The 122,183-nt window shown below is 44.4% G+C and overlaps 1 protein-coding gene across 1 annotated transcript; it reads right to left on the bottom strand.

Annotated features, from left to right (window-relative positions):
- Window positions 1–12,576: 12,576 nt before the first annotated feature.
- ACER1 (alkaline ceramidase 1) lies at window positions 12,577–94,672 on the bottom strand. Its single transcript, XM_063932148.1, has 6 exons — window positions 94,577–94,672; window positions 21,770–21,884; window positions 21,344–21,482; window positions 19,460–19,597; window positions 17,306–17,443; window positions 12,577–13,243 (listed from the first exon to the last, which is right to left on the bottom strand). The coding sequence occupies exons 1-6, from the start codon at window positions 94,670–94,672 to the stop codon at window positions 13,066–13,068; spliced, it is 804 nt and encodes a 267-aa protein (XP_063788218.1). The 3' UTR covers window positions 12,577–13,065.
- Between the last annotated feature and the right edge of the window lie 27,511 nt (window positions 94,673–122,183).

Here is a 122,183-nt window from a genome sequence, read left to right as displayed (position 1 = left end):
TGAATTATTAGAGTGTACCTTAAATACACACAATTCTTCCACGTCCCCCGTCAAATTCACTTTCCTCATACACGAACAAAGTATCAACTTTCTTGACGTACAGATTTCTGTTAATGAAGGTAAAATTGTTACATCTTTGTTCACAAAAAGCACGGACAGAAACAACCTCTTACAGGCTTCTAGCCATCACCCTGTATCTCTACGGAGAGGTCTCTCATATTCCCAGATGCTGCGCCTTAAGCGCATCATTAGTGATGAATCAAAGCTAGAAGATGCATGTGACAATTTGATTACCAAGTTCACACAACGGGGCTACAACCAATTTGAGCTCACAGCTATCAAAAATAAAGTACTTAAAATTCCCAGAAGTAAAACGTTAGTGTCCAATAAAAAACCAGACACCCATGATAAATTAATATGGGTTAATCAATTTTGCACCCAAAGCCCCATCATTAACAAAATTACTAAAAAATTCTGGCCTATCATCCAAACAGATAAAAAAATAGGAATATCATCCTCAACCCGTATTATGCCGGCATATCGGAGGGGCAAAAATATACGGGATTTTTTGGTAAAAACAAACGTTGAAAGTAAACCTAAAAAGAGCACCACTACATTTCTTAAATCCTCTTGTCCAGGGTGCTACAAATGCCTTGGCTGCACTACTTGCAGCCATATGTTAACGGGTGACAATTTTTGTCATCCTTACACAGGCAAAAAATACAAACTCCGTCACCGAGTAACCTGCACCACACGCTTTGTAGTTTACCTGTTAAGCTGTCCCTGCGGTCTCCACTATGTGGGGAAAACTGATTGCATGTTTAAGGAGCGTATGGCTGGCCACAGAGCATCGATCAGAGCAGCCATTAATACTGGCAAAAGTGATCAGCCAGTTGCCAGACACTTCTTGCATGCCAAACACTCAGTAGCTGCTTTGAGACATCGCATAATTGATCACATTCCCCCACTTATACGGGGGGGTGATCGATCTCAGCTACTATTAAAGGCAGAAGCCAAGTGGATTTTTGTACTAGACACATTATCTCCACGTGGATTAAATGAACAGCTTGGCTTGTCAGCCTTTATTTGAATTACTTTGTTATTTTGACTTGTTACATCTTCCTATGCATAACACAGTTGTTCATTTACATAGTGTAGTAATACACTGACTCTTCTAGCACATTAATGGGTTAATCTATATTCAATATTTTGTGCATTAATGGCACAATAATAAACTTCTGTTTAGCGGTTACAAGTTACAATATGACTGCATGAGTGATACATTATTATAGATTAGACCCTAATGTTGCATTGTTAATAGTCACTATATTGTTTTGTTATTTATTTTCACTTGCTTCGTTTTGCACTTATTTCAGGTGTTTTTATATGTGCTCCGGTCCAGGTGTTCCCTGACGCCGATGCCGGCATCTCGTGATGACGTCATTGTTGCACGGAACGGGACGCGACGGCTGATGGCGCCTCGGACCACCAGACGGAGATAAAACGGTGAGTAATGCTTGTTTGTAACTTTATCCTGACGAAAATGTCACTCTGGACATTGAAACGTTGATGACTTAAAGACTTACGTGTCTGTCTTCATTTGCGCCGAGAGTGCCGCCCGCAACCATACTCTATACTATTGGATACAGGTACACTGTATATCCCGGGGAGGGCACCGGCATTACAACTATTGATACCATCTTTTAGGGGACTTGGGAGTGCCGTCGACCCTGCTTACCTATATATATATATATATATATATATATCTGCTGAAGTTTGGCTCGGTAAGGAGTCAAACTCCACTTGGTCAAATAAAACCCTAGATGCATCATCATCTGTAAGGCTTAATTGGGCATTCTCTGCCTCACTTAGTAATTCATCATTCAAAAAACCTTGGTTCACAGACATGTTAAGTAGAGATGAGCGGATTCGGTTTTACTCGGTTTTACTCGGTTCTCAAAACCGAATCTTATTGGCTCACGGATGTCACGTGTTTTGGATAGCCAATAAGATTCGGTTTTGAGAACCGAGTAAAACCGAGTAAAACCGAATCCGCTCATCTCTAATGTTAAGATGTAATAACAACCTCAGGCTCAAAGAGATCAAAAATAGAAAAAAAAAACAATTAACATACAAAATTCCTCTGATACCCCAATCTAATAAAATCACAATAGCAACACATAAAACATTGCTACAGGTAAATAGACCCACACATTTCTCCTATGAAACTTTAAGCAATCACATAACAATATAATTTAAATCTTTAAACGAAGACTATATCCTTTCTTAGGGTGCGTGTCCAAAGAAGAAACATTCTGTTAATCTCCTCCTGTATATGTATTTGGTAAGTTGGCACTCTCTTAATTATCAGTCCATCTGCCTGGGGTGCAGCTTCAATGTATTCCAGCAGAATCCATAACTTTAGCTTTCCAAGAAAAGACACTCACCAGGTACTTTGCAGCATAAACACCAACAGTTTATTACAATATGGAAGCCATAGTAGCTGTCAATGTTTTGGTCACCAAACGTGACCTTCCTCAAGACACGATTTCAGCTCCTCTTTAAATACCCCTGGCAATCAATGATCGCATAACCCCACCCATTTCTGCCCATCATGGCCGGAAGTGTGTTAAAGTATACCGAAAACGGCTTTAAACAGTCATTCTGGGCATAGATATGGTCACCAGGATGCATACCTTATCATCACTGCTACTAGCGCCAGTAGTGAGGCATCCAGCCTCTTCTAAACAGCTGTAATTGGGTATTCACGCCAGCCGGACTTCCGGTCTGTGCTCCACCATGACCAGAAGTCCATTCACGTGCATTCCACCTTAATCGCGGCTCCTGAATTTCCGGTCAGCATTCCACCACAACCGGAAGTCCTGCCGTTTGCATCCCAAAAGACACTGGTCGCTGTTGCATACAGACCCACAGATGAGTATGGTGAACTCTAAACCTCTGTTCGGTATCCGTAGGGGTCCTAATTTGAAAGATCTGTTATATCGTACAAATCCAAGTACGCAAAGATCAGAAGCCAGTGGCTGGCTTTCAACCCAGAAGGGATGCTATCATTGCTTGGGCTGTATGACTTGTACATCAATGATTACGGGACAAACATTTCCACACCCACATAGTGGGGAGAGACTTACCCTAAGCTGCAGCTTAACCTGTATGATGGACCATGTAATTTATTTCCTGCAATGCCCCTGCTGCCTGACCTATGTGGGCAAAACCACAATGACTTTCCGTGAGCGAATGATGCAACATCGGTCGGATATTTGTTTAGCTTGCTCTAAACAGAACACAGATAAACCAATGGTGGCCCAGAGCACTGATAAACCAGTGGAAAATTGTGAGGCTGAGAGACACAGGGTCTGGGGAATGGTGAGGCTGAGAGACACAGGGGCTGGGGAATAGAGATGGCTGAGAGACACAAGGGCTGGGGAAATGCTGAAGCTGAGAGACAGATGGGCTGGGTAATGTAGAGGCTGATAGACACAGGGACTGGGAATGAGGCTAAGAGACACAGGGCTGGGGAATGAAGTTTTAAAACAGGGTCTGTAAAAAGAGTCTGAGAGACGTGCTGTGGAATGAGGCGGTGAGACACGGGCTGGAGAATGGTGATGCTAGAGGCACTGGCTGGGGAATGGTGAGGCTGAGACACAGGGCTGGAAAATGTGGCTTCAAGGCACAGGGGCTGTGGAGTGGTGAGGCTGGGAGACAGGGCTGAGGAATGAGGCTGAGATACACAGGGTCTGGGGAATGGTGAGGCTGAGAGACAGACTGTAGAATGAGGCTGAGAGATATGGGCTGGGAAATGGTGAGGATGAGAGACACTGGCTGGGGAATGATGAGGCTGAAAGACACAGGGGCTGAAGAATGATGTTAGGCTGAGAGACATGGCTGGGTAATGATGCTAAGACACAGGAGCTTGGGAATGACCTGACAGACACAGTGGCTGGAGAATGATGAGGCTTGGAGACACAGGACTGAGGAATGAGGCTGAGAGACACAGGGGATGGGAAATGGTGAGGCTGGGAGACAGGGCCGAGGAATGAGGCTGAGATACACAGGGGCTTGGGAATGGTGAGGCTGAGAGACATAGACTGCGGAATGAGGCTGAGAGACATGGGCTGGGAAATGGTGAGGATGAGAGATACAGGCTGGGGAATGAGGCTGCAAGTGGCAGGGGCTGGCGAATGATGCTGAGAGACACTGACTGGAGGAAAGAGGGTGAGAGACACTGGCTGGGGAATGATGAGGCTGAAAGACACAGGCTGGGGAATGGTGAAGCTGAGAGACACAGGGGCTGTGTAATGGTGAGGATGAGAGACAATGGGGCTGGGGAATGAGGCTGAGAGACAAAGGGGCTGGGGAATAGTGAGGCTGGGAGACAGGGCTGAGGAATAAGGCTGAGAGACACAGGGGCTGGGGAATGGTGATGCTGAGAGACACGAACTGGGGAATGAGGCTGAGAGGCCACGGGAATGGTGAGGATGAGAGACAGGCTGGGGAATGAGGCTGCGAGTGGCAGGGGCTGGGGAATGATGCTGAGAGACATGGACTGGGGAATAAGGTTGAAAGACACAGGCTGGGGAATGATGAGGCCGGGGGAAACGTGGGCTGGGAAATGGTGAAGCTGAGAGATACAGACTGGGGAATGAGGGCCACCAACAGAGCTGGGGAATGAGGCTTTGAGACACAGGGGCTGTGGAATGAGGCTGAGATTCACAGCGACTGGGGAATGATGAGGCTAAGAGACATGGGCTAGGGAATGAGGCTGAGAGATGCAGGGACTGGGTAATGGTGAGGCTGAGAGACACAGGGGCCAAGGATGGTGATGAGGGGCTGAAGATGATGATGAGAGGCTGAGAATGATGGTGAGGGACTGGGGATGGTGGTGAGGGCCAGAGGATAGCACTGAGGGGATGGGGATAGTGCTGAGCGACAGAGAATGGTGGTCAGGGGCTGGTGGCTGAGGATGGTCATGAGAGGCCGAGGATGGTGCTCCAGGGCAGTGGAAGGTGATGAGGGGCTGAGGTGACTAGGGCTGAGGATGGTGATGAGGTGCTGAGTGTGAATGAAGGAGCGGGACCATGTGTCAAACCACTGTTCTGGTCTGCACTCTCTGGAGTGAGACATTCACTGGTCTGGACTTTCTGGAGCAACTGGCAGCTATCTGTGATAGCCCAGCAGGTGAGATCACTCAGTCTTCTCTAGAGGACTAAGGGAATCAGTGTGTTTTATTTATTTTTTGTTCATGTCGACCTAATGACCATGTCGACCTAATGCATGTCGAACAATAGTGGTCGACCTAATGACTGTTGACCTAAGTGTGGTCGACCTAATGACCCATACCCTAATTGCTCACATTGGAGAATATAAGGAATATCTGCACCTAGCACAGATCTGGTGAAAGTTTCGGTGGTGCGACTGATGGTGGCATTTAAAGATGCACAAAGCATGATTGCAGTCTGTAGGCACTAACAGTGGGCGCCTTAGTCCTTGCATATTCAGACGCACGGATGTACACCAGGGAAGGGCAATGTGTCGAAATTAACATGAAGTCGCAGACACAACTGCAGCCCTATGAGGAGAGATCCTGCCCCCTTGACAGATCCCACCCCATTAGGGCTGCTTCTATAAACTTCCCGGGCTCGTATTCCATCCCAATCCACACCTGCCTAAATGTGTTGGTATTCTGACCAATGGGATGGAGCTGTCTGTATTCTGACCATCGGCATCCTGGCTGTTGGGATGCCGTACCCAACCCCTAATAAAAACCCAGTGTAAACCATATGACTATCCCCTACATAGATCACAGGTATTTGTCTAATAGTGTGGATTTTAAATTATCAGTGTTTAGAGTATATCTTTAACACAATTGCCATGTTTGTATTAAACAATACAAAATGAGTCACCATTATCTGTATTATATTGCATCTTATAGGGGTGTGCACCCTATAATGTGATATAATGTGATACTACTGGTCACAGGCCCAGAAGTATGGATACTAAGCTATGCATCCCATTATAGAGCGCGATGTACAGATCTGTTGGATGGTTCCTGCACATAACCTTTTTCACTTCAGAAATTTGCTGACCAGAAGACCTGCAAATACAAATTCAGACGTGTTCCAGTGAAAATAATTGTGGACTGCATCTGACTTCTGTACTACAGTACAATGTGGTAATGGGGAGCAGTGTAGGAAGGCTGATCATGTAATAGGAGAAGGACACACAGATGAGGATGATCATGTTTGGACCAAGAGACCTTAAACAGTGGTAGTAGTGTTATTCACTAATTTGGGATCTTGACAAAGGTCCTAATAGGAACAGAAATGTTGATATATCATATACTGCTGAATAAAGATTGATAATTATTTTGAAGCCTGTCTGAGCGTAACGCGTAAAGAGACCCAACCATCACCACAAGGTCCCCCTGCAGCCATGCTGTGATCATCCCCGATGGCGCCATACCTCTTATATACTGGACCAGGCTTGCACTGGGAAATAGATGCTATAGAGATGGAGAGTCAGTGGTGAATTTCCCATTAGGCAGGTGAGGCACGTGCCTAATGGGAAATTTTATGCTGGAGAGATGGAGAGTCAGTGGGAAATTTCCCATTAGGCAGGTGAGGCACGTGGGGTGGCACATGTTGGGAGGTGGCACTTGGATGCATGTGTTGGTACTGTCAGCCAAAATGTACCAGTAACCAGTAAATATATCCACTGTGCTGTACCATATGCCATCCTGAACAGAGTGTAAATGGGTAAGACGTGCACATACTGTACTGTCCCTGTCAGATGTCCTACTTAGCAAATATGTACAGTATACATAATTAAAAATAAATAAATCATAATGGCTTTTTTAGAATGATTCTTTTACATTGGCTATAATTAAATGAGGGCTTATAACCGATCAATGAAAATAATTAAATGCAGTAGGGGGTAACCATTACTGTTGTGCCTAGAGATGCCCTCAACCTTAAATCCGCACCTTGGTAGAGCTGGCATGGAAGTAAAGTGAAACACCAGGATATCATGGTGCAGAGGAGGACAATTCACCTTACTAGTAAGGTACATGGGGTCTATTCATGAAGCAGTGAAAAGAGTGAAGAAGTAAGCCAGTGGAGAATTTGCCTATAGTAAACAATCAACTTTGTAGTAACATTTATCAAGTACATTCTATAAAATGATACGTAGCAGCTGATTGGTTGCCATGGGCAACTTCTCCACTGACTGACTTCTCTTTGCTTCATGAATAGACCCCATGGAGAGCAGGATGCCGCTCACTATCTACTGCACTGTCTGTCACCAATCTTTTGCTTTGAATCAGGGGCGTAACTCCCAGAGGAAATGGAGACGTCTGCCTCCAGGTTCCAAGCTCTGAAGGGGCATCTGCATGTACAGCAGCACCTGCATGGTTCACAGCAGGATCCAAGTGTAACTGCTGCCCTTCCAATGGAGATCTAGGGAGCAGCCACTGTTGCTGTAGAGTTAATCGACTCTGTCCCAGGAGCCATGCTAATACTTGCAAAAGGGGACAGGATAACCCCTGCCTGGTATCGCTCAGCCTGCGCTGCAGCACGTGATAGTGCACCTGCCTCTGCTGCTAGACTGTGAGATGGGACCTGTCAGAGAATGCTGATTCTACTTGCTGCAGATGGCTGAATCTCAGCGTGGCAGGAGCCCTACCAATTCACTGCAGGCTCTGAGCTGAGAGCGCTATGTATGTAATCATGTAAGTCGTACATATTTATACACAAACACACTATAATTGTTTTCCCTTTTTTTTTAAAGGGCGCGCGGCGCACCAAACTTCAACTTGCCTCCGGCCAACTGGGATCGGTATGAAATACCTCCAATCAAAATACCGACGTTCAAAATCCCGACACCAATTGACCGATGGTCAAAATCCCGACAAGGTCAAAATCCCGACATGGACAAAATACCGACATTTAAAATACCGACAAGGTCAAAATACCGACATGTAAAATGCCGACAGGTCAAAATACCGACATGCATTTTTTGATGTTTTTTGTGTGTGTATGTCGACATAAGTCAACATGGACACCATATAAAGTGTATCGCGTCCCCTCGCATGGCTCGCTGTGCTCGCCATGCTTCGGGCACGGTGCCTGGCTGCGCTCGGCACACTATTATATTCCCCCTCCAGGTCCACTGGGATAGTAAAGTATGAACAAGTCGGTTTCAATGAAAAAAATCATGAAAAACTCATGTTGGTATTTTGACCTGTCGGCATTTTACATGTCGGTATTTTGACCTTGTCGGTATTTTAAATGTCGGTAATTTGTCCATGTCGGTATTTTGACCTTGTCGGGATTTTGACCATCGGTCAATTGGTGTCGGGATTTTGAACGTCGGGATTTTGATTGGAGGTAAACTGACTGCATCCCGGCCAACTGGTATGCACTTGCGCCCTTGCCCTGAATGCAGCAGGTACTGTGAGTGCTAAGTAACACTAACTGGTCACAAATTCTTTGATCTGAACGATCAGCTACTACGACTGTTGAGTAACATTTGCCATTTAAAAGAATCTGCACACACACTGCCATCAGACTATCTGAGAGATTGCTAACACATTGCCACTTGAAACATAATTGCATCACTATACCTGCAGCTCTATAGGATTTGTTCTCTATGTACATTTATTTATTTTTTGCATAATGTTATATTGAGCTACTTGTTTGATATATTTTTATTTTGGATATAATTGTTTATTCGATATGAGTAGTTTTTTGTATCATTTTGTCTGTAATACTTTTGCTTGATGTTTTTAAATGAACTGGTATTAGGCAATGTCGAAGTCAAAAATATTACATACTGCACACACACATACAAACCCTACACAGAGTGGTCTCTGTGCGTGCACGTGTTCTGCCGTGCATGCGCATACCCGCACGCTGCGTACATTGGCTCGTAAAGCCCTTCGTATTAGCGCGTGGTATGAGTAAATACAGTAGCATACGCATTCGCATAAAAGAGCCACAAAGACATATTCTATATTTTATCCACATAGTGCACAATTTACACATAGTCTATACACACCACACCAACAAGTTACATTTACTTAGGAAATAGAACAACAGAAATATCCAGCTTTACAGGATGTGAGGGGACAGAACTAGATTAGGACATAGTGTTTGGTATCCAGATGTACAGTATTTCAAGGGCTACATTCCGATCGCAGTTTGCAGATTATAGCACGCTCCTGCGCATAGATATGCTCAGGAATACAATATTCATAACTTACTGTATTACTGTACTCGTGATAATCGGCGGGAACCCAGTGGCGGACCTTTGCAAGTACACCTGGACCAAGCTTCGCCCACCTATTCAAACCAACCTATGACCCCTCATATACTGTAAATGACCTGCCCCTTGACCTATGGAAGAAGAGCTTACAGTTCCCTTTGTATTGTGTTTTGGACCATTGTATAAAAGCAAGGCCTCCTGGCTGGCCTCAGTCTAATTCTCTGAAGGTCATCTTGCTAAGACTGACTGAGGACCGGATCCGGGAGGCGCTGGCGAACAAACGTATGTACTATTGGTTGTAGCTCTTCTCTGTGATATTGTTGTATTTTCTGTGTATATCTTTTTGAGTAAATATATTGTTGCTGCGTTGGACCACAACATAACATATAACTACTGGTGTCGCATTCCATTCTTGTTTGGGTATAGAGGTGAATTCAGCCACACGTGTCGCTGTTGCGTGCGCATAGCGTGTCGGCATGTATACGCAACGTGCATACACATCGCAGAGGTTATCGTTTGCATTCAGCCGCCGCAGCAGCCCGAACCATAGTAGTATAAGGTTATTGCAGTTAAACGAACTTAACAGCAAGTACCCTTAAGGCCCATATAGTTGGGCCGATGCAGGGAGAGATGTGTGCTGAGCGAACCGCTCAGCACACGTCTCTCCCGCCGCTCAGCACAGCGCGATCTGTGCTGAGCGTGCGTTGGGAGACGGGGGGGCCGCTCACTTCACCCGCTGGGTGAAGTGAGCGACCCGCTAGATTGGCCTGCGCGGCAGGCCAATCTAGCAGCAGCTATAGCGATGCGCGGGGCTGCGCATCGATATCGCTGTAAGGGGTACACACGGAGCGATCAGTCTTATATTCTAAGCAATCTAGTCAGATTGCTTAGAATATCGCTCCGTGAGTACCCCCCTTTATTCAGCGTCAATACTCTTGTCCAGTACTGTATTATATTCTGCTGGGGGGTACTCTCCACTGATAATAGTGCGTAGGCAGCAGAATAGATTGTAATTAGACAACACTGTCAGTTTCAAACACAACCTGTAACATCGCATTTCATTTACTGTAGGAGCTCATTGGTTAGTACTTGAATTAAAGTATGAAGCCCCTTGAGGGCTCGCTATGCTTGCCACGCTGTGGGCACGGTGGCTTGCCACAAATTCTATTCCTAATCTGTTGGTGTCTCATGGACACGGCCGGTATCCTGGCATACCGACGGGATCATGACTACATCCAATAGCACTGTATGTTAGCATTTCTACTGCATTTGACTTTACTATAAAACAAGCAGCACCCATAGGTTTTAATGTTGGAAATGTACTTTCAAATGTTAAAGAATGCAGAAAATATTCTGGAATTTGGTCCTAAGGTACCTGACTCTATCAAGTCCCTCCTGTAACATGTCGCTCCTGTTTCATGCAACATGGCATTGCTTCTCGCCTGCAATAGAGTTTTGCATATTGTACACCACAGGAATAAAACTGGTCTATGTTTGGAAATACCCCACCAAATAAACTATCTATGAAAGAGTAGACGATCTTGTCTGAATCCAGACAATTATTTTCAGAAGTTCATATACAGTAGGTAGTGAAAAAGAAGAAGCGAAAAGTGACAATAACATAGCTCACACAATTAGACTCATGATACAATGGGTTATGCTGTGACAATAGTTTTGGAAATTGAATAAATTCCCACATTTTTACTGTATAAAAAACTCTTTTATTATAGTGTTGATAAGTTTCTTGAGCAACTCGTAGCTCCATTTGTAACAAAGATTAAAACAGTTGGAAATAAAAAATAATTCAGTAGCAAATTACTCTCAATAAATTACAATTTTTAATTTAGTATATACAGTATATAACATTTGATCTTACGAACAAACCAAATTATGCATAATATATTTCATGTTTTTAGAATAGAGAAAAAAATAAGTATCTTGAATATTACAATTTTTCTCCACATTTTATTTTGTTCTCCTGTAAAAAAGATTTTTCATGCTTACATAATCTTCAATCTGCTAAATATGGAAATAAGATATTATAAGAAAATAAATACAAATAAAAAAAATTATCTTCTGAGCACTTCAGCCTCCAGGGCATCATTAGAAATCTGCTGCTCCAAGCAACCCTGTACAATTGATTTAGATATAAAAAAAAAAGGAGTATTGTTTTAACATTGTTTCCTCTAAACTGCCCAGATTGGGCAGTTTAGAGGAAACAGTGGTTGCAGCTTTTCATATGTACATATTGTTATTTTAAATTAAAATCTGAATAAATGTATACAGTATTAACAAAAAAAACACACCATATGAATGCATGAAACGTTTCTCTGTATCAACAGTTAGGTAAAAATTCTATTAGGTGTAAACCTTATTTCTTATTATGTCGGGGGAGTTCGACATCCTAATTAACAATACACTTTTTTCTTTTGCTTCAGACTACTCTCTGTAGCCATTTTTGATAGTTTCTCCAGATTATCTTGTTTTATTATCTAATTTCTGATTCACTTATTGCTCCTATCACTCTCTTTATCTATCACCCAGTCAACTGTACTGCATATCATATATCGTCATTACTTAGAGGAAGTATTTAGTTTTTAATGTTGACACCAAAATTATCTGTACTTTACAATAGTGAATATAGTATGAAATACTATGGGGGTTATTCAGAGTTGTTAGCAAACCAAAAAAGTTAGCAATTGGGCAAAACCACGTGCACTGCAGGTGGGGCAGATGTAAAATATGGCTGCTTTATTTTTACACTGCAATTTAGATTTTAAGGGCCCTACACACTGGCAGATAACACTGCACAATATGAACGTTCTCGTTCATTAATGAACGAGAACTCGTTCATATCATGCAGTGTGTAGGAACCAACGATGAACGATGCACGGCCCCACGCTCGTTCATCGTTGGTGCCCACGACGCTTATGCATGCAGGCCAATATGGACAATCTCGTCCATATTAGCAGGCATTGCTATGGCGCCGGTTGACGGAGTGAAGAAACTTCACTCCACATTCACCTCCCCCCGCCGCCAGGTCGCCCGTCGGCCGTATCCGCCGTTGGGCAGCTCGCCAAGTCCGTAGGGGGCTTAAGTTTGAACACACCATACCCAAATCTTACTCTCTCTGCACATGTTACATCTGCCTCCCCCTGTAGTGCACATGGTTTTGCTCAGTTGCTAACTTTTTTGGTTTGCTAATAACTCTGAATAACCCCCATAGTATTTCATGTACAAACACAGGTTAATGTGAATACTGAAGAAAACCCTTAAACTTAAGTGCTTTTAGATTGCAAAAAACACTCTTTTTAAAAGCATAATTGTGAAAAAGAACAAAATGTTCTTTCATGTTTGCGTTTAAGCAGCATTTTTGTAGAAATAATGTAACTGTTTTTGCTGTCTGTGTGTAGACATTTTCTGAAATAATGGCTACATTAAATAATCCTTGCTGCCAGTCACATAGATTTGGTTCCAATATTGATCATTGATAAATTGCCTGTGTCTCAGATATCGTAGCTCAATTCCATGGTCCAAGTATATTGCATTAGTGTGTCAGACCAGGGATAAAATCAAAGTATTCCGGAGAACCAAAACAATAAAGCACCTCTGTCCACAGAGGGCAGAATATGAGCCAATCCAGGGAACTAAAAGGTTTACCACAGCAGCAAGAACACAAGGTGGGGTATTCTGAACAAGACTACTTTAGTGTTGTTGTAAACATGAACCTGTCCTCCAAAGTAGCAGTTGGAATACATTCTGGAGAACTATGTTAAATGCTATGAACTAGCAGTGTTTTTTAGGCACAGTGGCATTGGTGACAGCTAAGTATGGAAGACCAACTCGGGTTGACTTGCATGGCCAATACTGAACATGTAGTGTGCACTCTGGCATCTCATACTGTGCGTCAAAAAAGGCAAAAACGATGTTAATGTGTGCGACAGTAAGACAAATGAAGATGTGCCTAAGAAAAAGAGAAAAGAACATGGCCAATCAGTTACAAATATAAAGAAAGTTTTCACAACATGTGTGATTCAAACTTACAACTAGCAAATGGTCATTAGATAGCTACTACTGTTTGATAACCTTCTTGAACCAGATTCAAGCAGCTCCATCATGACTGACAATGCCCAAGCAGTTTAAAAAAGCTCACCAGAGATGATCTACTGCTTGGGCAATTAAAGGTACATTTCCAGTTATAGCCTACTGAGTGAATGGAATAAAATACTGTATTATAAAGGGAGATCTGCCTTCTGTGCAAGATTCAGTGAACCTGTTTTATTTACACAGTATTTTCTAAATGAATAAAGGTGAAAGAGTAGCTGGTAATCCTGCAATTTTAGTTAGTTATGTAAAATAGAACACATGTGAAAAAGCTTTACATTTTACAAAACTTATTCGTGTCAGTTGGCAAAATAATAAATATACAAAACTTAGGGTTTCCCATAAAGGCCACATGCTGCTAGGCTCCACTGGTTTTACTTGGTAAAATGTGTTCACGCTATAATCTATCTATCTATCTATCTATCTATCTATCTATCTATCTATCTATCTATCTATCTATCTATCTATCTCTATCTATCTATCTATATATATATATATATATATATATATATATATATATGTATATACACTGCTCAAAAAAATAAAGGGAACACTTAAACAACACAATGTAACTCCAAGTCAATCACACTTCTGTGAAATCAAACTGTCCACTTAGGAAGCAACACTGATTGACAATCAATTTCACATGCTGTTGTGCAAATGGAATAGACAACAGGTGGGAATTATAGGCAATTAGCAAGACACCCCCAATAAAGGAGTTGTTCTGCAGGTGGTGACCACAGACCACTTCTCAGCTCCTATGCTTTCTGGCTGATGTTTTGGTCACTTTTGAATACTGGCGGTACTTTCACTCTAGTGGTAGCATGAGACGGAGTCTACAACCCACACAAGTGGCTCATGCAGTGCAGCTCATCCAGGATGGCACATCAATGCGAGCTGTGGCAAGAAGGTTTGCTGTGTCTGTCTGCGTAGTGTCCAGAGCATGGAGGCACTACCAGGAGACAGGCCAGTAAATCAGGAGACGTGGAGGAGGCCGTAGGAGGACAACAACCCAGCAGCAGGACCGCTACCTCCGCCTTTGTGCAAGGAGGAACAGGAGGAGCACTGCCAGAGCCCTGCAAAATGACCTCCAGCAAGCCACAAATGTGCATGTGTCTACTCAAACGATCAGAAACAGACTCCATGAGGGTGGTATGAGGGCCCGACGTCCACAGGTGTGCGTTGTGCTTACAGCCCAACACCGTGCAGGACGTTTGGCATTTGCCAGAGAACACCAAGATTGGCAAATTTGCCACTGGCGCACTGTGCTCTTCACAGATGAAAGCAGGTTCTCACTGAGCACAGGTGACAGACATGACAGAGTCTGGAGACGCCAAGAAGAACGTTCTGCTGCCTGCAATATCCTCCAGCATGACCGGTTTGGCAGCTGGTCAGTAATGGTGTGGGGTGGCATTTCTTTGGGGGGCCGCACAGTCCTCCATGTGCTCACCAGAGGTAGCCTGACTGCCATTAGGTACCAAGATGAGATCCTTAGACCCCTTGTGAGACCATATGCTGGTGCGGTTGGCCCTGGGTTCTTCCTAATGCAAGACAATGCTGGACCTCATGTGGCTGGAGTGTGTCAGCATTTCCTGCAAGACGAAGGCATTGATGCTATGGACTGGCCCGCCCGTTCCCAAGACCTGAATCCAGTTGAGCATATCTGGGACATCATGTCTCGCTCAATCCACCAACGTGGCGTTGCACCACAGACTGTCCAAGAGTTGGCGGATGCTTTAGTCCAGGTCTGGGAGGAGATCCCTCAGGAGACCATCCGCCACCTCATCAGGAGCATGCCCAGGCATTGTAGGGAGGTCATACAGGCACGTGGAGGCCACACACACTACTGAGCCTCATTTTGACTTGTTTTAAGGACGTTACATCAAAGTTGGATCAGCCTGTAGTGTGTTTTTCCACTTTAATTTTGAGTGTGACTCCAAATCCAGACCTCCATGGGTTAATAAATTTGATTTCCATTGATAATTTTGTGTGATTTTGTTGTCAGCACATTCAACTATGTAAAGAACAAAGTATTTCATAAGAATATTTCATTCATTCAGATCTAGGATGTGTTATTTTAGTGTTTCCTTTATTTTTTTGAGCAGTGTATATATATATATATATATATATGAAAAACAATTCTGAGGGCACAAGCGGTGTTTGTTAACAACCAAATGATAATAATGTGTAAGACAGCTGTATAGTACCAGTAATCTAAAAGTCTTTGTAAGACACAAACTCCTTTAAATAAATAAAATTTATTTTACAGAACCACACATAAGAGCTGTTAAGCTCAGATTAACAGCAGATTTTACATTGATGTATTGATTGATCCAACATGAACAAGACAAATAGCTTTTGCCAGATATTCATTCAGATGGTGGTAAATGAAAAACAAAATGGTACAGAATCCAACGCGTTTCATCCCAAAGGACTTCTTCAGGGGCAAGTATCAATATTTATAGGCAAATATGATATACAGGAGTATGTCGCTAGAAGTGCCAGGTTTGAAATAGTCTGAAAACAGATCGGTTTTCCATGTGGGAAATTACTACAGAATTAATTAAAATCGGATAAAAATCTTCAAACAATGAAGGTCCCTAACAGGAACTTTATATATGGTTACCCACGATTATATATAGCTATACAGCTGTCTTACACATTATTATCATTTGGTTGTTAACAAACACCACTAGCGCCCTCAGAATTGTTTTTCATATCCCTTCTTCGAGTCCCTTGCTAGCGGGGGGCTCTTCTAGAGGTGCTGCTGTCCATTCACTCTAGCGCAGTTGGGTATATTGTGTTCTATATATATATATATATATATATATATAAAAGAAAGAAAGGGGCTTTATATTGTACATTTTATGTGATTTACCTATGTACAAATAAATTAAATGGTGTATAACAAATAACTGTTTTTACGCCAACACTACTATCTTGCGACTATCAAAACCTAGACCTCAATGCTGTTCAACATTTCTGATTTTAGCAGGACGTTCACTATTCTTGGAGCCCGAATAGGACTTGGCCTATCAGAAAGTACTGTATGCATGGACTTGGGTGGCATGGCTTTATTGGATTGCTGGTTTGTTTTGTACTGATGTTGCTTTTTAAATCTGGACTACCACCTAGGAAAGATATTTCCATCTAGCCAGAACCATATAGGCTGATACATACAATGATATTTTGTGAGGCTCTACCAGATCTGTAGTACAGAACCAGCTAATTAATTTAACTAACCGTCTATAAATGGCTCTGGAGGGACGTGTGCAGGAGGACCAATCACAAGCTGTAATCTCTTGATTTCAGTTTATAATTTTCAGCTCCAATTTCCTCCATTGTTTTTGTATAAGATATTGAGAGAATTGGAGGTTCTTGGGGAGAAGTACCTTCACGGGTAATGTCTTCTGCCACTCTTCTAGATCTATAGCTATGAAGGCGAGCCACTTTAGGAAAATATTTTGCGGTGGTAAAGCTAATATAAAATGACAATCCTTAAAAATATCTAACACTCACCATAAAGATATACCTTCCAACTTTTGATTTGACAGCACATTATGAATGTAATAAAATACCTAGTATGAAATAAACACAGTACCACCCTGGATGCCATAAATCCCCCAGAAAGCCTGGTTCCCAACAAAGCTCTTCTTGGTTACTGGTTTATTAAGTCTATAGCTTTGCTTCTCCATGTTGCCGTCTGAGCACACACCTTATTAACTTCTAATAGTGTGATACATCGTATAAGCCAATGCTGTGCAATCACATAGTACATTTCACTACATTGTATTAACCAAAGTAATTGCTGCAACTATTGCAGTTGTGCAGGGGCGTGCATGCACTATGCTTAGGTAGTATATTGTTTTTACTCCGTTTTCTACAGTTTCTGACAAATAGGAATGTGCTTAGATGACCTTACCAGAAGCTGTGTAGATAGCAGAAGTTTAGACTTTTCCAAAAGTTACAAAAGAGTCGATCGCTGAGCCAGCAGGAAATGGCCACAAGCCACAAGCAAAAGGAAACACGGGTCAAACTGATAATATCCCGATCTGTGCACCTGAGGAAGGAATGCAGAAGAAGAAGAAGTGTATGTATAGTAATAGCAATATATCTGTGATGATAACATGGATAATATTAGTATTCTGATAATCTTAGTTTATCCAAGCGTACTACAGTACTGCCAAAATGCAGCAGTTACAAGTGTTTGGAATCTGGCCGATGTGAGTTTACAAGATTTAGTTTTATGATTATACAGCAGAAGCTCAATCAGATGAAAATGACTTAGAAACCAGCCAGTCCACATTGCTTAGGATGAATTTAAAAGTAAATAAGAGCAGTGACATGTTTTCGTACACATCTCATTCCTGCATATTAGGCAAAAATGACAAACACGTCCCAGTGACACGCCTACCCAGGCATTTAAAATAACATTTTTAAAACTCTGCAATTTGAACTTAGTTAATGAACATACTATAGGGGCTTTTCCATACTGAGCATTACGTTAGTTTGCATAGTGTAAGTTGCATAAAATCACGCTAGGCAACCACAATAAGCTGGCCTCAAACACATGCGCCTATGTAGACATGCATGATGCTGGCACACCCGCTTGCATCTGGAGAGTGAGGAGAGACTGGGAGGCAGATGTACTACAATTCATGGTGATAAAGTACCAGCCAATCAGCTCCTAACTGCTATGTTACAGGCTGGGTTTGAGAAATGACAGGAGCTGGTTGTTTGGTACTTTATCACTGTGAACTTTATCACTTTTCAGGGCTTAGTACATATGGCCCTAGGAATGGAACTGGCCTCTAGCATAGGGTGAGAACAGTCAGTGTGTGTTCCTGCAATTGCAAACACAAGTTGTCAGACAGACACATAAATGTCCATTATGATGGGCTGATTGTGAATGCACTGCTAACTCTTAAAGGTGTTTTAGTAATTGCTTATGCATATTATTAATATGTTTATGCATACTTTACATGTGTTAGCAAAAAGTATATTTTTAGAGGTGTCGGGGTTCCATCAGCCATTCTGGTGAAAAAGAATGTAGGCACAGGTAGGTCAGAGAAACATATGCTGAGCTCTGATTGGAGGAGCTCAGCACATGCTCCTCGGTCACCTGGTATACTCAGCAGCCTCATGGGAATGATATCATCAGAGGCTGCTGCTTTCTACTGATCATGAGAGAGTAATAAAGCTTGTAGAATGTGACCTTGGGACACAGTGTGACATACAATGTGGCACACTGTAGCATGCACTGTGAACTGGGGATACATGAGTATAATGGGCCCCAACATTTCTGTTGCTGTGACCAAATAAAAGTGAGCTCTATTTATATCTAAATGACTGAAGGTAAGATGTGTACATCTAAAGTGGCTACTATTTATTTAATAAGTTATTTATATAGCACGCATCTATTATGCAGACCTCCCCAAATGTCATCAGACCTCCCAACATGTCCCTTAAATGCCCCTCGGGACTTTTCACATGACATCAGACCCCTCCACATGTCCCATATATAATAGTAGAATCATACACCCCTACATGCCATCAGAGACTCAACATGTCCCTTATATGCTATTGGACCACTCCACATGCCCGTTATAAGCCATAAGACCCCTCTACATTCCCCTTATACACCAGGAGATTCCTCCACATGACCCTAACATTTCAACGGACTCTTCGGTCCCAGGCCCATGTGACCCTTAATCTGGGAGAGGGGTGAATGGCATGTTTTCTGATGTGTTTGTGTATGTGAGCACATCAGGGCCCATATCCACTGGTGTTACGTTAAAAGCCAGTGATACTACATTTGAATGCACAATCAGAGCGGGAGTAATAAATGAAGGATAACAGTGGATAGAGCTTAAGAAAAAAAACACTATAAAAGAAATAGTAATAAGAGCATGTACTGTGATGCTAATGGGTGTAAAATATAAAGAAGAGGTGAGAGTTATGTATTATGATGTATGTCTGTGCTATTTGTTGCATGTCCTTTTGTTAAGGTATGAAGAGTAGTCAAAAATTTGTGTTATAGTGGGTCTATTGGGATACTTTAGAAAAAAAAACTTACTTTCTTATTTCCTTCACCAGTAGGTACAGTATATGGAAAGTTATACTGTTTAAGACATAGGCGTTAACTGTAGGCTTCACAAATGACATCAGTGTGCTGAGGAAGGCCACAATAAAGATGAGAGCTCCAAATTGACTCCTGTGTATATAACAAGTTATTATTAGCCTAAAAAGTACTACTGAGAATGATTTAGTTATTGGTGAATGTTAAAGCATTGTGAGAAAACACTACATAAAGAGAAATGGGTTCATACTGATAACTCTCAATTTCCAAACATAATATAATATAACTTGATGAAATTTAAGACATTGTAGCCTAGACTCCATTGACTTCATTGATAAATGAGTCCACTGCCTTTGGTGCTGTGTTTCTTATAATGCTACAGTGCACTTTATGGTTTTCATTTCTGTGTCCCTATTAATCTTATGTACATCTTTAGGCCTTTGAAAGATTAAGTTGCATGTGTAGCACATCTACTCTCTTCCATACTGTACATTTAGAGCTAAGAACACAATGAAGAATTAAAATACTTTTTGATTGATGCTACGCTTGGAACCAGTGGTGGCTCTAGAGGTGGGGATGCAGCAGAGTCCGAAATTTAAATAGGGGAGCCACACCAACTCCCAGTGAGTCCCACCTAGAGCCACCAGTGCTTGGAAGTGATCATAGGTCATTTTGGTTCTCCAGTTTAAAAATAGACTACTCACTTCTTTGTCCTTTCTCAACCTTATGAATCAAATAACTACAGTATATTACATATAAACAGCACAGAAAATATAAATAAGACACTATTTACAATGGCAGTTTGTGCAGTGAATATAAATTAGTTGCTATTTAAATATGCATGAGCTGATTAAAAGGGAATCTGAATTTCATCTCAGATGCAATGCTTCAAAGTGTAATATATAAAGGGACAAACTGGGTGGAGTAGTTTAAGGAAGACTGCCAGACTATAGCTAGGTACACACTATACAATTATTGGCCCCTTTTGCCAATAATTGGAAGAACGACCAAAGTTATTGTATAGTATGTACAAACGATTGTGCCGGCGTTTCGCTGATAATTCGGAAAATCTTGCCCACACACATGAACGATACATTTTCTGGTCCATCGGCCCAGATCAAAAATATCTGCCACAATCTCCAGATATCTAGCAGTGTGTGTGCATTCTCAATTTTCTGCCCATATTTCCTATGTTTTCCTCTCACTACATCATCCTACTGGGCGGACATATGCAAATGTAGCGTAATGTGGCAGAAAATTGGTAACTGGAAAAAAAAAATCTTTAAGTGTGTAGCTCAGATATTGACGCCTACAATTTCCAGAAAAATCGTCCAATTGTCGGGTAGACCAAAAAAAATAATCTGCCAGTGTGTACCTAGTTTAAGAGTAGCTCGGGAGAGAACCAACTATCTCAGAATCAGCATCTATACTTATAGGTATGTTATTCTGCTAGATGTAATCTTTTCTATTTCTCCTATGAATAGACAATGCAATAACTGCTAATCAAGAGCACTTTGTTATCAAATATGAACACAATCCAATATGGTATAATAATTACTACATGCTTTAATCCCTACATGCTTCCACAAAAAGATATGCTGGAATTTGATTATAGAGCAGTTGATCAAGAAGTAATAATTTGCAAAGGCATGCATATAAAATTAAATAAAATAACAAAAATAAAAAAATCCAAACTCAATAAATCAGATCCAAAGCCAATCATCATCTAACACCAATAATCACCCTTATGAACCAATGATTACAAACAACAAATGCCCAAAACCAGAATCAATAATTAGCTATATAAAGAACGAAGGATCAGTAAAAAAAAAAAAAAAAAAGGCAGACATAATCTACTGCTGCACACAGGATAAATACTACCTGCCCCTGATGAATCTTGGGAAGTAGGGCTGGGGAAGCCAGAGAGAATAGCCAAGGCAAATAACCCACAAAATGGAGACCTCATCCAGTAACTGGCCAAAGAAACTCAGGGTCATGTGGTAATACATGGAGAAGAGGCCTAAAGGGGAAGTAATGTTATTACTCATCCATTCTCACTAGTCAAAATGTTAGCTACTGTACATAAATATTAAGAAACAACCGCAGCAACAAAGGGTACTTTTACAGATACCTGAACAGCAAGGGTAAAAGGTACATTAGAAGTAATGTAATTATTGGTTTATATAGATAGGTCTCAAAGTTATCACTGTTATTAATTTACTCTCTTACCCAAGTATATCTAAGACCACAGGAGTCATCTATTGAAGAGACCTTGAAGATACTTCATACAGTACATATTATTCATACCTATCACGATGAACATGATCCAGACCAGATGAACCATCAGGCTTCTTTTGCAGGCATATGGGTGTAAAAGGTACATCATGAGGGGACCAACCAGGAGGAAGGCAATATTAGTGACCTATGATAAATACAGAGGCAGTGTTAAGTGCAAGTCATATTCAAATGTATAATTAACTATTCACATGCTTGATTACTTTTTAACAATTAGAGATTTTCTTTGTTTTATTTTTATAAGACAATTACTTCATATACATAAAATTGATGTTCTTAAAATGGGCATGCACTATACAATTATCTGGCAGATCATCTGTCATATCTGACTGGTTGTAAGGAAAATCTGGTAATGGATAAGGGCAACTTACAGTCGTCAATTTGCTCTCAAACACTGGAAAATGTACAAAACTTTGTCGTTCAGACACATTGGTTAAATCATGGATTTAACCAATTTGTATGAACAACAGATTTTGTCCATTTTCCAGTGTTTGGGAGCAAATGGTCGATTGTCATTTGCTCTCATCCATTACTAAATTTTCATTCCAACCAGCCAGATATTGCAGATTATCTACCAGATAATTGTATAGTATATGCCAATTGTGCAGCAATATACATTTCTTTAATGTTATAAAAATTAATAACAAGTGTTGCTGAATAAATTTTATGCCCCCCAATGAAATGTTACACATGAGAATATAATTGTGAAATAGAAAATGCTGTCCCAGTTATGCTCATGTAATTAACACTGGGAATGTATTCTGACAGTGACTTAACTGCGTTGTTAACTGTGCACTATTGCAAAATATGGGTTGGAGCTGAAATCGCAGCATTTGGGATGCCGGTGGTCAGAATACTGACCGTGGCATCCCGAAGATTAGAATCCTGACAGGGGTCGGGTAAGTAAACTAACCATCCCCCCTAACCCGCCCTTTCCTGCAGCCTAAACAGCAGCCTAACCCTAACCCTCCCTGTTGGTGTCTAAACCTAATCCCCCTCCCCGCAACCTTAAGCTGGCCCCCCTCCCGCTAGCTAAATATTATGTATGATTATAATGCTGAGATAGTAAAGGATGAAAAGCATCATGCAGTTTATGTATTTAGTATGTCATGATTTCTAAATGTCTATCCCAATGCTTGTTGAAACTGAAGAGGATCGTGCAGGTAACAAGAACGATTTTCCAGTGTGAGAGGCTGGGAGTACAAGGGTGTGCAGTGGTGCACCCAGGGGGGGGTTCCGAGTACCCAGAAACCCCCCTCCACTAAAAAAAAAAATTTTTTTTTTTTTTAAAGCTGCATGAGTATTATTAATGACTGTCTAGCGTCCTCTGCAGCCTGCTGTCTTCCTGGTGGCACTTGCAAGTGCAATAAAAGTTTACTTTATTTTAATTATAGTACATATATATCCATGTGCATACATATATACACATGTATATACATACATACATACATATAAACACACACACACATATGATATATATATATATATACATGTGTATATATCTGTGTACTGTATGTGTGTGTACATATATATATATATATATATATATATATATGTATATGTATGCATGTTTAATATTCTATGTATATGTGTATATGGGTTCACTACGATCTCCCGGCGGCCGGCCTCCCGGCGACCAGCATACCGGCGCTGGGAGGCCGGCCGCCGGCTTACCGACAGTGTGGCGAGCGCAAATGAGCCCCTTGCGGGATCGCTGCGCTCGCCACGCTACGGGCACTGTGGTGCGCTACGCGCGCCACACTATTCTATTCTCTCTCCAGGGGCGTCGTGGACCCCCACGAGGGAGAATAAGTGTCGGTATGCCGGCGGTCAGGCTCCCGGCGCCGGTATGCTGGTCGCTGGGAGCCCGACCGCCGGCATACTGAAGACCACCCGTGTATATGTATGTGTGTGTATATTTATATATATATATATGTGTGTGTGTGTGTGTGTGTATATGTATATATATATATATATATATATATATAAATTCCAAAAAGAGCTGGCACTCACCCCAAAGTTGTTGCTCCGGTGCCCTCTGGTATGATAAGTATAAACAGACAGTGAAAACATGCAGCGGCACTCAGAGTCTGATTCCAAAGGTTTAAGGTGCAAAAGTAGATGGTTTAATCCATGAAAATAACAACACAAAGGTGACCAACGTTTCGGGGCGCTGACGCCCCTTTGTCAAGGTGATACAAGTGCTTACAACAATTACATACCTTTAAATAAAGCCAGAAGACCCGCGAACGGGACACACGCAACGGAAGGAGGGTGTAAACGGAGACCGCTCAGTGCACTTCCGGGTGTGATGACATCGGCACGCTCCTACGCCGAAGTCCGTCACTTCCTGGATACCCGTAGTTTACCTGGTCACTAAGGAAACGGGCGCTGTGGTAACCATGGGAGGGATAGACGTAGGTGCGGGCTGTCAAAACACAAAAAGTGAATTTAAAATATAGTAAAAGTGTGAATACATTGGCAAAAACATATATAAATATATAAAACTGACTGTGAATTATATTTAAAAAGTTTTTATACAGGAATTATATTCAGCGGTACTGTACTAATTTAAAGTACTAAAAGAAGCAAAATATACAGAATTTAGAAACATAAGCTGGATGTAACCTGTGGAGAAAAGAGATATTAATGCTGAATATTAATGTTAATATGTTTTTTTTGCAGCTATAATTAAGCAAACTTTCTGTAAAATTGATAATTTGCTGCAAAACCATGAATATCGGTTGCATGTAATAAAACCTCATTAGCATAAGTCCAACCCTTCAATTTTGAAATACACTCCAGGCTATTTTGTCATTAAGACCTCTGGGTCTGATAGTGTCAAGAGTGTAAATCCATCTGGCCTCGAGGCGCAAAAGCTGTCCCCCACGGTCGCCTCCACGTAAAGATTTGGGGATATGATCAATGATCTGAAAATTCAGGTCATGAAGTGAATGTTTACGTTCAGCATAATGTTTGGCAACCGGTTGGTCAGAAGACTTCCCTGAGATGGCATATTTGATGGCGGATCTGTGCATGGCAAAACGTTCTCGTGCAGTACGCACGGTCTTACCTACATACTGCAGCTTACACGGACATGTGATTAAATATACGACATGGGTGGTGGTGCACGTAATAACATGCCTGATTTTAAAGGATTTTCCCGTAGAGGTAGATAAAAATGATGACCCAGGCTGAATATTGGCACATGTCTTGCACCCAAGACACCTGTAACATCCTGGGGGTTTGGTCATAAAATTAGTAAGGGGCTGATCCCCAAAACCCGTTATATCAGAGTGCACCACGTAGTCCTTGATACTTTTGTTTTTCCTGAAGCATGTGAGAGGTCTCTTTTTCTTAAATACAGGTAACTTCTTATCAGTAGATATGATGGGCCACATTGCTTTCAGGGCTCGTGGTATCACGGGGCTGGCAGTGGTGTATTTGGTAACTAGCGGTACCAGATCTTCATGCTTTTTTGATCTTTGCTGTAGCAGTTCCTGACGTGGAATGGCTGCAACTTCCACCTTGTGTCTGGAAAGTTCGTTAACATCGTAACCTCTGGCAGTAAAACGGTTGACCACTGAAGACAAAGCCTGATCCAGTTTAGAGGGATCGCTGGTTATTCGTGCGGCTCTTATTAATTGGGACCTTGGTAAACCTTTTTTCAAGGCTCTTGGGTGGTGACTGTTGGCTCGCAATAAGGTGTTTTTATCAGTAGGCTTGTAAAAGATATCAGTAGTAATATCACCGTTGACGATGGAAATCTGCACGTCTAGATAATTAAGAGTATTAGCATTGCTTTCCGCCGTTATCTTAATTGGGGATTGGCGATTGTTAATTGTGCTGACCAGTTGTTCGAAAAGCAATTGACCACCCGTCCAGAGGATGAACACGTCATCAATATAGCGTGAGTAGTGTAAGATGTGATCTCAAACGGAAGCTTCGGTAAAAAACATATCTTGTTCCTCTTGCATCATGTACACATTGGCAAAGGAAGGGGAGACGTTGCTCCCCATGGCACACCCACTGGTTTGGCAAAAATATTTCCCATCGAACAGAAAGTAGTTCCTAGTCAAGGTGAGTTCCAGCAGCTTAAGAAATAAATCTATGTTGATGGTAGTCAGATTTTCTTTAATAAGGAACTGCCTCATAGCGGCCAAGCCCTGGGTATGGGGGATGCATGTGAATAAGCTACAGATGTCGATGGTGCAGATTAACGTACCTTCGGGTATGTTGGAAAGACCCGCTAAACGATTCAAAAAGGAAGTAGTGTCCTTTACAAAATTAGGCTGTTTCAAAATGAGTGGTTGGAGTATGCTGTCCAGAAAGACAGACACAGGTTGATACAATGATTGGTGAGCAGAGATTATGGGTCTGCCGGGGGGATGAGTGGAATTTTTATGTACTTTGGGGACAGTAAACAAAATTGGAACCTTGGGATGTTCTTGTTTTAACGCCCGACATAATTTTTCAGAGATACAGGAAGATTTGCAGGCTTGGTCTAAAATCATGTCCACCTCCCGTTTGTATTCAAATGTAGGATCAGAAGGTAGACTCTTGTAAACAGATATATCACTTAACTGCTTGTATATTTCTGCCTTGTAATCGACCAAATTCAATATCACAATCCCGCCCCCCTTATCGGCGGGGCGGATAACGATGTCTTGATATGATCCGAGTTGCTTCAAGGCTTTGAACTCAGATCTAGAAAGATTGTGATGTGTCTCTTGAGAAGCAGCCGTGTATTTGATAACGGAATCATCTAAAAGCCTGGTGAAGGTTTTTATAGACGCGTTATTAGATTGGTCCAGAAATTAAAGACACAGTGTGAAAATTACCGCAAGGAGCTGGTCAGATTCAAACGCAATAAATGCGCTACTGTCCGAGAGGACTATGAATTGAACAGAGTATACAGATGGGTGGCCGGAGGGGAACCTGGGAACCATCGACCCTACAATCAGAGATCCAAACATACTTGGCGCAAACGAGGAGAGTCACGTAATCGTGACTAAGCTACTTCCAACAGCGACAATGAATTCAATGTGGCTGATTCTGATGGACCTACAGACCCTGTGACTGTCCCTTTAGGGACCTCCCCTGTGGTGGCAGAAACCACCAAAACAAGAGGCCGTCCACCCGCAGGGGCAAACAAAACCGCAGGATCCAGAAACACCTACACAAGGAGGAAAGTCTAATTTTCAATCTTTCCGACCGCATCCTCACAGGAACGGAAACCAAAGTGCTTAATAACGGCTTATCCTTCATTCCCACTAGTAGATTCGATGGCCTTACGTGGCAAGCCGAACTACATCACTTTTCCCGTAAACTGAGGCTGCAGGAGTATTTTCAGGAACATCAGCTAGTTTCACCCACTGATCCACACCAGGAATTCATCAATAGCAGACATGGTTCTACTTTTGATCCTCAATCTAATAACGCGTCTATAAAAACCTTCACCAGGCTTTTAGATGATTCCGTTATCAAATACACGGCTGCTTCTCAAGAGACACATCACAATCTTTCTAGATCTGAGTTCAAAGCCTTGAAGCAACTCGGATCATATCAAGGCATCGTTATCAGCCCCGCCGATAAGGGGGGCGGGATTGTGATATTGAATTTGGTCGATTACAAGGCAGAAATATACAAGCAGTTAAGTGATATATCTGTTTACAAGAGTCTACCTTCTGATCCTACATTTGAATACAAATGGGAGGTGGACATGATTTTAGACCAAGACTGCAAATCTTCCTGTATCTCTGAAAAATTATGTCGGGCGTTAAAACAAGAACATCCCAAGGTTCCAATTTTGTTTACTGTCCCCAAAGTACATAAAAATTCCACTCATCCCCCCGGCAGACCCATAATCTCTGCTCACCAATCATTGTATCAACCTGTGTCTGTCTTTCTGGACAGCATACTCCAACCACTCATTTTGAAACAGCCTAATTTTGTAAAGGACACTACTTCCTTTTTGAATCGTTTAGCGGGTCTTTCCAACATACCCGAAGGTACGTTAATCTGCACCATCGACATCTGTAGCTTATTCACATGCATCCCCCATACCCAGGGCTTGGCCGCTATGAGGCAGTTCCTTATTAAAGAAAATCTGACTACCATCAACATAGATTTATTTCTTAAACTGCTGGAACTCACCTTGACTAGGAACTACTTTCTGTTCGATGGGAAATATTTTTGCCAAACCAGTGGGTGTGCCATGGGGAGCAACGTCTCCCCTTCCTTTGCCAATGTGTACATGATGCAAGAGGAACAAGATATGTTTTTTACCGAAGCTTCCGTTCGAGATCACATCTTACACTACTCACGCTATATTGATGACGTGTTCATCCTCTGGACGGGTGGTCAATTGCTTTTCGAACAACTGGTCAGCACAATTAACAATCGCCAATCCCCAATTAAGATAACGGCGGAAAGCAATGCTAATACTCTTAATTATCTAGACGTGCAGATTTCCATCGTCAACGGTGATATTACTACTGATATCTTTTACAAGCCTACTGATAAAAACACCTTATTGCGAGCAAACAGTCACCACCCAAGAGCCTTGAAAAAAGGTTTACCAAGGTCCCAATTAATAAGAGCCGCACGAATAACCAGCGATCCATCTAAACTGGATCAGGCTTTGTCTACAGTGGTCAACCGTTTTACTGCCAGAGGTTACGATGTTAACGAACTTTCCAGACACAAGGTGGAAGTTGCAGCCATTCCACGTCAGGAACTGCTACAGCAAAGATCAAAAAAGCATGAAGATCTGGTACCGCTAGTTACCAAATACACCACTGCCAGCCCCGTGATACCACGAGCCCTGAAAGCAATGTGGCCCATCATATCTACTGATAAGAAGTTACCTGTATTTAAGAAAAAGAGACCTCTCACATGCTTCAGGAAAAACAAAAGTATCAAGGACTACGTGGTGCACTCTGATATAACGGGTTTTGGGGATCAGCCCCTTACTAATTTTATGACCAAACCCCCAGGATGTTACAGGTGTCTTGGGTGCAAGACATGTGCCAATATTCAGCCTGGGTCATCATTTTTATCTACCTCTACGGGAAAATCCTTTAAAATCAGGCATGTTATTACGTGCACCACCACCCATGTCGTATATTTAATCACATGTCCGTGTAAGCTGCAGTATGTAGGTAAGACCGTGCGTACTGCACGAGAACGTTTTGCCATGCACAGATCCGCCATCAAATATGCCATCTCAGGGAAGTCTTCTGACCAACCGGTTGCCAAACATTATGCTGAACGTAAACATTCACTTCATGACCTGAATTTTCAGATCATTGATCATATCCCCAAATCTTTACGTGGAGGCGACCGTGGGGGACAGCTTTTGCGCCTCGAGGCCAGATGGATTTACACTCTTGACACTATCAGACCCAGAGGTCTTAATGACAAAATAGCCTGGAGTGTATTTCAAAATTGAAGGGTTGGACTTATGCTAATGAGGTTTTATTACATGCAACCGATATTCATGGTTTTGCAGCAAATTATCAATTTTACAGAAAGTTTGCTTAATTATAGCTGCAAAAAAAACATATTAACATTAATATTCAGCATTAATATCTCTTTTCTCCACAGGTTACATCCAGCTTATGTTTCTAAATTCTGTATATTTTGCTTCTTTTAGTACTTTAAATTAGTACAGTACCGCTGAATATAATTCCTGTATAAAAACTTTTTAAATATAATTCACAGTCAGTTTTATATATTTATATATGTTTTTGCCAATGTATTCACACTTTTACTATATTTTAAATTCACTTTTTGTGTTTTGACAGCCCGCACCTACGTCTATCCCTCCCATGGTTACCACAGCGCCTGTTTCCTTAGTGACCGGGTAAACTGCGGGTATCCAGGAAGTGACGGACTCCGGCGTAGGAGCGTGCCGATGTCATCACACCCGGAAGTGCACTGAGCGGTCTCCGTTTACACCCTCCTTCCGTTGCGTGTGTCCCGTTCGCGGGTCTTCTGGCTTTATTTAAAGGTATGTAATTGTTGTAAGCACTTGTATCACCTTGACAAAGGGGCGTCAGCGCCCCGAAACGTTGGTCACCTTTGTGTTGTTATTTTCATGGATTAAACCATCTACTTTTGCACCTTAAACCTTTGGAATCAGACTCTGAGTGCCGCTGCATGTTTTCACTGTCTGTTTATATATATATATATATATATACACAGTTGGGGGGAGGGGTTTAGCGACCAATGGTGTCTAAAGGAACTCACACTTTAGGTGAATAGTTAAGAATATAAAATACAGTTTATTAACGTGTATATTTAAAATGACAATACTTTTTCTAAGATGAAGATGAAGTCTTAAGGACGAAACGCGTTGGGCTATCTGGCAGTGACTACATACCAAGTTATGGAATCTTTTACTATTTATTCATTTTAACTGGTATTATATTTCTGTGTGTATAGTTTTTATCACATTTTTTAGAAAAAGTATTGTCATTTTAAATATACACGTTAATAAACTGTATTTCATATTCTTAACTATTCACCTAAAGTGTGAGTTCCTTTAGACACCATTGGTCGCTAAACCCCTCCCCCCAACTGTGTATTTAATTTTATGATACAGGGAACCGCCATCCCTGTTTGGGGGTAAGCAGACGCCCTTTTAAATTCTTAGGGAGTGTCATATAATCCGTATTCAGGTTAAGTTAACGTTGGTGAACACACGTGGCGCAATAACTTCTTTCTATTTCTATATATATATATATATATATATGTGTAGATATATGAGTATATATATATATATATATATATATATATATATACACACACCGACACACTAGTTTTACGGACCCAGCATATGCTGGGTCACCTCAGTCCCCACCCCCGTGATTGGCTCCACCCAGTTCTGGAAACCCCCCCCATGCAAATCCTGCGTTTGCCACTGGTGTGAGCAGATGGAAAGGAGGAGTTTCTTTGCACACACACAGAGCAGTGAGGAACAGAGCTCTGAGTGACAAGTGCAGTTGCACCAATAGAGGTTGTAGTTAGAACAGTAAAGAGTGGCACTGGAGAGGCAGTTGAGAGCACATGCAGCAAAGTGTCCAGAAATCCAAGCTGTAAATAGACCTGGTGAGCTGGGTGTCTAGAGAGCAGTCTAACAAGCAGAGCTGTAACTAGACATGTCGGTGCCCTGTGTCAGAAAGAAAATTGTTGCCCCCCCCCACCATATTTGAAATAAAGGGGCGTGATTTCATGGGAAGGGGTGTGGCAACAGAATGGTAGCAATTCACATTACTTCTCACAGTAGTGTACGTTATTTACATTACACCACACAGTAGTACCCCTTATACCTGTTACACCACACAGTGGTGCCCCTTATACACATTACATCACGGTAAAGCCTACCCTACTCCCTCATCATCGTCATTCCTCCTCGGTCTTCCTCCTACTCATCATCCTATCTCCTCAAGTTGCTGTGCATCATCATCATCATCATAATTTCTTATCATCATCATTCCTACTACTCATTCCTGGCAGTATAATTTACATTTGAATATTAAGTAAAACTGTACAGCACTCCTCCCCAATCTCTGTGACTGAGTGTGTGTGTGTGTGTGTGTGTGGGGGGGGGGGGGGGGGGGGGCTGTTACGCAGTCACTGCTGCTGCATGGCCTTGTACTGTAGGCATTTCATCTCTGGGCATCAGTCACAGCTGAGATCCCATCGTACTCTGTAAGGAGCTCTTCTACTGTATGCTGTCACTGTGGGGTGGTCTTCTGTTTGCCGGCGGTCGGGCTCCCGGCGCTCAGTATACCGGCGCCGGGAGCCCGACAGCCGGAATACCGACAATTATTTTCCCTCGTGGGGGTCCACGACCCCCATAGAGGGAGAATAAAATAGTGTGGCGCGCGTAGCGCGCCACCGTGCCCGTAGCGTGGCGAGCGCAGCGAGCCCGCAAGGGGCTCATTTGCGCTCGCCAAGCTGTCGGTAAGCCGGCGGTCGGGCTCCCGGCGCCGGGATGCTGGTCGCCGGGAGCCCGACCACCGGCCAGCCGTAGTGAACCCGTCACTGTGTGCTGCTGCCACCCCAATGCTGTGGCTGTCCTAATGGCTGCTCGGCACAGGGCATTATGGGAATAGACTGTGAGAAAAATCATGACGTCTCTCCCAGTCCCAAGAACACTGCAGGACATGAGGAGGGTGTGGACCAAAAGGGGCAGTCAACAGTGTTGCCCGCTGCCATGTGTAATGGTGGTGGTGTACCCAACAGAGGTGGAGCTGGGCGCACCGCTATTATGATACATTTGCAGAGGACAGTACACAGCAGCTAGAGGTGGCAGTGCTCACAGATAAAGGTAATCGCGGGTCGATGGGGCCTGTTTCACCCACAGGGCATTTACACTATGTGCTGTGCACCATCCACACCACCCTAGTTCCGGTCCTGCTAGCAAGACCAAGATTATTCATCCCACCACTGCCAGTTACTACTATCAGAGCTGCTGCTAGAAACTGTGGAATCATGTACAGTTTGATGTAGGTGTAATTTTTATTTTATTGTTTAGAGAGGTGGATAAGGGTGTGGGAAGAGTTGTCCTTGTGTTGCTTATGTAGATTAATGGGCTTTTCATCTTCACCTGTGAAGAGGTATATATGTGGCAGCTGCTCAATCACTAGCGCAAAACACACACTGATTGTAATCACTATAGGGAGTAGTTTTCTATTGGCGTCTTGATCCCTACCACTAATACTATTACTATTAATAGCGTGGCTGTTGCATTCTGTTTGTATTTTTTTATATTATTTGATATTTGCCAACAGCATGAAAGCAAATACTTTTTTAAATTACATTTTTCTTAAGGGGAGACAACAGGATTTTGTATTTAATGAAACTTAATTTGTCCTTTAATTTTGTAGATGCATCTGTATTTAATTTTAAATGGTAACTGTGACTTTTGAATTTATAAATAACACTATCCATTTCCAGACAGACTGTCTTGTCCTTGTGTGAATTGTGTACTGTAACTTTTGTATTTAATATTACCCCTGTCAAGCAATGTTTCCTGGCATAAAGCAGATGCATATACAGTACTACTGTTTTCTCCTGGTGTCAACCTCAGGCATATGCTATTCTCTATTTAGTGGGTACACACTAGACGATGTATACGATATCGCATACGATCAGGCCGATGGTACATGATATTGTCTAGTGTATACAAGTTTTTTTGCTGCAGAATGTGTCAGCTCTAAATCAACCCTTCTGTTTCCCTGATTAAAATGTCCTCTAACCCTATCAGTGCACATCAAATAGAGTTTACTGCCACTGTTAATTACTGCAAATGACTACCCTTCTGTCATTGGGGGTCATTCCGAGTCGTTCGCTCGGTAATTTTCTTCGCATCGCATCGTTTTTCCGCTTAGTGCGCATGCGCAATGTTCGCACTGCGACTGCGCCAAGTAATTTTGCTATGAAGATAGTTTTTTTACTCACGGCTTTTTCTTCGCTCCGGCGATCGTAGTGTGATTGACAGGAAATGGGTGTTACTGGGCGGAAACACGGCGTTTTATGGGCGTGTGGATAAAAACGCTACCGTTTCCGGAAAAAACGCGGGAGTGGCTGGAGAAACGGAGGAGTGTCTGGGCGAACGCTGGGTGTGTTTATGACGTCAAACCAGGAACGCCAAGCAGTGAACTGATCGCAGATGCCGAGTAAGTCTGAAGCTACTCTGAAACTGCTAAGTAGTTTGTAATCGCAATATTGCGAATACATCGTTCGCAATTTTAAGAAGCTAAGATTCACTCCCAGTAGGCGGCGGCTTAGCGTGTGTAACTCTGCTAAAATCGCCTTGCGAGCGAACAACTCGGAATGAGGGCCATTGTTACTGTGATTACTAGAATGTACTGCTTTACTGCCACTGTTAGTGTGATTAATACAATGTACTAATTTACCAGCAGGTTTACTGAGATTATGACAAAGGGCTACATTATTATGACAAAGTGCTACGTTATTACCAAGTTATGCCCTTCTGCTAGTTTCAGCAAGAGCTTCCTGTATAGGCAAAGAGATTACCAACGAGATTGCCTTTGTAAACACTGTTACCTTTTTCTAACAGGTAAAGTTTTCTCGACAACTTAGTATACTGAGGAAGACTATAACAATTTGTGAAAGGTATTGTACAAAGGGACCAAGGTGAGAATCTCTGATGAGACACCTTTATTACAGACCCGGAGGGTAACATCAAGATGAAATAATTCATAATAACAGAAAGAATTTGCAACTTCCACATATTGACATTGAAATAACTGGAGTAAAAAAGAAATTTATAAAAAATTATATATTTTGGGTTATGGAATTCTCATGGTATTACAATTAATCATAATCCCACAAAAAAACAACAACATTTATTGTCTATATGAGTGTAGTAGAATATGTTTCGGTTAAAATGCTGACATTGTAAATTGATTGCTAGATTGCTCAGCACACATCTCTAGGTGTGTACTCCCCTTTAGACCTTGTGGATTACCTTTGCGGAGGTGAGTATGTCTAACCCTAATCCTAAAATTATCTAAAATAAATTAATCTGTAGACATTGTATTGTCGACATTCTGTAATTGTTCCAGCACTGATTTAGGAGTCTTCCAGTCTTGCAAATTGCTGCACCCACAGCAACAGCAGAGGCAGCAGGTCCCGCACGTGTGAGGGGCCATGCATTTCAGCCTCTGGGATCTATGTACTAAATCATGGAGAGAGATAATGTGGAAGAAGGTAAAGTACCAGCCAATCAGCTCCTAGCTGCCATGTGGCCCAAATGTATTAAGCTTTAACAAGAGATAAAGTGGAGACGGCTAAAACGTGATAAATGACCAATCACTCAGCTTCCTAACTGCCATGTCACAGGTTGTGTTTGAAAAACGACAGGAGCTGGTTGGCTGGTACTTTATCACTCTTTGGGCCTTATTCAGGTTTGTTAGCAAACCAAAAAAGCAAACTAATGGGCAAAACCAGGTTACACTGCAGGTGGGGCAGATGCAACACATGCAGAGAGAGTTATAGGCCCTACACACTTACCGATTACACTGAGCGATATGAACGATCTTGTTTATTAATGAACGAGATATCGTTCATATCGCTCAGTGTGTAGGCACCAACAATGAACGATGTGCTTTCTCTCTTATTAAAGTTTAATACATTTGGGTATGTGATTGAAAAATGGCAGTTAGGAGCTGATAGAGTTCTGTCTCCAGGCTAGGACTGGACTCTGGGGTGTGTGCCCTGTGAGAGGGAGGACCGCAACACAAGCCCCCTGGGCTCCCTGCTTATTCCTGATCTAGAGTGTATAAAGCAGAACCTGTAACAATGGAGGAGGTCAGTGTGCCCCCTTCAGGGCTGGGGTCCGAAAGTTACCTCCTTCCATTGTCTACTGTATTTACACCCCCCGGATCACACAGACTTGCTGAAGAGTCTAGCAATCTCCCTGAGGGGTTCACTACGGCTGGCCGGCGGTCGGGCTCCCGGCGCCCAGCATACCGGCGCCGGGAGCCCGACCGCCGGCTGACCGACAGTGTGGCGAGCGCAAATGAGCCCCTTGCGGGCTCGCTGCGCTCGCCACGCTACGGGCACGGTGGCGCGCTACGCGCGCCACACTATTTTATTCTCCCTCTATGGGGGTCGTGGACCCCCACGAGGGAAAATAAGTGTCGGTATGCCGGCGGTCGGGCTCCCGGCGCCGGTATACTGAGCGCCGGGAGCCCGACCGCCGGTATACAGAAGACCACCCCTCCCTGAGGGTAGACTGGGTATGTACAAATCAGTGATGAATAAGGAGGATGAGGTATATTTACTAAGGCACAAAGCCTGATTCAGAGGTGGAAGCAAATGTCGTAGCTACTGCAAACCTGTACACAGCAGTTCAGTGAAAATCTGCTAATTCCACGACCACGATTATTTGGGGATCCGGTCTGAAGATCGACAGTGTCTAGGTCGACAATGTTTAGGTCGACCACTATAGGTCGACAGTCACTAGGTCGACATGGATGGAAGGTCAACAGGGTTTCTAGGTCGACATGTGCTAGGTCGACAGGTCTAAAGGTCGAGATGAGTTTTTTAAAAAAAAAAAATTTATTTTTTCATACTTAACGAAGCATGGCGAGCGAAGCGAGCCATGCGAGGGGACGCGGTGCACTAATTTGGGATCCCGGTCACTTTACGAAGAAAACGACACAAAAAAAAAAATTCCTCATGTCGACCTTTAGACCTGTCGACCTAGCACATGTCGACCTAGAAACCATGTCGACCTATAGTGGTCGACCTAAACATTGTCGACCTAGACACTGTCGATAAAACGAACCACACCCGGTTATTTGTACAGAAACACCCAACAGTGGCATCTTTGCACCTCAGTCACCCTATGGTTGCTCAGAATGTTTGTTGCAAGTAAGTCGCCAAAGCCTTTACAACTGCACTGGAATAAGCAATTGCAGACTCAGACATGTCCCTGAAATGGTCACAACACCCCTGTGTTTATATTTACCACCCGGTAACCTCCCACAAACGCTCCTTACCTGTCACTCACTGGGAATAAATCCTCACTGCATCCACCAATTCTAATCAATCACTGCACATGTACATTGCGACTCTGATGCATGCAGAATACAAAAAACAGAATAGCTCAACTGCGCAAACATTGGCATTGCATCCACCTCAGAATCTGGTCCACAATTTGTCAAAGCAACTTTGTCTGATAGTTTTAAAATAGCAATAGAAATACATGCTAATCCAGGCTAATCCATTTCCATGAATGCTAGCTTTGACAATCCGCACTTTACTAAATATACCTCGATGTGCGCTGCAACTAAATGGCCACCAGCTCTCCAGCACCTTGACGAGTGGCTGTGTGTGTAAGAATTACAGGTTATTGTTCTCATGGAGATGTGTACTGCATTACAGGGTGTATAAAATGCCTTACAGGGGATCTGTGTCCAAGGATGTGTGCATTACTGTGAATTTGTGTTAAATTATATGATCCTAGTGCCAGGTAAAACGTTAGATGGTGTCATTTAACATACAGTGCATCAGAAAGTATTCACAGCGCTTCACTTTTTCCACATTTTGCTGTTACAGCCTTATTCCAAACTGGAATAAAATAATTTTTCCCTCAAAATTCTACACACAATACCCTATAATGACAATGTGAAAAAGTTATTTTGAGATTTTTGCAAATTTATTAAAAATAAAAAACTAAGAAATCACATGTACATAAGTACAAGTGGGGGAAGAGGGGCGCCAATTCTCTCTCTGGCACAGGGCACCAAAAAGTCTAGTAACGGCTCTGGGCAAGTATGATAAAAACATATAGTGAAACAGGTGAGCACACTTAAAACAGGCTTATAAAGACATAGTCATGGCAATGTGTGTGTGTGTGTGTGTGTGTGTGTGTGTGTGTGTGTGTGTGTTTGGCGTGGGGGTAAGGGGTGGTTGGTAGTACTGTCAAGTGGGTGGTGCATGGGGCACATGATACCACACCTGCATATTTGTGGCCCTGCTATGCAATGCCTCAATTGTGTCATCAACCCACCAGGACAGCCCATTTCACTTGAGCAGTCGCTATATAGCCACAAATGCTGATGTGGGGTATTGTCCAGTGGAATGGCCATCCTGAGGAAGCCTGTGACAGGTGAAACGCGTTGATTGCGGAGTAATCGATCCTTCTCCTGTGACCGCACGGACGAGGACACGGAGAAACGGAAGTCTGCCGGCAGACTACAGCTCATTCCACCACACCACCAACGGGTCTCCCCGCAGAAGAAAAAGCAGCACTGGACACATTCCACTGCATCACCAACGAGCATTTCACTGCAGAAGCAGCGATTATGAGGTAGGCGGGGATAATACCCCACATCAGCATTTGTGGCTATATAGCAAAGTACTGCTGACAAAGGACAATTAATCAGCAGTCTCTGCAATAAGTATTGGGACTATTGACCGCACTAACCATACTAATCCTGACTATCAGTGGCACACAGAGACTCTTTACAAACAGCCAGTACTAGGAATGCTCATTTTGATGATTTATTAAGGATAACAGCAAATCCTTATCCTTTTTTCTGGATAGAGACTGTTAATACACCAGTGGGGTAAAACGCTAAATTAGTGTGCCCACTGGAAATTCATATACATGTTTGTCTGTATGTTGTATGTCAGTCATGTGTACCGGTACTAGGGGGTAAAAGAGTTTTTAGTAGTATAAGCTACATAGATTAACATTCATCTTTAAGATCTATAAAGCTTTTTAGAACCCTATTATATATCTCTATTTATCTTTAATTATTATTTTTCGTTTATTTTTATCCAATATAAATAAATTGACATTTTATGATTTTGTCTCATTGTGGATATTTTTTGCAAACACAAGGTTTAATTCACATATTTATGCTAGGTGTGCGCTAAGACACTCATCTATTTCATCTAGTATTCACTTTAACCTAGTATAACTTTGTTTTTTTGTGTTTGTTCCTTGAGTTCTTAAATAAATGTTGGATTTAATATTTATGAAGACTGATCATTTGTTGCTTCTTACAGTAGGCTCACAGAGGAGCATCCACCTTGCAGAGACACTTACCCATGACTGGACAGGTGAAACATTGCATATCGGCCTATGCAGACACAGGACTCACACCTCTCTACTACTAAATTTATATTTTACTTTAATAAAGTGCACCAACATAAAACATAGATTTACATCCAGCATGCAGAACCATTGTTGTAGCTGGTCTGTAATGATTATGAATAAATATTTTGAAACAACATTGTCAGACTTGGTTTTGTCTGTGTCCCCGGAGGGGGCGCTAGTGGGTCAGTGGAGGTAGGAGGGAGAAAGTGAGGAGGCTGGATTAAGTTTCTGCGCATGGGCGCAATGATGTTTATTAAACACAAAGTTCACAAAAGGCAGCAGAAATAAACAATAAGGAATGCAATGTCAATGGTACAGCGTGGAAGCTGAAAGTCTATGGCAATAGAGATATGACAATGGATGAAAGATAACTGATGAATGACAACTGATGAATGATAACTTGATAGATGATAATCTGGTATGGGAACCAGAGCAGTTTAAAACATGGAGCCAGCAAAGATGGTAACATACAGCAAACCTGGTAGCAGAGGCAGGAGACTGACAACGTTCACAGTGCAGGTGATGAGGCACAAGCAGCAAGCAAGCTGCATCACAGGTGAGGAGATGGAATGCACCTGGAGTGAGTCTCTACTGCTAGGCTGAAGCACACTGGGTTGGTGATTTGTGTGAAGCCTGTAAACAGAAGCAGGTGTTGCTGAGGCTTGTAGTTCCACGGAGCTGTAGAGGATAACCTGGAGCACAAAGTCACAGGTAAGTAACCAGGAACACGGAGGTATAGGCAGGTAACCAGGAACACGGAGGAACAGGTACCAGATCCAGACACATGGGTCGCAGGAGTGATACAAAGTTCAGGATAACCACAGGCTCACCCTGCAGCTCCTGATATACCCCCTGGTGTGCAGGCATTGGTTGGAGTGGGAAAAGGAGGTGCGGCCAAGCACCGGATTGGCCGCCGTACTCTGACCGATGGAGACTGTCATGGCGGCGCCCATGCCGCGGCCCGGCGGGAACGCGGCGTGCTCACACACCCGCTGTCACAGGAGCGCTCCTAGGCCCAGGATGACGTCTGGCGACAGAGGTGCGGATGACAGCAGAACGTAGGAACCCCGGACGGAGTCCGCACCGACGGACAGATGTCACTGTGGTGAGTCGATTCCTGACAGTACCCCCTCCTTTATGGGTGGGCACTGAACACCCACGTGGCTTGGAAGGATGAGTGCTGTGGAAGACACGGACCAACCTTGGAGCATGGACATCTGACGAATTCACCCAACTTCTCTCCTCCGGACCATAACCGGACCAGTCAATAAGATATTGTAGACAACCGTACCGGCAACGGGAAACCAGAATCTTCTCTATCTCGAACTCCACGCCCCGCTGAGTTCGAACTTTGGGGCCGACTGGAAGAGCTCTTTGGAAGCGATTCAGGACTAATGGTCTGAGGAGAGAGACATGAAAGGCATTAGGTATTCGTAATGAAGGTGGTAACTTAAGCTTGTAGGCCACAGGACTGATGACTCTGTCAATAGAAAAGGGACCGATGAAACGTGGTGCGAATTTCATCGACGGGACTCTAAGGCGGAGGTTCCGAGTAGAAAGCCAAACCTTGTCACCAGGTTTCAGGCTAGGAACTGCACGTCTTTTGCGGTCAGCAAAGAATTTATACCGGCTGGAGGCCTTCTTGAGGGAAGCATGAATCTTCCTCCAGGTTGAAGAAAACTGACTCAGGGCAGCAGTGGCAGCAGGAACATCAATGTGAGGGAGTTCTTGGAAATCTGGAACACGAGGATGTTGTCCATATACAGCAAAGAACGGAGTTGTCTCAGTAGCGGTGTGGTAGCGGAAGTTGTGGGCAAATTCGGCCCACGGGAGCAGATCCAACCAGTCATCTTGAGAAGATGAAACATAAAGTCTTAAAAAGTTTTCCAATTCCTGGTTTACCCTCTCTGTCTGCCCATTCGTCTGAGGATGGTAAGCTGACGAGAACTTCAGTTTAACTTGCATGGCTGAACAGAGGGCTTTCCAAAACCTCGCTACAAACTGAACACCTCGGTCGGATATTATTTCCGAGGGTAGTCCATGTATACGGAAAATCTCCCGTAGGAAGATTTGGGCGAGTTTTGGGGCAGAAGGGAGACCCTGGAGAGGAACGAAATGGGCCATTTTGGTAAATCTATCCACCACAACCCAGATGGTATTATATCCTTGAGAAGGGGGCAGGTCGGAGATAAAATCCATGGACAGATGTGACCAGGGGCGACTGGGAACAGATAATGGTTGTAACTGACCTGCTGGAGACTGACGAGGAGTCTTGTGCTGCGCACACTTAGGGCAGGATGCCACGAAATCTTTGATGTCAGCTTTCATCTTCGGCCACCAGTACGTCTCAGAGAGGAACTTGAAGGTTTTCAGGATACCAGGATGTCCAGTGAACTTGGACTGATGAGCCCAAGACAACAACTTGGGACGGAGTTCTGGGGAAACAAAAGTCTTACCAGGAGGAGGAGCAGGAGAAACTTGAGATGCGGCAAATACCACTGGACTCAGGATGGAATGCGGAACTGAGTCAGACGTTTCCTCTTCGGACTCCATAGATCGGGATAAGGCGTCAGCTTTAATATTCTGAGAACCTGGGCGGAAATGAAGCTTAAAGTTAAAACGAGAGAAAAACATAGCCCACGGGGACTGGCGAGGATTAAGGCACTGGGCTGCCTTTAAATAAAGCAGATTCTTATGATCCGTATAGATGTTGAACGGATATTTGGCCCCTTCCAGGAGATACCTCCATTCCTCAAGGGCCAGCTTGATCGCTAGTAGTTCTTGATCTCCAATGGAATAGTTAGCTTCTGCAGAGAGGAATTTACGAGAATAGAATCCACAAGGGTGAATCTTCCCATCAGTTTCCTTCTGGGAGAGAACAGCTCCAACTCCTACCGTAGAGGCATCCACCTCCAACTCGAACGGCTTGTTTACATCTGGTTGAGACAGAACTGGAGCAGACATAAAGGCCAGCTTGATCTTTTGGAATGCCGCTAAAGCTTCTTCTGACCAGTTGGAATGATCTGCCCCTTTCCGAGTTAAGTTGGTAATAGGAGCGATGAGAGTTGAGAATCCTCGAATAAACTTCCTATAGTAATTGGCGAATCCCAGGAATCGCTGAATAGACTTGAGAGAATTTGGAATGGACCAATTGGCAATGGCTTCCAACTTTGTCGGGTCCATCTGGAGATCCGATTCGGAAATTATATACCCCAGGAAGGGTATAGAGGAAACTTCAAAGGTGCACTTGGACAGTTTACCGTAGAGCCTGTTCTCACGAAGACGTCGGAGGACTTCACGGACTTGTAGACGATGAGAGGAGAGGTCTTGGGAGAAGATGAGGATATCATCCAGATAAACCACAAGATACTTGTACAGAACGTCACGGAAGATTTCGTTCACAAAGTGCTGGAACACTGCTGGGGCATTACTTAACCCGAATGGCATTACCAGGTACTCGTAATGACCATCTCGGGTGTTAAAAGCTGTCTTCCATTCGTCACCACTCCGGATTCTGATGAGGTTGTAGGCACCGCGGAGATCTAACTTAGTGAAGATGCGGGCTCCCTTAACTCTGTCAAACAATTCGGTGATGAGTGGTAATGGATAGCTATTTTTGATGGTAATGTCATTGAGACCCCGGTAGTCGATGCATGGACGTAATCCTCCATCCTTTTTCTTAACAAAGAAGAAGCCCGCACCAGCGGGTGAAGATGAGGAACGGATAAATCCTTTCTGTAAGTTCTCCTTGATGTAGTTGCTCATCGCTTCAGTTTCAGGAACGGACAACGGATAGGTACGCCCCCTAGGTGGTTTCTTGCCGGGAATGAGGTCAATGGGGCAATCCCACTCTCTATGGGGCGGCAGAACGTCAGCGACTTGACTGGGTTTTAACTTCAGTAGACTTGATAGGACAAACTTGAGCTAAACAGGCCTGGCGGCAATGTGAACCCCAGGAAGTAAGTTGTAAAGTAGACCAATCAATCTGTGGATTATGTAGTTGGAGCCAGGGCATACCCAAAACGACCTCTTGGGTTGCCTGAGGAATAACTAAGAACTTTATTAATTCTGAGTGCAGGAACCCAACTCCCAGAACTACTGGTACAGTTTGGTGAGAGATATTCCCCTTGGAGATTCGGCTACCATCTACAGCGGTAATGTAGACTGGGTATGAGAGTTCACAGACAGGCAAACAAAACTTATCTACCGCAGCTTGAGTGATGAAGTTTCCTGCGGCTCCACAGTCCACTAATGCAGATGCAGATTGAAGACCAACCGAAGTTTCTAAAGTCACGGGAAGGATAAGGTCTTGATTTGAAGGAGCTTGTCTAGAAGATCCCAACTTGACTCCTCCTTTACAAGTCAGGATCTGGCGTTTCCCGAACGCACTGTACAAGAATTAATCTGGTGACCTGCAGCCGCACAATAAAGACACAGTCTCTCACGAAGTCTTCTTGACCGCTCCTCAGGAGTTAAGCGGGACCTATTTATTTGCATAGGCTCATCAGAAGGTGGAGGCTGAAATTGTACAGAAGGTACCATTCTTGACCTGCGCGGCTCACTATGAGCACGTTCACTGTTGCGTTCGCGAATGCGAGAGTCCAACTTGATGCACAGGGAAATTAAATCGGACAATTGCTCAGGGAGATCACGGGTTGCCAGTTCATCCTTGATCCGATCTGAAAGTCCATGCCAGAAGGCTGCTACCAGGGCTTGATTGTTCCACTGAATCTCTGCGGCTAACGTCTGGAACTGGATGACATACTGTCCCATACTACGGGTACCTTGACGAAGTTGAATAAGATCTGCAGAGGCTGACGTTGCACGACCCGGCTCGTCAAAGATTCGTTTGAAGGTTGACACGAATTCAGCGTAGTTGTTCATCAGAGGATCAGCACGTTCCCACAGAGGAGACACCCAACTCAAGGCAGAACCAGAGAGTAGTGAGATGATGTAGGCAACCTTGGATCTTGGCGTGGGAAAATTGTGTGGTAATAATTCGAACTGGATTTCACATTGGTTAAGAAACCCGCGACATAACTATGGACTGCCATCATACTTGCTAGGCACGGGCAGGTGCAAGCGTGACACTGGAGCTGATGCAGCCGGCATAGAAGAACTCACAACACTTGCAGGCGCTGGAGCAACTGGAACTGAAGTAGCAGGTACACTAGGCAGGGTTTGCTGTAGTGTATCAATCCGGGAGGACATCCCTTGCAGGAACTGAAACATCTGCTGCTGCACAGCCTCTTGACCATCCAAGCGGAAGACCAGATTTTGTAAGGTCTCTGACCCCACACTCCGACCACCGTCCGAGTCCATCGATCCTGAACTTACTGTCAGACTTGGTTTTGTCTGTGTCCCCGGAGGGGGCGCTAGTGGGTCAGTGGAGGTAGGAGGGAGAAAGTGAGGAGGCTGGATTAAGTTTCTGCGCATGGGCGCAATGATGTTTATTAAACACAAAGTTCACAAAAGGCAGCAGAAATAAACAATAAGGAATGCAATGTCAATGGTACAGCGTGGAAGCTGAAAGTCTATGGCAATAGAGATATGACAATGGATGAAAGATAACTGATGAATGACAACTGATGAATGATAACTTGATAGATGATAATCTGGTATGGGAACCAGAGCAGTTTAAAACATGGAGCCAGCAAAGATGGTAACATACAGCAAACCTGGTAGCAGAGGCAGGAGACTGACAACGTTCACAGTGCAGGTGATGAGGCACAAGCAGCAAGCAAGCTGCATCACAGGTGAAGAGATGGAATGCACCTGGAGTGAGTCTCTACTGCTAGGCTGAAGCACACTGGGTTGGTGATTTGTGTGAAGCCTGTAAACAGAAGCAGGTGTTGCTGAGGCTTGTAGTTCCACGGAGCTGTAGAGGATAACCTGGAGCACAAAGTCACAGGTAAGTAACCAGGAACACGGAGGTATAGGCAGGTAACCAGGAACACGGAGGAACAGGTACCAGATCCAGACACATGGGTCGCAGGAGTGACACAAAGTTCAGGATAACCACAGGCTCACCCTGCAGCTCCTGATATACCCCCTGGTGTGCAGGCATTGGTTGGAGTGGGAAAAGGAGGTGCGGCCAAGCACCGGATTGGCCGCCGTACTCTGACCGATGGAGACTGTCATGGCGGGGCCCATGCCGCGGCCCGGCGGGAACGCGGCGTGCTCACACACCCGCTGTCACAGGAGCGCTCCTAGGCCCAGGATGACGTCTGGCGACAGAGGTGCGGATGACAGCAGAACGTAGGAACCCCGGACGGAGTCCGCACCGACGGACAGATGTCACTGTGGTGAGTCGATTCCTGACAAACATATTTTCATACTAAGTTTGGTAGCTATACCTTTGGAAACACTTGGCTGGTCATATCCAGGGCCACCATCAGTAATTAACCACAGCCCAGGCCTGGCCAACCTGTGGCTCTCCAGCTGTTGTGAATCTAAGCATCCTCTTCCACAGTTCTAGCATTCCATAATAGCAAAACTGTGGCAGGGCATGCTGGAGAGCCGCGATTTAGCCAGTGCAAACAAGAGTTGAGTTTAGAAGACAAAGATCAGTGCACTCGCTTATAATTACGTTTCAAATCCACTGCTGGCCTCATTCATATATTTATATGGTGAAATAAAACAATGTTTATTCAATCATACACAGTGCAAAAACAAGTAACAAATGACACAAAAGAGACAGTATAGCAATCCTTAATCTGCAGAATACTGGGGATATATTTACTAAAGTGCGGGCAGGGCTGGATTAACAATGGAGCAGATGGTTCTGCAGCTCCAGGCCCCCATTGAAAATAGGCCCACAGGATCCTCAGCAGTGCAGCCACTGTTGACAGGATTTTTTTCTACTCTGTAGCTAGGAGAGTCAGAATGCTGCAGTTAACACAAGGGGCGCAGCTCTTCCTGTGCACATGTTGCGTCCACTGACCCCATATCTGCTCCTCCCCGTGTCCTCTGCTGCTCTTCTCCACACCCAATACTCTCTTCCTGGGTGCCATTAGGGATGGCTATCAGTGTGTCTGATGATGTGCCATTGATAGTGAAATGGCTGGTGTCCACTGACGGTAGCATACTGGAATCGATGCCTAGTACTAGGTGCCACTCAGAGAAGCACTAGGCTGGGTGGCAGGACAGGAGAATGTACCATCAGGTTGAGCTTTACCTTGAATGGCCTGAGACATCACAACAGCACTGGATGTGGTTCAGATGTTGCTGCACCTGCCTATGTTTGACCGCATCATTCATGCCACTGCCCTCTTAGCATATAGAAACACAGAATTTGATGGCAGATAAGAACCACTTGGCCCATCTAGTCTGCCCCCCCCCCCCTTTTTTTTACCATACTTTTATTTCCAACCTTATTTGATCCTTATTTCTTGTATTAGGATATCCATATGTCTATCCCATGCATGTTTAAATTGCTCTACTGTCTTAGCCTCTACCACCTCTGATGGGAGGCTATTCCACTTCTCCACTACCCTTTCTGTGAAGTAATTTTTCCTCAAATTTCCCCTGAACCTACCTCCTTCCAGTCTCAGTGCATGTCCTCATGTCCTATTGCTTCTCTTCATTTGGAGAATGTTTCCCTCCTGGACTTTTTAAAATCCTTGATATATTTGAAAGTTTCCATCATGTCCCCCCTTTCCCTTCTCTGCTCCAAACTATACATATTAATTTTTTTTTGTCTTTCTGGTTATGTTTTGTGATGTAGGCCATGCACCATTTTAATTGCCCTTCTATGACCCACTTCACCATTTATCACCTGTGTCTTTGACTCCTCCCCACCTAATGTATGTCTCTGTCCCTTCATACCTGTGCCACTGTTTATTTTTCCATCTTCTACCTCCCTTCTCACTTCTGCCTCTGCTAACTCTCCACCTGTGTCATGGGCCCCTCTCCAACCTGTATCCCTGCCTTCCTCCCACTTGTGTCTCTGTCCCTTCTTCACCTGTGCTTTCGCATCCATCTCCACCTGTGTCTCTGCCACATTCACCACTTGTGTGTCCGCCCCTCTCACTACCTCTGCCTCTTACCCCACTTGTGTATCTGCCCCCTTCACACCTGTGTCTCTGCCTCCTTCACCATGTGTATCTGCCTCAAATACCGCCTGTTTATCTGCCCTCTCCCCACCTGTGTCCCATCCCTTCACCACCTGTGCTACCGCCCCCTTTCCACCTGTATCTCTTCCCCCCTGTCAAAGTCAGAAAAATGTCTCAATGCACGTTGCCATATTTGCACCGCACACTGGTCCGCGCTGCGCGTGCATGCGCTCTCCCGTGGATTCGCATACCCGCAATAACGTGCACTCGCAGGCGCGGTATGCGTATTTACGGTAGAGTTTATGTAGTCGTAGCGTGCGACTCATTCGTTACAAATGTTCACAATTAATGTAGTTTATAGATCATGGTCCCTTTGATAGATTCTGAAAGTTTGGTTAAAATACAATGTCCCAGAGCTGAGGAATCCCTCTTTATATCGTACAAAGGGTCTAACAGGAATCATACAGCAGTGTTTGGTACCCATCGGAAGAGTATTTAATTAGCAATATTCCGGTGTTGGTTTGGAGCGTATTAATCGCTCGTGCGAATAGTTATGGACATAAGAAGTTTATGTCCATTTCTATTAATTACACATACTCAGGTATGCGGCGGGAAACCCAGTTTCCCACCCACCTGAGCTGTTGGAAATCGTCACAGCCCACCTGTATGAATCACCCTATGACCTTTTGTTATGATACAGGGCCGAATTCCTTCGGCCAATGGACAATGGGATTGTAGGACCAGGAGATTGCATTGTGTGTGGGGCATAAATAGGCAGGCCGACCACATCCAGCTCTCACTCTCTCATCAACGGTTATCTGCTGATAGCCGGGAGCTGGATATCGAGGCGCAGGCGATCATACCCTTTGTGCGTAAGTTTCTCTCCGTTATCATTGTCTTTCTGTGAGCCAATTTCTCTCATCTCATCTCTCTCTCTCTCTCTCTCTCTCTCTCTGTTCTGTTCTCTCATATCTCCCCTAGACTAGGCTAGTATTGTATTGTATTAGATAGTATTGTATTGTATTGCATTTAGGTCAGTGTAGTATTGTCTTTTTGTATTTATTGTTTAGTTCTGTGGTTAGGAAGTCTCTGTTATATTGTAGTGTATCATATGTACTGTTATCCCCTTTTACAAGTATATTAGACATAATACAGTTAATAGGCCTTGGAACCTAAACCAGTATCTGTGTATTTTCTATAGTGTTAAGTGTTCACTTGAGCGTCGGTGACGCTCAAGCAGCTTTGTAGTTAGTCAGGTTACACATGGTTGCATTTACACCCTGTACTCACATTAAGGTATTCAGTGTATTTCATTGGTATAAGGTTTTAACATAAAGGTATAGTGTTGTGAGCGTCTGCATCGCTGGTGACCTCCTCGTGGTCTCGAGCGTAAGCTACGCCATAGCGAATCATTACCCTAGACATAACCAATAACGTGTCCTGTGATCGCTGGGCCGTGAGCGAACGTGACGCTTGAGCGTCTCGCCTACGGCTGAGCGATCGTTACGCAACTAGCGTACCATTACGGTACTTCTTAAGTAAACAGCGTACAGTGTTCTTAGCTTCATAAAGGGTTGTTTATACGACAAAGGAATTTAGCATTGTCAATTGCGGGCTCGTCCTATACTTCTCACATCTGCACTAGGTAGATCAGCAGACATTATCCCTCCAGCAAAGGGTGGGAGGTTGTCTCACAGTGCTGACGGGATAAGCGTCTGCTTCGCTTAGATAAAGAGTGCTGAAGGAATCCGGGAACCGGAAGTAAGAACAAAACGCTTGTGTCTTTTAAAACTGTTCTATTTCTCTTCTGTCTTGCGTATACACGCACGCATACATATATCTGCATTTCTGTTTCATTTTTCGTATATCACTATTCCTGTTTGCCAATTTTATAGTTGATAGAAAGTGCTAAAAAGAGATTTGCTGTTATTTAATAGTAGAGGTGATAGTTAAAGTATAGAACAAACACACGGTTTGTCTGAGATACAAGGCAGTCAGTGTGGATTGCGGTAGATGATCAGGGATCATTTACATTGATAAAAATATATTGTGTTACGGTGGATCCTTTGCATTGCGTACACGTGTCGCTAACAAAGACTAGCGTACGCAATCCAAAAGGCAGACGCACGCAGCGTACATTACGCAACGTAGCGTCCGGTTACGCTCACGTAGCTCAAGTCACGAAAAAGTTGAATTAGCGCAAAGCGATAATTAACGCAAAGGCGATAATTAACGCACAGCGGTAGATAACGCGAAGCGGTAAATAACGCAAATCTATTTTTGGAAAATCTGAAATTTAGTTTAACAGATCCTGCTCCTAATTGGTAACACTTTTGGCCTAAAGACAATTTCTGCGCAGAAATAGATATAGAAACAAAAGTGTACATGTGTTGAGTGAGTGTGTTTTTTATACAAAAGTTTATATAACTTTAAGGTGGAACCAAAAGGAAAGCCGGGTACTCGTCAAGGGACATACGTGTAAGTGACATATACGGTGGCCAGGGAGGCATCCCTGGTTAAAATAATATTTGAGCATTAGAGTATAGCGGACCATAAGGTAACAAGACCAGGAGGTCATAAGGTTAACAAGACCAGGAGGTCATAAGGAACAGACCAGGAGGTCATAAGGTAACAAAGAGGTCCGCTATAAAAGTCCAGTGGCACAACGCCTGGGGTGTTGGTGCAGAACCCATATAGGCCATACAAGCTCTGGCTGAAGGAATCGCAGCCGGAAACATAGATTCCATTGATCTTTCAGTACATGACAAGTAGTGCTCGTATACTGAACGATTGGACCGCACGTTATTGTGTGCAGTAGTTAGTAATCTGACCTAATACCATTAGAGTAAAGTGGTCACAAACGCTATCTGTACATTCTGACGTGATTTGTGTAATTTTTTATTTTTGGAAGGGAAGTTCGCTGGTCACTCAGGAACTATCTAACAACCCCAACTTTACTGGAAAGAGTAAGTGTCCTGCGGGTAACCCTCATATGTTCCAGTAAACTAAAGGTTCACAGGGGCCCTAGGTTGGGTCCAGCAGCTCTGGCTACAGTGATTGCAGCACAGGCCAACGTGGGCGAGAAGTAAGTGGGGTACTTGATAAACCACCACCGCCGGCCTGCCCAAGGACATCTTGGTTTGTTTGTAAGGGTTCGCTGAAAGCCTTGATATTCAAGGAGGAATAAGCAACGCCTGCAGATTATGGGGGCCATTTGTTCAGGTAGGGGGCGATCAACCCTGGTTCAGGTTGATTCTGTGAACCGACCAGTTGGGTCGGCACGATATGTAATGTGTGAAAAATATGGAATTCACACCGAATCTTTATGTGATGAATGGGAGAGAATGACTGTACAAGACAGGGACAAGTTCCCAAGAATAGGTAGCTTTAGTCCAGAAGTGTTACAAAATTTAAGGAGGAGGATATGTCTCGTAAAATCAACAAAGAGACGAATTCAGCATCATGATTATTTACAGTTATGGCACCAGGAAGGTGAGATACAGAGAGGTTTGGCTCTGGCGGCAGGATCTGGGGCAGTCAGGAAGTTGATTGCCACAGCTCCTCCTCCACCATACATTGCAGGAGAGAAGTTGATTGCGGAGAGAAACGCACTGGGTTGTAAAACACAAACTCTTAGTAACCCTGTAAATGTTAATGATGTTAACCAAATAACTCATGCAAGTATTAACCCGTGCAAGATGTACCCTGTTTTGAACCTTCCTCAGGAGTGTGATCAAGAAGACGATTCAGCAACAATTTCAGCTCTCTCTCTTGCAGCCACCATAGCAGAGACCACAGTAGGCACAGCGACACCCACGAGATTAGTGAAAGCCCCTAGCGGAGGGATAGGTGAGGTCGTGTCAACGGGTAAGTACGGCACCATGCACTACACTGAAACAATTGTACCACAACAAGCTGTAGAATCTACACAGGAAGAGGCTGTTAGAATTGCTCCTGTAAGGGTAATAGCAGTTCCCAATGGAAAAACAGATGTGTCTGGAGCCACTCCCATAAGGAACATTGCCATGTACACTCCATTTTCCAGAATGGAATTAAGAACAATAGTGTCCGAATTTCCTGACCCCAGGAAGGATTTAGTTGCTAGCCAAAAATACATCAGGGATCTAGGTAACACTGTAGAACCCAACAACAAGGATTGGCAGATACTGCTAAGAGCTTGTTTACCTTCCAATGTTGATGCAACTCAGTTTTTAGCTGATTGTGCATTGGATAAAGATGTACCGCTTACAGACGTGTACAACAAGGATAATGTAAAAAGGATAAATTTACAGCTAAAAGAGTATTTCCCAGCCGTTGTTAAATGGAATAAAATATTTTCCATTAAGCAAAAGGAGTCCGAAACGGCAACAGAATATTTTCACCGGGCACTATTAGAAATGGCAAAGTACACTGGTATAGAAGACATTAAGACCAACCCAAACCATCGGGAAGTAGCAGTATCCGTACTGATGGATGGTTTAAAGGAAACATTAAAGACTAGGGTTCAGACCACGCAACCGTGCTGGCGAGGTCTGTCAGTGTCCGGCTTGAGAGAGGCTGCTATTGATCACGACAGAAACATCACTAGGCACAGGGAATCGCAAAGTGATAAGTTGATGTCCGTAAGTATACAGGCGCTGACCACAAGGCAGCCTGCGTATGTACCACCGAATCCTGTGGGTAAGGCAAGTGTAATAACATGTTTTTCTTGTAACAGACCGGGACACTTTGCACGAGAATGTAGAACAAAGAATGTACAAAGATCTTTTCAACCCCCTAGACAACAACACAACACACGACATTGGGAGCAGGGTCCACAGAGGCGGAGTTTTGAGCCACATACAGGGGAAACAAAAAGATATCCCCCGAACAGAGATTGGCATGCCTCTGGTAGTTCCCAGCTAACTCCCTCACAAGTAGTTGCTGCCAGCGGGATTCAGGGAGGTCAGCATACCCAATAGGGGTGTGGCCATACCTGTAATCTGCAGCCAGTTAAGTTGATTGCTAGTCTTGGAAACGAACCAGAAATTGCAATCAATGTAGCTGGTAAAACTTTAAACTTTCTTGTAGACACAGGGGCGGCCAAGTCAGTGATAAATTCGACAGTGGGCATGAGAACCACTGGTAGGACAATTCCAGCCATGGGAGTAACAGGAGTAGTCCAGCACTACCCTGTTAGCAAACCAGCCGAGATTACAATAGGGCCTTTGCATACCAAGCATTCCTTTTTGCTGGCTGCATCGGCACCAACTAATCTCCTGGGGAGAGACTTACTATGTAAAATGGGTTGCGTCATTTATTGTACTCCTGAAGGTGTATTCTTGGACATTCCTGAGAATCGCGCTCAGGAAGTACGAGACATGCTAGACTCCCCATCAAAATTAATGTCACATTCCATTATGACAAATAGGAATCCATCCCAAGTAGAAGAGATGATATCTCAGATACCAGAGTCACTTTGGACAAAAGATGGACAGGACACTGGATTAATGGCAAACGTAGCTCCAGTAGTTGTGCAAGTAAAAGATGGTAGGATAGCTCCAAAAATCCCACAGTATCCTCTGAAGCCAGAGGTGGAGCTAGGAGTTTTTCCCGTAATAGAGCGCTTGCTACAACAGGGCATTCTAGTAAGAACGTCCAGCACCGCAAATAGTCCCATCTTCCCTGTTAAAAAGAGTGGGGGGAGGGGTTACAGGCTAGTGCAGGATCTAAGGGGGATTAACAAAACAGTTGAGAGTCAGTTCCCCGTAGTGCCAAATCCAGCTGTCATCCTAATGCAAATTCCTCCCACTGCCAAATTTTTCACTGTTATTGACCTCTGCTCCGCTTTCTTTTCGGTACCTCTGCACCCTGACAGCCAATATTTGTTTGCATTCACATACAGAGGAGTCCAATACACGTGGACTCGGTTACCCCAAGGTTTCATAGATAGTCCAAGTATATTTTCTCAGGCTTTGCATGATTGTTTACAGTCTTTCCAACCAGACAGTGGATCAGTATTGATACAGTATGTGGACGATTTATTACTGTGTTCAGATTCACTGGAAGCATCTCTGAAGGATACGAAACAGCTCCTGTTTCATCTTTCAGACACAGGTCACAAGGTTTCCAAAGACAAGTTGCAATTATGCCAAGCTAAGGTAAAATATTTGGGACACTGTCTAACACAAGGACTGAGACACCTGACCACTGATAGAATCCAAGCCATTAGAGACATGACACTGCCACAAACCCAGCAACAGATCAGGACGTTTTTAGGAATGTGTGGGTATTGCCGTAATTGGATCCCAGGGTTTTCCATATTGGCGCTACCTTTGCAGGAAATGGTCTCTTCAAACAAACCTGATCGGATTTCGCATACAGACGAATCTGAAACAGCATTTGAGAGACTCAAACAGTGCCTAACGCAGGCACCAGCACTAGGTGTGCCAGACTATGGGAAACCCTTTGAACTATACGGAACAGAAAGTGCTGGGTGCGCAGCAGGTGTACTAACACAAAAACACGGTGATGCCAGCAGGCCAATTGCATACTACAGCGCCCAGCTAGATACGGTAGCGCGATCCCTCCCCACATGCTTGCGTAGCGTTGCGGCAATAGCATTGCTAGTGACAAAAAGCGAAGATGTCGTGCTAGGCCACAACCTCACAATCCATACACCGCATGCGGTATCTGCCTTATTGAATTCTGCCCAAACCAGACACGTCTCATCTGCAAGGTTTACAAGATGGGAATTGGCATTAATGGCCCCCGTAAACATCACCATAAGGAGATGCAGCGCATTAAATCCTGCAACATTTCTCCCAGGTGTGCCTGGTCAGACACAAAGGGTGGAAGGTGAGAGTGATGGGGAAGGAGGATTTAATGCAAAGGAAGACACACATGATTGTATGGAATATTTGACCCAAAATTTTACCGCAAGGCCTGACATCAGTGACAATCCACTGGAAGATGCAGAACTCACGTTCTACACGGATGGTAGTTGTCACAGACAGTCAGACTCGGGAGACTTGTGTACTGGATACGCAGTCGTAGATGACCAAGACACCATAGAAGCGGAACCGCTAGGCCCACCTCACTCAGCCCAGGTTGCTGAACTGGTCGCCCTAACCAGAGCATGTGAATTGGCTAAGGGTAAGTCAGCCAATATCTACACCGATTCCAGATACGCGTTCGGGGTAGTCCATGATTTCGGAGCCCTATGGCGGCTCAGAAATTTCATGACGGCAGCTGGTACACCGATAGCGCATGCAGCTCACATAAAAAGGCTTCTAACAGCGATACAGGAACCCGACAGAGTGGCTGTTATCAAATGTAAAGCACATACATATAGCCAAGACCCAGTATCCCTTGGTAACAGCCGAGCAGACGAAGCCGCAAAGCTTGCAGCTGCTACCCCCACACGGACAGACACCACACAGTTGATGGTATTTAATACCATCAACACACAGAAGTTGTGTGAGATGCAGAATCTGTGCTCCACACAGGAAAGAGCAGTCTGGAAGGCAAAGGGATATGGCCAGGAGTCCTCAGGGCTCTGGACGGATGGACATGGTAAACCAGTGGCCCCCAGGGCATACCTTCCATGTCTGGCTGAAGCAGCTCACGGGCTGACTCATCTAGGCAAGGAGGGGATGTGCAAATTGGTAAGAGCATACTGGTGCGCCCCAGGATTCTCCTCTCATGCGAGTAAAAGAGCAATGTCATGCCTTACCTGTCTGAGAAAGAATATTGGAAAAGCAATACCTACAGAACCATCCCATATCCCACCTGCCGGCGGCCCTTTCCAGGTAATACAAATTGACTTCATTCAATTACCCCCATGTCGAAATTTGAAATATGTACTTGTCTGTATAGATGTTTTCTCGAATTGGGTCGAGGCTTTTCCAGCAGCTACAAATACCGCTATGTTTACAGCTAAGAAAATTGTGCAGGAATTTGTATGTAGATATGGTATCCCTAGGATCATTGAAAGTGATAGGGGTACCCATTTTACAGGTGATGTCTTTCAAGGAATGTGTAAGTTGATGGGAATTGATAGTAAGCTGCACACTCCGTACCGTCCACAGGCGAGTGCGAAGGTCGAAAGAGTGAACAGCACTATTAAAAATAAATTGAGTAAAGTAATGGCAGAGACAGGATTGACGTGGCCAGAAGCTTTACCCATTGTTTTGTATAGCATCCGAACCACTCCCAGGTCCCCTCTTAATCTGTCTCCTTTTGAAATCTTGTTTGGTCGACAACCGCATGTCATGATTAACCCTCAGGATGATTTGAAATGTAACAATGAAGTAACTGTAAAGTACTTGATTAACATGAGTAAGCAGTTGAGGAATCAAAATGATAATCTGAAGTTGATGATTCCTGATTTACCAGAGAGTAATTGCCATGACATTGAACCTGGGGATTATGTAATGATACGAAATTTTCTACGCTCAGGTTGTCTTATTGATAGATGGGAAGGACCATACCAGGTCTTATTGACCAGCACCACAGCATTGAAGGTTGCTGAGAGAGAGACTTGGGTCCATTCATCCCACTGCAAGAAGGTTGCTGATCCCGAGAAGTCCCGTGATAAGGAACAGACGGTAGAGGTTGTATCACTGGAGTGTCTGTTCCAGGAGGATTGAGGCGGCACCTGAGCCTTGAAGACCGAAAGCAGTTGTCGACTCCCTTCTCCCTTTTATTGTTTTTCTCCACTTCCCAGCCCCTCTCCCTTAAAATTTCTTTTTCCCCCTCCTCATTCTTCTCTATTTCCTCCTCAAAGATGGACTTGCCCCAAGAGACTGTGATCCGGATTTTGATGTTAACCATGATGTTGACCAGAGCAGTCTGTTCCGGCGAGAGTACCATAGAGGTCGAAAGAGGTTCTGGAATGGGTTCCGATTATGATGATGGAGGCGTAGTTTTCCAAGATCAACCAAACCAACAAGCAAAGGCGAGTATCAGAAAACGATCCGATAGAAGAAATTGTGATGGATTGTTAGCTGAAGAAAATTGTATCTGTAGGCTCTGTGATAATCTGGTTGAAGATGGATGCATAAAGAAATGCCAATCTAGTTTTAATATCCATATAGACCGGCATCCATTGAGTGACTATCACTCCTTAGTGGGTAACGTGTTAAACCAAACAGATTGTTGGGTATGCTCTCAAGTACCTCAGGGTCACAGCAAATCAGGGCTAGTACCATTTCCTTTAACGTTAGGGGAGGTACTTGAGCTAAGTGGTGGGAGACCGGTGGACCGGAGGTTTAATATCTCCAGCCCTCCTAGTTTGAAGCTCCACCAATACCATGTGGATAGGTCCCTCTTATGTTTTAACATCTCCAATCCCAGAAAACCGGGAAATTGGGAAGTGTCATGGAGTAACCACACCATGACCTTTTCACACAGAGCAGATAGAATGCCTACAGATACAGAGCTCGTACGCCATATAGCCAGTAGAGGAAAATCTTTCCGGTATCGATATACCTTAGGAAATAGGATTACTAGAGTTGGAGAGGTATCACCAGGATACTGTGCTCATATCGTACAAACCGATACGTGCATTAAGCAGTTGGAAGAATTAGGGTCAGGAGATTTCACCTGGAAGGTTTGTAACATGGTCATGTCCTTCTCCGTCCCTTATGTTCTCCCCGATGATGCATATTTCATATGCGGGAGAAAGGCGTACAAATGGCTTGCCCCAAACTCTGAAGGATTGTGTTATATTGGAAAAGTATTGCCTGAAGTGATGACTGTTACACATGACAAAATGAAGGACATACACCGTGGTGCCCAAGCTCCTTATACTCACACTCACTACGAGCACCGGGTTAAAAGACAACTGTCAGAAAGGTTAGAGCATCCGGCCTCTGATCTTATCCATGAATCCACCGGGATTCAGGTTCTGGTAGCGTTAGATTTCACTCGTACCGCTCGGGGAGTGATGAATTATAGATACATTTCCGCACTCGCCAATTTGTTAGATAATATCACTGAAATGTATGATGACACGTTTAGATACACTGGAAGAGAACTTCAAGCTTATAAAACAGAACTAGTTCAGCATAGGATGGTTCTTAATTATCTTACAGCAGTAACAGGCGGATATTGTGTTACATTGGCAACACAGTACGGCATAAAGTGTTGCACGTATATCACAAATAGCACCGAGGATCCGGTAGAGGTCATAGACCAAAAGATGGATGATATTCTCCAATTGAAGTGGGAATTTCGTCGAAAACACAATCTCACCCTTGCTGCTGTAGGTAATGAGCTGACTGGTTGGGTGTCATGGTTGAACCCGCGAAATTGGTTCTCCGGTTTGGGAGACTGGGCTCAAGGAGTCATAATGGATGTTGGAAAGTTTCTACTATGTATCTTGGGTGTCGTTATATCGATTGGATTGATATTTAGATGCGGGCAGGCTTTAATGAGGTGCAAACAAAGTACAAAAGTGATGAGCTTGAGGAGTGAGGAAACTGTAATTAACCTGGATTTGATTTATGACCCAATGATAGAAACCAGAATGTGATGAAAATGCGATTATACGGTCCGTTTCTTTCACCTGTCTTTCTGCTTTTCTCCAAGATACAAAGACCCCCTTGGACGAGGAAGCTGACGAGACGAGATGTATACAGACAACGGATTGACCAAAGAAGAAGATTTGACAACTTTAAATATGGACACTTGATGAACTTTGCCATAGATCCCCAGTTTCCCTAGTATCTTTAAACTCACGCTAGCCCAACATTTTTGTAAATCTGATGGCTCAGACAAAGCTATTTGCTCATGCCTAAGGAGCAATACAGCGCAAAGAAGACGACTCTCAACAGATACCGAAAACAACTTCGACGACAGATGTACATTTCCCTGACATAGAATATCATTGCATTTTTCGTAAGTGTTCTTTATCTTCATCTCTACAACCCTCAGGTAACGACACACATAGACGATAGGGAATACAGGCACAGATATCAGCAACCACATACCTCCCCCATTCATGTATCATCAACTAAAATGTGCATCCCCATTTTGTTACAACCACAGCCGAAATGAGCTCGGTAAAGTTTGACAGCCCATCCACAGACCTGTACCACAGGATAAGAAGGAATTCAAATGTATACTTCGCAATACCTCGAAGCTTGATTTACCACACGTACGGCACGATGATACATGACCCTCCAAACATGGACTCATACACACATGCTTCTGCTTTCTCACTAGGTCATACCCTCTTCACACCTTCTCCTCTCTCCTCCCCTACCCAACCATGGAAATCAATTAACCCCTGACTTACATTTTTCTCCTTAAATGTTTTGTGGCAGTTATTATTGACTGCCAAAGGGTGGACTGTCAAAGTCAGAAAAATGTCTCAATGCACGTTGCCATATTTGCACCGCACACTGGTCCGCGCTGCGCGTGCATGCGCTCTCCCGTGGATTCGCATACCCGCAATAACGTGCACTCGCAGGCGCGGTATGCGTATTTACGGTAGAGTTTATGTAGTCGTAGCGTGCGACTCATTCGTTACAAATGTTCACAATTAATGTAGTTTATAGATCATGGTCCCTTTGATAGATTCTGAAAGTTTGGTTAAAATACAATGTCCCAGAGCTGAGGAATCCCTCTTTATATCGTACAAAGGGTCTAACAGGAATCATACAGCAGTGTTTGGTACCCATCGGAAGAGTATTTAATTAGCAATATTCCGGTGTTGGTTTGGAGCGTATTAATCGCTCGTGCGAATAGTTATGGACATAAGAAGTTTATGTCCATTTCTATTAATTACACATACTCAGGTATGCGGCGGGAAACCCAGTTTCCCACCCACCTGAGCTGTTGGAAATCGTCACAGCCCACCTGTATGAATCACCCTATGACCTTTTGTTATGATACAGGGCCGAATTCCTTCGGCCAATGGACAATGGGATTGTAGGACCAGGAGATTGCATTGTGTGTGGGGCATAAATAGGCAGGCCGACCACATCCAGCTCTCACTCTCTCATCAACGGTTATCTGCTGATAGCCGGGAGCTGGATATCGAGGCGCAGGCGATCATACCCTTTGTGCGTAAGTTTCTCTCCGTTATCATTGTCTTTCTGTGAGCCAATTTCTCTCATCTCATCTCTCTCTCTCTCTCTCTCTCTCTCTGTTCTGTTCTCTCATATCTCCCCTAGACTAGGCTGGTATTGTATTGTATTAGATAGTATTGTATTGTATTGCATTTAGGTCAGTGTAGTATTGTCTTTTTGTATTTATTGTTTAGTTCTGTGGTTAGGAAGTCTCTGTTATATTGTAGTGTATCATATGTACTGTTATCCCCTTTTACAAGTATATTAGACATAATACAGTTAATAGGCCTTGGAACCTAAACCAGTATCTGTGTATTTTCTATAGTGTTAAGTGTTCACTTGAGCGTCGGTGACGCTCAAGCAGCTTTGTAGTTAGTCAGGTTACACATGGTTGCATTTACACCCTGTACTCACATTAAGGTATTCAGTGTATTTCATTGGTATAAGGTTTTAACATAAAGGTATAGTGTTGTGAGCGTCTGCATCGCTGGTGACCTCCTCGTGGTCTCGAGCGTAAGCTACGCCATAGCGAATCATTACCCTAGACATAACCAATAACGTGTCCTGTGATCGCTGGGCCGTGAGCGAACGTGACGCTTGAGCGTCTCGCCTACGGCTGAGCGATCGTTACGCAACTAGCGTACCATTACGGTACTTCTTAAGTAAACAGCGTACAGTGTTCTTAGCTTCATAAAGGGTTGTTTATACGACAAAGGAATTTAGCATTGTCACCCCTTTCCACCTGCATCTCTTTCTTCCTCCCCACCTGTGTCTCTGCCCCCACTCCACCTGCGCCCATGCCTCCACTCATCTGCAATTCTACCTCCTTCTCCAACTGTATCTCTCAGGAGTCATGCAGGGGAGCCCTGAAGCAGGATGAGGAGATCAGGTCAGTGATCTGAGTTGAGGAAGGGGGTATGACCCGCACACCCCTCAAATCGCCTTATAGCTCCACGTATTTTCCCTTTATATATTTGTAAATATTAATCATATCTCCTCTCAGATGCCTCTTTTCTAGTGTAAACATATCTAACCTAGTAAGACTTTCCTCATAATCCAGTGCCTCTAACCCCTAATCAATTTTGTAGCTCGCCTCACCCTTTCAAGTTCAAGTTCCAATATATCTTTTTATAGTGCGGCCAGAACTGTACACAATATTCAATGATTTGTACAGTGGGAGGATTAACTCTCATTCCTTGTATCAATTCCCCATTTTTTTGCACGCTAACACCTTATTTGCCTTCGTTGCTGCACTTTGACATTGGGTACTGCTGCTGAGTCTACTATTAATGAACACCCCCAAATCATTTTTTATTACCGTTTCCCCTACATTTTCCCCATTTAGTTTATAGGTTGCATATTTGTTTTTAGTCAAAAAGTGCATAACCTTACATTTTTCTATATTAAAGCTCATTCTCCATTCAGCTGCCCAAACTTCCAGTTTAAGTTGTTCTGAAGAGACTCAACATCCACGTCTGAATTAATTACCCAACACAGTTTAGTATCATTTGCAAAAATTGATACTGTGCTTTCCAGACCTCCTCCTAGGAAAATATGTTAAACAGGAGTGGCCCGAGTAAGGACCCTCGCGGCAGTTGGATAACATCCCATTAACCACCACTCGCTGTTCCCTGTTATCCAGCCAATTACTTACCAATGTACAAATAGTGTTTCCTAGACCGAGCTCTCTTAATTTGAAAATCAGCCTCATGTGAGGCTCCGTGTCGAAGGCTTTAGCAAATCTAAATAGACCACATCCACTGCATTTCCATGGTCAAGATTATCGCTTACTTTCTCATAAAAGCTAATTAAGTTAGTTTAATATTACCTATCCCTCACAAAATCATGCTGGTTCCTATTAATAATCTTTGAGGTCTATAAGTACTCCTGTATGCTATCCCTTAATAAACCTTCCAATAGAAGAGAAGAGAGAAAGAATGTCTCTTTGTTGGCGTACATAAGATAATTAAAAATTAACTTTTAATAAATCCATTAAAATTATCCAAACACGAAATAAGACAATACATTACAACAAATAATACACTTATCATACACAGTGAATAAAGTACTTAATAAAGTGAAATTTTAAAACCAAGGCTCACTACCTGTGTCGTATCTTCATTGATCCAATTTAAATATATCTTACTGCGGATCAGCTGCAGATACCATGCCTATGTAACTGAATCAGAGAAAATATAAGGGCCTTGCTAGTTCTGAGTTTAGCTCCATAAGAACCCTTGGGTGAAGTCTACCTGGACCAGGAGATTTCTTAATCTTAATTTTGCTTAGTCGCTCACGGACTACTTCCTCACTCAAACAAGTATTAAGCAACAGGACATTATCATTACTATTGTTGTGCACTAATCCCACCATGTGGTCCCCTCAAGTAAACACAGACGTAAAAAATTTGTTAAATATTTCTGCTTTATCTTTGTCATCATTAATCAAGATTCCCAACTCGCCTTTTAATGGTCTTATATGCTTTCTTTTTTTTAAACCTTTTGCCATTTATATACGTAAAAAAACTTTTTAGGGTTTGTTTTACTCTCCTTAGCGATTTGCTTTTCGTTATCTATTTTAGCTTCTCTGATTACTTTTTTGCATTGTTTGTTACATGCTTCGTAGCAGTGGAATGACCCCACCTTCCTAGCAGATTTAAACTCTTTGAATGCTCACCTCTTTTTCTTAATTTCTTCCTGTACCTTCTTTTTGAGCCACATCGGTTTGAATTTAATCATCATTTGTTTACTGCCCATGGGAATGAACTTATGGGTATATCTATCAAGCAACATTTTAAAAGCATCCCACATTTCAGCAGTGGTTTTGCCTTGAAACAGAATTTCCCAGTATAGGTCCTTTTGTGCGTGTTTCAGCACGTTAACATTTGCTCAAAGTGTGGGGATGTAGTGTAGTGATGTAGTGCAGTAATGTTCTGTGGAGAGGTAGTGCCGTTATATAGTTTGGGGAGGTAGTGTAGTGATATAGGGGTCTGTTCATGAAGCAGTTAAAATAGTTGAGAAGTGAGCCTGTGGAGAAGTTGCCCATGGCAACAAATCATCATTGAAGTAACATTTATCAAGTGCATTCTATAAAATTATAAGTAACAGCTGATTGGTTGCCATGGGCAACTTCTACACTGGCTCACTTCTTATGTCTCTTGGGTCTTCCAATGTTTTTTCTGAATTTGCCCACATCATTTGTCTACTTCGGTTCTCTAATGTCGTTTTTCTGCAAGCTGTATTTCCTATATATCTTTTCTCAGTACCTTACCCTAGTCTCCTATTTCTACCCATGTCTCTGATCTTTTCTCTATATACCTGATGCGCCAGAGAGATGCTAAGAAGCATTGATTAGATCTACAATGTGAACCACTGATTAAACCTGGACTTTGTCTTATTGACAGCATTTGTTCTGTATCCATTCATTATACCTGCACATGCTGCACTAACTGCATAAGAACTGTACCCTTGTGACCTGTATGTGCAGGGCCGAATATTTAACACCAAGGACCCACTGAATTTAAGAGTCTGTTTCAGAGTTTCTAAACTCACCCGTTACAGTCCACGTTTTAAGGATATCCATGTTTGAATCCAGATGGTTACATCAAATTGACTGAGGTATCAATTAAGTCACCTGTGCTTATTCATGGCTATCCTTAAAACCGAGACTGTAATGATGGGAACCTCTGGTCTATTTAGTAAAATCAGCTAATGACAGCAGAATTTTTTTAGCATTTTTTGCCTTATGTATGAAACTACCTGCCAAGACAGTCCATGTGAAAAGGACCTGTTCCAGAGAGAAGAAAACTGCTCTGGGGTTGCAGTCTTTTTCAAATGTGAAAGATAGCAACATATACCGTTTTCCCATTGCACATGCGTAGAATTGGTCTGAGAGACCCTCAAAAGAGCTGGAATCTTTTAGGTGAAAGTAGAACTGTCTCTTCCCTGGTTTTTCCAGTACAATCAAACATAACGCCATCAAAAGATGGCATTATATTTTTAAGTGAAGCATTGCTCACCTCATCTATATAAATATTAGACAACATTCATGCTGCAGAGTACTGATGTTCGGTACTTTGCGCATATGCAGGACACGTTATGTGCATGTGTGAATGGGTCCTGCAGCACAGGATGCAGTACGTCATTAAACTGTCAGTGAATAACAGTCTGATGCAGTTTGGGGGCGAGGAGGGGGCAGCAAAGGCCTCCATTTGTGAAAATGGAGGCGTGTCCCCTCCGTTTTGGACAGAGATTTCTTGGCTTTTTACAGGGATCTTCAACAGCCGGCTTGCGCAACCCCATGGGTGCTTCAAGCCGCCCGATGGGATTGCAGTGATTCAATGCTGCATCCTAGGACTTGTAATAGACGCCTCCTCCTGCATTTACATACAGAACTATCTCTGCTGCTTCCAAAGAAGCAGCAGCAATAGCAACTCCATCCACATCAGAATGAGGCCCATTGTCGGTGCGTAACCCCCTTCAAACTTTATGTGAGCTGCAGGATTGGGAACACACAAACGGAAAGGCAGGTGATTTCTCTGCGCTGTCCACTAAACTAAATATAAAGATTTTATTTTAGTCTTTCTCTAATTAAAATGCTTTATTGAGTTTACTTAATAGATATTTTAAGTAATAGCAATAACAAACAAGCAAGCAAACAAAATAAATAAATAAATAAATAAATAAATAAATAAATAAAATAAACTGTCTACCCAAGTGCTTGGTAGTTTAGATGTCCTGGTCCATCAGTTATTACAAAGGGAGGAGTAGAAATGGCTGCAGTGAAGACTTGCTCTAGCACATTTACCTACAGATGGGTCCTCCGTTATCTTGGCTGGCTGAGGCGTTAGTATCGATCGGGCATACGCTGCATGCCTGGGCGCAAGGTAGGGAGGCGCACAGAGCTCTTGGCTTTACTTTTTATTGTAATACCTGCGATCATCCACCAGATGTCGCTTTTTAAAATCACCAATGCGCATGCGTGTGGTCTCCATTAAAATACAATACTGAACTACAGCGTAAGAACTACTTTACTGGTGCGTAGTGATGAGCGGGTTCGGTTTCTCGGAAACCGAACCCCCCCGAACTTCACCCTTTTTACACGGGTCCGAGCCATACTCGGATTCTCCCGTATGGCTCGGGTAACCCGAGCGCGCCCGAACGTCATCATCCCGCTGTCGGATTCTCGCGAGATTCGGATTCTATATAAGCAGCCGCGCGTCGCCGCCATTTTCACTCGTGCATTGGAAATGTTAGGGAGAGGACGTGGCTGGCGTCCTCTCCGTTATTGTTGAACTTGATTGTGCACTATTGCTTAATTGTGGGGAGGGCTGGGGAGCAGCTGTATAATATAGGAGGAGTACAGTGCAGAGTTTTGCTGATCAGTGACCACCAGTTATCCGTTCTCTGCCTGAAAAAAACGCTCCATATCTGTGCTCAGTGTGCTGCATATATCTGTGCTCACACTGCTTAATTGTGGGGACTGGGGAGCAGCTGTATTATATAGCAGGAGTACAGTGCAGAGTTTTGCTGACAGTGACCACCAGTATACGTTGTCTGCCTGAAAAACACTCCATATCTGTGCTCAGTGTGCTGCTTTATTGTGGGGACTGGGGACCACCAGTATAATATTATATAGGAGGAGTACAGTGCAGAGTTTTGCTGACCAGTGACCACCAGTATATAATATATAGCATTACGGTACAGTAGGCCAAGGCCAATGCTGTACCTACCTCTGTGTCGTCATTAAGTATACTATCCATCTACATTCTATACCTGTGGTGCATTTTAGTTTTGCAGTTTGCTGACACAGTGACCACCAGTATACTATATATAGCAGTACGGTACGGAAGGCCACTGCTGTACCTACCTCTGTGTCGTCATTAAGTATACCATCCATCTACATTCTATTCCTGTGGTGCATTTTAGTTTTGCAGTTTGCTGACACAGTGACCACCAGTATACTATATATAGCAGTACGGAAGGCCACTGCTGTACCTACCTCTGTGTCGTCATTAAGTATACTATCCATCTACATTCTATACCTGTGGTGCATTTTAGTTTTGCAGTATGCTGACACAGTGACCACCAGTATACTATATATAGCAGTACGGAAGGCCACTGCTGTACCTACCTCTGTGTCGTCATTAAGTATACTATCCATCTACATTCTATACCTGTGGTGCATTTTAGTTTTGCAGTTTGCTGACACAGTGACCACCAGTATACTATATATAGCAGTACGGTACGGAAGGCCACTGCTGTACCTACCTCTGTGTCGTCATTAAGTATACTATCCATCTACATTCTATACCTGTGGTGCATTTTAGTTTTGCAGTTTGCTGACACAGTGACCACCAGTATACTATATATAGCAGTACGGAAGGCCACTGCTGTACCTACCTCTGTGTCGTCATTAAGTATGCTATCCATCTACATTCTATACCTGTGGTGCATTTTAGTTTTGCAGTTTGCTGACCAGTGACCACCAGTATACTATATATAGCAGTATGGAAGGCCACTGCTGTTCCTACCCCTGTGTCGTCATTAAGTATACTATCCATCTACATTCTATACCTGTGGTGCATTTTAGTTTTGCAGTTTGCTGACACAGTGACCACCAGTATACTATATATAGCAGTACGGTACGGAAGGCCACTGCTGTACCTACCTCTGTGTCGTCATTAAGTATACAATCCATCTACATTCTATACCTGTGGTGCATTTTAGTTTTGCAGTTTGCTGACACAGTGACCACCAGTATACTGTATATAGCAGTATGGAAGGCCACTGCTGTACCTACCTCTGTGTCATCATTAAGTATGCTATCCATCTACATTCTATACCTGTGGTGCATTTTAGTTTTGCAGTTTGCAGACACAGTGACCACCAGTATACTATATATAGCAGTATGGAAGGCCACTGCTGTACCTACCTCTGTGTCGTCATTAAGTATACTAGCCATCTACATTCTATACCTGTGGTGCGCCTCTTTTTTTCTTTGCATCATGTGCTGTTTGGGGACAATTTTTTTGAAGTGCCATCCTGTCTGACACTGCAGTGCCACTCCTAGATGGGCCAGGTGTTTGTGTCGGCCACTTGTGTTGCTTAGCTTAGTCACACAGCAACCTTGGTGCGCCTCTTTTTTTCTTTGCATCATGTGCTGTTTGGGGACTATTTTTTTGAAGTGCCATCCTGCCTGATACTGCAGTGCCACTCCTAGATGGGCCAGGTGTTTGTGTCGGCCACTTGTGTCGCTTAGCTTAGTCACACAGCGACCTTGGTGCGCCTCTTTTTTTCTTTGCATCATGTGCTGTTTGGGGACTATCTTTTTGAAGTGCCATCCTGCCTGACACTGCAGTGCCACTCCTAGATGGGCCAGGTGTTTGTGTCGGCCACTTGTGTCACTTAGCTTAGCCATCCAGCGACCTCGGTGCAAATTTTAGGACTAAAAATAATATTGTGAGGTGTGAGGTGTTCAGAATAGACTGGAAATGAGTGGAAATTATGGTTATTGAGGTTAATAAAACTATGGGATCAAAATGACCCCCAAATTCTATGATTTAAGCTGTTTTTTAGGGTTTTTTGTAAAAAACACCCGAATCCAAAACACACCCGAATCCGACAAAAAAATTTCGGTGAGGTTTTGCCAAAACGCGTCCGAATCCAAAACACGGCCGCGGAACCGAATCCAAAACCAAAACACAAAACCCGAAAAATGTCCGGTGCACATCACTACTGGTGCGTGTCATTACGCTACAATATGCTACAGTATGTCATACAGTATATAACAGTATATACAGTATATCTGGTTCTGAGGGTCCAATCTGCTCTGAATTGGATTGTATTGGAAGAGGAGATGATTAGCTACCGAAGGATACCTACCCCAAGTTTCTGTGACCCCCACAAGGCTCATGGCAAGCGTCGGAACCAATGGTGGGTCTGAATTAACGGGCCCATTATAGTCTATGGGAAAATGGGTCCACTTTGCGTCCTGATGTCTCTGGTTCTGGGTGTTCCAGAGACTCGGAACCTATACCATACAAAAGAGGAGACTCTTGGCTTTTGGGGCAGACCAACCACTAGTTTATATGACACCGCAAAGGGAAACGGCAAGCAACCGTGTGTCGGGTCCCCTCCAGTTGTCCGCCCAGCTTGCAATGGAAGTGGGGTTTCTGGCTAGATAGAAAATAGTACTGTACAGAGATGCTAAGCATGGTAATTTGGCATCCAGGAACTTAGGGAGGAGCTTTTATCAAACTTGAGATACACTGTTGACCACACAAATACTGTACGAATGGATAGACCATCGGTCAAACACGGCTGTTATTTTATACAACTCAGGAATTTACTAAGAATTTGTATTCTGAATCACTGCCAACAATAGCCAAACACTGCCGGGAAAGCATAGAATTCGTAAAAATATAGAGCTTTCAAATAGAACTGCTTTTTGCTCGCGTTTTTGGATAGTCATGCACGTATCAATGAGATCCGTGCATGCTTCTCTGTGTAAAAGGGTCAGAAATAGTTAAAAATGGGGGGGGGGGGGAATGCGTGGGGTCCCCCCTCCTAAGCATAACCAGCCTCGGGCTCTTTGAACCCATCCTAGTAGTTTAAATACCGGGGGGAAATTGACTGGGGTCCCCCAGTATTTAGACAACCAGCACCGAGCTCTTGGCCCAGCCCTGGTTCCAAAAATATGGGGGACAAAAGACGGAGGGGTCCCCGGTATTTTTAAAACCAGCACCGGGCTCTACTAGCCAAAGAGATAATGCCACAGCGGGGGGAAACTTTTATACTGGTCCCTGTGGTCCGTGGCATTACCCCCACCCCCCCCAACTAGTCACCACTGACCGGGGTAGCCTGGGGGAGTGGGGACCCCTTAAATCAATGGTTCCCCCCCTCCAGGCACCCAAGGGCAAGGGGTGAAGCCTGAGGCTGTCCCCCGCACCCCAGGGCGGTGGGTACAGGGCTGATAGCCTTTTCAAATGTAAAAAATAGAATATTGTCTTTTGTTTTAGAACTACAAGTCCCAGCATGTCTCCCCCGCTTGCTGGTACTTGGAAAACCACAAGTTCCAGCATGCAGGGAAATAATGGGCCTGCTGGTACCTGTAGTTCTACAACAAAAGAAATACCCAAATTAAAACAAGACACACACAAAGTACTAATTTAATAAAACACACTTACACACTCATACATACTTACCTACATCCCACGCCGTGCAATCACATCCCCTTGTCCAGTAGAATCTAATAGGGGTACTTGTGAATCAAAAACCCAAAATACTCACCTATTATCCGATGTTGATTGGTCTGCTTCGTTCCTGAAGTAATCCACAGCTTTAAAAAAAAATTAATTCCAAGCCACGCCACTAAAGGGGTTCCATGTTTATGTCACTGACCTGGGTTGGGAGTGTTGTGAACTCGGGGGTTCTTCCGATGGTCGGGAAGAGGAACCACAGCTGGGTCGGAGCAGAGATGGCCGGATATAGGTTTTCCTCATACAGGACTCTGACAGTTAGGCTTGGTGTAAAATGCTGAAGAACTTTATTATGGGAAGGGAGCAATACAGTGACACATAGAAGAAAGAGAACTTATGGGCGGTGTCCAAGGCTACTGAAGAACTTGTGAGCGATGTTTAAAGACACTGATGAATGAAGAACTTGTGAGCGATGGTGAAAGACACTGATGAATAAAGAACTTGTGAGCGATGTTTAAAGACACTGATGAATGAAGAACTTGTGAGCGATGGTGAAAGACACTGAAGAATTTGTGAGTGATGTTTAAAGACACTGATGATTGAAGAACTTGTGAGCGATGGTGAAAGACACTGAAGAATTTGTGAGCGATGTTTAAAGATACTGATGAATGAAGAACTTGTGAGCGATGATGAAAGACACTGAAGAATTTGTGAGCGATGTTTAAAGACACTGATGAATGAAGAACTTGTGAGCGATGGTGAAAGACACTGAAGAATTTGTGAGCGATGTTTAAAGACACTGATGATTGAAGAACTTGTGAGCGATGGTGAAAGACACTGAAGAATTTGTGAGCGATGTTTAAAGATACTGATGAATGAAGAACTTGTGAGCGATGATGAAAGACACTGAAGAATTTGTGAGCGATGTTTAAAGACACTGATGAATGAAGAACTTGTGAGCGATGGTGAAAGACACTGAAGATTGAAGAACTTGTGAGCGATGGTGAAAGACACTGAAGAATTTGTGAGCGATGTTTAAAGACACTGAGGATTGAAGAACTTGTGAGCGATGGTGAAAGACACTGAAGAATTTGTGAGCGATGTTTAAAGACACTAATGACTGGAAACACTAAAGTTTGTTCAGCCCGCAGGTCATGCTGAATCCAGAGAGCACTGGTGACGGCACTGCAGAGGAACACACCAGTTGCTGGGAACACTGGAAACTTTGCTGCAGAAAGGCACCCTGAAATGCTGGAAGCACTGGAGTACAGCTGCAGGGAGACACACTGCATACAGGAGCACTGGCATCCACTTCAGGAAAAAGAGATGATACTCAGGCACCGGGGCTCTGCCCGGCGTCTGGTTTTGAATCTCCCGCCTCTACTGGATTGGTGGAGCGGGTTAGTGATGTCACCCGCTCCCCACCCACGTGATGCTGGATGTAATGGCGGTGCCCACGCTCCGGGGAACCGCCGGTAGCCGCGCCAGCCAGACGCCGGGACCCGAGGACTGCCGGAGGTGGGGGCCGCCAAACGGACCAGCAGACACGCAGGGGTAAGCGCGGCGTGTGACAGTACCCCCTCCTCCAGGAGTGGCCCCTGGACACTTCCCGGGCTTTGTTGGATGTCTGGAATGGAAGATCCGTACCAGTCGGGGAGCCGTAACTTCAGTAGCTTTGACCCAGCTCCTCTCCTCAGGGCCAAAACCTTTCCATTCTACCAAATACTGTAGATTCTTGTGAAGATAACGAGAGTCAAGAATAGCTTTGATTTCAAATTCCGTTCCAGCTTCAGTCTCTGCAGAGGTTGGCCTAGGGGATTCTGAATGGAACCGATTTAAAATAAGGGGACGAAGGAGAGAGACATGGAAGGAATTTGGTACCCGAAAGTGGGGAGGCAATCCCAACTTGCAGACAACCGGGTTCAGGACTTGCAACACGGGGTAAGGACCTATGAACCTTGGAGCGAACTTCATAGCGGGCACTCTTAAATGAAGATTGCGGGTAGAGAGCCATACCCTGTCACCAACTTTGTATTGGGGAGCTGCCCGTCGCTTCCTATCCGCAAAGAATTTGTAGCTCCCGGAGATTTTCTTGAGGTTAGCGTGAACCCTACTCCAGATTTGACTGAAGTGCCGGAGAGTAGAGGCTGCAGCAGGAACATCTTCCGGAGGACAGACGGGTAATTCTGGAACTTGGGGATGGAATCCATAATTAATGAAGAATGGGGACTCACCAGTGGAAGAGTGGTACAGATGATTATGGGCAAACTCGGCCCAGGGCAACAGTTCCACCCAATCATCTTGCGAAGGAGAGAGATAAACGCGGAGAAAAGTCTCTAAATCTTGATTGACGTGTTCAGTTTGCCCATTGGTTTGAGGATGGTAGGTAGATGAAAACTTGAGTTTTATTTGTAAGACTGAACAGAGGGCCCTCCAGAATCTTGCAGTGAACTGCACCCCCCGATCAGAGAATATTTCCTGAGGTAACACGTGCAGGCGGAAGTGTTCACGGATAAATAATAAAGCCAACTTGGGAGCTGACGGTAACCCGGTCAAAGGAACAAAATGTGCCATCTTAGAAAAGCGGTCAATAATCACCCAGACGGTATTGTGACCCTTGGAGAGGGGCAATTCGGTGACAAAGTCCATAGAAATATGGGTCCAAGGCCTCTTAGGAATGGACAGTGGATGAAGCAACCCCGCAGGAGGCAGACGAAGAATTTTGTGCTGAGCACATTGAGGACATGAGTTGACATAATCTTGTATATCCTTCTTCATAGTGTCCCACCAGTATGATCTTCGTAGAAACTCCCACATTTTTTGAACTCCAGGATGACCGGAAAACTTGGAGATATGAGCCCACTGCAGCAACTTCGGTCGAAATTTAGCTGGTACGGACATTCTCCCAGGAGGAGGACCCAGAGCGGTGGGAGCTGCCGAAATAGAAACTGTACTGAGAATCAAAGCCTTTTCAACGGAATTCTCCTCATCCGAAGCCATTAAGGAACGAGATAGAGCATCAGCCTTAGTGTTAAAAGTCCCGGCCCGGTACTTAATGACGAACGAGAATCGAGTAAAGAAGAGCGCCCATCTAGCTTGACGGGGATTCAAGCACTGGGCCGTCTTGAGGTACAGCAAGTTCTTGTGATCGGTGTAAATCGTAATTAGGTGTTTAGCACCTTCCAATAGGTATCTCCATTCTTCCAGGGCAGATTTTATTGCTAAGAGTTCCTGGTCTCCGATGGTGTAGTTTTGTTCAGCAGGAGAGAACTTGCGAGAATGGAAACCACATGGATGTAACTTCCCGTCAGAGGAGTACTGTGAAAGCACGGCAGCGATGCCTACTGAGGAAGCATCGACCTCCAAGAAGAATGGTTTTGAAAAATTTGGTTGCTGGAGTACCGGAGCAGACATAAAGGCTGCTTTCAACCAGGCGAACGCTGCTACAGCTTCAGAAGACCAGTGACTTGGGTCAGACCCCTTTTTGGTTAGGGTAGTAATAGGTACCACAATGGTAGAGAATCCCTTTATGAATTTACGGTAGTAATTTGCAAAACCCAGAAATCTTTGTACCGCTTTCAAGGAAAGAGGCTGAGTCCAGTCCCGAATGGCAGTAAGTTTTTCCGGATCCATGCGAAGCTCCATACCTGAGATGACATAGCCAAGAAATGGAATTGAAGGAACCTCAAAGGTACATTTGGAAATCTTGCCGTAGAGATGATTCCTTCGTAGGCGAAGAAGTACCTCTTTGACCTGTACTCTGTGATCTGTGAGATTCTTAGAAAATATCAGAATGTCATCCAAGTATACCACTACACTTAGGTATAACATATCTCGGAAGATTTCATTAACAAATCCCTGGAAGACGGCAGGGGCATTGCTGAGGCCAAACGGCATTACCAGATATTCGTAATGCCCATCCCTGGTATTGAAGGCCGTCTTCCATTCGTCCCCCTGTCGGATACGTACCAAATTATAGGCTCCCCTTAAGTCGAGCTTGGTGAAGACATGGGCTCCGCGAACCCTATCAAATAGCTCCGTGATGAGCGGCAAAGGATATTTGTTCTTAATGGTGATATCATTTAGGCCACGATAGTCAATACATGGTCTCAACCCTCCGTCCTTCTTCTTCACAAAAAAGAAGCTTGCTCCCGCCGGGGAGGTAGAGGGGCGAATGAATCCTTTCAGCAGATTAGACTTGATATAGTCCGACATAGCTTGGGTCTCGGGTAATGATAAGGGATAAGTGCGTCCCCGAGGTGGCATTTTCCCTGGGATGAGCTCAATGGGACAGTCCCAGGGTCTATGAGGTGGTAACTGATCGGCCGCCTGTTCCGAAAACACGTCTGTGAACTCCCGATAGGCCTCCGGAATGAGCTCTTCATCCGACTTGGAAGATACACGGAGCGGGTAGACAGGAGTGAGACAATTAGAATGACAAAATGAACTCCAGGATATTATTTGTGACGACTTCCAGTCGACATGAGGGTTGTGAATATTAAGCCAAGGAAGACCAAGAACCAGATTGTGGGGCATCTCCCGAATCACTAGGAACTCCAGATGCTCTTGATGCAGAGCTCCAACCTGCAGCTTGATCGGCACTGTGCGACTTGAAATAAGACCATTAGAAATTTGGGTACCATTGATGGCAGTCAACGTAATAGGTCGTTTGACAGACCGTAACTGTAAACCCAGATTCTGGACACAAGAAAGGGAAACAAAATTGCCCGCAGCCCCAGAGTCCAGCAGAGCCTTAACAGGTTTGGCTATTGACTCAGAAAACAGAGACATGGAGAGTAGACAGTCCACTGTCGGAGAAGGTTTAGATGTAACCCCTAACTCGACTCCTCCGAAACAAGCTAGGACTGCCCGTTTCCTTGACGGGACTTGCAAAACTTGAGAAAATGATCCGCGGCTCCACAGTAGAGGCAGAGTGTACCCTCACGACGGTGCTGTCGTTCTTCCGGGGACAGCCGAGATCGATTCATTTGCATGGGTTCGTCTGGACTTGGGGTAACCATTTGCTTAGACGGAAGAGACCGGAATCTGGATCTATCTGACCGACTACGTTCGCCACCTCGTTCCTGCATGCGAAGATCCACCTTTACACAGAGTGAGATTAACTGTTCTAAGGAATCTGGCAGATCCCTAGTGATCAGTTCGTCCTTTAGACGATCGGAGAGCCCGTTCCAAAAAGCGGCCCGGAGAGCATCATTATTCCAGCGCAGTTCTGAGGCTATGGTCTGGAAATGAATCACATACTGTCCCACTGAACGGGAGCCTTGTCGGACTCGGAGCAAGTCTGAAGAAGCAGCGGTCGTTCTGCCGGGCTCATCAAAGATCCTTCGGAATGACGCGATGAAATTGGTGTAACTGGAAACCAAAGGGTCAGATCGCTCCCATAACGGAGACACCCAATCCAACGCTGAACCTTCAAGCAAGGAAATAATGTACGCCACCTTGGACCGATCCATAGGGAAGTTGTGTGAGAGAAGTTCAAAATGTACCTCGCACTGGTTGAGAAAACCACGGCAATTCTTTGGATTCCCGTTATAGCGAGAGGGAGTGGGGAGCTGAAGGCGTGACCTGGTTCCAGACAAGGATTAAACATTACTAGGGACAACCACTGGAGCGGGTACTGGAGCTGGAGCCGGAACTACTGAAGCCAGGGAAGCCTGAATTTGATCCAGCCGGCCGGATAATTCCTGGAGATAATGCATCACCTGGCTCTGTGCCGCCTCCTGAATCTGAACTCGGGAAACCAGGTCCTGGATGGCGCTTGCCTCTGGGTTCCGATCCCCCAGGTCCATCTGGCCTGAGTATAGTGTCACTGACCTGGGTTGGGAGTGTTGTGAACTCGGGGGTTCTTCCGATGGTCGGGAAGAGGAACCACAGCTGGGTCGGAACAGAGATGGCCGGATATAGGTTTTCCTTATACAGGACTCTGACAGTTAGGCTTGGTGTAAAATGCTGAAGAACTTTATTATGGGAAGGGAACAATACAGTGACACATAGAAGAAAGAGAACTTATGGGCGGTGTCCAAGGCTACTGAAGAACTTGTGAGCGATGTTTAAAGACACTGATGAATGAAGAACTTGTGAGCAATGGTGAAAGACACTGATGAATGAAGAACTTGTGAGCGATGTTTAAAGACACAGATGAATGAAGAACTTGTGAGCGATGGTAAAAGACACTGAAGAATTTGAGAGCAATGTTTAAAGACACTGATGATTGAAGAACTTGTGAGCGATGGTGAAAGACACTGAAGAATTTGTGAGCGATGTTTAAAGACACTGATGAATGAAGAACTTGTGAGCGATGGTGAAAGACACTGAAGAATTTGTGAGCGATGTTTAAAGACACTGATGAATGAAGAACTTGTGAGCGATGATGAAAGACACTGAAGAATTTGTGAGCAATGTTTAAAGACACTGATGAATGAAGAACTTGTGAGCGATGGTGAAAGACACTGAAGAATTTGTGAGCGATGTTTAAAGACACTGATGAATGAAGAACTTGTGAGCGATGGTGAAAGACACTGAAGATTGAAGAACTTGTGAGCGATGGTGAAAGACACTGAAGAATTTGTGAGCGATGTTTAAAGACACTGAGGATTGAAGAACTTGTGAGCGATGGTGAAAGACACTGAAGAATTTGTGAGCGATGTTTAAAGACACTGATGACTGGAAACACTAAAGTTTGTTCAGCCCGCAGGTCATGCTGAATCCAGAGAGCACTGGTGACGGCACTTCAGAGGAACACACCAGTTGCTGGGAACACTGGAAACTTTGCTGCAGAAAGGCACCCTGAAATGCTGGAAGCACTGGAGTACAGCTGCAGGGAGACACACTGCATACAGGAGCACTGGCATCCACTTCAGGAAAAAGAGATGATACTCAGGCGCCGGGGCTCTGCCCGGCGTCTGGTTTTGAATCTCCCGCCTCTACTGGATTGGTGGAGCGGGTTAGTGACGTCACCCGCTCCCCACCCACGTGATGCCGGATGTCATGGCGGCGCCCACGCTCCGGGGAACCGCCGGGAGCAGCACCAGCCAGATGCCGGGACCCGAGGACCGCCGGAGGTGGGGGCCGCCAAACGGACCAGCAGGCACGCAGGGGTAAGCGCGGCGACCGCTGCCCCTGGCGTGTGACAGTTTACACATGGAACCGCTTTCCCAAATGCTCGGACCTCCATTGACACCTGTCACTAGAAGTCCCAGCAGCCAATCAGGGAGCGCTATGTCATAGCGCTCTCCTGATTGGCTGTGCGCTCCTGGCCTGTCAATCAGGCGGAGTGCAGCAGCTAGAATGGAGCTTAGCGCAGCTCCATTCTGGCCTATGATGTGAATTTTGCGGTCTGCGGCTAACCGCAAGGTTAATTGGGGTCACTCTTGGTGTTCGTTTATGCCGTTAAGGGACTTGGATGCTCATATTGAAAAACACGGTATTTAGTGCACTGTACATACTTTAAAGTCTATGAACTGCATTATTCCTTTCACACATTAGTTGCATCTGCATACACTATTTTAATTTTTTCTCTATTGCTTTGTCTGCGGGACGCTCACATTTAGTAACATGGCAATTAACAAGTATTTTAACACATTCGCTTGCGTCTGTATAAACTATTTTTTTTTAGTCTCTCCGTCCGACCATTGGTCACCATCTGTGTGTACAGTATGCATTACAGGACTGTATATTAACATTACAGTTGTCACTGACCATTTGCCAGTGCGGGTACTATAGATCAATCTGCCGCTATTCGATCTAAAGTACTGGATTAGTGGAGCATTATCCACCCAGTGGTGGAGATGTGTATTGCATGCTGAGTATGTAATCGTGCCTCAACTCGCCTGTCCGTGATTAAACTCAGCAACCTAAGCTATCGCCTAGGCGTGACTAAACCTCCGTCTAGGCGCAGAAACAGCCAAGATAATGGAGGACCCATCTGTATATGCTGAGATGTGACTACAGTAGTTGACCAATCACCTCTTTCTATTCTAAGCTGCTCCTCACAATCATTATAGTGCCGCCAGAATCACTAAAGAGATTCAAATTATAAGGAGCCCTAAATCTGCCCAAAATGGTACTGCACAAGTTTAAAAAAAAGCTTTATTTAAATAAAGCATTCTGTAGCAAAAAGAGGAGAAGAACAAGCGCCTATGGTGCAGTAAGTTTTATATGTGTTGGATGACACTGTAGTGAAATATATAAATGCGTACCAGATGATTTCTTTAAACCACGTCAAATAAATAGATGTCAGTCAGGATATTTCTTGCTAGCAACACCATCTAAAAATCAGAGAAGACGGGATCGCCACATGGCGTAGTATTTCAGGGTAAATAATAATCTCCCCCAAAAAAACCTTATTAGGCGTACCAGATTTAGATGTATAATCAGCATAAACATCTAGTGATCGTTTCTCCAGAAATCTCCCATCCAATCCAGTACACAAAGTAGTTGTAAAATCAGTCGGAAGACTAGGAAATTTATTCAAATTAATGGCTATAAAACATCAATCAAGTAAAAATATAGATCAGTTAAAAGAGTAATAAATAAAGCTTAGCTTAGTAGCAGTGTAAGGTTCTGCTCAGGTCTCAACGCGTTTCGCCAATCAAGGCTTCCTCAGGAGATAAGAGTGCAGTCCAAAGCAATGTCTTTTTAAAGCTCACTGAGCCAGTTTGACCCTCTACTTCCGGTTCACGGAACTCCCGTGACCGGAAGTGACGTAAATTCCGTCAAAAACGAAAGTAAAACACATTACTAATGTAATATGACTATTGTCTCATAATAGTGAATTTAAAAGGTTGGTGGGAACATAAACAATGATTTACAAATGATGGTCAATAAAAATCCAAGGTGTAAAGTTCGTGCATATTTTTACTAGACCCGGAAGTGACGTCACTTCCTGTCTACGTAAATTTTCAATCCGATGTGAGAGAGTATTAGTAACACATTGGTGGCATCGTGGATGCCCTAGAACTGATAAATCCAAGCTACATAGACGGCTTGCATTAGGCGCCGTCCGCGCATGAGATTCCGTGCGGTTCACCATACCGGAACTGGAAGTGACGTCACTTCCCGTTCTCGGAATAGATGTTTTATAACACGAATCGGACTACATTGGTGGCATCGTGGGTGCACTAGGGGAATATGTGATATATGCCTCATAGACGGCCTGTATTAAGGCGTCGTCTATTTGTATAAGTTGATGCGAGGTAACGCTTATTGACCGGAAGTTACGATATCCATGTTGTGAGCGTCACTTCCGGTTTACAAATCGGCAGCCGGGAATACTAATGATGCTAATTAGTAAGAATTCTCATAAGCACTGATCATCACATACATGTGCTACAGAACAGAGTAATAATACAAAAACGATATAAAAACAATATATTTAAAAAATATATTTGTGACCGTATTTGAATTGTGATGCGTCCACCGGAAGTGACGCAATACACCGGGAATTAGCGTACATAAACACCCAATTTTCTTTGATAGCTGTCACACAGTTTATGAACGTATTTATATGTAAGCGAATTATATATATAAACAAATGAGAGGGCAAGGCAATTAATAGACATGATCATAGGTGCCTTGCTCAGTATCACTATTTGCCGTGCTTAATTTACAACAAAGAGCCAGTGTGGGAATATTAATATACTGAGGCACCAAGTTAGGCACTAATTTTAAGGTGCTTCACATTACCTGTTTAATACATAATGGAGGTATGTGATCATGAATTAAAAATACCAAAAATTACATGTTATACATTGAGGTCAATAAAAGATGGGTTTTTTTAAAAATTAAAAAGAGAAAAAAGCTAGGTAAAAAGGAATTTTATAAAAAAGGTGCGATTTCATATCCTTCATTATGTCCATGTGGTGACATGGTGTTCAAAGTAAAGATCCAGTACATCTCTCGTTGGGATAGTTTCCTTAGCAAGTCTCCGCCTCTAGTACCCAGCTTTACATGTTCTATCGCCTTGAAGGTCAATGAATCTGGTTTTGAGTTGTGGACCTCCGTGAAGTGTCTGGAAAGAGGGTGGCTTTCAACATTATTTTTTATGTTGCGAACATGTTCTTGAATACGTAATTTGAGGGCTCTCTTCGTTTTCCCTACGTATTTCCGCTGACAACCACATTCAATCATATATACTACTGATGTAGTGTTACAATTTATGAAGTCCTTTATCTTGAATTCCTTCTTATTGTTTGTGTCTGAAAATGTTCTTCTGCTGGGGTGTACATACTTGCACATGATGCAGTGTCCACATTTATACATCCCTTTGCATTTGAGGAATCCTGTAGTTTCACTTTGTGATTCTTTGAGCAAACTTGGTGCCAATATTTCCTTTAAATTGTTAGATTTCCTGAATATGACCTCTGGTTTTTCTGGTAGTATCTCCTTCAATATCGGATCCATCTTGAGGATGTGCCAATGTTTAGAAAAAAATCTTTTGATTTTGTGCTCTTCACAATTGATTTTGGTAATGAATGGTGCTATTAGCTTTTTGTTATGATCTTTAGTTTTCGGTTGTAAGAGGGATTCTCTGTCAAGTTTTTCGCCACGATCCATAGCTTCCTTTATAAATGTGTTCAGGATAGCCTCTTTCCCTAAATCTATCCGCGTAGATGTTGGATTGTTCATGGAAAGTTTCGACATTGGTGCAATTTCTTCTAATTCTGTACATTTGGGAATAAGGGATATTGTTTTTCCACTGGAGAGTATGGCCACTGTCGTAGTGCAGGTAGCTGTTGGTATCTACTGTTTTGATATAATTTTTTGTGATGATTGTTTCACTGCTATTTGTGAGTATTAGATCTAGGAATTCCACTTTTTCTTTGCTCACTGTGCTGGTGAAAGTGAGATTAAAATCATTCTTTTGGATCCCTGGGCGAATGGGACAAAATCCTCCATGATTGTTCCATTAATCTCATGAAATTAATTGTAAAAGAGAAGAAAAACGAACTCTCAATTATAGAAGACAATCTCAAAACTAAAGACGTGGCACTCACTAAATTTAAAGATAGTGAGGAGTTCAAAATAAACGAAAAAGTCCTGAACAAAAAACTGGAGAGAGTGGAAGAAGAGGTAATCAAAAATAAAGAACACAAATTCCTGAGAGACAAAAAAGACTATGAGACTAATAACATCAAAAACTGGTCCAGACTCCGACCTCAGGATAGAAGTAGAGGACGATTACCCTTCCAAACAAGAGACGTCTCACAAAGTCGGCTAAAATCTAGAACCGATTCACCATCCACCCACAAACAACTATCCAGGCAAAGGAATGATGTAATAAGGACGGAAAACCGTTACTCTACATTGGAACAACCATCTACAAGTACGCAAGCTGACGCAGGGGAACGTTTTTTAGAACAAAGACCACAGAGACCTTACAGAGACAAGGATCTCCATACAAGAATAAAAGAAGTTACCAAAACAGCCTTACCATTAAAAAGAAGACTACAAGAAGGGGAAAACGAGGAGGACGAAGAAGAAAACCCCAAAAAAAGATACTACCATTAGCTAATCCACAGGACAAAGGCATTTTCAATTTATCAAATCATGAATTGACACAACCTCAAATCTCACTACTCAGTAAGGGGATAACGTCTGCACCAACACAAAAACCGGACAAATTTTCCATGTTTATTGATCTTAATAAATATGTGAGGAATTTGACACTGAAAAGACATTTTGCAAGGAAAGATACAGCCATTTTGACCAACTATAATACTTCAAAATCAGGGCTAAGACCCCCTTCAAAATTCTATCCATTAGAATCAAAAGGATCTCATATTAACATCTTCTATGATCTGGTGAAAAAGGATTTAATCGAAACTGGGGATTTTAAAGTGAAAAAATGTAACTTGACAAACTCAGAAAAGCATGCACTAAAGGAATTGAAAAGTATTGATACAATTATCCTAAGACCGGCAGACAAAGGTGGAGGTCTAGTGATTCAAAACAAAGAGGACTACATCATGGAAGCATTAAGATTGCTTGGTGACACGGCATCATACAAACCACAACCTAAAGATCCAACGGAGGAATTTATTAATGAACTAAGACTGACCTTAGTACCAGCCCTACACAAGAATTTAATTACCAAGGATGAGTATCAATACCTCATGAATAGTAATCCAGTGATACCTATCATGTACCACTTACCGAAAATACATAAGAGACTAGACGCTCCACCAGGAAGACCTATCATTGCGGGCATAGACTCCATAACGGCACACCTTTCCGAATATGTAGATCTCTTTCTAAAACCGTATGTACAAAATCTACCCTCTTACCTCAAGGACACCACTAGTGTCCTGAGTCTGTTAAAAGACTTTAAGTGGAAAGAGACATACATGTGGACAACTATTGACGTAGAGTCCCTCTATACAAGTATTACCCATGAGAAGGGAATAGAGGCTTGTCGTGCGAAATTAGTATCGGACCCGAACAATTCGCAGCAACATTGTGACTTCTTATGTACACTGATCGATTTCATTCTAACACACAATTATTTTAAATTCAGAGATATATTCTACCTACAGGTGTGCGGTACCGCAATGGGTACAGTTTTCGCGCCTAGCTACGCGAATATCCTAATGGGAATGTGGGAACAGATCAACATCTACGATAGCCCTTGGTTCGCCACCAATATACGGTTTTATAAAAGATATATAGATGACATCATTCTAATTTGGGATGGAAATCAAGAAAGCTTCAATCAATTCATGGAAGGGATCCAAAAGAATGATTTTAATCTCACTTTCACCAGCACAGTGAGCAAAGAAAAAGTGGAATTCCTAGATCTAATACTCACAAATAGCAGTGAAACAATCATCACAAAAAATTATATCAAAACAGTAGATACCAACAGCTACCTGCACTACGACAGTGGCCATACTCTCCAGTGGAAAAACAATATCCCTTATTCCCAAATGTACAGAATTAGAAGAAATTGCACCAATGTCGAAACTTTCCATGAACAATCCAACATCTACGCGGATAGATTTAGGGAAAGAGGCTATCCTGAACACATTATAAAGGAAGCTATGGATCGTGGCGAAAAACTTGACAGAGAATCCCTCTTACAACCGAAAACTAAAGATCATAACAAAAAGCTAATAGCACCATTCATTACCAAAATCAATTGTGAAGAGCACAAAATCAAAAGAATTTTTTCTAAACATTGGCACATCCTCAAGATGGATCCGATATTGAAGGAGATACTACCAGAAAAACCAGAGGTCATATTCAGGAAATCTAACAATTTAAAGGAAATATTGGCACCAAGTTTGCTCAAAGAATCACAAAGTGAAACTACAGGATTCCTCAAATGCAAAGGGATGTATAAATGTGGACACTGCATCATGTGCAAGTATGTACACCCCAGCAGAAGAACATTTTCAGACACAAACAATAAGAAGGAATTCAAGATAAAGGACTTCATAAATTGTAACACTACATCAGTAGTATATATGATTGAATGTGGTTGTCAGCGGAAATACGTAGGGAAAACGAAGAGAGCCCTCAAATTACGTATTCAAGAACATGTTCGCAACATAAAAAATAATGTTGAAAGCCACCCTCTTTCCAGACACTTCACGGAGGTCCACAACTCAAAACCAGATTCATTGACCTTCAAGGCGATAGAACATGTAAAGCTGGGTACTAGAGGCGGAGACTTGCTAAGGAAACTATCCCAACGAGAGATGTACTTGATCTTTACTTTGAACACCATGTCCCCACATGGACATAATGAAGGATATGAAATCGCACCTTTTTTATAAAATTCCTTTTTACCTAGCTTTTTTCTCTTTTTAATTTTTAAAAAAAACCATCTTTTATTGACCTCAATGTATAACATGTAATTTTTGGTATTTTTAATTCATGATCACATACCTCCATTATGTATTAAACAGGTAATGTGAAGCACCTTAAAATTAGTGCCTAACTTGGTGCCTCAGTATATTAATATTCCCACACTGGCTCTTTGTTGTAAATTAAGCACGGCAAATAGTGATACTGAGCAAGGCACCTATGATCATGTCTATTAATTGCCTTGCCCTCTCATTTGTTTATATATATAATTCGCATACATATAAATACGTTCATAAACTGTGTGACAGCTATCAAAGAAAATTGGGTGTTTATGTACGCTAATTCCCGGTGTATTGCGTCACTTCCGGTGGACGCATCACAATTCAAATACGGTCACAAATATATTTTTTAAATATATTGTTTTTATATCGTTTTTGTATTATTACTCTGTTCTGTAGCACATGTATGTGATGATCAGTGCTTATGAGAATTCTTACTAATTAGCACCATTAGTATTCCCGGCTGCCGATTTGTAAACCGGAAGTGACGCTCACAACATGGATATCGTAACTTCCGGTCAATAAGCGTTACCTCGCATCAACTTATACAAATAGACGACGCCTTAATACAGGCCGTCTATGAGGCATATATCACATATTCCCCTAGTGCACCCACGATGCCACCAATGTAGTCCGATTCGTGTTATAAAACATCTATTCCGAGAACGGGAAGTGACGTCACTTCCAGTTCCGGTATGGTGAACCGCACGGAATCTCATGCGCGGACGGCGCCTAATGCATGCCGTCTATGTAGCTTGGATTTATCAGTTCTAGGGCATCCACGATGCCACCAATGTGTTACTAATACTCTCTCACATCGGATTGAAAATTTACGTAGACAGGAAGTGACGTCACTTCCGGGTCTAGTAAAAATATGCACGAACTTTACACCTTGGATTTTTATTGACCATCATTTGTAAATCATTGTTTATGTTCCCACCAACCTTTTAAATTCACTATTATGAGACAATAGTCATATTACATTAGTAATGTGTTTTACTTTCGTTTTTGACGGAATTTACGTCACTTCCGGTTACGGGAGTTCCGTGAACCGGAAGTAGAGGGTCAAACTGGCTCAGTGAGCTTTAAAAAGACATTGCTTTGGACTGCACTCTTATCTCCTGAGGAAGCCTTGATTGGCGAAACGCGTTGAGACCTGAGCAGAACCTTACACTGCTACTAAGCTAAGCTTTATTTATTACTCTTTTAACTGATCTATATTTTTACTTGATTGATGTTTTATAGCCATTAATTTGAATAAATTTCCTAGTCTTCCGACTGATTTTACAACTACTTTGTGTACTGGATTGGATGGGAGATTTCTGGAGAAACGATCACTAGATGTTTATGCTGATTATACATCTAAATCTGGTACGCCTAATAAGGTTTTTTTGGGGGAGATTATTATTTACCCTGAAATACTACGCCATGTGGCGATCCCGTCTTCTCTGATTTTTAGATGGTGTTGCTAGCAAGAAATATCCTGACTGACATCTATTTATTTGACGTGGTTTAAAGAAATCATCTGGTACGCATTTATATATTTCACTACAGTGTCATCCAACACATATAAAACTTACTGCACCATAGGCGCTTGTTCTTCTCCTCTTTTTGCTACAGAATCCATGCCATATACCTTTGGTATACTGAGGAACTGAGCTGCCGCCCTGAAGAGTGGAGGGTGCCTATTAAGACTTATTTAAGCCTATAAGACTGTGTTATTAGCCATTTGAGGCTATTGTATCAGCAATTTTACATATACGGAAAAGGATTCCACTTTACGGTCGATCCCTGAAGAAGCGCACTAGTCTATACATTTTTTTCTGTTAAATAAAGCATTGTTTTCTTATTAAGTCTGTTAAAATGACCATATGTTTTGTAAAATATTTTTAACATATTAGGCTTTTTTTAGTCGGTTACAAGAATCCTGCGACTTTTCACGGCATTAAAAATTGATGCAGTTCGTCATCCCCATACTGTATGTCTTGAAGTGGGGAGAACCTAACCAAACTGAAAAGGATAATTGTTAAAAAAAAAAAATTAAGTTGTTAAAAACTGTTTTTCCTTTAGGACACTATTATATCAATGAGTTGGATGTAACCATCAACATTTTAAAAGTAATCAGCAGCTTACCAGCTCTTCCAACACACCCATGAGGTGACTGCACCGTGTGTTTTTTGGAATGTGTCATTAGTAGCCCTAATCCCCAACTTTTCTTTCTGTTTAGTTTTATAATCAGTTTTACATTGTGAGATGGGTTTAAAGTTTGCTTTCTGTTATCAATGTTGCCATCCCAAGGTTATGGGATACACAATGTTTTTTGTCTTTATGGTGATTTCAGTCAGTTATTTCAGGTCATTACAGTTTCCATCCAAATCCACCCAGCTGAGGGCCCAGAACAGGCTCCCTGTGTCAAAGTTCTGCCCAGCGTACATACATCGGGAGGTCTAACCGGGACCTCAACCCCCTGGTATATCTTCTGGGATACAATGTTACCACTATATGAAGTTTTCATTCAGAGCCATACAGTGGAAGGCTCAAAACAGGCTACCCGGATGAAAGTTCCGCTCAGCGTACACCAACCTCCCGTCCGACCAGAACCCTAACCTCCTAAAACCTGGCCAGGATCCAACTGGAACACCCCGCATTGGATTCATCCTAATTGGTGCAGGGGTGTTCAAATGCATAACTGTACAGACAAACAAACAAACAAACAAACAAACAAACAGACCAATGAATTAATATATATGATAAACACTATAATTAAATAATCATACAGAAATATCCTGGACTAGTGAATAATTAAAAATTATAATTTCTTCTTGAAAATAAGTATAACTCCTGGTTTAGCTATGCTGCTGTAACAACTATATTAACAATTCAATTGGTACTAATTTAAATTAATAGAAATAAATATTCTGCAGCCACTGGTCCACTATTTCAGCTAAAGAGATTTTTTCAAAATGTTGTTTTTTGAACTATCTCCTGCTTTGGGCTGATAATGTATTCAGTGACATGAGCCATATACAGTGGCTTATAAACAATGGGTGCTTGATGTGCACTGCACGTGGACCCCAAAGCCGCCAACCCTGCTACCGCCATCTGCATGTGACGAAAGAATAAATTAGAATTGCCATCCTTTAGTGTGGATTTTGGTTATGGATCCACCTACCATGCTGCAGCTGTAACTCCAGTTATCTCCTCCTACACCGGGACTTTATCTACAGATAACAAGTAGGGGGCTTAAAAGCATTGCCAGGCTCCAGTGCTGACCGACTGCTCACTGATCCTTGCCCATTAGTTTCTTAAAATGCCCCTGGCCAGACAATTTGAAATAGCAGAACATTTGTATTGGTAAAGCTAAGAGATTAAATATCAGAACATCAAATTGCTAAACTGAAGTGGTGAATTTACCAGTATTCCGGACACAGTTGAAATCCAATCCCGGGTATCCCGGGAATCCCGGGATTGACCATTTTTCAATCCCGATACCCGGGATTGAAAAAATGCCCGGGATTGGCCTCCCTAATCCTGACTGCTGGTATCCCATACCCAACCCATTTTCAAGATGTTTTGACATAGTGTAACAGTAAGCTGATAACGATTTTGTGGCAGATTCGAAATAACAGAACATTGGTTTGTGATTCTGGTGAGTTACAGTGGCAACTGTATAATTAATAAGTACTGAAATAAAGTAGGAACTATTTACTTGCTAAGTAAGGATTGCATCCAGTAAATTATTAATTAACTTTAAGGCTAATAAGGCTGATGAAGTGTGATTATTATGCAATTTGGTGAAACATATCTTGAATTACCAGAACATATGTGTCTGTGCAGATTAATTTACTCCTGCATGCACGGATGTAAATTCTGCAAAGTTTCTAGAACATTGTTTTAGTAATTTTGATTCACTGTTGCTACTTCTAGTTCCCAGTCTGCCAAATAACACAAATAACAATGTACACAGATGCTTAATCGTTCACATTGGAGGCTATGGGGGTCATTCCGAGTTGATCGTAGCTGTGCTAAATTTAGCACAGCTACGATCGTAAAGTCAGACATGCGGGGGGACGCCCAGCACAGGGCTAGCCCGCACCGCATGTCTGTGCCGCCCCCTCCCCCCCCCCCCCACACAAATACAAAAGCATCGCACAGCGGCGATGCCTTTGTACTTGAGGCGTAACTCCCGGCCAGCCGCAGAAGCTGCACGTCACGCAGCTGCCGCGGCCCACCCCCCCAATGGTCCGGCCACGCCTGCATTGGCCGGATCGCTCCCCCTAAACGGCGGCTTAACGCCGCCGTTCAGCCCCCTCCTGCCCAGCGACCGCCTCTGTCTCAGAGGCGATCGCTGGGCACCGACGACTGCCATGCGCCGGTGCACTGCGGCGCCGGCACATGCGCAGTTCCAACTTGATCGCTGCGCTGCGACAAACTGCAGCGAGCGATCGGGTCGTATACTCAGATTGAAAATCTGCACCTGCTATGGGGCTGGTTCAAGTTTCAATGGTACGACCAATGGTGGAGTCTAAAGATGCACTAAGTGGTTTTACAACATCTGAATACACTGAAAGTGTGCATCTCAGTCCTTGCACATTCAGGCTCACATTTGTACACAAGGGAAAGGGATGATAATAGCATTAGCATATAGAGGCAACTACTACAAATTATGCAAAAGCAGCCGTAGCAGTGTTCAACTCTGAATCAGTCCCCTGCTGTGTCCCAAAAAATACTTTCCCCACAACACAACACTATCACTACTACCCTGATCAACTCACATATGGCAGGACTGATCCATGGATTCATGTTATTTACATAAAAATTCTTTCTTTACCATCTGCAAGCCAGGGCAGAAATTGAGATTCATAAGACAGGATAACATTTTCCAAAATGTTTAGCTGTCCAGTGTTGATGAACTAGAGCCCACTGTAGCCTGATTCCTGTTGTTAGCTGACAGGAGTGGGACCTGCTGTGGTCTGCTACTTCATGGTGCAACATGTGCATTAGAGATATTCTCCTGCATACCACTCTTGTAACGCAATGTTCCTGTTACTGCCACTTTCCTGTCAGCTTGAACCAGTATCGCCATTTTCCTCAGAGCCGGCTCTACCATTAGGCAGCTTTAGGCGGCTGCCTAGGTGCGCCAGCTCCTGGAGGGCGCTACTGAATTCATCTAGCAAAAAACTGAAGGATGTCTCTGTATGCGGCCTCCTTCTTTTACACTGCGCTGGCTGCTGCTGCGGGTCTAATCAAGTGCAGCTACCACTATCAGGCTGTACCACAGAGTGCCTCAGCGCTTCCTCTGTGCCGACATGAGTAACATCAAGTCATGTGAAGGCGCATAGAATGCAGATGTAACTATGGCTCCCGAGGGGTACCCCATGGCTGCTCCTCATAGCCCTGATGCACCTCCTGCAGTGGGGTTGCAGGTTAGGGGGCACCGGGTTGAAGCTGGGGGCACAGGGTTGAAGCTTTGCCTAGGGTGCATAGAGACCTTGCACCGGCCCTGATTTTCCTCCGACCTCTCTAATTACATGAAGAGTCTGACACTGGTTACTGGAAACTACACTAGCCTGTAGTATGACAGACTGGTCTCTTTTCTGTGTACAGTCACTCACAGGAGTGTGCTCCAACTGATAAGCTCATTTTATGGATTTAGACATTGTTGCTGCACATTGTCAAAACCTTTGATTCCTCTCAACTGTTTGCATATCTCACTGTTAATCATTACAGACATTTAACCAGACTTTTTCCCTTATCCTGGTCAACCAGTTTTGTTGGCATTATTACACATATGTTTATATTTATTATCCCACACATCTAACTTGTGTCTCCTAAAAGGTAAAAGTGAGTTCTCGTGTGTGCCTGTGTATTTGTATTAATGACTAGCAAATCCTATAGGATTAAATGTTGATATATGTGTACTATTGTGATAGGACCATATGTGGTTAATAGTAGACACCAGCGGAATCTGCACATGAAGCTGGGCCACATAGTGAGACTTTACTGGGCTTTTAGATTAATACCAGTATGCAGAAATACAGCAGTACTCACAGTAATGTACAGTGACAGTGGAGTAAGCAGGTACACACAGCGGACTGTGCAGTCATGTATAACAGCATTATGCAATCTCCCCAAAGCTAAGTACTACACAGCCGTGACGTACTGCAACACTCATAACACAGTGAACAAGTGCACATGCACAGTAGCATCCTTGGCGGCCATCTTGGTAAAGTATGCTATCGCTTCAGCAGAAATTATATATAGACAGTGCAGGAGCAGGGGCAGATTGGGACACCAGATCAGTTTCCGGTTATCCGTTCCTGATGTCTCCTCGGTAGCCTTCACTCATCCCTGTGTTGGGCCGGCTGCCACGATAGGCAGCGTTGGGAGACACAGGGATAGCGGTAGCAGTGGGGACCTCCTGGCCTGTGAGTGTGGAGTTATGACCCGGCGCTGGGGCAGCATGTCCGCTCCCAGCATCGGCAGTACAGCGGGCGGAGGGGGAACTGTGTCCCCAGCAAGACCCTGTGGCATACATCGCTGGGATCAAGTGTCCGATCTCAGAGCTGGCTGAGCAGCGGCGGCAGGTGAACGGATATTGGTTCCTGGTGCCGGTCATACAGTGGAGAGGGGCAGTGATGCGGAAGCGGCACTTCAAACTTGGCGCCATTTTGGCAGTCAGTTGGAAGCGCCGGCGGCGGGATTTTGAATCTGGCGCTGTCCATGAGCCAATCACAGTTTATGGAGAGTTTATGGAGTGCTGGCCAATAGGAAGTTGCCGTGGCAAGCCAATCGGCGCTCACCGCATCATAGGCCCCGCCCCGGCGAGTGACATCAGGTGCCGCCAGGACAGAGTGAGGAGAGGATGCCTTGCGGAAGAGCGGCGAAGAGCTCCAGAGGCCGCTCCAGAGGCCAGAAGACACCGAGAGGAAGAAAGAAGATAGGCGCCGGCGTTTTGATGAAGAAAAGAAGAAGCGGCGCCACTGGCCAGGACAGGCCTGTGGCAGAAGACAGAAGCTGAGGACCGGAGAGGCCACAAGGGGTGGAAAGGGAAAGAGCTAAAGAAGCTCCCCCCTGGTGCCTCTCCCACTGGGACATGTAGGCCCTCGGTGAGGGCACCTGTCTACCCCCCCCCCCCCCCTCCCTAGACCATCAGGGAATGAGCATTAGGCCCGGGGGCACAGTCGGTGGACACTAGGCCTATGGGCAAGATCAGGCATTAGGCCTATGGCTGCAGCCAATTAGGGGTATAAGGTGACTCTGGGCATTAGGCCCAGGTCACCCAACCTGCTCCACATCAGGCGGGTACTAGGCCCATGGGTAACTGGTAACTGGCAGGCCCCAGGCCTGGGATGACAGCTAGGGGGCACTAGGACCAGTATAAATAGTCTGTGCCCCCTGGTGAATAAGGGTGGTGCTGAGCACTAGGCCCAGGCCACTCCAACGTGTACATGTAGGCTGGCCTGCAGGGCCTGAGCCCCTGCTATATTAGTGTATGGGGAGGTGGGTAGGCTGTACGGCACCCACCCCCCAGTAATATAATGTAAGTTTTTTCCCGTGTGGAGAAGCAGTTCCACACACGTAGCCACAACAGGAAGCGGATAGGAATTTAAAGGAACAGCACCATTGTATATTCTTGTACTGTACTGTGTTATTGGATTGTTGTTTCCATGCAGGGCAAAGTTTGTTTACAGTTTGTGCATAATTTGTGTTGCACCACATACACCTGAGCTAGTTTGAGGACTTTGTTAATGAAGCTAATGGAGCGGACGCACACTAGGTTAGCTTTTGGCCCTGCACGGCTGTTTGTTTCTTTTTGCCTCCTTACAGGGACCTGTAAGTGGAGAAGATCCGAGTACAAGATTGGCAATGGTGAGCATCCTCTGTGTCTGTCTGTCCCTGTGTCCGTCTGTCCCCTGAGCGCCGGTTCAGTGGACCTTTGCTCGGCCGTGCAAGGTCCTACTACACCTCAGTGCGTGAGTGCTGCATAGGTGAGAGTTGGGTGGCTGAGGCTATGTGCCGATGATGATTTTCACCTAACCAGTGAAGGTCGCCGCCACCGCCTTTGGAAAAGAGTTGATACTACTTAATTGATTTCCTTTCCTTCCTAGCTTGTCCGTTGTCTGTTTCTGGAAGGGGATCGCCATGTTCAGGTTCCAGTGAAGATTCAAGGTCCATTGAGGATACCGTGACCTGAAGGTGAAAGTGCGGCGCGATGGAAGCAGTGTGACTACACCTGCATGGCAGCAGGCACTGCACCCGCACCCCTCTCACATGAGTGCAGAGGGACAAGAGGTAGCGCGGCACATCTGAGCGTGCTTAAGCTGGATGTGCATGCGGAGAAGCTTAAGCAGGCTCAGATGTGCTGCGCTACCTCCCATCCCTCTGCACTCCGGGCTGCGGCATCTCACTGCAGCGCAGGCTCAGTGTCGGCCTGCGCTGCATGTAGGAAAGTAGAGGAGGGCCCCAGGGAGAGAAGCGCAGCCTGTGCTAGCCTCAGCCCACCCACCACGCTGAATAAGTGCCACCGAATTGCCATCTCTGTCTCCTGCAGCCACTTTCAAATGGAACCGGCCACCATGGAGGAACCGCCCCCAGCCGCAGCCATTCAACTAAAGGTAAATACACAGCTCTCCCCCCCTCACTCAGATCCCCACACACAGCCCTACCCTCCTCTCACAGCCCCCCCACAGCTCTCCCCCAATCAGATCCCCACATACAGCCCTACCCTCCTTACACAGCCCCCCACAGCTCTCCCCCCACTCAGATCCCCACACACAGCTCTCCCCCCAACTCAGATCCCCACACACAGCTCTCCCCCCTCCCACAACTCCGCGTATTCCCACTCAGATCCCACCAACACGCCTCTCTCCCTCTTACACAGCTCTCCCCCTCCATTAGATCCCCCCTCATAGAGCTCTCCCCATCTCATACAGACTCCCCCCCACACACACTGCTCTGCCTCGCCCCCGCACTTAGATCGCCCGAAACAGCTCTCCTTCCCTCACGTAACTCATCGCTAAATATATTTACAGGAAGCGATGAGAGGGTCTTACACACATGGATGGGATGGTAATGATATCCCAGCGGATGGGATGCCGACTGTCAATATACCGACATCGGCATCCCGGCCACCAGAGTGCCAGCAGCGGGGTGAGCGTAAAGGGTCCCTGTGCTCGCAACGCTTCAGGCACGGTGGCTCGCTGCGCTTGCCACAGGTTTTATTCCCACTCTATGGGTGAAGTGAAAACCCATAAGTGGAAATAGCCGTGGTGAGCGCTGTCGGCATTCCCGGCTGTTGGGATTTTGACGTCGGAATCCCGACCGCCGTGATATTAACTACATCCCATGTGTATATATCAGCATACAGTATGTCCCATTGCACATACTGTAGTAGCCCGTGTTGGTTGCAGAGGGGGTCAAATGAATAGTAATTTTGTTTTAAAGGGGTGGCCATGCCTCTCCATATTTTGCCACAGCCCACCAGTACGTCGATCCATATCTGCTCTCCGCTGCCCTGATCCCACCCCCTTTTTAGGGCTGCGTCCAGAAATTTCCCGGGCTAGTTTTGTATCCCAATCCGCCCCGTGCAGGAGCACACTTCATTAACAACATTAAATATAAATTATAATAAATTATACAGTGAGCTATCACAAAAGTTTAGATATAGATTCCAACTAAATATACTGTACAGTTCTTCCAAATTGATGGAGCTTCTATGGTATATCAACTTTTTTTTCATAAAACTTAATAAAGCTAAAAAAGCAACCTAAGAATGTACACAATACATTTATAAGCAGTACTTACCTGCACTACATAAATTGTATAATATACACCCTTCACACCAGCCAGCTCACTTTAGGTAATTTTACTTAGATGGATAATAGATGAAATTTGTCACATCCCAACATGTTTTGTCAGGAGGATGAGGTAAAATATAACCTCTATTATCAAAGTCCTGTTATGATGACACAGACTGAGGTGCTAGCTTGATATGCATATCTGATAAAGGGTTTAATTCATGTTTGTACACAATTTTATTATTTATTACCAGTTATTTATATAGCGCACACATATTCCGCAGCGCTTTACAGAGAATATTTGCCCATTCACATCAGTCCCTGCCCCAGTGGAGCTTACAATCCATATTCCCTATCACATGTACACACAGACACATTCAATCTAGGGTTAATTTTGTTGGGAGCCAATTAACCTGCCAGTATATTTTTGGATTGTGGGAGGAAACCGGAGTACCCGGAGGAAAACCCACACAAGTACGGGGAGAATATACAAACTCCGCACAGTTAGGGCCATGGTGGGAATCGAACCCATGACCTCAGTGCTGTGAGGCAGTAATGCTAACCATTACACCATCTGTACTGCCCGATGCCGATTTTCTCGTAATGGAGCGTATAATAGCAGACTGCACCTGTGCTGTGATCGGACTGCTCACACACAAAGGTACCTCAGCGATCGCACAGTGATTGACAGGAAGGGAGAGTAACCGTAGAAGTGGCAGAAAAAACGCAGACGTGTCATGGTCGTTTTCAAGCTTTGTTTCTGCCTTAAGCTGCGATCATGTATGTAGAGAAACATAGCGTCAGCGTCGCTACTGCTGTGGCCAGTCTGTGTAGCCATAGGTCAATCCTAGGAGTCAAAGCTTCTCGTTATTGTGTTGGTGCTGCATATGAGCAGAGGTGTAGCTATGTGCCATGGTGCCCAGAGCAAGGGTATGTTTCAGTGCCTCCCCCCCCCTCCCCCCTCCCCTAAAATCCTAAATTGCTGACCGGGCCGGTTCTGGACCCCGTGGAGCTCAGGGCAAAAGTTTCCTTTGGGTGCCCCCATTTCTAAAAAAGGGACACTGTTCGTCACAGGCGCACAACAAAAATATAGGGGCGTGGCAACAGAATAGTACCAATTCACATTACACCGCACAGTAGTGTCCGTTATTCACATTACACCCCACAGTGGAGCCCCTTATACACGTTATGCCACATAGTAGAGCCCCTTGTTTATGTTACTCTGCATCTTCTAATGCAGAGAGAGGTGCTAAAGTAGCAGCAGCTGGTTCAGAGAGAGGTGCTGCAGCAGCAAGAGCAGAGAGAGGTGCTGCAGCAGCTGGGGCAGAAAGAGGTTCTGCAGCAACGGGGAGCAGAGAGAAGTGCTGAAGTAGCAGCAGCTGGTTCAGAGAGAGGTGCTGCTGCAGCAGCAAGGGCAGATAAAGGTGCTGCAGCAGCAAGGGTAGAGAGAGGTGCTGCTGCAGCAGCTTGGGCAGAAAGAGGTTCTGCAGCAACGGGGGCAGAGAGTGGTGCTGCAGGACAGAAGTAACCCTGCTGCACAGCTGTAAGCAGACAGTGAGACATATAAAGAAGAGTGCGGCAGAGCTCCTACATGTGCCGGCTGTCAGTGTCTCCTGCTGTCGCCTCTAGCCTGCCATGTTCCCTACCTAGTCTCCAAGTCTGAGTCAGTGTGCGCCTTCTGCTTCTCCTCCTTCTGCTCTGTGGCTGCCTGTACATTGACCATGGTATAGCAGATGGAGGGAAGGGGGATGGGTCAGGCGATGGCACGCCCTCTAACTTTCCCAGCACCCGGAGCTTGTGCTCCACCGGAGCCACCCTCGCTACACCCCTGCATATGAGTACGCAGCTGCAGTGAATTTTGCGATGGTTTGGGGGAGGGGGTGGCGGTGGCAGATTCACTTGCGATAATTAGCAGTTCTATAACCTAGAAAAATGGAGCTGCATAAGCATCTGCATACAAACTTGAATTAGACCCAAAGTGTACTAAAAAGATGGTTGGAGCTGGCCAGTGCAGTCTGACAGGATTATCCAGAATTACAGACCAAGTCAGGAAAGTGAGGGGGCGTCATCACAGAGTAGGTTTGATTGGTGACTTAGTTTGAGGTTTGGATGAATTGTAGTTTGTGCACATCATGGGTGGGTATATTTTGTACTAATGTTACCTAAATTATTGTTGAGATGTATGTAGAAATATTCAGGCACTTTATACTGCTCCTGTATGCAAAAATTAAGTTTTATATTATGGCACAACATTTTAAATGTGTTTCAAAAGGTGCAGAGTGTGCATATTCAGGAGTGTTCCTAGGTGGACAGATAGCTTTAGAGCTGTAGTGACCAACCTGTGACTATCAATCCACATTTTGCTCTTTAAACTTGTAAATGTGAATATGATGGGCACACATCCTATATCTTCATGTACATGTGAGAAAGTATATTTTTGTATACTGATGTTTTGATGTTTCTTTCTTCTCCTGCTAGTTGCAGCCGGCCCTCCGGTGCCCTCTAACCCTTGGTTCCTTAAAAGCGTTGGTTTTGAAATCCTGGCAGTCACTATACTAAGCGACATCCTGATGGTCAAAATTACAACGGATCTCGGTAAGTATTTAAACCCTACTCATAACCCACCCCTCCCACAGCCTAACTCTAGCCATCCCCTCCCACAGCCTAACCTTAGCCGTCGCCTCCTGCAACCTAACCCTAACCTCCCCCCACCCCACCACGCAGCCTAACCCTTCCCCTGGTGGCTAACCCCAACCCTATCCCCAGTACTACGGGATTCTGACCATTGGGGTCCCCCTGTCGGTATTCTGGCTGTCGGGATCCTGACAGCATCCCTCTTAGAAAACCATACCTGTTGTAGCTACTAAATATTTTGTATGAGCTAAGAGTATTTAATGTATCTTTTTAAATATATATTCATCAACAGTCCTTTTTTGGGGAAAGTCCCTGATTACCACTGCAAATTATTATTTTAATTATTTGAAGCTTGAGTTGCAATTTGGGGTGAAATCGGAAGGAGATTACTCTGGTTACTTTGGGTTATCTTAAGTAATATCACCACTCTCTAGTGAATTCATATGTTGTATTTTCATAAATATTTGTTTTTCCAAAAATTGTCATTCTCCACTTGAGTAGGAGACTTGTACAACATGCATGTATTACTGATAACTTACCGTATTGTAGTATTCTGCCACATATTCCGATTGCAAGTAGTTTGCTTCACACCAGTCAATCTCTGAGCTATGCCTTGCAAATATACTGGGAGGCATACTGGATGGAAGAGACAACATAAAAATCATGACTGATTACTGTTTATTATTTTCCTTAATGCACACACATGCTAGACAGAATTGTACAATCAAAATGGGTCATTTGGGAAAATGAAAAAATATTTTTCAAGATGGGAATTTTAGAATGTACTGTAGGGCATGAATAGGCACCCTTCTTTGTAACAGACTTGAATTTTCCAGCTAGTAAGAGGTGATGGAAATCCAGCCTCCTCCATGTACTTTTAATGGGATAAATTTGGCATTTTAAAGTTGCACTCTTCAATCAATTTAATACTAGCCTTTACTGGCACATGTAATATGACAGTCCATATCAGGGGCGGATCGGCCATAGGGCTCACCAGGAAGATTCCTGACATGTCAGTGGGGCATGTTTTGTGTGTTGTCATGTGGACACACCCTCCCCCTCATGACAGGCAGCCCACCGTACTCAGTATGCTGCATTGTCCCCATTCATACTGTTATTCCATCTCTGCAGTACAGCAACTCTGCCGTCCAGTGATGCTGCCATGGCTGCACAGTATGTTATACCTCTTGTGCTGCCCATGTCGGGACACTTCTACAAAATTTTACAGGGCCATTTTTAGTTCCCAATCCGCCCCTGGTCTCAGACACAACTGGAGCAAAGATGCAAGGAAGGCCACAATTGCATACAATCAGGCCTTATAAGGAGGGATCCCACCCCCCTCAACAGGCCTCACCCCCTCACCGGACCGTTCCCCCATTAGGGCTGTTTCCATACATTTTCCAGGCTGGTTTTGTATCCCAGCCTGCCCCTGGTCCATATGAATACATAAACGGGACAAAATGAATAAGCATGTGTGGAGAAAAATGGATAACCAGGAAATATTGGTTCATCTCCTTTTTTCGACAGTGTTAACAAAAATTGTAAATCCAATTGTAAAGCGCAACGGAATTTGCTGCGCTATATAAGAAACTGTTAATAAATAAATAAATAAATAATAAAAATGTGTATCTTAAGAAACACTAACAGAAACAGAAGAGCAAACCTGCTTTTTCTCTCTCTCTCTTTGTACGTGACCCTTATGTAGTAATGCCTGAACAGCTAATGCCAAAACAAGGATTTGTCACAGTGAACCTTACAAGCAATCTAAAGATATGGGACAATGAAAGAAAAGCCATGTTTGCTTATTTGTACAATAAACCAGTTAGTAGTATTCATACAAAGATCATCACCCAGCTAGGTTTTATGGTACAACACAGTGTGAAATAGCTGATGTGTTGTTGCCAGTAGAGGACATAAGTATTGGTAGGTCGGGTTCTCAACTAAGATAAGTCAGTGGACTTACAGAATCTCATGGTCCTGCATTAATTCCTGTGTTTTCACAAGACGGTTAAAAGTTTGAAGGGTGTGGCTTAGATAAATAGTGTAGAGCAGTGCATTCCAGTGTATACTGTAGGTGCAGCATGAGAGCAGTGCTAATTTTAACTAGGATTTTCAATTTAGTTTTAGTCTTTTTGTGCATTTTTTTGCAGAAAATGCGTCTTATTCACATCGATATGCAGATAAGACGCACAAGCAAACTGCTGAATAAAATGAAGTGCAGAAATCCTGTGTGTGACTGCGGTTGTAACTGCATATGAAATGCTACCTTACAGTGCTTTGGTTGCAATTATTTGAAATTTGTTTCTTTTTTTATGTATTTACTTTTATGTTCTACTTTTTACATTTGCAGCATCAAAATATATTTATTTGGGATTGTAATAACCAGTATTACTATTACCCAGTGATTTATAAAATAAAGTTGAATACTCTGGGTTTTGGGAGCATGCATACCCTCGATAATTCAAAATTGGGTACAAAGTCCTCAGGAATTTTTTGGACGAAATTACGCGCCCAATTAAGTATGCCTCAAAGAATCAAGGCATAGCTTCCTTGGATACGGATAATCAATGCATGCTTGGAAGGAGAAGGAATAGTGTCAGATGAGAGGGAAGCCCCGTACACATGGGGAGGGATCTGTCACAGACCGCTCAGCACACATCCCTCCCCCCGCCCAGCACAGCGCGATGTGTGCTGAGCGAGGGGAGGGGGGGCGCTGATTTCAGTGCATTTCACACTGCATTCAGGCCAATCTAGCACCAGCGATAGTGAAGTCAGATTGTTTAGAATTTAAGCACTGATCTCTCCGTGTGTATCCACCTGTAGAGTTGAAGATCTTCCCAGTGGGAAATTAACCACTTCACTGGCTCTACATGTGAGATGTGACTGCAGCCAGGAGTGCGTTACCTGACCAGGTCGCATCCTGTACGATTGTGCCTTCTTCTGCGTCCTCCTGTGTAATGGAGGAAATCCATTCTTCACATGTGCAGAATGGATTTCCTCCTCCTACTCAGGCGCCCTGGGAGTGGTGTTGCGGTCTGTGACTGCCAACATCACTCCCAAAATCGTGCCCCAGAATGCCGTGCGAACAGCAACCTGGGAGCATGCGCCTAAACCAAAAGTGTTAGGAGGGGAACATAGTTCCCCACTGAGGTGCAGAGATCAGCTGCAGCATGGTGGACTAATCATTAGTGCCGACTGCCTCACACTCTGCTGTGCTCTGCAACAAGATGAGAGGGCGGGGCTTTACCACAGGGTCTGGGGGCGAATGTCATCTATTGCCATTGGGCTGGTAGGGGTGGGTTATGCTGCATTGCTGCCCCATAACATTTTTTAAATTACAATGGGGTTTATAGACACGGGGGTGGGGGTGGGGTGCAAAATACCCCTAGGTCAATTTATTTGAAATTAAATATTTAAATATATTTATGAATGTTATTAAATTTAAAAAACAAAACAATTTCTGAGCGGTTTTGATGAAAACAAAGTGTGTCAGTTAAGTGGTTAAAGTTGTATATGTTTGTTAATCTTTACATTTGGTATTAGCACTTCCCTTGTTAAAATACTTTTAAAAATGTTTCTTAATAGCCTATATTACATTTTATAGATAGCAAAGTAGGAATAATCAAAGTTAGTCTTTATATTGTGTTTCTGAGGTTGATTGAATGTGGCTCTGCACACCTTTTTTTTTGGGGGGGGGGCTTTTTTTATGGACTTGGGGGATGAATCAGACCTGTTCGCTGCTGTGCGTGGCGATCAGCAATAGACTGCACATGTTTATGCACCACAATGCACACGCGTGTCGGCCAACACAACAGGCATCGCCGATCAGCGACAAGCTTATACGAATATTGCATTCGCACAGACATTCGTAAGCTGATTGACAGGAAGAGGCCGTTTGTGGGTGGTAACTGACCGTTTTCTGGGAGTGTCAGGGAAAACGCAGGCGTTCCCAAGTGTTTTCAGGGAAGGGTGCGAGACGTCTGCTCCGGACCTGATCAGCCTGTTCTCATCGCATTGTAGGAGTAAGTCCTTGGCTGCGCACAGACTGCGCACAGTGGGAAAATCATTCAGTGGTGAATGAGGTGCGAATGAATTTGCAGCTGTCGGCTGACTGAGGGATTTTTAGCAGCTCGGCGTACACTTGCACGGCGAAAATATATTCCCCTTTGGCGGGACTATCTGATCGCAGGACAACGATTTTAGCAGCCCAGCAATCAGGTCTGAATTAGAGATGAGCGCCGGAAATTTTTCGGGTTTTGTGTTTTGGTTTTGGGTTCGGTTCCGCGGCCGTGTTTTGGGTTCGACCGCGTTTTGGCAAAACCTAACCGAATTTTTTTTGTCGGATTCGGGTGTGTTTTGGATTCGGGTGTTTTTTTCCAAAAAACCTAAAAAACAGCTTAAATCATAGAATTTGGGGGTCATTTTGATCCCAAAGTATTATTAACCTCAAAAACCATAATTTCCACTCATTTTCAGTCTATTCTGAATACCTCACACCTCACAATATTATTTTTAGTCCTAAAATTTGCACCGAGGTCGCTGGATGATTAAGCTAAGCGACCCTAGTGGCCGACACAAACACCTGGCCCATCTAGGAGTGGCACTGCAGTGTCACGCAGGATGTCCCTTCCAAAAAACCCTCCCCAAACAGCACATGACGCAAAGAAAAAAAGAGGCGCAATGAGGTAGCTGTGTGAGTAAGATAAGCGACCCTAGTGGCCGACACAAACACCGGGCCCATCTAGGAGTGGCACTGCAGTGTCACGCAGGATGTCCCTTCCAAAAAACCCTCCCCAAACAGCACATGACGCAAAGAAAAAAAGAGGCGCAATGAGGTAGCTGTGTGAGTAAGATAAGCGACCCTAGTGGCCGACACAAACACCGGGCCCATCTAGGAGTGTCACTGCAGTGTCACGCAGGATGTCCCTTCCAAAAAACCCTCCCCAAACAGCACATGACGCAAAGAAAAAAAGAGGCGCAATGAGGTAGCTGTGTGAGTAAGATAAGCGACCCTAGTGGCCGACACAAACACCGGGCCCATCTAGGAGTGGCTCTGCAGTGTCACGCAGGATGTCCCTTCCAAAAAACCCTCCCCAAACAGCACATGACGCAAAGAAAAAAAGAGGCGCAATGAGGTAGCTGTGTGAGTAAGATAAGCGACCCTAGTGGCCGACACAAACACCGGGCCCATCTAGGAGTGTCACTGCAGTGTCACGCAGGATGTCCCTTCCAAAAAACCCTCCCCAAACAGCACATGACGCAAAGAAAAAAAGAGGCGCAATGAGGTAGCTGTGTGAGTAAGATAAGCGACCCTAGTGGCCGACACAAACACCGGGCCCATCTAGGAGTGTCACTGCAGTGTCACGCAGGATGTCCCTTCCAAAAAACCCTCCCCAAACAGCACATGACGCAAAGAAAAAAAGAGGCGCAATGAGGTAGCTGTGTGAGTAAGATAAGCGACCCTAGTGGCCGACACAAACACCGGGCCCATCTAGGAGTGGCACTGCAGTGTCACGCAGGATGTCCCTTCCAAAAAACCCTCCCCAAACAGCACATGACGCAAAGAAAAAAAGAGGCGCAATGAGGTAGCTGTGTGAGTAAGATAAGCGACCCTAGTGGCCGACACAAACACCGGGCCCATCTAGGAGTGTCACTGCAGTGTCACGCAGGATGTCCCTTCCAAAAAACCCTCCCCAAACAGCACATGACGCAAAGAAAAAAAGAGGCGCAATGAGGTAGCTGTGTGAGTAAGATAAGCGACCCTAGTGGCCGACACAAACACCGGGCCCATCTAGGAGTGGCACTGCAGTGTCACGCAGGATGTCCCTTCCAAAAAACCCTCCCCAAACAGCACATGACGCAAAGAAAAAAAGAGGCGCAATGAGGTAGCTGTGTGAGTAAGATAAGCGACCCTAGTGGCCGACACAAACACCGGGCCCATCTAGGAGTGTCACTGCAGTGTCACGCAGGATGTCCCTTCCAAAAAACCCTCCCCAAACAGCACATGACGCAAAGAAAAAAAGAGGCGCAATGAGGTAGCTGTGTGAGTAAGATAAGCGACCCTAGTGGCCGACACAAACACCGGGCCCATCTAGGAGTGTCACTGCAGTGTCACGCAGGATGTCCCTTCCAAAAAACCCTCCCCAAACAGCACATGACGCAAAGAAAAATTAAAGAAAAAAGAGGTGCAAGATGGAATTGTCCTTGGGCCCTCCCACCCACCCTTATGTTGTATAAACAGGACATGCACACTTTAACCAACCCATCATTTCAGTGACAGGGTCTGCCACACGACTGTGACTGATATGACGGGTTGGTTTGGACCCCCACCAAAAAAGAAGCAATTAATCTCTCCTTGCACAAACTGGCTCTACAGAGGCAAGATGTCCACCTCATCATCATCCTCCGATATATCACCGTGTACATCCCCCTCCTCACAGATTATCAAGTCGTCCCCACTGGAATCCACCATCTCAGCTCCCTGTGTACTTTGTGGAGGCAATTGCTGCTGGTCAATGTCTCCGCGGAGGAATTGATTATAATTCATTTTAATGAACATCATCTTCTCCACATTTTCTGGATGTAACCTCGTACGCCGATTGCTGACAAGGTGAGCGGCGGCACTAAACACTCTTTCGGAGTACACACTTGTGGGAGGGCAACTTAGGTAGAATAAAGCCAGTTTGTGCAAGGGCCTCCAAATTGCCTCTTTTTCCTGCCAGTATAAGTACGGACTGTGTGATGTGCCTACTTGGATGCGGTCACTCATATAATCCTCCACCATTCTTTCAATGTTGAGAGAATCATATGCAGTGACAGTAGACGACATGTCCGTAATCGTTGTCAGGTCCTTCAGTCCGGACCAGATGTCAGCATCAGCAGTCGCTCCAGACTGCCCTGCATCACCGCCAGCGGGTGGGCTCGGAATTCTGAGCCTTTTCCTCGCACCCCCAGTTGCGGGAGAATGTGAAGGAGGAGATGTTGACAGGTCGCGTTCCGCTTGACTTGACAATTTTCTCACCAGCAGGTCTTTCAACCCCAGCAGACTTGTGTCTGCCGGAAAGAGAGATCCAAGGTAGGCTTTAAATCTAGGATCGAGCACGGTGGCCAAAATGTAGTGCTCTGATTTCAACAGATTGACCACCCGTGAATCCTTGTTAAGCGAATTAAGGGCTCCATCCACAAGTCCCACATGCCTAGCGGAATCGCTCCGTGTTAGCTCCTCCTTCAATGTCTCCAGCTTCTTCTGCAAAAGCCTGATGAGGGGAATGACCTGACTCAGGCTGGCAGTGTCTGAACTGACTTCACGTGTGGCAAGTTCAAAGGGCATCAGAACCTTGCACAACGTTGAAATCATTCTCCACTGCGCTTGAGACAGGTGCATTCCACCTCCTATATCGTGCTCAATTGTATAGGCTTGAATGGCCTTTTGCTGCTCCTCCAACCTCTGAAGCATATAGAGGGTTGAATTCCACCTCGTTACCACTTCTTGCTTCAGATGATGGCAGGGCAGGTTCAGTAGTTTTTGGTGGTGCTCCAGTCTTCTGTACGTGGTGCCTGTACGCCGAAAGTGTCCCGCAATTCTTCTGGCCACCGACAGCATCTCTTGCACGCCCCTGTCGTTTTTTAAAAAATTCTGCACCACCAAATTCAAGGTATGTGCAAAACATGGGACGTGCTGGAATTTGCCCATATTTAATGCACACACAATATTGCTGGCGTTGTCCGATGCCACAAATCCACAGGAGAGTCCAATTGGGGTAAGCCATTCCGCGATGATCTTCCTCAGTTGCCGTAAGAGGTTTTCAGCTGTGTGCGTATTCTGGAAACCGGTGATACAAAGCGTAGCCTGCCTAGGAAAGAGTTGGCGTTTGCGAGATGCTGCTACTGGTGCCGCCGCTGCTGTTCTTGCGGCGGGAGTCCATACATCTACCCAGTGGGCTGTCACAGTCATATAGTCCTGACCCTGCCCTGCTCCACTTGTCCACATGTCCGTGGTTAAGTGGACATTGGGTACAACTGCATTTTTTAGGACACTGGTGAGTCTTTTTCTGACGTCCGTGTACATTCTCGGTATCGCCTGCCTAGAGAAGTGGAACCTAGATGGTATTTGGTAACGGGGGCACACTGCCTCAATAAATTGTCTAGTTCCCTGTGAACTAACGGCGGATACCGGACGCACGTCTAACACCAACATAGTTGTCAAGGCCTCAGTTATCCGCTTTGCAGCAGGATGACTGCTGTGATATTTCATCTTCCTCGCAAAGGACTGTTGAACAGTCAATTGCTTACTGGAAGTAGTACAAGTGGGCTTACGACTTCCCCTCTGGGATGACCATCGACTCCCAGCAGCAACAACAGCAGCGCCAGCAGCAGTAGGCGTTACACGCAAGGATGCATCGGAGGAATCCCAGGCAGGAGAGGACTCGTCAGAATTGCCAGTGACATGGCCTGCAGGACTATTGGCATTCCTGGGGAAGGAGGAAATTGACACTGAGGGAGTTGGTGGGGTGGTTTGCGTGAGCTTGGTTACAAGAGGAAGGGATTTACTGGTCAGTGGACTGCTTCCGCTGTCGCCCAAAGTTTTTGAACTTGTCACTGACTTATTATGAATGCGCTGCAGGTGACGTATAAGGGAGGATGTTCCGAGGTGGTTAACGTCCTTACCCCTACTTATTACAGCTTGACAAAGGCAACACACGGCTTGACACCTGTTGTCCGCTTTTCTGTTGAAATACCTCCACACTGAAGAGCTGATTTTTTGGGTATTTTCACCAGGCATGTCAACGGCCATATTCCTCCCACGGACAACAGGTGTCTCCCCGGGTGCCTGACTTAAACAAACCACCTCACCATCAGAATCCTCCTGGTCAATTTCCTCCCCAGCGCCAGCAACACCCATATCCTCCTCATCCTGGTGTACTTTAACACTGACATCTTCAATCTGACTATCAGGAACTGGACTGCGGGTGCTCCTTCCAGCACTTGCAGGGGGCGTGCAAATGGTGGAAGGCGCATGCTCTTCACGTCCAGTGTTGGGAAGGTCAGGCATCGCAACCGACACAATTGGACTCTCCTTGTGGATTTGGGATTTCGAAGAACGCACAGTTCTTTGCGGTGCTTTTGCCAGCTTGAGTCTTTTCAGTTTTCTAGCGAGAGGCTGAGTGCTTCCATCCTCATGTGAAGCTGAACCACTAGCCATGAACATAGGCCAGGGCCTCAGCCGTTCCTTGCCACTCCGTGTGGTAAATGGCTATTGGCAAGTTTACGCTTCTCCTCCGACAATTTTATTTTAGGTTTTGGAGTCCTTTTTTTACTGATATTTGGTGTTTTGGATTTGACATGCTCTGTACTATGACATTGGGCATCGGCCTTGGCAGACGACGTTGCTGGCATTTCATCGTCTCGGCCATGACTAGTGGCAGCAGCTTCAGCACGAGGTGGAAGTGGATCTTGATCTTTCCCTAATTTTGGAACCTCAACATTTTTGTTCTCCATATTTTAATAGGCACAACTAAAAGGCACCTCAGGTAAACAATGGAGATGGATGGATACTAGTATACAATTATGGATGGACTGCCGAGTGCCGACACAGAGGTAGCTACAGCCGTGGACTACCGTACTGTACTGTGTCTGCTGCTAATATAGACTGGTTGATAATGAGATGTAGTATGTATAAAGAAGAAAGAAAAAAAAAACCACGGGTAGGTGGTATACAATTATGGATGGACTGCCGAGTGCCGAGTGCCGACACAGAGGTAGCTACAGCCGTGGACTACCGTACTGTACTGTGTCTGCTGCTAATATAGACTGGATGATAATGAGATGTAGTATGTATAAAGAAGAAAAAAAAAACCACGGGTAGGTGGTATACAATTATGGATGGACTTCCGAGTGCCGACACAGAGGTAGCTACAGCCGTGGACTACCGTACTGTACTGTGTCTGCTGCTAATATAGACTGGATGATAATGAGATGTAGTATGTATGTATAAAGAAAAAAAAAAAAACCACGGGTAGGTGGTATACAATTATGGATGGACTGCCGAGTGCCGACACAGAGGTAGCTACAGCCGTGAACTACCGTACTGTGTCTGCTGCTAATATAGACTGGTTGATAATGAGATGTAGTATGTATAAAGAAGAAAAAAAAAAAAAACCACGGGTAGGTGGTATACAATTATGGATGGACTGCCGAGTGCCGACACAGAGGTAGCTACAGCCATGGACTACCGTACTGTACTGTGTCTGCTGCTAATATAGACTGGATGATAATGAGATGTAGTATGTATAAAGAAGAAAGAAAAAAAAAACCACGGGTAGGTGGTATACAATTATGGATGGACTGCCGAGTGCCGACACAGAGGTAGCTACAGCCGTGAACTACCATACTGTGTCTGCTGCTAGTATAGACTGGATGATAAATAATGATATAAAAAATATATATATATCACTACTGCAGCCGGACAGGTATATATTATATAATGACGGACCTGCTGGACACTGTCTGTCAGCAGAATGAGTTTTTTAATTTTTATAGAATAAAAAAACACCACACAAGTAACACGACGAGTGTACTTTTTCAGGCAGACATTCAATCACAATATACTATACTGGTGGTCAGTGTGGTCAGGTCACTGGTCACAGTGGTCAGTGGTCAGTGGTCAGTCACACTGGCAGTGGCACTCTGGCAGCAAAAGTGTGCACTGTTTAATATGTACTCCTGGCTCCTGCTATAACCTATAACTGCTCCCCAGTCTCCCCCACAATTAAGCTGTGTGAGCACAGTCAGATATTATACATAGATGATGCAGCACACTGGGCTGAGCACAGATATGGTATGTGAGTGTGACTGAGTCACTGTGTATCGTTTTTTTCAGGCAGAGAACAAGAACAGAACGGATTATTAAATAATAATAAATTATAAAACTGCACTGGTGGTCAGGTCACTGGTCATCAGTCACTAGTATAACTCCTCCTAAGCTCCAGTAAGTAAATGAAGTGTCTCACTCTCACTCTCCTATCTATTTTAATTTCTAAACGGAGAGGACGCCAGCCACGTCCTCTCCCTATCAATCTCAATGCACGTGTGAAAATGGCCGCGACGCGCGGCTCCTTATATAGAATCCGAGTCTCGCGATAGAATCCGAGCCTCGCGAGAATCCGACAGCGTGATGATGACGTTCGGGCGCGCTCGGGTTAACCGAGCAAGGCGGGAAGATCCGAGTCGCTCGGACCCGTGTAAAAAAACATGAAGTTCGGGCGGGTTCGGATTCAGAGAAACCGAACCCGCTCATCTCTAGTCTGAATCACCCCCTTATATTCCTGGCTATGAATTATCTATGTACAATAGATATGGTTGGCCAAGGACTGTCTCTGTGTAATGGATGGCAGACAAAAGATTTCATTCTGTGTAATATACAGATAGCAGATAGCTCTGTAATGTACATGTATGGCTGGCAACCAGGGGAGCTGAATATGCAAAATATGGCTAGCAATTGGGGTGTAACCTCTGCATATATGAGAGGATGAATCAACATATTCCCAACATAAGAAAATAATTGTTGTCCAATTAATGCAGAGAGAGGCATAAAACCGGTTAAGCATAATGATGCTGTTAGCCATATATGTGAAAGCATACTGTTTGATTGATATGATAATAAGCATTTGCTCAGTAAGAGAATGGTGGTAATTTGCTGAATAGGAGACTACAGTTATTGTTATGCCGTACAGCACATGAATGTGTCATTTGATAAAATATACAGTATATTTCTAAAAAATTACAGGTACGCACAAAATAAAGCTGGACCCACTATTTTACATAATAACAGGCACAGCTACTGCACTTAAAATCCATAATGTGCTTTACCAGAAACAGTCAGTGCTGTAGTTACAGCAAGGGAGACATCATACACACGGTGGTATATAACAGCATTAGTACACCTGAACTTTTGTGCAGAGAATATGTAAGAGTTTAGATATAATGGTGGCTAGTAAGAGATATAGAGGTGGCTAGCATAATATAAAGGTGGCTAATATAAAGAGATAATAAAGGTGGCTAGTTTAAAGCTATAACGGTGACAAGTTTGAAGAGATATAAAGTTGGCTAATATAAAGAGATGGCATGGTATCTAGGAAAACAATCTCACTAATTAACCAAGTAAACAGACTTACTACCTCCTCTCCGCAATAATGTAAATACAAAAATCTAATACTTACCACATTGTATTAATAATATAACAAAATGAGTCCCAAATGAGAATGGTAGCATGTGTGCCCTACTGTATTACATGAGAGATATATATTATCTGTATGTACGCATATGTATAGATGCATATATATATATATATATATATATCTATATATATATACACACACACACACACACACATATATTACGTGACAAAGATAATTAGACTTAGCAAATTGTCTGAGCAATGGCAGCTCTTCCATTCATACAACATACCTTGGAGTAACTATAGTAATTCAAAGCTTGAAGTGACACTGGCAACAGGAGTGATTGGAACAGGAGTAGATAAGTTGTGTGTCAAGCTGAGATGGGGAAGTCACATTGTGCAAAGAAACAGGTTATGTAGGAGTCTTAATGGGTGTGACAGTGATAATAAGGGATTGTTATGTGTGATCTGTGTGTGTCTGTGTTACACAGTTCACGCTGGAGATAGTGTGTAAGCCACTGCCTTAGCAAAGCCATATGTGTGAGCAGATACCGCCGGGTCGGGGGCGCTCGCTGGCAGGAGATAGGAATTGGATCTACAGTAGATAAGTTCCATTTTATTAGTGGCAGATGCTGTGAGAAAGATAGACACACTGCACACCTAGCTTTCTAGTGACTCTGGTAATACTCAGGAAGTGGCGGCAAGGCAACCCTTATCTTCCCCTATCTTTACCTTTACCCCACAAATCATAAACCATACACTCCCCTGCTGATTTGCAATCATTCACTGGTGTGATTGCTATCTATGGAAGCTCTATACATTTAAGCATATTTGATTGAATATTATATTTGCCCTCTGTCCGTATGATTATTTATATATGATCTTTACAGTTATAGCATGTACTGTGCTGTGTGTACTGTATAATTATACATTTATGGTGCTACTTTAATTTATAGCAGAATATAATTTTTTACAAGTTTTATGGTAATTAAACTTCTGGCTGTGTGGACAAAATAGACTATAATCATACCTTATTTTCATGTGTAGCCACCCTGGTGAGGATCACTTTCCTTAAAGTCTGGGAATTATCAGTATTACATACCTGCAAATGTTTCCTAACAGTGCAACAGTATTCTGCTATTCTGGTGAGCACTGTGACTTTTCCCCAGAGGTGCAAGTAGAAAGCATGTTTAGCCATACTTGCCTACTCTCCCGGAATGGCCTGGAGGCTCCCGAAAATCGTGTGAACCTCCCGGCCCCCCGGAAGAGCAGGCAAGTCTCCCGGAATCAGGGGTCCCCCTGCCCGTCCGCCCACTTAGTGTGTAAAGTGGGCGGTCCGGGTAGTTGATGACGCGATTCTTGCTGAATCGCGTCATCATAGCCACGCCCCCTGCAGTGTAATGCCGGGGATCGCAGCATTACAGAGCTGGGGCGTGGCTTAAAGGATGTGCAGCCGAAACTCCGCCCCCATCCCAACCCTGCTCCACCCCGTCCCGCCTCCGGTCCACCTCCTCCCCACGTCACAGTCCTCCCCTGCCCCCTTGCTGAGCCGACCTGGCTGCTCTCTCCCGCAGAGAGCAGCCAGAATGTCGGCAAGTATGTGTTTAGCGGTACTGCGTGCGCATGCTGAGGGTATGTGTGCAGAAAGAGGCGTCACCACATGCCACAGGGGGCATGACCATATAAACGGTGCCTGTCTGTATGGCATGCAACCTGTTTCTCATCACTCTGGGAGCATTCCTTTCCATTCCATTACAAATGCGTCTTGCCTACACTATATGGTGGTTTCCTGCAGCAGGGAACCTCTAAAGAAATTGATCCTCCCTGGACAGACAATGGGCCTGATTCATTATTGATCGCTTAAGTGATCCTATGTTCAGTTTCCCGATGGTTGGGAAACTGCACATGCGCAGGACCTGTTTTGCGCCTGTCCAGAATGGGTCCTGCAGTTGATGCGCAGATATGTGAACGCCTCTACCTGATTGACAGGCAGAGGCGTTCACGAGAAGGGATGTGGGCGGGGGCGGACACTGTTTGGAAAAAATGGGGACGCGTCGCCTCCATTTTCTGGGAGTGGTGAGGGCAAGCACTGCGTCAAGAGACGCAGTTTTCTAAGCCCTGCAGGCCGCACTGCGACGCTGGTTACGATGTTCATCTGATATGTGTTTGCATCACAATTGCAGGGAGGAGGTGATATATTCCTCCTCCTGCATTTGCATTACTAAGGACTGAAAATGCGCAGCAGCTTTGCATTTGCAATCCTTAATAAATCAGGCCCTATTTATTCAATTTGTATTCACTTTTCATGTAGGAGATCACATGGTCTGGAAGATGTATGTTTGTGTAGGAAAATAACCAAGGTCATCATCATGCAATAGAGGTTCAACCAGACCCATACCACCTGTATCACCTCCTCCCCCCAGCTTCCCCACCCCCTTCACTCTGTCTCTCAGCCTCCCCCTTCGCTCCATGTCTCTCAGCCTCCCTCCCTTCACTTTGTGTCTCTCAGCCTCCCCACCCCTTCACTTTGTGTTTCTCAGTCTTCCCCTTCACTCTGTCTCACGCCCCCTTCATTCTATGTCTCTCAGCCTCCCCCCTTTCACTCTGTGTCTCTCAGTCATCTCCCTTATTTCTGTGTCTCTCAGCCTCCCCTTCACTCTGTCTCTCAGCCTCCTTACCTTCTTCACTTTATGTCTTTTCACCTCCCCACCCCCTTCACTCCCAACCCTTTCACTCTGTCTCTTAGCCTCACCTCTTCCTTCTATGGGTGGAATTCAACTATTTTTCCACCTGTAGCCACTAGAGGGTCCCAAATGGAGCTATTGAATTGTAGCTCAGTTTGGGCGCTAATGGCTGCCGGCGTCTGCATTTCAGCTCGCACCTCCCGGGAAGGGTGAGCTAAAATGAGAAAAATGACCCGTTTGGGTGCCCAAGCGGCACTTCTCGCAATTGTGCCCAGCACTTTTGTTGGATTTGACTGCTTTACACGGCTAAAACACTACCGCTATGGGCGCCATAGCTGCGCTAAATAGATCAATCAAATATCGCCCCATGATCTCCCATCACTTTAGATGTGATAAAACAACTGAAATCCGCCCCTTGTCTGGGCCAGACGGTGAGGCCAGGCAGGCCCACTGGAAGAGCAGGCTCTCATTCACGCCAGGACTGAGAGCGTGACATGACGTCTGCATTGCACTCCTGGCAGCCCTGGCTAAATGGAGGAGCTGTCACTCCACCAAGCACTGAGGATTTGCTCGGCGGTGCAGTGTAGAAACTAATTGCGACTACTGACAGCTGCAAAGTAGTCAGGCAGGACGTCTACCCGCTGCCAAATTTATAATGGTACGTTATTTCTCTTCACTTTGTCTTTCTCCAAGCTTTCAAAAATCTTCACATTAAGGGATTTCACTTTGCCCCAGACCTTCCCGCTGAACATCTAATCATGTGATGCATCAGTACAGCGGTGTAAGTAGAATTTTTTTCTTACATGTACTCTGCGACGACCGCAAGAAGATTGACAGGAGGAAGGCGTGTCGGGGCGTCAACTGGCTGTTTTCCGGGAGTGGTCCAGCGAACGCAGGCATGTCCATGCGTTTTAAGGGCGGATGTCTGACGTCAAATCCGGGACCTGCATCACTGGATCCGTCGCAAATGGAACTAAGTCTAGGGCTGGTCTTGTTTTACGTGAAACTTTTTTAGCATAGCAGGGCTGCACAAGCGTTAGCAGCCCTGCTATGCTAAAATACACTCCCCCATAGGCGGCGTCAGGTTGATCGCATGAGCAGCAAAAAGTAGCTACGTGCGATCAACTCGGAATGACCCCCCATGTGCACTGCAAGGGGGGTAGATATAACGTGCAGAGAGAGTTAGATTTGGGTGGGGTGTGTTCAAACTGAAATCTAAATTGCAGTGTAAAAATAAAGCAGCCAGTATTTACCCTGCACAGAAACAAAATAACCCACCCAAATCTAACTCTCTCTGCACATGTTATATCTGCCTCCCCTGCGGTGCACATTGGGGGTCATTCCGACCCGATCACTCGCTGATTGACAGGCAGAGGCGGTCGCTGGGCGGGAGGGGGCGACACAGCAGTGTTTGGCCACCGTTATGGGGGCGTGGTCCGGCCAATGCAGGCATGCAGACACGCAGCCGCTGCGACCAGGGACAGCGATGATCAAATTCCGGCCAGCCTCAGGAGCTGCGCTGGCCGGGAGTTACTCCACAAGCACAAAAGCATCGCCGCTGGTCAGGTAAGATGATCGTAGCTGTGCTAAAGTTACCACAGCTACGATCAACTCGAAATGACCCCCATGGTTTTGCTCAACTGCTAACAAATTTGCTGCTGCGATCAACTCTGAATTACCCCCACATTCCTTAAAATCTGGGGATTATCAGTGTTGTATATCTGCAAACACAAGACATAAATTTCTTAATAGTGCAACAGCATACCTCCCAACATTTCCTACAGTGGAAAACGGACATTTGCGAAGCAAAGCTGCAAGTATTTTGAAGAGGGGGATGGCCGCAATCGCGAGCCACACCGCCGTTTCATCACTGAGGGAGCATGTCCAGCGCTTTGTGAGCAGCTGGCATGCCCCCTCTCCCTCTGTCCCCAGTGAAAAGCGAGCAGTGAGTGACAGGAGCCTCCCAACTGCCCCCCCCCCCCCCCCACTGCGGGACACTCTGGTCCGCGGGTAGGACAGCGGGACAGTCCCACAAAAATTAGACTGTCCCACGAAAATCGTGACAGTTGGGAGGTATGCAACAGTATTCTGTAATTCTGGTGAGCACTGTGACTTTTCCAGAGGTGCAAGTAGAAAACATGGGGGTCATTCCGAGTTGTTCGCTCGTTGCCGATTTTCGCTATACTGCGATTAGTCGCTTACTGCGCATGCACAAGGTTCGCAGAGCGCATGCGCTTAGTTATTTTACACAAAAGTTAGGTATTTTACTCACGGCATAACAAAGCTTTGTCATCATTCTGGTGATCGGGGTGTGATTGACAGGAAGTGGGTGTTTCTGGGTGGAAACTGGCCGTTTCATGGGAGTGTGTGGGAAAACGCTGGCGTTTCTGGGAAAAACGCGGGAGTGTCTGAAGAAATGGGGGAGTGTCTGGGCGAACGCTGGGTGTGTTTGTGACGTCAAACCAGGAACGAAACTGACTGAACTGATTGCAGTGTAGGAGTAAGTCTCGAACAACTCAGAAACTGCTAAGAAATTTCTATTTGCAATTCTGCTAATCTTTCGTTCGCAATTCTGCTAAGCTAAGATACACTCCCAGAGGGCGGCGGCCTAGCAAGTGCAATGCTGCTAAAAGCAGCTAGCGAGCGAACAACTCGGAATCACCCCCCATGTCTTAGCAGTACTGTGAGCGCATGCTGAAGGTATTTGCACAAAGAGGGGCGTTGCCACATGGGGCATGACCATACAAAATGGGGCGTGTGTACATGACATGCCACCTGTCTCTCGTCACTCTAGGAGTATTCCCTTCCATTCCATTACAAATACAGCTTACCTACAGTATGGGTTGGGATTGTTTTGCCAGAGGTCGGGATCCCGGAGGTCAGCATACCGACCCCGCTGCGCTCACCATGCAGCGGGTTTGGTGGCTCGCTGCGCTTGCCACAGGTTCTATTCCCACGTTATGTGTGTCATGGAAATAGTCCCTGTGTATCAGCCGCCTGCATTGCAGGCGATCGGGATCCCGGCGTCGGCATTCTAACAGTCGGGATCCCGACTGGCAGTCATGTGACCATATCCCTACAGTCTATGTTGGTTTCTTGCAATGGGGTACCAGTGAAAATTACTGTTTATGACAGATTTGTCTCAATCTGAATATTAGCTAAATGTTATGTGTTCTTTGAGTACTCATGTGTACCATTCAATGATTGAATGGTAAATGCACACAGATGGCCAGGGACACAGGTCAGGGAAGGAGGAGGTTGGCTGGTTTCTAGCATGTCAGTCAAGATTTATTTGACAGACCTGCACTGGCTACTTCCTGCCCCACTGTTACCCACTGAGTCCCATATATTGAAGAATTAAATTTATTTCCCCAATAAATATTTCTCTGACCCCTTCACTTAGAAAGCTTGCTATGGCAAACAAGACACTGAGGGATACAGTAGGATGGACGAAGAGTGACTAGCAGCCTGAGAGGTAGGACAATTTCATTTAAGACATACAAATGTTATATATCTATATTTTGGTGTTTTCAGATTTTGTAGAGGGTATTTTTGGGTGAGTAAAGTATGGTGCCAGGGAGTGGTGGTATGTGAGGTGTTTAAGTAAGTCGGGTTTATGCCAGGAGTAATGTAGGGTGAAGGGTGTGGTGAACATAGTGCTGCTATTGGGGGGATGAATGGGATTGGTGATGGGGAACAGTCAGACAGGCCTGAAACCCTCTTGCTACTAGTGTAATCTATGAGCCTCAGGTCTGGCAATCTAGCTGGTTCCATCCAGCTTCCCTGTAACACCTTTATATACAACTATAATGATCATCCTTTCAGTTTCTGATCTGTTCCGCTAATCCATCAGCCTCAACTTGGCACTCACATAAGCCACAGTAGCATCCATGGCATCACTCCTATTTAGCACTCAGGGTGTGATTTAAGTTTGTTAGCAAAGGACACACTGATGGGAAGCATGCCTACATAATGTCACCCCCCAACAGTGTTTCCTAGTTTTACAATTACAAGGGATTTGTCATCCTTAATGCCAGTTATGAATTAATCTTTGCTTTGTGGATGTAGAGAGGAATGAAAGAGTCTCGGATGATGGGCTTTGGAGAAGATGGAATTCCATGATAGAGAGGCAAACAGGCAAAGTCTGGGCTTAATTTTGTCTTTGATGTGGATGATGCATTTGGACTACACAATGTACATAGACCATACACTCAATGAGGGGGGTTGGGTGAAATACGGGAGAAGTATCTTTAATTACAGGCTAGGTGGGTGGTTGCAATTGCCTTTAGGATATTGAGCAACCAGCTCAGAATAGTCCATACTACTATGAATCAGACAATTGGCTGGATGGTGCTAGCCTGTTGTGTCATCCATAACTTATAAGGTGGAAAGAGAGAGCACGCACATCTACATCTGGGTTGGATGAGCCTATGTAGTGTAAGATGAAGCTAACATCACTGGAGCCTGATCTATTTAGAGGTCACTCCGAACAGACGAGGCAAAATAGGGAGAGGTATCTGACTTATTTTAATGGAGATGGTGACGTGGAATGGCAATTCTATGTTGGAATAATCTGCAAACTTACACTTCCACAACAGGGGTGTGCATGGTAGGCCTCAGTGAACTCTCTTATATTGGGTTCTTCTTGGATGCCATATGATTTTTGTAGGAAAAAAAAGTAAATGTAATTATTAGAGACGAGCGGGTTCGGTTCTCAGCAAACCAAACCCAAATAAACATAGGGGATCTGGGTTGATCCGAGCCACAGCTCGGATCTCCCTGCCTGTCCCTAATCCCCAAGCAAGCCAAAACCTCAGGATCCTGCTGTCGGATACTAAGGTTTTGGCTCGGATGCTAGTCTCCATAATAGGCCATGGAAGACCGCTGATTGGCTGAGAGAGCCGTCTGACATGGCTCTAAGCCAATCGGTGTGTCCCCATAGGCTACAATAGGGCAAGATGAATGCCCCCACCGCGCTAATAGCACCGTTGCCCGCACTGCCAACACAACACAATGCCGGTATGTCCGCACTGCCGGCACCCCTGCACTGAGGACACCTCCAGCACTCCCGCATTGCTGACACTGCCAGCACTCCTGCACTAAGGACACCATTTCGGCACTCTGGCATTGCTGACACTGCTGACACCCCTGCACTGAGGAAACCGCATGCACTCCTTCACTTCTGACACAGCCAGCACCCCCGCACTGCCAACACCTCCACACAGAGGATGATAGCCCACACTGCTGACTCCCCCATGCAGAGGACACCAGTGGCACCACCACACTGCCGACACCGCTGACACCCCCCGCAGAGGACACCACTAGCACCCCCGCACTGCCAACAAAGCCAGAACCCCCAAACATAGGACACCACTGGGACACGCGCACTGCCGACACCCCTGCAGTGAGGACACCATCGGCACCCCTGCACTGAGGACAAAGCCGGCACCCCTAAATTGTTGACAATGCCTGATCCCCTCCCTGCTGCCAACAGCGCCGACATACCCACATTGAGGACACAATGTGGGTATGCCGGCTCCCTCACACTACCGACACCGCTGGCACCTCTGTATTGAGGACACCCCTGCACTGTGCACAGCCCCAAACTGAGGATAACGCCGACACTCTCAGCCACAGTAAGTGCACTATTGTTGTATCTGACCTGCTCTGTATCTCACACTGTATCTGACCTTTCACTATAGCCAACTCACACTGTATTCTACCTGCACTGTATTCGACCCACCCTGTAAACTGCAATGTATCCAAACCACACTGTATCCAAAGTGCACTGTATCCACCCTGCACTGTAACCTACACTTTATTCAACCCGCACTACGACCTGCACTGTATCCGACCCAAACCGTATCCTGCACTGTATCCGGGCTGCACTATATCCAACCCACACTCTGACCTCATATATCTAGAGATGCCCAGTCCCTTCATCCAGTTATGCGCCATATATCCAGAGATACATAATAACATATAACAGCCACTTACCACAACAAGCAGTATGTTCATTTGGAATGCAGACTGTTGGGATCCCGGCTCAGTATACCGGAATCCCGACACCCGGCATACCGACAACTATTCTACCTCTTGTGGGTCCATGACCCCCCTGGAGGGAGAATAAATAGCGTGGCGAAGCTCATTTGCGTTCGCCCAGCTGCCGGTATGCCGGCGGTCGGGATCCCGGTGCCAGTACGCTGGCCGCCGGATCCCGGCCACCAACATACCATACTCCACCCGTTCATTCACTAAGAAGATTTAAGGTATCTCTAGAGATGCAATTCAGCTCCAAAACATCCTGTTTAGATTACAACCAGTTATCAAAAAGAACATTCATGAGCTAGTTTGCTCTAGAACAACACAGTCCCGTCACCTTGATGACATCTGCCACACAGTACCCATATAAGGTGCAATTTGTGACAAACCCGTGTGGAGACATGAGGCTAAATATGGGTGCGATTTCAGAAAACGTGCGATTTTTACCGCAAATTTGCATATTTTCCGAAAATTGTAAATGTAATAGCTTGGGATTTTGACAAAAACAGTTGTGAACATAAACCACAAAAGAAATACCCAAATAAAAACACAAGACTCACACCGTGAAAGTACAACTTTAATACACATACATGCACACCTGCACACTCATACATACTCACCTACATCCCACGCCGCCATTCAAGTGCCCTTCTCCAGTAGAATCCAATCATGTACCTGTAAAATGTATATATATATATATATATATATATACACATGTAAATACCTGATCAATCAGCCTTTTTGTCAAGCAGCTACTCAAAATCTCCCCAGTGTGCATGTATGTATATTAAAGTTGTACTTTCACGGTGTGTGCCTTGTGTTTTTATTGGGGAATTTCTTTTGTTGTGGAACTACAGGTACCAGCGGCCCATTATTTCCATGCGTGCTGGTGCTTGTGGTTCTCCAAGTACCAGCAAGCGGGGGAGGTTTGCTGGGACTTGTAGTACCACAACAAAGGACAATATTTTTTTATTTTAACACACTTGTAAAGGCTATCAACCCCCCATCCACTGCCCAGGGATGGGGGAGACAGCCTTTGGCTTCATCCCTGGCCCTTGGGTGCCTGGAGGAGGGGGACCCCTTGATTTAAGGGGTCCCCACTCCTCCAGGGAAGCCCCGCCCAGGGGTGACTGGTTGGGGGGTTTGAGATGCTTTGGCTGCAGGGACCTATCTAAAAGTGTCCCCCGGCTGCGGCATCGCCTCCCTGGCTAGTAGAGCCTAGTGCTGGTTTTAAAAATACAGGGGACCCCTACGTCTTTTGTCACCTATATTTTTGGAACCAGGACTGGTCCAAAAAGCCCGGTGCTGGTTGCTTAAATACGGGGAACACCAGTCAATTTTCCCTGCATATTTTTGTAACCAGGACCGGCTCAAAGAGCCCGAAGCTGGTTATGCTTTTGGAGGGGGGGGGGGGGCGGCTCATCGTGTTTTTTTTTTTTTTAACACTTTCTTTACTGTTCCATACAGAAGCATGGACGGATCTCACTGATCTGTGCATGCTTCTGACTATGGAATAAAAACATGACCTAAAATCTGCATGTTTTTATTACTAAAAATCGCATGTTTCCTTTACTAAAAACCACAAATAATCGTATGCGAATTCCGTTTCAACCTTAAAATTCACACCCTATTACATTTTTATTAAAAAATCGTAACTTACAAACGTGCGATTTGGTGCAATTTTTTAGACATCTGAAAAAATCGCACCCTATTACATCTAGCCTACGATGTCTGGCAAGGATGTAGCAGACATCATGTTGTTTAGCTGAATGTTCTGAAGTGATTGGAGAGGCAGGTGAGATCATTTGAGGTAATTAGCTGTGGATGGAGGAAAAAGGCTTGGAAAGATCATACTGTATGTAAATAAGCTTCACCCATGACTGATTTTTCTGATCCTTGATTAGTTTGATTATGACTGTGTCAAAAAGTCCTATGCCAAGATGAACTACTGAAAAAAACATAATTCTGAGAGTCATCAAAGTCCTCGGGGTATATTTACTAAGATTCGTGTTTCTGCCGAATTGGTGGGAGTTTGAACTCGAATTTTATCGGTCGTATTTTTCTGCAACTTTTTAAATCATTTTCGGGAATTTACTAAGCTGCTGAGTTTTGCTTTTTTGTATTTTCCAATGTCGATGACATTCATATTGTCGGGCAGTGTTTTACGGGAGTGATGAGTAAAACACTGCCGGACATAACACAATGAAGCCCGGCCAGATCAGTGAGATCCGTGCAGGGCTTCATTGTGTACAATATTAAAAGAGTTAAAAGTGTTAAAAAATTTTTAGTGGGGTCCCCCTACTAAGCATAACCAGCCTCGGGCTCTTTGTGCCAGTCCTGGTTGTTTAAATACCGGGGAAAAATTGACTGGGGTCCCCCCGTATTTAGACAACCAGCACTGGGCTCTTGGGCCGGCCCTGGTTCCAAAAATATGGGGGACAAAAGAAGTAGGGGTCCACCATATTTTTTAAACCAGCACCAGGCTCCATTAGCCGAGAAGATAATGCCACAGCCGGGGGACACTTTTATACTGGTCCCTGCGGCCGTGGCATTACCACCCAACTAATCACCCCTGGCCGGGGTACCCTGGGGAAGTGATGACCCCTTAAATCAAGGGATCCCCCCTCCAGGCACCCAAGGGCCTGGGGTGAAGCCCAAGGCTGTCCCCACGATCCCTGGGCGGTGGATGGGGGGCTGATAGCCTTTTTGTGTGCAAAATAAGAATGTTGTCTTTTGTTTTAGAACTACAAGTCCCAGCAAGCCTCCCCAGCGTGCTGGTTCTTGTAGAACCACAAGTACCAGCATGCCGGGAAATAACAGGCCCGCTGGTATCTGTAGTTCTACAACAAAAGAAATACTCAAATAAAAACAATACATACACACCATGATCGTACAAATTTATTAAAACACACTTACACACTCATACATAGTTACCTACGTCCCACCCCGGGCAATCACATCCCCTTCTCCATGTAGAATTCAAACCTTTACCTGTAAATCCAAAATTTTTATATACTCACCTATTATCCAGTGTTGATCGGTCCTCTTCTGTCCTGAAAAATCGCACCCTATTACATCTAGCCTATGATGTCTGGCAAGTATGTAGCAGACAGCATGTTGTTTAGCTGAATGTTCTGAAGTGGTTGGAGAGGCAGGTGAGATCATTGGAGGTAATTAGCTGCTGATGGAGGAAAAAGGTTTGGAAAGATCATACTGTATGCAAACAAGCTTCACCTATGACTGATTGTTCAGTCATCAGTCACTCACAATAGTGACCCCAATTAACTTTGCGGTTAATCGCAGACTGCAAAGTTCCCATCATAGGCTAGAATGGAGGAGCGTGATCCCCCATTCTAGCTGGTGCGCTACTCCTGATTGACAGGCTAGTAGCGCACAGCCAATCAGGAGAGCGCCATGACGTGGTGCTCCCTGATTGGCTGCTGGGATCTCCAGTGACTGCAGTCACGGGGGGTCCCGGCATTCGGGGAAAGGGGTTCCATGTGTAAACATGGAACCCATTTAGTGGCGTGGATCGGGCTTTAATTTTTTTTTTGACAAGCCCGTGGATTACTTCAGGACAGAAGAGGACCGATCAACACTGGATAACAGGTGAATATTTAGACATTTTGGATTTACAGGTCAATGTTTGGATTCTACATGGAGAAGGGGACGTGATTGCCCGGCGTGGGATGGAGGTAAGTATGTTTGAGTGTGTAAGTGTGTTTTAATATATTTGTACTATCACGGTGTGTGTGTATTGTTTTTATTTGGGTATTTCTTTTGTTGTAGAACATCACGTACTAGCGGGCCCGTTATTTCCCCGCATGCTGGTACTTGTGGTTCTCCAAGTACCAGCAAGCGGTGGAGGCTTGCTGAGACTTGTAGTTCTAAAACAAAAGACAATATTCTTTTTTTACACACAAAAAGGCTATCAGCCCCCCATCCACCGCCCAGGGATGGGGAGGGCAGTCTCAGGCTTCACCCCTGGCCCTTGTGTGCCTGGAGGGGGGGGACCCCTTGATTTAAGGGGTCCCAAATCCCCCAGGGTACCCCAGCCAGGGGTGACTACTTGGGGGGGGGGGGGGGGTAATGCCATGGCCGAAGTGACCAGTATAAAAGTGTCCCCTGACTGTGGCATTATCTTCCCAGCTAGTGGAGCCTGGTGCTGATTTTTAAAATACGGTGGACCCCTATGTCTTTTGTCCCCTGTATTTTTGGAACCAGGGCCAGCCCAAGAGCCTGGTGCTGGTTGTCTAAATACGGGGGGACCCCAGTAAATGTTCCCCCGGTATTTAAACAACCAGGACCGGCTCAAAGAGCCCAAAGCTGGTTATGCTTAGGAGGGGGGACCCCACACATTTTTTTTAATGATTTTTAACTATTTTAGACCCTTTTACACAGATAAGCATACACGGATCTCACTGATCTGTGCATGACTATCTGAACACGCCAGCAAAAAGCAGGTCTATTTGAAAGCTCCTTTTTGATGAATTCTATGCTTTCCCGGCAGTGGTTGTCTATTGTCGGCAGTGATTGAGAATACAAATTCTTAGTAAATTACCGAGTTGTATCAAATAACAGCCAAGTTTGACCGATGGTCTATTCATTCGTATTTGTGAACTGTGCCGGGAAAAACAATACGAATAGCCCCAACACAGCCGGGATTTGTGTTTAGTAAATTCCTGTGATCACACTTAGAAGAAAAATACAAACTCAAATTAAATCGGGACCATAGTAAATATACCCCCTGGTTTTAAATTTTGGGGGGAAAAAAGAAATGAGCAGATCCAGAAAAGGTGGTCCAACTTGAAACACAAGGAAAACAGGAAACTAAGGAAAGTTTGTGCTCTCTGCTCCAGCATAATAAAACTGTATATAGTGGTGTAATCTTGAAATGTTTGTTCTAGAATCTAGAACAAAAGAGGTATGATCTTCAAAAGAAGATGGACACTATGCATCATCAAGAAGATGAGCATTAGAGAGTGGTCAAACTAGAAAAAAGCAGGTACTGTAAGCAGGTGTTTTTTCTTTTCACCTCCAAATGTTAATGTAGACAGTGAAAGGAACTTTATATTGCTCTTTACACAGTGAACTTATTTTTTTAACCTACAATTGATTGCTGCAGAATACTGAACCACACTGCTCCTATAGAGGTGCATTAGAATGAAATAATCTCAAACACTGGGAAAGGTGAGCATGTGTATACTTTTTACTGTGATGGTGAAGAAATGTAAAGCAAGGTACACACTATACAAATATCTATCCAATCTGGCTGTTTGGAATGAAAATCTGGTAATATATGGAAGCAAATGACAATTGACCATATACTCCCAAACACTGTCCTTGGGACACTCTTGGGGGCTGTACAGCCTAAAACAATAGTACAGATGGGTCCAACGTTATCTTGACTAGTTTTCTGCGCCTAGGCACAACATGACTTATTAGCATAAACCCTTCATCTATTGTTCTCAACTGCAATACAATACAGAGAACAATACAGCAGGGGATTAAGTCATTACAGCAGGGGATTAAGCTCGACTGGCCAGTCTCAGTTAATCCTATTAAAGGTCAAGATAAATGTGGACCCATCTGTATGTAATTTGGCACCAGTCTGTTAAATTTTACATCATCAGAGAGAGCCAAGATTGACAGTAAGAGGGGTGTCACCCTGATATTGTAAAGTTGGCTGTGAACCCAGAGTTAGTAAATGCAGCTGCGTTTACAGAAGAAAAGAAAAATAAGACTCTTTTTGGGTGCACTCTTGAAAATAGTCAATTCGGTCTGAATTATCAAATATTAAAATGTTACTTTTAATTTGTATTTATTAAAAACCTCTGTATCCACATGACAAACAGTATACATAAAGAAGACAAAACATTACAAAAGTAAAATTAACTATTCTGTGGATAATTTTTATGTTTAGATCATGTGACGATGAATACTTAGAACAATCCAATCGATCCAACAGAAGGATTTCTACAATGTCATATGACCTTCAAATTTATCGATACATAAGGACCTCATGTGGGTAGGTAGTGGTTAGCAGCTGGCCTTGTTTTTTGGAATGTTACTTTATGGAAAGACAGGCCGGTCCCCTATTATTAGTAATGGGCTGAGTCAAACTGAGAATACCTTAGTTGCAGATATATTTGAAATTGCCGGTCCCCTATTATTAGTAATCTGGGCTGCCAATTGCCAATGGTAAATTTGATCATATTTGCATGAAAACCTGTGTTTTGAAGTTTGATTTAATAGAACAGTTCCATGTTTGGAGATAAAAGCTATCAAACATTCCAATAAAACAAAATACATTTAAAAATAACAACAGCAAAAGACACCAAATAACTGTAGCCTAGTAGGTAGTTACAGTATGCGTAAGAGTTGGTCAATGAGATTCAACAGTAAAAATGGCAAAACTTACTAGGCAAATTGTTATGAACAAGAGAAAATCAGTACAATCGATGCAGGGAGTTATGAAATAAGGGGAGTGTCCATTTGGCAGACTTTAAAACTGTGAGATGGAACATAAAACAGGTGTAGAAAAATGTAGCATGAAAGTGAGGAAAATAAAATGAGTGTGTATCGTATTAGAAATTCATGTTCATCAAGGTCAGGTAGTATGTGCATGAAGAAATACTCAGTTGGAGTGACCATCTCAGAAGCATTTCTTATCAGGAGATTGTTTTATATGGACCTATTCTCCTAGTCTTCTTGCTTTTCTTTAAGGTCAGCAATCTCCGAATGCAACAGTGACAAATCCCTGTCCACCACTCCCTGAAAGAAACATAAATCATCAGTCTTATGGGTAAATGTAATAGGTTTCGAGTTGCCAGAGCTGCATATGCCCATATTTTTAAAGTGCCAATTATTTACGAGGCAAAACCAAGTTGAAATCCCACACCACAGAATCTCACAGCCCATAGTTATGCAATTGTTATGTATTTATTACTATGCTTTTATTTCCTTTTAAACACCAAATGATTATGGGTCCAATAAGACCCAGGAGCTCGAATTGTTGCATAGAAATCCTGGTTGAGTTTATGATACCTGTAGTTATACTGTCTATCATTGTACATTATCATATTCATCCCTACTTCTCAGGTTTATACCAATCATATGGCGTTATCTAAAAATATTCTCTAAGTGTGATTACACAGCTAGAATTATACCATAGTGCTGCCCTCTAAAAAGTGATATTCATCCCACTCCTCAAACCTCCAGTGTCTCTTTGCCATATTCAACTTC

Source organism: Pseudophryne corroboree, chromosome 1 (genome assembly GCF_028390025.1).
Source record: "Pseudophryne corroboree isolate aPseCor3 chromosome 1, aPseCor3.hap2, whole genome shotgun sequence".
Taxonomy (NCBI): domain Eukaryota; kingdom Metazoa; phylum Chordata; class Amphibia; order Anura; family Myobatrachidae; genus Pseudophryne; species Pseudophryne corroboree.
Note: the sequence above shows the minus strand (reverse complement) of the source record. Positions and strands in the feature narration are given on the sequence as shown.

Excerpts from the sequence above, each read along its gene's own strand:
- ACER1 (XM_063932148.1), bottom strand. The coding sequence starts at position 94,672 with ATGCCTCCCAGTATATTTGCAAGGCATAGCTCAGAGATTGACTGGTGT. Across the intron at positions 21,483-21,769 it reads GATCATGTTCATCGTGATAG|GCCTCTTCTCCATGTATTAC; the intron begins GTATGAATAATA and ends CTTCCCCTTTAG. Across the intron at positions 13,244-17,305 it reads TGCTATCTACACAGCTTCTG|GCACATCTTCATTTGTCTTA; the intron begins GTAAGGTCATCT and ends TCTTTTTCTTAG.